General features: G+C 47.1%; 13 non-coding genes across 13 annotated transcripts; all 13 read left to right on the forward strand.

The window, feature by feature from the left end:
- The first annotated feature begins 775 nt into the window (after positions 1-775).
- Trnak-cuu (transfer RNA lysine (anticodon CUU)) lies at positions 776-845 on the forward strand. The gene has a single exon. It is a non-coding gene; the product is annotated as a tRNA-Lys (tRNA).
- Positions 846-21,348: 20,503 nt separating this feature from the next.
- On the forward strand, positions 21,349-21,423 carry Trnak-cuu (transfer RNA lysine (anticodon CUU)). The gene has a single exon. It is a non-coding gene; the product is annotated as a tRNA-Lys (tRNA).
- Positions 21,424-22,843: 1,420 nt separating this feature from the next.
- Positions 22,844-22,915, forward strand: Trnak-cuu (transfer RNA lysine (anticodon CUU)). The gene has a single exon. It is a non-coding gene; the product is annotated as a tRNA-Lys (tRNA).
- Positions 22,916-44,735: 21,820 nt separating this feature from the next.
- Positions 44,736-44,808, forward strand: Trnak-cuu (transfer RNA lysine (anticodon CUU)). The gene has a single exon. It is a non-coding gene; the product is annotated as a tRNA-Lys (tRNA).
- Positions 44,809-47,786: 2,978 nt separating this feature from the next.
- On the forward strand, positions 47,787-47,859 carry Trnak-cuu (transfer RNA lysine (anticodon CUU)). The gene has a single exon. It is a non-coding gene; the product is annotated as a tRNA-Lys (tRNA).
- Positions 47,860-50,843: 2,984 nt separating this feature from the next.
- Trnak-cuu (transfer RNA lysine (anticodon CUU)) lies at positions 50,844-50,916 on the forward strand. The gene has a single exon. It is a non-coding gene; the product is annotated as a tRNA-Lys (tRNA).
- An 11,647-nt stretch (positions 50,917-62,563) lies between these two features.
- Positions 62,564-62,636, forward strand: Trnak-cuu (transfer RNA lysine (anticodon CUU)). Its single transcript has one exon. It is a non-coding gene; the product is annotated as a tRNA-Lys (tRNA).
- A 4,506-nt stretch (positions 62,637-67,142) lies between these two features.
- Trnak-cuu (transfer RNA lysine (anticodon CUU)) lies at positions 67,143-67,215 on the forward strand. Its single transcript has one exon. It is a non-coding gene; the product is annotated as a tRNA-Lys (tRNA).
- A 6,772-nt stretch (positions 67,216-73,987) lies between these two features.
- On the forward strand, positions 73,988-74,060 carry Trnak-cuu (transfer RNA lysine (anticodon CUU)). The gene has a single exon. It is a non-coding gene; the product is annotated as a tRNA-Lys (tRNA).
- A 6,379-nt stretch (positions 74,061-80,439) lies between these two features.
- On the forward strand, positions 80,440-80,512 carry Trnar-ucg (transfer RNA arginine (anticodon UCG)). The gene has a single exon. It is a non-coding gene; the product is annotated as a tRNA-Arg (tRNA).
- A 6,178-nt stretch (positions 80,513-86,690) lies between these two features.
- Trnak-cuu (transfer RNA lysine (anticodon CUU)) lies at positions 86,691-86,763 on the forward strand. The gene has a single exon. It is a non-coding gene; the product is annotated as a tRNA-Lys (tRNA).
- Positions 86,764-105,468: 18,705 nt separating this feature from the next.
- On the forward strand, positions 105,469-105,541 carry Trnak-cuu (transfer RNA lysine (anticodon CUU)). Its single transcript has one exon. It is a non-coding gene; the product is annotated as a tRNA-Lys (tRNA).
- Positions 105,542-105,878: 337 nt separating this feature from the next.
- Trnai-aau (transfer RNA isoleucine (anticodon AAU)) lies at positions 105,879-105,950 on the forward strand. The gene has a single exon. It is a non-coding gene; the product is annotated as a tRNA-Ile (tRNA).
- The last annotated feature ends 38,229 nt before the right edge of the window (positions 105,951-144,179 follow it).

A 144,179-nucleotide genomic window follows, 5' to 3' on the forward strand; every position in this document is an offset into this window, starting at 1 on the left:
CCGCTTCTGCAGAAGTAGCAAATGGCCATCGTAGCAAATGCGGCGAGGGACGCCCTGCCTTCGATTCCGAATGCACAAAGTGTGTGGTCTTGTTTCCCAGTCTATATTTGGTCGGTCTCGTAAGAGGTTGAATGTAACGAATGGGTGGGAAAGAGCAAGGGGCAGCGGCTGTGCAGAACGAAAACACAATTCCTCAGTGAGTGAGCGTTTCGAGATGAGTAGTATAGATGTTATAGTTCGTCTTATTGACCGTGTGGCCTAATGCATCAGGTGTCGGACTTCGGATCTGAAGATTACAGGTTCGAATCCTGTCACGCTCGTGTTTTTCCAATTCTGAAAAAGAAACATACCGTTTTGATGTAGCAATTGAGCAGTACAAAACCGTCTGAATGTTGCTGTAGACAATTTTTTGCTCGGAGTTGCTCTTGAGCTTGAAACACACACAACAAGACCGGTGTTAACTAGCGAAATGGTCGGCAGGGTGCCGTCACCGCGAGTTTTGACTGGCACTTGCACATCTAAAACGACGTCGGAAAGTAACTCGTTCGGCTTTTGAGTCACAACAAGTATGTGTGTTAATTTTGACGATACTAGCTCTGCATGTTTTCATGCAATTCCTTTACCTCTCAGAAATGATTATGAAATAAAAGTGAAGTACGTGACGAGTGTGACGTGAGGAAAGCATTAGGCAGCATGGAGAGTTTCTGTATGGGACCACCCAACCCAAACGAGTACTGTGTGACGTGCTACCTGGCAGGTATTAACCGAGGCAGCCGGCTAGCTCAGTCGGTAGAGCGTGAGACTCTTAATCCCAGGGTCGTGGGTTCGAGCCCCACATTAAGACATACGGAATTTTGGTCCTCTGCAGATGTAAATTACCGTTATTCTGTTTAACGTGATGTAATGTAAGTAGCAACTTTAAACTTTGCCTACGTCTCTGTCAGTCGCAAGGAAACTGTATTTGAAGGTGAAGGTGATTTTGTAGACATGTGTGAAAGACATGTTCTGAAATGCAAGTGTTGTTGTTTGGAGAGCACATCGGTTACGTGTCAGATGTTTAGCCAAGCAGTAATGGGTCGCCATAGCTGCAAATATTAGAAGCTAATATGAAGTGTTGTCAGCTGAAGTCTGATGATGCAGGCGACCGTAAGGCCGAAGTACGCAAGAGTACCGCTAGGCCGCGCCTCTTTAGCTCAGTGGTAGAGCACTGGTATCCTAAACCAGGGGTGGTAAGTTCCATCCTCAGAGGAGGTAGACGAATTTTGGAAATCAGTTTCGCGTCGTGGCCGTATAGCAAACAGTATCCGTGATGACGAAAAATTAGCGACAGGCGTTTTATTAGGAATTACTCTCAGATGTGATCAAGGCGAATGGCGCAGATAAAGCATTTGCCAAAGCGGTACAGCATAAGGTGGGACGAAGCAGTCTGAATTACATTTTATAGATGTATTTCTCACATATCTCAGAGTCTCTCGCGGTCGTCGTCGTCGTCGTCGTCGTCGTCGTCGTCGTCGCCGCCGCCGCTTCTACAGAAGTAGCAAATGGCCATCGTAGGAAATGCGGCGTGGGACGCCCTGCCTTCGATTCCGAATGCACAAAGTGTGTGGTCTTGTTTCCCAGTCTATATTTGGTCGGTCTCGTAAGAAGTTGAATGTAACGAATAGGTGGGAAAGAGCAAGGGGCAGCGGCTGTGCAGAACGAAAACACAATTCCTCAGAGTGTGAGCGTTTCCAGACGAGTCGTATACAAGTTATAGTTGGTCGTCAGTGACCGTGTGGCCTAATGGATCAGACGTCGGACTTCGGATCTGAAGATTACAGGCTCGAATCCTGTCACGCTCGTGTTTTTCCAATTCTGAAAAAGAAACACACCGTTTTGATGTAGCAATTGAGCAGTACGAAACCGTCTGAATGTTGCTGTTGACAATTTTTTGCTTGGAGTTGCTCTTGAGCTTGAAACACACACAACAAGACCGGTGTTAACTAGCGAAATGGTCGGCAGGGTGCCGTCACCGCGAGTTTTGACTGACACTTGCACATCTAAAACAACGTCGGAAAGTAACTCGTTCGGCTTTTGAGTCACATCAAGTATGTGTGTTAATTTTGACGCCACTAGCTCTGCATGTTTTCATGCAATTCCTTTACCTCTCAGAAATGATTATGAAATAAAAGTGAAGTACGTGACGAGTGTGACGTTAGGAAAGCATTAGGCAGCATGGAGAGATTCTGTATGGGACCACCCAACCCAAACGAGTACTGTGTGACGTGCTACCTGGCAGGTATTAACCGAGGCAGCCGGCTAGCTTAGTCGGTAGAGCGTGAGACTCTCAATCCCCTGGGTCGTGGGTTCGAGCCCCACACAGAGACAAACGGAATTTTGGTCCGCTGCAGATGTAAATTACCGTTATTCTGATTAACGTGATGTAATGTAAGTAGCAACTTTAAACTTTGCCTAAGTCTCTGTCAGTCGCAAGGAAACTGTATTTGAAGGTGAAGGTGATTTTGTAGACATGTGTGAAAGACATGTTCTGAAATGCAAGTGTTGTTGTTTGGAGAGCACATCGGTTACGTGTCAGATGATTAGCCAAGCAGTAATGGGTCGCCATAGCTGCAAATATTAGAAGCTAATATGAAGTTTTGTCAGCTGAAGTCTGATGATGCAGGCGACCGTAAGGCCGAAGTACGCAAGAGTACCGCTAGCCCGCGCCTAATTAGCTCAGTGGTAGAGCACTGGTGTAATAAACCAGGGGTGGTAAGTTCCATCCTCAGAGGAGGTAGACGAATTTTGGAAATCAGTTTCGCGTCGTGGCCGTATAGCAAACAGTACCTGTGATGACGAACAATTAGCGACAGGCGTTTTATTAAGAATTACTCTCAGATGTGATAAAGGCGAATGGCGCAGATAAAGCATTTGCCAAAGCGGTACAGCATAAGGTGGGCGAAGCAGACTGAATTACATTTTATAGATGTATTTCTCACATATCTCAGAGTCTCTCGCGGTCGTCGTCGTCGTCGTCGTCGTCGTCGTCGTCGTCGTCGTCGTCGTCGTCGTCGCCGCCGCCGCTTCTGCAGAAGTAGCAATAGGCCATCGTAGCAAATGCGGCGAGGGACGCCCTGCCTTCGATTCCGAATGCACAAAGTGTGTGGTCTTGTTTCCCAGTCTATATTTGGTCGGTCTCGTAAGAAGTTGAATGTAACGAATGGGTGGGAAAGAGCAAGGGGCAGCGGCTGTGCAGAACGAAAACACAATTCCTCAGAGTGTGAGCGTTTCGAGATGAGTCGTATACAAGTTATAGTTGGTCGTCAGTGACCGTGTTGCCTAATGGATCAGGCGTCGGACTTCGGATCTGAAGATTACAGGCTCGAATCCTGTCACGCTCGTGTTTTTCCAATTCTGAAAAAGAAACATACCGTTTTGATGTAGCAATTGAGCAGTACGAAACTGTCTGATAGTTGCTCTTGACAATTTTTTGCTTGGAGTTGCTCTTGAGCTTGAAACACACACAACAAGACCGGTGTTAACTAGCGAAATGGTCGGCAGGGTGCCGTCACCGCGAGTTTTGACTGGCACTTGCACATCTAAAACAACGTCGGAAAGTAACTCGTTCGGCTTTTGAGTCACATCAAGTATGTGTGTTAATTTTGACGCCACTAGCTCTGCATGTTTTCATGCAATTCCTTTACCTCTCAGAAATGATTATGAAATAAAAGTGAAGTACGTGACGAGTGTGACGTTAGGAAAGCATTAGGCAGCATGGAGAGATTCTGTATGGGACCACCCAACCCAAACGAGTACTGTGTGACGTGCTACCTGGCAGGTATTAACCGAGGCAGCCGGCTGGCTCAGTCGGTAGAGCGTGAGACTCTTAATCCAAGGGTCGTGGGATCGAGCCCCACAGTAAGACATACGGAATTTTGGTCCTCTGCAGATGTAAATTACCGTTATTCTGTTCAACGTGATGTAATGTAAGTAGCAACTTTAAACTTTGCCTACGTCTCTGTCAGTCGCAAGGAAACTGTATTTGAGGGTGAAGGTGATTTTGTAGTCATGTGTGAAAGACATGTTCTGAAATGCAAGTTTTGTTGTTTGGAGAGCACATCGGTTACGTGTCAGATGTTTAGCCAAGCAGTAATGGGTCGCCATAGCTGCAAATATTAGAAGCTAATATGAAGTGTTGTCAGCTGAAGTCTGATGATGCAGGCGACCGTAAGGCCGAAGTACGCAAGAGTACCGCTAGGCCGCGCCTCTTTAGCTCAGTGGTAGAGCACTGGTATCCTAAACCAGGGGTGGTAAGTTCCATCCTCAGAGGAGGTAGACGAATTTTGGAAATCAGTTTCGCGTCGTGGCCGTATAGCAAACACTATCCGTGATGACGAACAATTAGCGACAGGCGTTTTATTAAGAATTACTCTCAGATGTGATAAAGGCGAATGGCGCAGATAAAGCATTTGCCAAAGCGGTACAGCAAAAGGTGGGACGAAGCAGTCTGAATTACATTTTATAGATGTATTTCTCACATATCTCAGAGTCTCTCGCGGTCGTCGTCGTCGTCGTCGTCGTCGTCGTCGTCGTCGCCGCCGCCGCTTCTACAGAAGTAGTAAATGGCCATCGTAGGAAATGCGGCGTGGGACGCCCTGCCTTCGATTCCGAATGCACAAAGTGTGTGGTCTTGTTTCCCAGTCTATATTTGGTCGGTCTCGTAAGAAGTTGAATGTAACGAATAGGTGGGAAAGAGCAAGGGGCAGCGGCTGTGCAGAACGAAAACACAATTCCTCAGAGTGTGAGCGTTTCCAGATGAGTCGTATACAAGTTATAGTTGGTCGTCAGTGACCGTGTGGCCTAATGGATCAGACGTCGGACTTCGGATCTGAAGATTACAGGCTCGAATCCTGTCACGCTCGTGTTTTTCCAATTCTGAAAAAGAAACATACCATTTTGATGTAGCAATTGAGCAGTACGAAACCATCTGAATGTTGCTGTTGACAATTTTTTGCTTGGAGTTGCTCTTGAGCTTGAAACACACACAACAAGACCGGTGTTAACTAGCGAAATGGTCGGCAGGGTGCCGTCACCGCGAGTTTTGACTGGCACTTGCACATCTAAAACATTGTCGGAAAGTAACTCGTTCGGCTTTTGAGTCACATCAAGTATGTGCGTTAATTTTGACGCCACTAGCTCTGCATGTTTTCATGCAATTCCTTTACCTCTCAGAAATGATTATGAAATAAAAGTGAAGTACGTGCCGAGTGTGACGTTAGGAAAGCATTAGGCAGCATGGAGAGATTCTGTATGGGACCACCCAACCCAAACGAGTACTGTGTGACGTGCTACCTGGCAGGTACAAACCGAGGCAGCCGGCTAGCTTAGTCTGTAGAGCGTGAGACTCTTAATCCCAGGGTCGTGGGTTCGAGCCCCACACAGAGACAAATGGAATTTTGGTCCGCTGCAGATGTAAATTACCGTTTTTCTGATTAACGTGATGTAATGTAAGTAGCAACTTTAAACTTTGCCTACGTCTCTGTCAGTCGCAAGGAAACTGTATTTGAAGGTGAAGGTGATTTTGTAGACATGTGTGAAAGACATGTTCTGAAATGCAAGTGTTGTTGTTTGGAGAGCACATCGGTTACGTGTCAGATGATTAGCCAAGCAGTAATGGGTCGCCATAGCTGCAAATATTAGAAGCTAATATGAAGTTTTGTCAGCTGAAGTCTGATGATGCAGGCGACCGTAAGGCCGAAGTACGCAAGAGTACCGCTAGCCCGCGCCTAATTAGCTCAGTGGTAGAGCACTGGTGTAATAAACCAGGGGTGGTAAGTTCCATCCTCAGAGGAGGTAGACGAATTTTGGAAATCAGTTTCGCGTCGTGGCCGTATAGCAAACAGTACCTGTGATGACGAACAATTAGCGACAGGCGTTTTATTAAGAATTACTCTCAGATGTGATAAAGGCGAATGGCGCAGATAAAGCATTTGCCAAAGCGGTACAGCATAAGGTGGGCGAAGCAGACTGAATTACATTTTATAGATGTATTTCTCACATATCTCAGAGTCTCTCGCGGTCGTCGTCGTCGTCGTCGTCGTCGTCGTCGTCGTCGTCGTCGTCGTCGCCGCCGCCGCTTCTGCAGAAGTAGCAATAGGCCATCGTAGCAAATGCGGCGAGGGACGCCCTGCCTTCGATTCCGAATGCACAAAGTGTGTGGTCTTGTTTCCCAGTCTATATTTGGTCGGTCTCGTAAGAGGTTGAATGTAACGAATGGGTGGGAAAGAGCAAGGGCAGCGGCTGTGCAGAACGAAAACACAATTCCTCAGAGTGTGAGCGTTTCGAGATGAGTCGTATACAAGTTATAGTTGGTCGTCAGTGACCGTGTTGCCTAATGGATCAGGCGTCGGACTTCGGATCTGAAGATTACAGGCTCGAATCCTGTCACGCTCGTGTTTTTCCAATTCTGAAAAAGAAACATACCGTTTTGATGTAGCAATTGAGCAGTACGAAACTGTCTGATAGTTGCTCTTGACAATTTTTTGCTTGGAGTTGCTCTTGAGCTTGAAACACACACAACAAGACCGGTGTTAACTAGCGAAATGGTCGGCAGGGTGCCGTCACCGCGAGTTTTGACTGGCACTTGCACATCTAAAACAACGTCGGAAAGTAACTCGTTCGGCTTTTGAGTCACATCAAGTATGTGTGTTAATTTTGACGCCACTAGCTCTGCATGTTTTCATGCAATTCCTTTACCTCTCAGAAATGATTATGAAATAAAAGTGAAGTACGTGACGAGTGTGACGTTAGGAAAGCATTAGGCAGCATGGAGAGATTCTGTATGGGACCACCCAACCCAAACGAGTACTGTGTGACGTGCTACCTGGCAGGTATTAACCGAGGCAGCCGGCTGGCTCAGTCGGTAGAGCGTGAGACTCTTAATCCAAGGGTCGTGGGATCGAGCCCCACACTAAGACATACGGAATTTTGGTCCTCTGCAGATGTAAATTACCGTTATTCTGTTCAACGTGATGTAATGTAAGTAGCAACTTTAAACTTTGCCTACGTCTCTGTCAGTCGCAAGGAAACTGTATTTGAGGGTGAAGGTGATTTTGTAGTCATGTGTGAAAGACATGTTCTGAAATGCAAGTTTTGTTGTTTGGAGAGCACATCGGTTACGTGTCAGATGTTTAGCCAAGCAGTAATGGGTCGCCATAGCTGCAAATATTAGAAGCTAATATGAAGTGTTGTCAGCTGAAGTCTGATGATGCAGGCGACCGTAAGGCCGAAGTACGCAAGAGTACCGCTAGGCCGCGCCTCTTTAGCTCAGTGGTAGAGCACTGGTATCCTAAACCAGGGGTGTTAAGTTCCATCCTCAGAGGAGGTAGACGAATTTTGGAAATCAGTTTCGCGTCGTGGCCGTATAGCAAACAGTATCCGTGATGACGAACAATTAGCGACAGGCGTTTTATTAAGAATTACTCTCAGATGTGATAAAGGCGAATGGCGCAGATAAAGCATTTGCCAAAGCGGTACAGCAAAAGGTGGGACGAAGCAGTCTGAATTACATTTTATAGATGTATTTCTCACATATCTCAGAGTCTCTCGCGGTCGTCGTCGTCGTCGTCGTCGTCGTCGTCGTCGTCGTCGTCGTCGTCGCCGCCGCCGCTTCTACAGAAGTAGTAAATGGCCATCGTAGGAAATGCGGCGTGGGACGCCCTGCCTTCGATTCCGAATGCACAAAGTGTGTGGTCTTGTTTCCCAGTCTATATTTGGTCGGTCTCGTAAGAAGTTGAATGTAACGAATAGGTGGGAAAGAGCAAGGGGCAGCGGCTGTGCAGAACGAAAACACAATTCCTCAGAGTGTGAGCGTTTCCAGATGAGTCGTATACAAGTTATAGTTGGTCGTCAGTGACCGTGTGGCCTAATGGATCAGACGTCGGACTTCGGATCTGAAGATTACAGGCTCGAATCCTGTCACGCTCGTGTTTTTCCAATTCTGAAAAAGAAACATACCATTTTGATGTAGCAATTGAGCAGTACGAAACCATCTGAATGTTGCTGTTGACAATTTTTTGCTTGGAGTTGCTCTTGAGCTTGAAACACACACAACAAGACCGGTGTTAACTAGCGAAATGGTCGGCAGGGTGCCGTCACCGCGAGTTTTGACTGGCACTTGCACATCTGAAACATTGTCGGAAAGTAACTCGTTCGGCTTTTGAGTCACATCAAGTATGTGCGTTAATTTTGACGCCACTAGCTCTGCATGTTTTCATGCAATTCCTTTACCTCTCAGAAATGATTATGAAATAAAAGTGAAGTACGTGCCGAGTGTGACGTTAGGAAAGCATTAGGCAGCATGGAGAGATTCTGTATGGGACCACCCAACCCAAACGAGTACTGTGTGACGTGCTACCTGGCAGGTACAAACCGAGGCAGCCGGCTAGCTTAGTCTGTAGAGCGTGAGACTCTTAATCCCAGGGTCGTGGGTTCGAGCCCCACACAGAGACAAATGGAATTTTGGTCCGCTGCAGATGTAAATTACCGTTTTTCTGATTAACGTGATGTAATGTAAGTAGCAACTTTAAACTTTGCCTACGTCTCTGTCAGTCGCAAGGAAACTGTATTTGAAGGTGAAGGTGATTTTGTAGACATGTGTGAAAGACATGTTCTGAAATGCAAGTGTTGTTGTTTGGAGAGCACATCGGTTACGTGTCAGATGATTAGCCAAGCAGTAATGGGTCGCCATAGCTGCAAATATTAGAAGCTAATATGAAGTTTTGTCAGCTGAAGTCTGATGATGCAGGCGACCGTAAGGCCGAAGTACGCAAGAGTACCGCTAGCCCGCGCCTAATTAGCTCAGTGGTAGAGCACTGGTGTAATAAACCAGGGGTGGTAAGTTCCATCCTCAGAGGAGGTAGACGAATTTTGGAAATCAGTTTCGCGTCGTGGCCGTATAGCAAACAGTACCTGTGATGACGAACAATTAGCGACAGGCGTTTTATTAAGAATTACTCTCAGATGTGATAAAGGCGAATGGCGCAGATAAAGCATTTGCCAAAGCGGTACAGCATAAGGTGGGCGAAGCAGACTGAATTACATTTTATAGATGTATTTCTCACATATCTCAGAGTCTCTCGCGGTCGTCGTCGTCGTCGTCGTCGTCGTCGTCGCCGCCGCCGCTTCTGCAGAAGTAGCAATAGGCCATCGTAGCAAATGCGGCGAGGGACGCCCTGCCTTCGATTCCGAATGCACAAAGTGTGTGGTCTTGTTTCCCAGTCTATATTTGGTCGGTCTCGTAAGAGGTTGAATGTAACGAATGGGTGGGAAAGAGCAAGGGCAGCGGCTGTGCAGAACGAAAACACAATTCCTCAGAGTGTGAGCGTTTCGAGATGAGTCGTATACAAGTTATAGTTGGTCGTCAGTGACCGTGTTGCCTAATGGATCAGGCGTCGGACTTCGGATCTGAAGATTACAGGCTCGAATCCTGTCACGCTCGTGTTTTTCCAATTCTGAAAAAGAAACATACCGTTTTGATGTAGCAATTGAGCAGTACGAAACTGTCTGATAGTTGCTCTTGACAATTTTTTGCTTGGAGTTGCTCTTGAGCTTGAAACACACACAACAAGACCGGTGTTAACTAGCGAAATGGTCGGCAGGGTGCCGTCACCGCGAGTTTTGACTGGCACTTGCACATCTAAAACAACGTCGGAAAGTAACTCGTTCGGCTTTTGAGTCACATCAAGTATGTGTGTTAATTTTGACGCCACTAGCTCTGCATGTTTTCATGCAATTCCTTTACCTCTCAGAAATGATTATGAAATAAAAGTGAAGTACGTGACGAGTGTGACGTTAGGAAAGCATTAGGCAGCATGGAGAGATTCTGTATGGGACCACCCAACCCAAACGAGTACTGTGTGACGTGCTACCTGGCAGGTATTAACCGAGGCAGCCGGCTGGCTCAGTCGGTAGAGCGTGAGACTCTTAATCCAAGGGTCGTGGGATCGAGCCCCACACTAAGACATACGGAATTTTGGTCCTCTGCAGATGTAAATTACCGTTATTCTGTTCAACGTGATGTAATGTAAGTAGCAACTTTAAACTTTGCCTACGTCTCTGTCAGTCGCAAGGAAACTGGATTTGAGGGTGAAGGTGATTTTGTAGTCATGTGTGAAAGACATGTTCTGAAATGCAAGTTTTGTTGTTTGGAGAGCACATCGGTTACGTGTCAGATGTTTAGCCAAGCAGTAATGGGTCGCCATAGCTGCAAATATTAGAAGCTAATATGAAGTGTTGTCAGCTGAAGTCTGATGATGCAGGCGACCGTAAGGCCGAAGTACGCAAGAGTACCGCTAGGCCGCGCCTCTTTAGCTCAGTGGTAGAGCACTGGTATCCTAAACCAGGGGTGGTAAGTTCCATCCTCAGAGGAGGTAGACGAATTTTGGAAATCAGTTTCGCGTCGTGGCCGTATAGCAAACAGTATCCGTGATGACGAACAATTAGCGACAGGCGTTTTATTAAGAATTACTCTCAGATGTGATAAAGGCGAATGGCGCAGATAAAGCATTTGCCAAAGCGGTACAGCAAAAGGTGGGACGAAGCAGTCTGAATTACATTTTATAGATGTATTTCTCACATATCTCAGAGTCTCTCGCGATCGTCGTCGTCGTCGTCGTCGTCGTCGTCGTCGTCGTCGTCGTCGACGTCGTCGACGTCGTCGTCGTCGTCGTCGCCGCCGCCGCCGCTTCTACAGAAGTAGTAAATGGCCATCGTAGGAAATGCGGCGTGGGACGCCCTGCCTTCGATTCCGAATGCACAAAGTGTGTGGTCTTGTTTCCCAGTCTATATTTGGTCGGTCTCGTAAGAAGTTGAATGTAACGAATAGGTGGGAAAGAGCAAGGGGCAGCGGCTGTGCAGAACGAAAACACAATTCCTCAGAGTGTGAGCGTTTCCAGATGAGTCGTATACAAGTTATAGTTGGTCGTCAGTGACCGTGTGGCCTAATGGATCAGACGTCGGACTTCGGATCTGAAGATTACAGGCTCGAATCCTGTCACGCTCGTGTTTTTCCAATTCTGAAAAAGAAACATACCATTTTGATGTAGCAATTGAGCAGTACGAAACCATCTGAATGTTGCTGTTGACAATTTTTTGCTTGGAGTTGCTCTTGAGCTTGAAACACACACAACAAGACCGGTGTTAACTAGCGAAATGGTCGGCAGGGTGCCGTCACCGCGAGTTTTGACTGGCACTTGCACATCTAAAACATTGTCGGAAAGTAACTCGTTCGGCTTTTGAGTCACATCAAGTATGTGCGTTAGTTTAGACGCCACTAGCTCTGCATGTTTTCATGCAATTCCTTTACCTCTCAGAAATGATTATGAAATAAAAGTGAAGTACGTGCCGAGTGTGACGTTAGGAAAGCATTAGGCAGCATGGAGAGATTCTGTATGGGACCACCCAACCCAAACGAGTACTGTGTGACGTGCTACCTGGCAGGTACAAACCGAGGCAGCCGGCTAGCTTAGTCTGTAGAGCGTGAGACTCTTAATCCCAGGGTCGTGGGTTCGAGCCCCACACAGAGACAAATGGAATTTTGGTCCGCTGCAGATGTAAATTACCGTTTTTCTGATTAACGTGATGTAATGTAAGTAGCAACTTTAAACTTTGCCTACGTCTCTGTCAGTCGCAAGGAAACTGTATTTGAAGGTGAAGGTGATTTTGTAGACATGTGTGAAAGACATGTTCTGAAATGCAAGTGTTGTTGTTTGGAGAGCACATCGGTTACGTGTCAGATGATTAGCCAAGCAGTAATGGGTCGCCATAGCTGCTAATATTAGAAGCTAATATGAAGTTTTGTCACCTGAAGTCTGATGATGCAGGCGACCGTAAGGCCGAAGTACGCAAGAGTACCGCTAGCCCGCGCCTATTTAGCTCAGTGGTAGAGCACTGGGGTAATAAACCAGGGGTGGTAATTTCCATCCTCAGAGGAGGTAGACGAATTTTGAAAATCAGTTTCGCGTCGTGGCCGTATAGCAAGCAGTACCTGTGATGACGAACAATTAGCGACAGGCGTTTTATTAAGAATTACTCTCAGATGTGATAAAGGCGAATGGCGCAGATAAAGCATTTGCCAAAGCGGTACAGCTTAAGGTGGGCGAAGCAGTCTGAATTACATTTTATAGATGTATTTCTCACATATCTCAGAGTCTCTCGCGGTCGTCGTCGTCGTCGTCGTCGTCGTCGTCGTCGTCGTCGTCGTCGCCGCCGCCGCCGCTTCTGCAGAAGTAGCAATAGGCCATCGTAGCAAATGCGGCGAGGGACGCCCTGCCTTCGATTCCGAATGCACAAAGTGTGTGGTCTTGTTTCCCAGTCTATATTTGGTCGGTCTCGTAAGAGGTTGAATGTAACGAATGGGTGGGAAAGAGCAAGGGGCAGCGGCTGTGCAGAACGAAAACACAATTCCTCAGTGTGTGAGCGTTTCGAGATGAGTCGTATACAGGTTATAGTTCGTCGTCAGTGACCGTGTGGCCTAATGGATCAGGCGTCGGACTTCGGATCTGAAGATTACAGACTCGAATCCTGTCACGCTCGTGTTTTTCCAATTCTGAAAAAGAAACATACCGTTTTGATGTAGCAATTGAGCAGTACGAAACCGTCTGAATGTTGCTGTTGTCAATTTTTTGCTTGGAGTTGCTCTTGAGCTTGAAACACACACAACAAGACCGGTGTTAACTAGCGAAATGGTCGGCAGGGTGCCGTCACCGCGAGTTTTGAATGGCACTTGCACATCTAAAACAACGTCGGAGAGTAACTCGTTCGGCTTTTGAGTCACATCAAGTATGTGTGTTAATTTTGACGCCACTAGCTCTGCATGTTTTCATGCAATTCCTTTACCTCTCAGAAATGATTATGAAATAAAAGTGAAGTACGTGCCGAGTGTGACGTTAGGAAATCATTAGGCAGCATGGAGAGATTCTGTATGGGACCACCCAACCCAAACGAGTATTGTGTGACGTGCTACCTGGCAGGTACAAACCGAGGCAGCCGGCTAGCTTAGTCTGTAGAGCGTGAGACTCTTAATCCCAGGGTCGTGGGTTCGAGCCCCACACAGAGACAAATGGAATTTTGGTCCGCTGCAGATGTAAATTACCGTTATTCTGATTAACGTGATGTAATGTAAGTAGCAACTTTAAACTTTGCCTACGTCTCTGTCAGTCGCAAGGAAACTGTATTTGAAGGTGAAGGTGATTTTGTAGACATGTGTGAAAGACATGTTCTGAAATGCAAGTGTTGTTGTTTGGAGAGCACATCGGTTACGTGTCAGATGTTTAGCCAATCAGTAATGGGTCGCCATAGCTGCAAATAATAGAAGCAAATATGAAGTGTTGTCAGTTGAAGTCTGATGATGCAGCCGACCGTAAGGCCGAAGTACGCAAGAGTACCGCTAGTCCACGCCACTTTAGCCCAGTGGTAGAGCACTGGTGTAGAAAACCAGGGGTGGTAAGTTCCATCCTCAGAGGAGGAAGACGAATTTTGGAAATCAGTTTCGCGTCGTGGCCGTATAGCAAACAGTATCTGTGATGACGAACAATTAGCGACAGGCGTTTTATTAAGAATTACTCTCAGATGTGATTAAGGCGAATGGCGCAGATAAAGCATTTGCCAAAGCGGTACAGCATAAGGTGGGACGAAGCAGTCTGAATTACATTTTATAGATGTATTTCTCACATATCTCAGAGCCTCTCGCGGTCGTCGTCGTCGTAGTCGTCGTCGTCCTCGTCGTCGTCGCCGCTTCTGCAGAAGTAGCAAATGGCCATCGTAGGAAATGCGGCGAGGGACGCCCTGCCTTCGATTGCGAATGCACAAAGTGTGTGGTCTTGTTTCCCAGTCTATATTTGGTCGGTCTCGTAAGAGGTTGAATGTAACGAATGGGTGGGAAAGAGCAAGGGGCAGCGGCTGTGCAGAACGAAAACACAATTCCTCAGTGTGTGAGCGTTTCGAGATGAGTCGTATAGAAGTTATAGTTCGTCGTCAGTGACCGTGTGGCCTAATGGATCAGGCGTCGGACTTCGGATCTGAAGATTACAGACTCGAATCCTGTCACGCTCGTGTTTTTCCAATTCTGAAAAAGAAACATACCGTTTTGATGTAGCAATTGAGCAGTACGAAACCGTCTGAATGTTGCTGTTGTCAATTTTTTGCTTGGAGTTGCTCTTGAGCTTGAAACACACACAACAAGACCGGTGTTAACTAGCGTAATGATCGGCAGAGTGCCGTCGCCGCGAGTTTTGACTGGCACTTGCACATCTAAGACAACGTCGGAAAGTAACTCGTTCGGCTTATGAGTCACATCCAGTATGTGTGTTAATTTTGACGCCACTAGCTCTGCAGGTTTTCATGCAATTCCTTTACCTCTCAGAAATGATTATGAAATAAAAGTGAAGTACGTGACGAGTGTGACGTTAGGAAAGCATTAGGCAGCATGGAGAGATTCTGTATGGGACCACCCAACCCAAACGAGTACTATGTGACGTGCTACCTGGCAGGTATTAACCGAGGCAGCCGGCTAGCTCAGTCGGTAGAGCGTGAGACTCCTACAGTCGTGTTCCGGCACTCGGCCAGTGCACATCGCGCGTTGACGGGCGGTAGCGCGGGCCAGTGTTTACGTCGCGAACAGTGCTGAGGTGGAGAGCTGAGCAGCGTGTGCGAGCGCTGTTAACGTTTGTTTCTGTATAACTGTTGTAAGTAAGATGTCGACAATTAACAGAGCGAACAGCGTTCAGTGTGTTTTCGATCGCGCTGCCCTGCTACCGACGGCGTTTGAAATTCATGAGTGGATCTTTGAGGATTTGAAATTGCGTGAAGATATAGTCGACACATTCCAGTTGGACTTTGTGCAGTACTCGTTATTTATCAAATTTATTTCGAGTGACACTTACGAGAAATTCGCTGAGGAGCATGTTGGTGTGAGACCATTCCGTCATAATGATGGCAGTATTAGTAATGTCCAAATCGTGCCTTCGGGATACGGAGTAAGGACCGTCAGGGTATTTAATGTGCCACCTGAGTGCCCTAATGATCTGATTGCACGTTCTCTGTCACTGTACGGCGCTGTTTTGTCAGTTACAAATGAAAAATGGTCGAGTGCCTATCGCTACCAAGTTAACAGCGGGGTGCGCAGTGTACGTGTAGATTTGAAAAAGCATATACCTTCGTATGTTGCCATTGGCGGCTGTCGTGCACAGGTAACTTACATTGGTCAACCCCCTACCTGTTCGATCTGCCATTCAACTGAACATCTGCGGATGAACTGTACACGTAGACGTCCATTTCAACTTCCACGGGAACGTCCTGCAGACGGTAGTGAAAAGCTAGTACCACTACTGAGTGAGGTGGTCGCGGGGACCGTACCACCACCCCGGCAGCCGGAACATGTCAGGGAGGCGGAGGTGCCAGTTCAGGTGGAATGCAGTGCCAAAGACATTCGCGATAGGACGGACGTCGATTCGGCACCGTCATCTTCACCGGGGCAGTTACCGCTGGATACCAACGATGCGCCAGCCACCTCTGAAACTAAGCCGTGTGAGATACAGGAGCGGGTGCAGATCAGTCTGCCTGAACCACCCCTATCGGTAGAGACTGTAGCAGACACGAAGAAAGGCCGCCGAAGGAGAAGCAAAGGGAATAGTAGCAAAGAGGAAAAGTCGAATGATTTAGGACCCGTGCACATGTCAGAAAGTGGCAGCGAGACTGAACCTCAATCTTCTTGCCACGTGCGCTGCGAGGACACCGCGAGGCAAGAACGCATTCGTGAACAAACCAAACACCTGAAGGCACTACTGAGCGCTGAAAGGGATCAGAGCACCGTAACGGCCAAGAGGAAGAGCGAGCAGAGCAGCGAGCAGCTGCAGCAGCGATCTCGCAGGAACTCGCTGACGTCAGTCGCAGCCCCACGTGGTGGCCAGGCGGATGCGACCACGTTGACAGACTCAGCCGGCGGTGGCGGGCAGGGCGGCGCGCGCACCGCGCAGCACCCCGACAGCAATGAGCCGTGGTGGCAGCAGAACGAGGAGATGCAGCAGTAGCTGCTCTCGCGCATGACCATCGCGCTGCGACCTTCCCCTCCCTGGTCCGTTATTGGTTTTGACATTTCGTTTCGTACTCCAAACGTTACCAACGAGTTTGGTTCAAAGCCGGAGAGAAGGACGATGCGAAACTCGCAGCTCATTGTCCTCTGAACCATCATGGGTGACAGCCAAACCTACAACATTACCACACTTAACGTCAATAGAATTCAAAGTGCGGTGAAACTCCGTTCGCTCAATGATTTCTTGTATGGTACCAGCGTTGACATTGCCCTCCTACAGGAGGTAATCACAGCCTTAGAAGTGCCCGGTTACGTTCTTATTGATAACATCAATCTTCAGGATGCAGTAGGCACTGCCATCCTTTTGCGAGACGGTATACCCTTTACGGATGTGCAGCGGCTGCTCAGTGGTCGTGGCATTTCTCTTAGAGTGAATGGTGTGCAGATTGTTAACGTGTACGCCCCCTCAGGTAGCACTCATAAGAGAGATCGTGCAAAATTTTATAAAACCGAGGTTCCCATTCTTCTTAGCGGTTATCGTGAACATCTCATCCTTGGTGGTGACTTCAATTGTGTGCTCAATGACAGAGACCAAACTCCTAACACGAACAGATGTATCGAACTTGAACACTTAATTCATGGCATGCGTCTTCACGATACATGGGAACAACTGCACGGTGAACGGGTAGCGTACACCTTCGTAACCAGTCATTCTGCCAGTCGGCTGGATAGGATCTATGTGTCCGATGCCCTTCAGCGACACACTGTGAACTGTGACATAGCTCCTGTCAATATCTCCTACCATTGTGCATATCAGTGTTACCTCAACCTACACCGCCAGCCAACTTACCGCGGGAAGGGCTACTGGAAATTGAATGTCAGCCTTCTGCAGGATGCCCAACTTGAAGAGGAGGTGAACTTAACGTGGCAACAGCTCCAGCGGCACCGACGTCGTTACGCTACCGTTCTACAGTGGTGGATTCAGTGTGCTAAGCCTAAATTACGCCTGACCGTCATGAGCTACGCCCGACAAAAAAGCTTTTGGCAGAAACAGACTATTGAATTTTATTATCGCTGTTTGAGAGAACTGTACAGCCGCACTAACAATCCTTCTGGAGACATCGACGTCAAGATCAAACGATATAAAGCGAAAATCACTTCGGTACAACGCCAACGCATGCATGGCATCATCGTGCGAGCCCACCCTAAGGACGTTGCCGCCGAAGAACGGGCCTCTCTGTATCACATCCTGAGAACGACGAAACGGTGTAAAGCCATGTTGATTGAAGCCGTCGTTGATGACGCTGAGAATGCCATCACGAAGCAACGTGACATCATCTCGCATGTCTACGACTATTATAGTCAACTTTACAAGAAGCAACTCGTTGATGAACGCTCGTGCGAGGATTTTCTTAGGACCTTGAGCTGTCGCTTGTCACAACAGGATAATGCAAAGTTGGAATCTGTTTTCACACAGGACGAAATCCGACTGGCGGTTCACAGTGCAAAGAAAGGGAAATCACCAGGACCTGATGGTCTCAGCGCTGAGTTTTACCAGCGATACTGGAACGTCCTCGGTCCGACACTCCTCGAGATAGCGAATGAACTCTGGCACCTGGAAGTCATACCCAAGGCATTTACGGAAGGTATCATCCTGCCCTTACCGAAAAAAGGGAACAGCAGGAAGGTTGAAAACATGCGACCCATCACACTCCTGAATGCCAACTTCAAAATCATCACCAGATCGATTAAGCTAAGGATGCAAACAGTTATGTACAAGGTTTTAGGCAGTTACCAGTACAGTGCAGTGCAAGGTCGAAGTGCAATTTCAGCTGCCTGCGATTTGAGGGACATCATCTGTTCATATGCTGAAACTAAAGGACAGGGCGCTCTGATCTTTCTAGATTTTGAGAAGGCTTATGACCGTGTACGTCATGATTTCCTCTTTCAAAGCATGAAGAAACTAGGATTTGGACCTCATCTCATAGAATTAATTCGCAAACTTACTACAAACGCCTCTTCACGGATTCTCATTAATGGCCATTTTACAAAAGAAGTTTCCATCGAGCAGTCCATCCGCCAAGGATGTCCTCTCTCAATGATTTTGTACGCCATTGCAGTAGAGCCGCTCCTGAACAACTTAGTGCATAGCGGGATCGGGCTTAGCGTCGAGTCTGTCACTATCCCATGCATTGCGTATGCTGACGATATATGCGTAACTGTGTCATCATCGCAACAACTTCTGTCAGCAGCAACTATACTACAAACATTCACGTTTCTTTCAGGAGCAATACTCAATAGAATTAAAACCACAGTTTTGCAAATCGGTGGCGGTATCGGAGACATATCCCATGTTACCTGGTGCAAGGTAAAGGGTTCTCACACAACCCTCGGTGTTACTTTTGAAGCCAAACCAGACAAATTCCTGACGAAGAACTGGTCACACATGCTTCATAAATTACGTGCTGCTTTGATGCTTCACTCCGACCGTGACTTGAACATACTACAGAAAGTTAAGACCATCGAGATGGCCATTACGAGCAAGATGAATTATTTGGCGCAGATTCTTCCAATCTCCGACCACCTAGCCAAGAGTATACAACAAGCGTTATGTTGGTTTATTTTTAGGGGGCATATTTTCAAAGTTCAGTTCGATACCTTAACCTTACCTTCGTCCAAAGGTGGCCTTAACCTCATTAAAGTACACAAAAAATGTGTCACCCTGCTCCTAAATCGCATCAGGAAGGAGTTTCGTACCCGGCGGACCAGTCTCATCAGAAACCTCATTCTGCGGTGGAAACCTCATAGCTTGGACCCACCCGTTAATATCGCCGGCATTCCACTTTCTTACCGACATGTGCGACTATACTACATGGAAATGAGCTACATTCGACACAACATCGTCGATACCGGAAGCCTGACGAACAGGAAGCTTTATGACCTTCTCATGACAACAAACCACAGGAATCGTCTCGAAGAAAAATATCCACATATACATTGGAGTATAATATGGCGGAATGTGCACAACGACATGTTACCATCGCGCGTCATAGCAGACTGGTATCTCACAGTCAACGATAAAGTAGCAACGAATGAAAAGCTACATAAAATAGGCCTTCAACCAACGCCCAACTGTGACGCATGCGGAAGAGTCGATACGCTCCTTCATAGGTTCACTTGCGGACATGCAGAAGAAATTACAACCTTTCTTCGTCAACGATTGTCAGTGATAGACCGTACGACGCCCAGTGGTGTAGAACTTTTAGAGATCACTCAGCCACAAAAACTGAGGTATCCACGAGCAAAAAACAACGCTACAACGTGGATCATGGGCCACACAGCATCGTTTATTATGCAGAATAGGCATGCTACTTTTCTAGACTATTATTCTTACATAGAAATTGAACACTTTAAAATAAGCCAACATTGTGACTACAGGAGGATATTTGGAAATATGCTGAAAATCATAATTAACGGTTAAATGATTCAAATACAATATTTGGATAGTAGAGGTTGCCAGTTGCCTGTATGTCTGAATCCTATTTGCTTCCTGGGACTTTATTTCTTGCCGGAATGCAGAAGGCATTTTTTTTCCTTCCCATTTTTCTCTCAACATTTTCCTTCTGTCGCAGAGCAGCGGAACAAATTTCCTATCGACAATGATGTGATAGTCTTTTGTGCACCTCAAGAAGACATTTCCTTTCTTTTCTTATATTGCGCAACGGCAGCCTAGAACTCATAAATACTATGTTCGTTCTATTTTCATTACAAATCGGAGCACATGTTTATTTTTCCCTTCCTAAAAAAAAAAAAAAAAATCCCAGGGTCGTGGGTTCGAGCCCCACACTGAGACAAACGGAATTTTGTTCCGCTGCAGATGTAAATTACCGTTTTTCTGATTAACGTGATGTAATGTAAATAGCAACTTTAAACTTTGCCTACGTCTCTGTCAGTCGCAAGGAAACTGTATTTGAAGGTGAAGGTGATTTTGTAGACATGTGTGTAAGACATGTTCTGAAATGCAAGTGTTGTTGTTTGGAGAGCACATCGGTTACGTGTCAGATGTGTAGCCAAGCAGTAATTTGTCGCCATAGCTGCAAATATTAGAAGCAAATATGAAGTGTTGTCAGCTGAAGTCTGATGATGCAGGCGACCGTAATGCCGAAGTACGTAAGATTACCGCTAGGCCGGTCCTTCTTTAGCTCAGTGGTAGTGCACTGGTGTAGTAAACCAGGGGTCGTAAGTTCCATCCTCAGAGGAGGAAGACGAATTTTGGAAATCAGTTTCGCGTCGTGGCCGTATAGCAAACAGTACCTGTGATGACGAACAAATAGCAACAGGCGTTTTATTAAGAATTACTCTCAGATGTGATTAAGGCGAATGGCGCAGATAAAGCATTTGCCAAAGCGGTACAGTATAAGGTGGGCCGAAGCAGTCTGAATTACATTTTATACATGTATTTCTCACATATCTCAGAGCCTCTCGCGTTCGTCGTCGTCGTCGCCGCCGCCGCTTCTGCAGAAGTAGCAAATGGCCATCGTAGGAAATGCGGCGAGGGTCGCCCTGCCTTAGATTACGAATGCCCAAAGTGTGTGGTCTTGTTTCCCAGTCTATATTTGGTCGGTCTCGTAAGAGGTTGAATGTAACGAATGGGTGGGAAAGAGCAAGGAGCAGCGGCTGTGGAGAACGAAAACAAATTCCTCAGAGTGTGAGCGTATCGAGATGAGTCGTATACAAGTTATAGTTGGTCGTCAGTGACCGTGTGGCCTAATGGATCAGGCGCCGGACTTCGGATCTGAAGATTACAGGCTCGAATCCTGTCACGCTCGTGTTTATCCAATTCTGAAAAAGAAACATACCGTTATGATGTAGCAATTGAGCAGTACGAAACCGTCTGAATGTTGCTGTTGACAATTTTTTGCTTGGAGTTTCTCTTGAGCTTGAAACACACACAACAAGACCGGTGTTAACTAGCGAAATGGTCGGCAGGGTGCCGTCACCGCGAGTTTTGACTGGCAATTGCACATCTAAAACAACGTCGGAAAGTAACTCGTTCGGCTTTTGAGTCACATCAAGTATGTGTGTTAATTTTGACGCCACCAGCTCTGCATGTTATCATGCAATTCCTTTACCTCTCAGAAATGATTATGAAGTAAAAGTGAAGTACGTGACGAGTGTGACGTTAGGAAAAACATTAGGCAGCATGGAGAGATTCTGTATGGGACCACCCAACCCAAACGAGTACTGTGTGGCGTTCTACCTGGCAGGTATTAACCGCGGCTGCCGGCTAGCTCAGTAGGTAGAGCGTGAGACTCTTAATCCCATGGTCGTGGGTTCGAGCCCCACGCTGAGCGAAACGGAATTTTGTTCCGCTGCAGATGTAAATTACCGTTTTTCTGATTAACGTGATGTAATGTAAATAGCAACTTTAAACTTTGCCTACGTCTCTGTCAGTAGCAAGGAAACTGTAATTGAAGGTGAAGGTGATTTTGTAGACATGTGTGAAAGACATGTTCAGAAATGCAAGTGTTGTTGTTTGGAGAGCACATCGGTTACGTGTCAGATGTGTAGCCAAGCAGTAATGGGTCGCCATAGCTGCAAATATTAGAAGGAAAAATGAAGTGTTGTCAGCTGAAGTCTGATGATGCAGACGACCGTAAGGCCGAAGTACACAAGAGTACCGCTAGGCCGCGCCTCTTTAGCTCAGTGGTAGAGCACTGGTGTAGTAAACCAGGGGTCGTAAGTTCCATCCTCAGAGGAGGAAGACGAATTCTGGAAATCAGTTTCGCGTCGTGGCCGTATAGCAAACAGTATCTGTGATGACGAACAATTAGCGACAGGCGTTTTATTAAGAACTACTCTCAGATGTGATTAAGGCGAATGGCGCAGATAAAGCATTTGCCAAAGCGGTACAGCATAAGATGGGACAAGGCAGTCTGAATTACATTTTATACATGTATTTCTCACATATCTCAGAGCCTCTCGCGGTCGTCGTCGTCGCCGCCGCTTCTGCAAAAGTAGCAAATGGCATCGTAGGAAATGCGGCGAGGGTCGCCCTGCCTTCGATTCCGAATGCCCAAAGTGTGTGGTCTTGTTTCCCAGTCTATATTTGGTCGGTCTCGTAAGAGGTTGAATGTAACGAATGGGTGGGAAAGAGCAAGGGGCAGCGGCTGTGCAGAACGAAAACACAATTCCTCAGAGTGTGAGCGTTTCGAGATGAGTCGTATACAAGTTATAGTTGGTCGTCAGTGACCGTGTGGCCTAATGGATCAGGCGCCGGCTTCGGATCTGAAAATTACACTCTCGAAACCTGTCACGCTCATGTTTTTCCAAATCTGAAAAAGAAACATACCGTTTTGATGTAGCAATTGAGCAGTACGAAACCGTCTGAATGTTGCTGTTGACTATTTTTTGCTTGGAGATGCCCTTGAGCTTGAAACACACACAACAAGGCTTGTGTTAAATAGCGAAATGATCGGCAGGGTGCCGTCACCGCGAGTTTTGACTGGCACTTGCACGTCTAAATCAACGTCGGAAAGTAACTCGTTCGGCTTTTCAGTCACATTAAGTAGGTGTGTTAATTTCGATGCCACTAGCTCTGCATGTAGTCATGCAATTCCTTTACCTCTCAGAAATGATTATGAAATAAAAGTGAAGTACGTGACGAGTGTGACGTTAGGAAAACATTAGGCAGCATGGAGAGATTCTGTATGGGACCACCCAACCCAAACGAGTACTGTGTGGCGTTCTACCTGGCAGGTATTAACCGCGGCAGCCGGCTAGCTCAGTCGGTAGAGCGTGAGACTCTTAATGCCATGGTCGTGGGTTCGAGCCCCACACTGAGCCAAATGGGATTTTGTTCCGCTGTAGATGTAAGTTACCGTTTTTCTGATTAACGTGATGTAATGTAAATAGCAACTTTAAACTTTGCCTACGTCTCTGTCAGTAGCAAGGAAACTGTATTTGAAGGTGAAGGTGATTTTGTAGACATGTGTGAAAGACATGTTCTGAAATGCAAGTGTTGTTGTTTGGAGAGCACATCGGTTACGTGTCAGATGTTTAGCCAAGCAGTAATGGGTCGCCATAGCTGCAAATATTAGAAGCAAATATGAAGTGTTGTCAGCTGAAGTCTGATGATGCAGGCGACCGTAAGGCCGAAGTACGCAACAGTACCGGTAGGCCGCGCCTCTTTAGCCCAGTGGTAGAGCACTGGTGTAGTAAACGAGGGGTCGTAAGTTCCATCCCCAGAGGAGGAAGACAAATTTTGGAAATCAGTTTCGCGTTGTGGCCGTGTAGCAAACAGTATCTGTGATGACGAACAATTAGCGACAGGCGTTTTATTAAGAATTACTCTCTGATGTGATTAAGGCGAATGGCGCAGATAAAGCATTTGCCAAAGCGGTACAGCATAAGGTGGGACGAGGCAGTCTGAATTACATTTTATACATGTATTTCTCACATATCTCAGAGCCTCTCGCGGTCGTCGTCGTCGTCGTCGCCACCGCTTCTGCAAAAGTAGCAAATGGCCATCGTAGGAAATGCGGCGAGGGACGCCCTGCCTTCGATTCCGAATGCACAAAGTGTGTGGTCTTGTTTCCCAGTCTTAATTTGGTCGGTCTCGTAAGAGGTTGAATGTAACGAATGGGTGGGAAAGAGCAAGGGGCAGCGGCTGTGCAGAACGAAAACACAATTCCTCAGAGTGTGAGCGTTTCGAGATGAGTCGTATACAAGTTATAGTTGGTCGTCAGTGACCGTGTGGCCTAATGGATCAGGTGTCGGACTTCGGATCTGAAGATTACTGGCTCGAATCCTGTCACGCTTGTGTTTTTCCAATTCTGAAAAAGAAACATACCGTTTTGGTGTAGCCATTGGGCAGTACGAAAGCGTCTGAATGTTGCTGTTGACAATTTTTTGCTTGGAGTTGCTCTTGAGCTTGAAACACACACAACAAGACCGGTGTTAGCTATCGAAATGGTCGGCAGGGTGCCGTCACCGCGAGTTTTGACTGGCACTTGCACATCTAAAATAACGTCGGAAAGCAACTCTTTCGGCTTTTGAGTCACATCAAGTATGTGTGTTAATTTTGACGCCACTAGCTCTGCATGTTGTCATGCAATTCCTTTACCTCTCAGAAACGATGATGAAATAAAAGTGAAGTACGTGACGAGTGTGACGTTACGAAAACAGTAGGCAGCATGGAGAGATTCTGTATGGGACCACCCAACCCAAACGAGTACTGTGTGGCGTTTTTCCATGGCAGTTGTTAACCGAGGCAGCCGGCTAGCTCAGTAGGTAGAGCGCGAGACTCTTAATCCCAGGCTCGTGGTTTCTAGCCCCACACTGAGCCAAACGGAATTTTGTTCCGCTGCAGATGAAAATACCGTTTTTCTGATTAACGTGATGTAATGTAAATAGCAACATTAAACTTTGCCTACGTCTCTGTCAGTAGCAAGGAAACTGTATTTGAAGGTGAAGGTGATTTTGTAGACATGTGTGAAAGACATGTTCTGAAATGCAAGTGTTGTTGTTTGGAGAGCACATCGGTTACGTGTCAGATGTGTAGCCAAGCAGTAATGGGTCGCCATAGCTGCAAATATTAGAAGGAAAAATGATGTGTTGTCAGCTGAAGTCTGATGATGCAGACGACCGTAAAGCCGAAGTACGCAAGAGTACCACTAGGCCGCGCCTCTTTAGCCCAGTGGTAGAGCACTGGTGTAGTAAACCAGGGGTCGTAAGTTCCATCCCCAGAGGAGGAAGACGAATTTTGGAAATCAGTTTCGCGTCGTGGCCGTATAGCAAACAGTATCTGTGATGACGAACAATTAGCGACAGGCGTTTTATTAAGAACTACTCTCAGATGTGATTAAGGCGAATGGCGCAGATAAAGCATTTGCCAAAGCGGTACAGCATAAGGTGGGACAAGGCAGTCTGAATTACATTTTATACATGTATTTCTCACATATCTCAGAGCCTCTCGCGGTCGTCGTCGTCGTCGTCGTCGTCGTCGTCGTCGTCGTCGTCGTCGTCGCCGCCGCTTCTGCAGAAGTAGCAAATGGCCATCGTAGGAAATGCGGCGAGGGTCGCCCTGCCTTCGATTCCGAATGCACAAAGTGTGTGGTCTTGTTTCCCAGTCTATATTTGGTCGGTCTCGTAAGAGGTTGAATGTAACGAATGGGTGGGAAAGAGCAAGGGGCAGCGGCTGTGCAGAACGAAAACACAATTCCTCAGAGTGTGAGCGTTTCGAGATGAGTCGTATACAAGTTATACTTGGTCGTCAGTGACCGTGTGGCCTAATGGATCAGGCGCCGGACTTCGGATCTGAAGATTACACTCTCGAATCTTGTCACGCTCGTGTTTTTCCAAATCTGAAAAAGAAACATACCGTTTTGATGTAGCAATTGAGCAGTACGAAACCGTCTGAATGTTGCTGTTCACTATTTTTTGCTTGGAGATGCTCTTTAGCTTGAAACACTCACAACAAGGCTTGTGTTAAATAGCGAAATGGTCGGCAGGGTGCCGTCACCGCGAGTTTTGACTGGCACTTGCACGTCTAAATCAACGTCGGAAAGTAACTCGTTCGGCTTTTGAGTCACATTAAGTAGGTGTGTTAATTTTGACGCCACTAGCTCTGCATGTAGTCATGCAATTTCTTTACCTCTCAGAAATGATTATGAAATAAAAGTGAAGTACGTGACGAGTGTGACGTTAGGAAAACATTAGGCAGCATGGAGAGATTCTGTATGGGACCACCCAACCCAAACGAGTACTGTGTGGCGTTCTACCTGGCAGGTATTAACCGCGGCAGCCGGCTAGCTCAGTAGGTAGAGCGCGAGACTCTTAATCCCAGGGTCGTGGTTTCTAGCCCCACACTGAGCCAAACGGAATTTTGTTCCGCTGCAGATGAAAATACCGTTTTTCTGATTAACGTGATGTAATGTAAATAGCAACATTAAACTTTGCCTACGTCTCTGTCAGTAGCAAGGAAACTGTATTTGAAGGTGAAGGTGATTTTGTAGACATGTGTGAAAGACATGTTCTGAAATGCAAGTGTTGTTGTTTGGAGAGCACATCGGTTACGTGTCAGATGTGTAGCCAAGCAGTAATGGGTCGCCATAGCTGCAAATATTAGAAGGAAAAATGATGTGTTGTCAGCTGAAGTCTGATGATGCAGACGACCGTAAAGCCGAAGTACGCAAGAGTACCGCTAGGCCGCGCCTCTGTAGCTCAGTGGTAGAGCACTGGTGTAGTAAACCAGGTGGTCGTAAGTTCCTTCCTCAGAGGAGAAAGACGAATTTTGGAAATCACTTTCGCGTCGTGGCCGTATAGCAAACAGTATCTGTGATGACGAACAATTAGCGACAGGCGTTTTATTAAGAACTACTTTCAGATGTGATTAAGGCGAATGGCGCAGATAAAGCAATTGCCAAAGCGGTACAGCATAAGGTGGGACGAGGCAGTCTGAATTACATTTTATACATGTATTTCTCACATATCTCAGAGCCTCTCGCGGTCGTCGTCGTCGTCGTCGTCGTCGTCGTCGTCGCCGCCGCCGCCGCCGCCGCTTTTGCAGAAGTAGCAAATGGCCATCGTAGGAAATGCGGCGAGGGTCGCGCTGCCTTAGATTACGAATGCACAAAGTGTGTGGTCTTGTTTCCCAGTCTATATTTGGTCGGTCTCGTAAGAGGTTGAATGTAACGAATGGGTGGGAAAGAGCAAGGTTCAGCGGCTGTGGAGAACGAAAACCAATTCCTCAGAGTGTGAGCGTATCGAGATGAGTCGTATACAAGTTATAGTTGGTCGTCAATGACCGTGTGGCCTAATGGATCAGGCGCCGGACTTCGGATCTGAAGAATACAGGCTCGAATCCTGTCACGCTCGTGTTTTTCCAATTCTGAAAAAGAAACATACCGTTTTGATGTAGCAATTGAGCAGTACGAAACCGTCTGAATGTTGCTGTTGACAATTTTTTGCTTGGAGTTTCTCTTGAGGTTGAAACACACACAACAAGACCGGTGTTAACTAGCGAAATGGTCGGCAGGGTGCCGTCACCGCGAGTTTTGAATGGCACTTGCACATCTAAAACAACGTCGGAAAGTAACTCGTTCGGCTTTTGAGTCACATCAAGTATGTGTGTTAATTTTGACGCCACTAGCTCTGCATGTTATCATGCAATTCCTTTACCTCTCAGAAATGATTATGAAATAAAAGTGAAGTACGTGACGAGTGTGACGTTAGGAAAACATTAGGCAGCATGGAGAGATTCTGTATGGGACCACCCAACCCAAACGATTACTGTGTGGCGTTCTACCTGGCAGGTATTAACCGCGGCAGCCGGCTAGCTCAGTAGGTAGAGCGCGAGACTCCTAATCCCAGGGTCGTGGGTTCGAGCCCCACACTGAGCCAAACGGAATTTTGTTCCGCTGCAGATGTAAATTACCGTTTTTCTGATTAACGTGATGTAATGTAAATAGCAACTTTAAACTTTGCCTACGTCTCTGTCAGTAGCAAGGAAACTGTAATTGAAGGTGAAGGTGATTTTGTAGACATGTGTGAAAGACATGTTCTGAAATGCAAGTGTTGTTGTTTGGAGAGCACATCGGTTACGTGTCAGATGTGTAGCCAAGCAGTAATGGGTCGCCATAGCTGCAAATATTAGAAGCAAATATGAGGTGTTGTCAGCTGAAGTCTGATGATGCAGACGTCCGTAATGCCGAAGTACGCAAAAGTACCACTAGGCCGCGCCTCTTAAGCTCAGTGGTAGAGCACTGTTGTAGTAAACCTGGGGTCGTAAGTTCCATCCTCAGAGGAGGAAGACGAATTTTGGAAATCAGTTTCGCGTCGTGGCCGTATAGCAAACAGTATCTGTGATGACGAACAATTAGCGACAGGCGTTTTATTAAGAACTACTCTCAGATGTGATTAAGGCGAATGGCGCAGATAAAGCATTTGCCAAAGCGGTACAGCATAAGGTGGGACAAGGCAGTCTGAATTACATTTTATACATGTATTTCTCACATATCTCAGAGCCTCTCGCGGTCGTCGTCGTCGTCGTCGTCGTCGTCGTCGTCGTCGTCGTCGTCGTCGTCGTCGTCGTCGTCGTCGTCGCCGCCGCCGCTTCTGCAGAAGTAGCAAATGGCCATCGTAGGAAATGCGGCGAGGGTCGCCCTGCCTTCGATTCCGAATGCACAAAGTGTGTGGTCTTGTTTCCCAGTCTATATTTGGTCGGTCTCGTAAGAGGTTGAATGTAACGAGTGGGTGGGAAAGAGCAAGGTTCAGCGGCTGTGGAGAACGAAAACCAATTCCTCAGAGTGTGAGCGTATCGAGATGAGTCGTATACAAGTTATAGTTGGTCGTCAGTGACCGTGTGGCCTAATGGATCAGGCGCCGGACCTCGGATCTGAAGATTACAGGCTCGAATCCTGTCACGCTCGTGTTTTTCCAATTCTGAAAAAGAAACGTACCGTTTTGATGTAGCAATTGAGCAGTACGAAACCGTCTGAATGTTGCTGTTGACAATTTTTTGCTTGGAGTTTCTCTTGAGGTTGAAACACACACAACAAGACCGGTGTTAACTAGCGAAATGGTCGGCAGGGTGCCGTCACCGCGAGTTTTGACTGGCACTTGCACATCTAAAACAACGTCTGAAAGTAACTCGTTCGGCTTTTGAGTCACATCAAGTATGTGTGTTAATTTTGACGCCACTAGCTCTGCATGTTATCATGCAATTCCTTTACCTCTCAGAAATGATTATGAAATAAAAGTGAAGTACGTGACGAGTGTGACGTTAGGAAAACATTAGGCAGCATGGAGAGATTCTGTATGGGACCACCCAACCCAAACGAGTACTGTGTGGCGTTCTACCTGGCAGGTGTTAACCGCGGCAGCCGGCTAGCTCAGTAGGTAGAGCGCGAGACTCTTAATCCCAGGGTCGTGGTTTCTAGCCCCACACTGAGCCAAACGGAATTTTGTTCCGCTGCAGATGAAAATACCGTTTTTCTGATTAACGTGATGTAATGTAAATAGCAACATTAAACTTTGCCTACGTCTCTGTCAGTAGCAAGGAAACTGTATTTGAAGGTGAAGGTGATTTTGTAGACATGTGTGAAAGACATGTTCTGAAATGCAAGTGTTGTTGTTTGGAGAGCACATCGGTTACGTGTCAGATGTGTAGCCAAGCAGTAATGGGTCGCCATAGCTGCAAATATTAGAAGGAAAAATGATGTGTTGTCAGCTGAAGTCTGATGATGCAGACGACCGTAAAGCCGAAGTACGCAAGAGTACCGCTAGGCCGCGCCTCTTTAGCTCAGTGGTAGAGCACTGGTGTAGTAAACCAGGTGGTCGTAAGTTCCATCCTCAGAGGAGGATGACGAATTTTGGAAATCAGTTTCGCGTCGTGGCCGTATAGCAAACAGTATCTGTGATGACGAACAATTAGCGACAGGCGTTTTATTAAGAACTACTCTCAGATGTGATTAAGGCGAATGGCGCTGATAAAGCAATTGCCAAAGCGGTACAGCATAAGGTGGGACAAGGCAGTCTGAATTACATTTTATACATGTATTTCTCACATATCTCAGAGCCTCTCGCGGTCGTCGTCGTCGTCGTCGTCGTCGTCGTCGTCGTCGTCGTCGTCGTCGTCGTCGTCGTCGTCGCCGCCGCCGCCGCAATTGCAGAAGTAGCAAATGGCCATCGTAGGAAATGCGGCGAGGGTCGCCCTGCCTTAGATTACGAATGCACAAAGTGTGTGGTCTTGTTTCCCAGTCTATATTTGGTCGGTCTCGTAAGAGGTTGAATGTAACGAATGGGTGGGAAAGAGCAAGGTTCAGCGGCTGTAGAGAACGAAAACCAATTCCTCAGAGTGTGAGCGTATCGAGATGAGTCGTATACAAGTTATAGTTGGTCGTCAGTGACCGTGTGGCCTAATGGATCAGTCGCCAGACCTCGGATCTGAAGATTACAGGCTCGAATCCTGTCACGCTCGTGTTTTTCCAATTCTGAAAAAGAAACATACCGTTTTGATGTAGCAATTGAGCAGTACGAAACCGTCTGAATGTTGCTGTTGACAATTTTTTGCTTGGAGTTTCTCTTGAGGTTGAAACACACACAACAAGACCGGTGTTAACTAGCGAAATGGTCGGCAGGGTGCCGTCAACGCGAGTTTTGGCTGGCACTTGCACATCTAAAACAACGTCGGAAAGTAACTCGTTCGGCTTTTGAGTCACATCAAGTATGTGTGTTAATTTTGACGCCACTAGCTCTGCATGTTATCATGCAATTCCTTTACCTCTCAGAAATGATTATGAAATAAAAGTGAAGTACGTGACGAGTGTGACGTTAGGAAAACATTAGGCAGCATGGACAGATTCTGTATGGGTCCACCCAATCCAAACGATTACTGTGTGGCGTTCTACCTGGCAGGTATTAACCGCGGCAGCCGGCTAGCTCAGTAGGTAGAGCGCGAGACTCCTAATCCCAGGGTTGTGGGTTCGAGCCCCACACTGAGACAAACGGAATTTTGTTCCGCTGCAGATGTAAATTACCGTTTTTCTGATTAACGTGATGTAATGTAAATAGCAACTTTTAACTTTGCCTACGTCTCTGTCAGTAGCAAGGAAACTGTAATTGAAGGTGAAGGTGATTTTGTAGACATGTGTGAAAGACATGTTCTGAAATGCAAGTGTTGTTGTTTGGAGAGCACATCGGTTACGTGTCAGATGTGTAGCCAAGCAGTAATGGGTCGCCATAGCTGCAAATATTAGAAGGAAAAATGAAGTGTTGTCAGCTGAAGTCTGATGATGCAGACCACCGTAAGGCCGAAGTACGCAAGAGTACCCCTAGGCTGCGCCTCTTTAGCTCAGTGGTAGAGCACTGGTGTAGTAAACCAGCGGTCGTAAGTTCCATCCTCAGAGGAGGAAGACGAATTTTGGAAATCAGTTTCGCGTCGTGGCCGTATAGCAAACAGTATCTGTGATGACGAACAATTAGCGACAGGCGTTTTATTAAGAACTACTCTCAGATGTGATTAAGGCGAATGGCGCAGATAAAGCATTTGCCAAAGCGGTACAGCATAAGGTGGGACAAGGCAGTGTGAATTACATTTTATACATGTATTTCTCACATATCTCAGAGCTTCTCGCGGTCGTCGTCGTCGTCGTCGTCGTCGTCGTCGTCGCCGCCGCTTCTGCAGAAGTAGCAAATGGCCATCGTAGGAAATGCGGCGAGGGTCGCCCTGCCTTCGATTCCGAATGCACAAAGTGTGTGGTCTTGTTTCCCAGTCTATATTTGGTCGGTCTCGTAAGAGGTTGAATGTAACGAATGGGTGGGAAAGAGCAAGGGGCAGCGGCTGTGCAGAACGAAAACACAATTCCTCAGAGTGTGAGCGTTTCGAGATGAGTCGTATACAAGTTATAGTTGGTCGTCAGTGACCGTGTGGCCTAATGGATCAGGCGCCGGACTTCGGATCTGAAGATTACACTCTCGAATCTTGTCACGCTCGTGTTTTTCCAAATCTGAAAAAGAAACATACCGTTTTGATGTAGCAATTGAGCAGTACGAAACCGTCTGAATGTTGCTGTTGACAATTTTTTGCTTGGAGTTGCTCTTGAGCTTGAAACACACACAACAAGACCGGTGTTAACTAGCGAAATGGTCGGCAGGGTGCCGTCACCGCGAGTTTTGACTGGCACTTGCACATCTAAAACAACGTCGGAAAGTAACTCGTTCGGCTTTTGAGTCACATCAAGTATGTGTGTTAATTTTGACGCCACTAGCTCTGCATGTTATCATGCAATTCCTTTACCTCTCAGAAATGATTATGAAATAAAAGTGAAGTACGTGAGGAGTGTGACGTTAGGAAAACATTAGGCAGCATGGACAGATTCTGTATGGGACCACCCAACCCAAACGAGTACTGTGTGGCGTTCTACCTGGCAGGTATTAACCACGGCAGCCGGCTAGCTCAGTGGGTACAGCGCGAGACTCTTAATCCCAGGGTCGTGGGTTCGAGCCCCACACTGTGCCAAACGGAATTTTGTCCCGCTGCAGATGTAAATTACCGTTTTTCTGATTAACGTGATGTAATGTAAATAGCAACTTTAAACTTTGCCTACGTCTCTGTCAGTAGCAAGGAAACTGTAATTGAAGGTGAAGGTGATTTTGTAGACATGTGTGAAAGACATGTTCTGAAATGCAAGTGTTGTTGTTTGGAGAGCACATCGGTTACGTGTCAGATGTGTAGCCAAGCAGTAATGGGTCGCCATAGCTGCAAATATTAGAAGGAAAAATGAAGTGTTGTCAGCTGAAGTTTGATAATGCAGACGACCGTAAGGCCGAAGTACGCAACAGTACCGCTAGGCCGCGCCTCTTTAGCTCAGTGGTGGAGCACTGGTGTAGTAAACCAGGGGTCGTAAGTTCCATCCTCAGAGGAGGAAGACGAATTTTACAAATCAGTTTCGCGTCGTGGCCGTATTGCAAACAGTATCTGTGATGACGAACAATTAGCGACAGGCGTTTTATTAAGAACTACTCTCAGATGTGATTAAGGCGAATGGCGCAGATAAAGCATTTGCCAAAGCGGTACAGCATAACGTGGGACAAGGCAGTCTGAATTACATTTTATACATGTATTTCTCACATATCTCAGAGCCTCTCGCGGTCGTCGTCGTCGTCGTCGTCGTCGTCGTCGTCGCCGCCGCCGCCGCCGCCGCCGCCGCCGCCGCCGCTTCTACAGAAGTAGCAAATGGCCATCGTAGGAAATGCGGCGAGGGTCGCCCTGCCTTAGATTACGAATGCACAAAGTGTGTGGTCTTGTTTCCCAGTCTATATTTGGTCGGTCTCGTAAGAGGTTAAATGTAACGAATGGGTGGGAAAGAGCAAGGGGCAGCGGCTGTGCAGAACGAAAACCAATTCCTCAGAGTGTGAGCGTTTCGAGATGAGTCGTATACAAGTTGTAGTTGGTCGTCCGTGACCATGTGGCCTAATGGATCAGGCGCCGGACTTCGGATCTGAAGATTACAGGCTCGAATCCTGTCGCGCTCGTGTTTTTCCAATTCTGAAAAAGAGACATACCGTTTTGATGTAGCAATTGAGCAGTACGAAACCGTCTGAATGTTGCTGTTGACAATTTTTTGCTTGGAGTTGCTCTTGAGCTTGAAACAAACACAACAAGACCGATGTTAACTATCGAAATGGTCGGCAGGGTGCCGTCACCGCGAGTTTTGACTGGCACTTGCACATGTAAAACAACGTCGGAAAGTAACTCATTCGGCTTTTGAGTCACATCAAGTATGTGTGTTAATTTTGACGCCACTAGCTCTGCATGTTATCATGCAATTCCTTTACCTCTCAGAAATGATTATGAAATAAAAGTGAAGTACGTGACGAGTGTGACGTTAGGAAAACATTAGGCAGCATGGACAGATTCTGTATGGGACCACCCAACCCAAACGAGTACTTTGTGGCGTTCTACTTGGCAGGTATTAACCGCGGCAGCCGGCTAGCTCAGTAGGTAGAGCGCGAGACTCTTAATCCCAGGGTCGTGGGTTCGAGCCCCACACTGAGCCAAACGGAATTTTGTTCCGCTGCAGATGTAAATTACCGTTTTTCTGATTAACGTGATGTAATGTAAATAGCAACTTTAAACTTTGCCTACGCCTCTATTAGTCGCAAGGAAACTGTATTTGAAGGTGAAGGTGATTTTGTAGACATGTGTGAAAGACATGTTCTGAAATGCAAGTGTTGTTGTTTGGAGAGCACATCGGTTACGTGTCAGATGTGTAGCCAAGCAGTAATGGGTCGCCATAGCTGCAAATATTAGAAGCTAATATGAAGTGTTGTCAGCTGAAGTCTGATGAAGCAGGCGATCGTAAGGCCGAAGTACGCAAGAGTACCATTAGGCCGCGCCTCGTTAGCTCAGTGGTAGAGCACTGGTGTAGTAAACCAGGGGTCGTCAGTTCCATCCTCAGAGGAGGAAAACGAATTTTGGAAATCAGTTTCGCGTCGTGGCCGTATAGCAAACAGTATCTGTGATGACGAACAATTAGCGACAGGCGTTTTATTAAGAATTACTCTCAGATGTGATTAAGGCGAATGGCGCAGATAAAGCATTTGCCAAAGCGGTACAGCATAAGGTGGGACGAGGCAGTCTGAATTACATTTTATACATGTATTTCTCACATATCTCAGAGCCTCTCGCGGTCGTCGTCGTCGTCGTCGTCGTCGCCGCCGCCGCCGCTTCTGCAGAAGTAGCAAATGGCCATCGTAGGAAATGCGGCGAGGGTCGCCCTGCCTTCGATTCCGAATGCACAAAGTGTGTGGTCTTGTTTCCCAGTCTATATTTGGTCGGTCTCGTAAGAGGTTGAATGTAACGAATGGGTGGGAAAGAGCAAGGGGCAGCGGCTGTGCAGAACGAAAACCAGTTCCTCAGAGTGTGAGCGTTTCGAGATGAGTCGTATACAAGTTATAGTTGGTCGTCAGTGACCGTGTGGCCTAATCGATCAGGCGCCGGACTTCGGATCTGAAGATTACAGGCTCGAATCCTGTCATGCTCGTGTTTTTCCAATTCTGAAAATGAAACATACCGTTTTGATGTAGCTATTGAGCAGTACGAAACCGTCTGAATGTTGCTGTTGACAATTTTTTGCTTGGAGTTGCTCTTGAGCTTGAAACACACACAAGACCGGTGTTAACTAGCGAAATGGGCGGCAGGGTGCGGTCACCGCGAGTTTTGACTGGCACTTGCACATCTAAAACAACGTCGGAAAGTAACTCGTTCGGCTTTTGAGTCACATCAAGTATGTGTGTTAATTTTGACGCCACTAGCTCTGCATGTTATCATGCAATTCCTTTACCTCTCAGAAATGATTATGAAATAAAAGTGAAGTACGTGACGAGTGTGACGTTAGGAAAACATTAGGCAGCATGGACAGATTCTGTATGGGACCACCCAACCCAAACGAGTACTGTGTGGCGTTCTACCTGGCAGGTATTAACCGCGGCAGCCGGCTGGCTGAGTAGGTAGAGCGCGAGACTCTTAATCCCAGGGTCGTGGGTTCGAGCCCCACACTGAGCCAAACGGAATTTTGTTCCGCTGCAGATGTAAATTACCGTTTTTCTGATTAACGTGATGTAATGTAAATAGAACTCTTTAAACTTTGCCTACGTCTCTGTCAGTAGCAAGGAAACTGTAATTGAAGGTGAAGGTGATTTTGTAGACATGTGTGAAAGACATGTTCTGAAATGCAAGTGTTGTTGTTTGGAGAGCACATCGGTTACGTGTCAGATGTGTAGCCAAGCAGTAATGGGTCGCCATAGCTGCAAATATTAGAAGCAAATATGAAGTGTTGTCAGCTGAAGTCTGATGATGCAGACGACCGTAAGGCCGAAGTATGCAACAGTACCGCTAGGCTGCGCCTCTTAAGCTCAGTGGTAGAGCACTGGTGTAGTAAACCTGGGGTCGTAAGTTCCATCCTCAGAGGAGGAAGACGAATTTTGGAAATCAGTTTCGCGTCGTGGCCGTATAGCAAACAGTATCTGTGATGACGAACAATTAGCGACAGGCGTTTTATTAAGAACTACTCTCAGATGTGATTAAGGCGAATGGCGCAGATAAAGCATTTGCCAAAGCGGTACAGCATAAGGTGGGACAAGGCAGTCTGAATTACATTTTATACATGTATTTCTCACATATCTCAGAGCCTCTCGCGGTCGTCGTCGTCGTCGTCGTCGTCGCCTCCGCCGCCGCCGCTTCTGCAGAAGTAGCAAATGGCCATCGTAGGAAATGCGGCGAGGGTCGCCCTGCCTTCGATTGCGAATGCACAAAGTGTGTGGTCTTGTTTCCCAGTCTATATTTGGTCGGTCTCGTAAGAGGTTGAATGTAACGAATGGGTGGGAAAGAGCAAGGGGCAGCGGCTGTGCAGAATGAAAACACAATTCCTCAGAGTGTGAGCGTTTCGAGATGAGTCGTATACAAGTTATAGTTGGTCGTCAGTGACCGTGTGGCCTAATGGATCAGGCGCCGGACTTCGGATCTGAAGATTACAGGCTCGAATCCTGTCACGCTCGTGTTTTTCCAATTCTGAAAAAGAGACATACCGTTTTGATGTAGCAATTGAGCAGTACGAAACCGTCTGAATGTTGCTGTTGACAATTTTTTGCTTGGAGTTGCTCTTGAGCTTGAAACACACACAACAAGACCGGTGTTAACTAGCGAAATGGTCGTCAGGGTGCCGTCACCGCGAGTTTTGACTGGCACTTGCACATCTAAAACAACGTCGGAAAGTAACTCGTTCGGCTTTTGAGTCACATCAAGTATGTGTGTTAATTTTGACGCCACTAGCTCTGCATGTTATCATGCAATTCCTTTACCTCTCAGAAATGATTATGAAATAAAAGTGAAGTACGTGAGGAGTGTGACGTTAGGAAAACATTAGGCAGCATGGACAGATTCTGTATGGGACCACCCAACCCAAACGAGTACTGTGTGGCGTTCTACCTGGCAGGTATTAACAGCGGCAGCCGGCTAGCTCAGTAGGTAGAGCGCGAGACTCTTAATCCCAGGGTCGTGGGTTCGAGCCCCACACTGAGCCAAACGGAATTTTGTTCCGCTGCAGATGTAAATTACCGTTTTTCTGATTAACGTGATGTAATGTAAATAGCACCTTTAAACTTTGCCTACGTCTCTGTCAGTAGCAAGGAAACTGTAATTGAAGGTGAAGGTGATTTTGTAGACATGTGTGAAAGACATGTTCTGAAATGCAAGTGTTGTTGTTTGGAGAGCACATCGGTTACGTGTCAGATGTGTAGCCAAGCAGTAATGGGTCGCCATAGCTGCAAATATTAGAAGCAAATATGAAGTGTTGTCAGCTGAAGTCTGATGATGCAGACGTCCGTAAGGCCGAAGTACGCAAAAGTACCACTAGGCCGCGCCTCTTAAGCTCAGTGGTAGAGCACTGGTGTAGTAAACCTGGGGTCGTAAGTTCCATCCTCAGAGGAGGAAGACGAATTTTGGAAATCACTTTCGCGTCGTGGCCGTATAGCAAACAGTATCTGTGATGACGAACAATTAGCGACAGGCGTTTTATTAAGAACTACTCTCAGATGTGATTAAGGCGAATGGCGCAGATAAAGCATTTGCCAAAGCGGTACAGCATAAGGTGGGACAAGGCAGTCTGAATTACATTTTATACATGTATTTCTCACATATCTCAGAGCCTCTCGCGGTCGTCGTCGTCGTCGTCGTCGTCGTCGTCGTCGTCGTCGTCGTCGTCGCCGCCGCTTCTGCAGAAGTAGCAAATGGCCATCGTAGGAAATGCGGCGAGGGTCGCCCTGCCTTCGATTCCGAATGCACAAAGTGTGTGGTCTTGTTTCCCAGTCTATATTTGGTCGGTCTCGTAAGAGGTTGAATGTAACGAATGGGTGGGAAAGAGCAAGGGGCAGCGGCTGTGCAGAACGAAAACACAATACCTCAGAGTGTGAGCGTTTCGAGATGAGTCGTATACAAGTTATAGTTGGTCGTCAGTGACCGTGTGGCCTAATGGATCAGGCGCCGGACTTCGGATCTGAAGATTACATGCTCGAATCCTGTCATGCTCGTGTTTTTCCAATTCCGAAAAAGAGACATACCGTTTTGATGTAGCAATTGAGCAGTACGAAACCGTCTGAATGTTGCTGTTGACAATTTTTTGCTTGGAGTTGCTCTTGAGCTTGAAACACACACAACAAGACCGATGTTAACTATCGAAATGGTCGGCAGGGTGCCGTCACCGCGAGTTTTGACTGGCACTTGTACATCTAAAACAACGTCGGAAAGTAACTCGTTCGGCTTTTGAGTCACATCAAGTATGTGTGTTAATTTTGACGCCACTAGCTCTGCATGTTATCATGCAATTCCTTTACCTCTCAGAAATGATTATGAAATAAAAGTGAAGTACGTGACGAGTGTGACGTTAGGAAAACATTAGGCAGCATGGACAGATTCTGTATGGGACCACCCAACCGAAACGAAAACTGTGTGACGTGCTACCTTGCAGATATAAACCGAGGCAGCGGGATAGCTGAGTCATTACCGCTTGCGACGCGGCAGCGTGCGGACGTTCGGTGCGCTCAGTGTCACTTGCTTGTTTCTGTTGTATTTGAGCTTTCTGTTTCACGTGATTGTGCGTGGTTGTGTGTTCGTGTCGTTGTTTGAAGTATTTGCTGTATGCAGTTAGCCCATTTGGGTTAATTTGCAAAATGGTTCTCACGATTCCAAGGAAAAATACCCTGCAGTTCGAGTTTGACAAGGCTACACGATCAGTTCAGCCAAGTTCACTGGAAGTTCATGAATGGATCGTCGATACAATAGGCATAACCACTGATCAAGTTCACACTGCCTACGACGACCTGGATTTATACTGCTTCTTCGTGAAGCTTCTGAATCCCCTCTTACTGGAACGTCTTTTGCAGAAACATTGCGGCGGCGTCGATTTCCGGCATCGCGACGGCACAGTGATTACTGTCAAAATTACTAACGCTGATGTCGAGATCTCCTACGTTCGTATTTACAACCTGCCCCCTGAAGTAGACAACTGTTTCTTAAAAGATGTGCTCACTAAATATGGCGAAGTGCGTAACATTCGACTTGAAAAGTGGTCCGGGCAACATAAGTTGCAATGTTTTTCTGGTATCAGATCGGTTGAGATGCAAGTCAAAGTCAACATCCCATCGCATGTATTTGTTTGTGGTTATAAGGTGCAGGTTACCTATTCCGGACAAGCTTCTACGTGTTTTATCTGCAATGAAAGTGGTCATTTACGGCAAAATTGCCCTAAAAGGGTGTCCGTCTTAAAGCCTACATTCCAGCAACGTAAGAGACTCACTTTAGCTGATTTAGTGACAGGTACCCAATTAACAAGTACTGGGCCGCCCCCGTCCAGTGATGCTGTGACTGTACATGAGAAACCTTTTGAAGAAGAGTTCCCTGCTATTCCTCTTGCCACGGGCGGGGATCAGAACCCTCTCACCCGTCCCGTCACTGCGGTAGCGTCCAAGAGACGTCGAACGTGCGACAGTAGTAGTTCCGATGAAGGCGTCTCCGTACGGGTCACACCTGCCACACTTGATATCAAACAACCGGCAGGGGACACTGAGCTTTCGCATGACGCTCTACCAGAATCAAGCGTTGAAGTTGATACTTCTTCGCCCGCTGACGGTAGTGCTACGCCCCAGGTTGGTTGTTGCTTACCGTCCGCGTCTATCGCGTCGGCTCTCCAACCGACCGATATTGAACCTCAGCACGTTGCCCACAGTTACGTCGGCGGGGTGTGCCCAAGTTCACAACTCGTATCACAGCAATGCGACACTGACAACAAACACGCTGACGAGTGTGTCAACACAGAGCGAGATCTCAGCCTTGCTTGTCAACAACCTGACCGAGAGAGTGTTTCCACACAATCCCAACGTGTGGCCAAACAAGAACTTAGCGTGTCTCTGGAAGGGTTATCCGGCGAGACGCAACTGCACGTTGCTGTCGCAGGGCAACCTGCACAGGAGACCTGTGTAGATTCTCCGATGCCGCTTTCTGCGGAAAAAGTCGCCAGTGGCGGGAGGAACAAAAAGAAATTCCAACCGAACTTGAATGTACCACGCAGCAAACACAAACTGCAAGCCCTCTCGGATGCAAACGATGGTGATGGCCACTCTCCACCAGCTGTTTCACGAATGGACTGGTTTGCCGGAGACGATGATCACGTTAATTTAAAGTAGCTCCGTAAACTACATGGCACAAGCGTACAAGTTCCTGAGTGTTAATGTAAACAGGATCACGTCTGATTTGAAACTTGCAGTCTTTAGGCAGTTCGTATATGAGTCTGCCGCTGATGTACTTCTATTGCAGGAATTCCTTCTTTCAGATCTGGTCATTCCCGGTTTCCACTGTATTACCAATGTTGCTTTCGAGCTTAGCACTGGTACAGCCATTCTCGTGCGTGAGGGCATCCCCGTCTCGGACGTTGAAACACTGGAGTCAGGGCGTGGCATATGCTGCAAAATATTCGGCGTCACGCTCGTGAACCTATACGCGCCCTCCGGGAGTGACCACAGGTTCGCAAGGACCGAGTTCTTTAGAGACGAACTAATTTACTTGCTTCGTAAAAATCCGACTGCCCTTGTATTAGGCGGAGATTTTAACTGTGTTGTGCATCAAAAAGATCAGAGGCCTAATTTTAACTATTGTAAGGAGCTTCATGATCTGGTTTTACGAATGAATCTCCAGGATACGTGGGAAGTCCTTCACCCTACCCTTGTGAAATTTACATACTTCACTTCCACCTCGAGTAGCCGCCTCGACAGAATATATGTGTCTTCTCAGCTCGGAGAACGTGTTGTTGATTCAGAGGTCATTCCCGTCCCATGTAGCAATCACTGCGCCTACGCAACCGTCATACAACTGGACAGACAACCCACCAAACGATTCAGAGGTCACTGGATGTTGAACTTTTCCCACCTTCAGGACGCCGATCTCGAGGAACTTGTCACACGAACTTGGACTTTTTGTCTTCGCTCTGTCGATAGGTACCGTACGAAAGTAGAGTGGTGGACGTCCTTTGCTAAACCAAAGTTGCGACGGTATTTAATTTCGTACTGTAATACGCAATCAAGGGATGCAAAGAAGACCACGGAATTTTATTATTCAATTTTAAGGGAGCTCTACGACAAATCTGGCGTCAATAATATTTACACTGCTCAAATAAAGCAAATCAAGGCTAAGATGCTCAGTATCAAACGTAAACAACTGGAAGGGTTAAAAATCAAGTCCAAAGTTAACTCTTTGGTTCAATCTGAGACAACTTCCATGTACCATCTTATTAAGCATCAGACCAACCGTAGACGCTTATTTATAGACGAACTGGCAACTGATAACGGGGAAATTCTCACTCGGCAACCTGACATAGTCACGGCAATTCAAAGATATTATCACGGCCTGTATTCGGACTACCCAACCAATGATGACTTGACTGCTACTGTACTCCAATTCATGGACACGTCCGTTACTGCGGATGATAATCGTGACTTACTGGCTCCGTTTAGTGTCGAGGAGACTTTAGAACTTATTGTTAAGTCGCCCGCTAACAAAGCCCCAGGACTGGACGGCCTACCCAAGGAGTTTCACCTTCGGTATTGGGATGTAATTGGTGTTACATTTACAGAAATTTTAAATGAAATCATTGCCGGGGCGCCTGTTCCTAATGCGATGAAGGAGGGTAAAATTGTCCTTGTTCCCAAACGCAAAGGGTGTAAGCGATTTGACAATCTGCGCCCGCTCACCCTGCTTAATTTTGACTACAAAACTATAGCCAGAGCTGTTAACGCCCGAATGTCGCCGCTCCTTCACAAAGTTGTCTGGCGGCACCAGGCCTGCGTGCCAGGACGGAGTGCCATGTCTGCGATGTCTGAAATTAGGGACCTAATCTCCATTGCCTCAGTCACCAACCTGAATTGTGCCCTGCTATTTCTAGACTTTCATAAAGCCTTTGATCATGTGAACCACCGCTATCTTTTTCACATACTGGACAAAATAGGACTCGAGGAAGGGGCATTAAAAGTCCTTCGCAATTTGACATCTGGCATATCGGCGAGGATACAAGTCAATGGACAGCTGACGCAACCAATATCCATTCAGCGGTGTGTCCCCCAGGGCAGTCCACTCTCTATGTCACTTTTTGTGCTGTCACTGGAACCCTTCCTTCGGTCTCTTTATCACCATTTGTCAGGTGTCTCAATGTCAGGTCACACATTCATCGTCCGTGCATACGCTGACGATGTTGCCGTTCTGTTACGCAGTGACGACGAGGTGGTCCGTATTAAACGGGCGATCGACCAGTATAGTGCAGTGTCTGGAGCACAACTAAGTGACCAGAAATGTAAAGTGCTCGATCTCAAGGGTTTTGAGAGCTTAACTATACCGTGGGCGCATCTTGTGGAATCTCACAAACTACTAGGAATCACCTTGAATAGGTGCCCTCTGAAAATGGCGGCCTCCAATTGGAAGTCAGTGACGCATCTGATACAGGGTACCATTATCGAATGTCGCTGGCGTGCTGTGAACATTATAGAAAAAATTAGGATTCTCAATACCTACGTCTTCTCCAAGGCGTATTATGTTGCACAGTTTTTTCCCATTCCCAAGCTTCAGGCCAGAAAGATCATGCAGGTTGCCAATCAATACATCTGGAAGGGAAACATATTTAAATTGTCCTCCGATACACTAGCCAAGTCGAGAACTACTGGTGGGCTTGAGTTGGTTAACATCGCCGGGAAGGCAATGGCCTTGTACGTCAAGCGGACCACGACTTTACTGCATGACAGCCACTGCACTGTTACTCAAAAGTTGTACCTCACAGTGCGTCCAGCGAGTGTGCGACCTCCTATTGACGTTGGAAGAATCCATTACAAATTGAAACACATCAGGGAATTTTTCCTTCATGTTAGTTATACAGATGTTGGTGTTCTACGGCGCCGACCACTGTCAACTCGCGACTTGCAACGTGAGTGGGAAAAGTCGGCGACCCCAAATACAATAGAACGGAAGTATCCGACTACTGACTGGAAAACGGTGTGGGCCAACATCAGCTTGAAAGTACACTCTTCGGATGTTGCTTCAACTTGGTACAGGGTGGTAAATAACACAATTGCCACTAATGAAAAACTACATGCAATTGGGTTAAGTGACACAAATCTCTGCCTCTGTTGTGGACTCGTCGATTCTCTGATCCATCGGTTTACCTGCGGGGGCCATGCACTGAATTGGCGATGGGTCAAGAAAAGGATTGCGGTACTGTCAAGGAGCGCGGAAGACAATCTGCAACTGGATATCCTACTGCGTCCCGACAGAAAAGTTTTATCCAGCCACGAAAAACAATACAGTAATGTGGATCCTAGGGCACTACGTCAACTACATCGTTAATGTTCGTGGAAAAGACGATTATATTAGTTTTCTGACCTACATGGAGCTGGCATACTGGAAGATTCAATGTGTCACTAACAGTAAAAAATTATTCGGAAACATGATGGACATCACCTTTGAAAAACATGGCATAGGATGACCACATTGGATGATCGAAGCCAATCAAGAGGAAATCTATTCAGTTTTATTCTATTTTTCTTAAGTTACACTTTCTGTTATACCTGGTCAGTTTACTTCTTTTCATTAGTCTCCTTATACTTGTTTGCTTATTCGTGTCAATTTCACACCTCTAACGGAAGAGCAAAGTATTTCGATATGGATCAAAACACACAACTGACACAAGACAAAGAAGAAATGTTCCTTTCCAAATGTGTCAGCACTATATACCTCGGAGCAGAGGAGAAACAACTATAAAAATATTAATACTATAACAAAAAAAAAATATATGTATAAAAACTGTCTGCTTGGAGAAGTGACTCAGGGATGGGCAGGGGGAGCCATCGTGGACAGGCCTCGGGATTCGACCCCTGCCCGCTTTGCCTCCACCTGCACGGAACTGACCACTCACCAATTCTTTTACACAAGAGTCAGGAAAAAAAGGAAAAAAAAGCTTAAAAAAAGAAAAAATAGTGGTAGAGCACTGATCAAAAAAAAAAAAAAAAAGGGGGTCGTACGTTCCATCCTCAGAGGAGGAAGACGAATTTTGGAAATCAGTTTCGCGTCGTGGCCGTATAGCAAACAGTATCTGTGATGACGAACAATTAGCGACAGGCGTTTTATTAAGAATTACTCTCAGATGTGATTAAGGCGAATGGCGCAGATAAAGCATTTGCCAAAGCGGTACAGCATAAGGTGGGACGAGGCAGTCTGAATTACATTTTATACATGTATTTCTCACATATCTCAGAGCCTCTCGTGGTCGTCGTCGTCGTCGTCGTCGCCGTCGCCGCCGCCGCTTCTGCAGAAGTAGCAAATGGCCATCGTAGCAAATGCGGCGAGGGACGCCCTGCCTTCGATTCCGAATGCACAAAGTGTGTGGTCTTGTTTCCCAGTCTATATTTGGTCGGTCTCGTAAGAGGTTGAATGTAACGAATGGGTGGGAAAGAGCAAGGGGCAGCGGCTGTGCAGAACGAAAACACAATTCCTCAGAGTGTGAGCGTTTCGAGATGAGTCGTATACAAGTTATAGTTGGTCGTCAGTGACCGTGTGGCCTAATGGATCAGTCGCCGGACTTCGGATCAGAAGATTACAGGCTCGAATCCTGTCACGCTCGTGTTTTTCCAATTCTGAAAAAGAAAGATACCGTTTTGATGTAGCAATTGAGCAGTACAAAACCGTCTGAATGTTGCTGTTGACAATTTTTGGCTTGGAGTTGCTCTTGAGCTTGAAACACACACAACAAGACCGGTGTTAACTAGCGAAATGGTCGGCAGGGTGCCATCACTGCGAGTTTTGACTGGCACTTGCACATCTAAAACAACGTCGGAAAGTAACTCTTTCGGCTTTTGAGTCACATCAAGTATGTGTGTTAATTTTGACGCCACTAGCTCTGCATGTTGTCATGCAATTCCTTTACCTCTCAGAAATGATTATGAAATAAAAGTGAAGTACGTGACGAGTGTGACGTTAGGAAAACATTAGGCAGCATGGAGAGATTCTGTATGGGACCACCCAACCCAATCGAGTACTGTGTGACGTGCTACCTGGCAGGTATTATCCGAGGCAGCCGGCTAGCTCAGTCGGTAGAGCGTGAGACTCTTAATCCCAGGGCTGTGGGTTCGAGCCCCACACTGAGACAAACGGAATTTTGTTCCGCTGCAGATGTAAATTACCGTTTTTCTGATTAACGTGATGTAATGTAAATAGCAACTTTAAACTTTGCCTACGTCTCTGTCAGTCGCAAGGAAACTGTATTTGAAGGTGAAGGTGATTTTGTAGACATGTGTGAAAGACATGTTCTGAAATGCAAGTGTTGTTGTTTGGAGAGCACATCGGTTACGTGTCAGATGTGTAGCCAAGCAGTAATGGGTCGCCATTGCTGCAAATATTAGAAGCTAATATGAAGTGTTGTCAGCTGAAGTCTGATGAAGCAGGCGACCGTAAGGCCGAAGTACGCAAGAGTACCGCTAGGCCGCGCCTCCTTAGCTCAGTGTTAGAGCACTGGTGTAGTAAACCAGGGGTCGTCAGTTCTATCCTCAGAGGAGGAAGACGAATTTTTGAAATCAGTTTCGCGTCGGGGCCGTATAGCAAACAGTATCTGTGATGACGAACAATTAGCGACAGTCGTTTTATTTAGAATTACTCTCAGGTGTGATTAAGGCGAATGGCGCAGATAAAGCATTTGCCAAAGCGGTACAGCATAAGGTGGGACGAGGCAGTCTGAATTACATTTTATACATGTATTTCTCACATATCTCAGAGCCTCTCGCGGTCGTCGTCGTCGTCGTCGTCGTCGTCGTCGTCGTCGTTGTCGTCGTCGTCGTCGTCGTCGTCGTCGCCGCCGCCGCTTCTGCAGAAGTAGCAAATGGCCATCGTAGGAAATGCGGCGAGGGACGCCCTGCCTTCGATTGCGAATGCACAAAGTGTGTGATCTTGTTTCCCAGTCTATATTTGGTCGGTCTCATAAGAGGTTGAATGTAACGAATGGGTGGGAAAGAGCAAGGGGCAGCGGCTGTGCAGAACGAAAACACAATTCCTCAGAGTGTGAGCGTTTCGCGATGAGTCGTATACAAGTTATAGTTGGTCGTCAGTGACCGTGTGGCCTAATGGATCAGTCGCCGGACTTCGGATCTGAAGATTACAGGCTCGAATCCTGTCACGCTCGTGTTTTTCCAATTCTGAAAAAGAAACATACCGTTTTGATGCAGCAATTGAGCAGTACAAAACCGTCTGAATGTTGCTGTTGACAATTTTTTGCTTGGAGTTGCTCTTGAGCTTGAAACACACACAACAAGACCGGTGTTAACTAGCGAAATGGTCGGCAGGGTGGCGTCACCGCGAGTTTTGACTGGCACTTGCACATCTAAAACAACGTCGGAAAGTAACTCTTTCGGCTTTTGAGTCACATCAAGTATGTGTGTTAATTTTGACGCCACTAGCTCTGCATGTTGTCATGCAATTCCTTTACCTCTCAGAAATGATTATGAAATAAAAGTGAAGTACGTGACGAGTGTGACGTTAGGAAAACATTAGGCAGCATGGAGAGATTCTGTATCGGACCACCCAACCGAATCGAGTACTGTGTGACGTGCTACCTGGCAGGTATTATCCGAGGCAGCCGGCTAGCTCAGTCGGTAGAGCGTGAGACTCTTAATCCCAGGGTCGTGGGTTCGAGCCCCACACTGAGAGAAACGGAATTTTGTTCCGCTGCAGATGTAAATTACCGTTTTTCTGTTTAACGTGATGTAATGTAAATAGCAACTTTAAACTTTGCCTACGTCTCTGTCAGTCGCAATGAAACTGTATTTGAAGGTGAAGGTGATTTTGTAGACATGTGTGAAAGACATGTTCTGAAATGCAAGTGTTGTTGTTTGGAGAGAACATCGGTTACGTGTCAGATGTGTAGCCAAGCAGTAATGGGTCGCAATAGCTGCCAATATTAGAAGCTAATATGAAGTGTTGTCAGCTGAAGTCTAATGAGGCAGGCGACCGTAAGGCCGAAGTTGGCAAGAGTACCGCTAGGCCGCGCCTCTTTAGTACAGTGGTAGAGCACTGGTGTAGTAAACCAGGCTTCGTGAGTTCCATCCTCAGATGAGGAAGACGAATTTTGGAAATCAGTTTCGCGTCGTGGCCGTATAGCAAATAGTATCTGTGATGACGAACAATTAGCGACAGGCGTTTTATTAAGAATTACTCTCAGATGTGATTAAGGCGAATGGCGCAGATAAAGCATTTGCCAAAGCGGTACAGCATAAGGTGGGACGAGGCAGTCTGAATTACATTTTATACATGTATTTCTCACATATCGCAGAACCTCTCGCGGTCGTCGTCGTCGTCGTCGTCGCCGCTTCTGCAGAAGTAGCAAATGGCCATCGTAGCAAATGCGGCGAGGGACGCCCTGCCTTCGATTGCGAATGCACAAAGTGTGTGGTCTTGTTTCCCAGTCTATATTTGGTCGGTCTCGTAAGAGGTTGAATGTAACGAATGGGTGGGAAAGAGCAAGGGGCAACGGATGTGCAGAACGAAAACACAATTCCTCAGAGTGTGAGCGTTTCGAGATGAATCGTATACAAGTTATAGTTGGTCGTCAGTGACCGTGTGGCCTAATGGATCAGTCGCCGGACTTCGGATCTGAAGTTTACAGGCTCGAATCCTGTCACGCTCGTGTTTTTCCAATTCTGAAAAGGAAGCATACCGTTTTGATGTAGCAATTGAGCAGTACAAAACCATCTGAATGTTGCTGTTGACAATTTTTTGCTTGGAGTTGCTCTTGAACTTGAAACACACACAACAAGACCGGTGTTAACTAGCGAAATGGTCGGCAGGGTGGCGTCACCGCGAGTTTTGACTGGCACTTGCACATCTAAAACAAAGTCGGAAATTAACTCGTTCGGCTTTTGAGTCACATCAAGTATGTGTGTTAATTTTGACGCCACTAGCTCTGCATGTTGTCATGCAATTCCTTTACCTCTCAGAAATGATTATGAAATAAAAGTGAAGTATGTGACGAGTGTGACGTTAGGAAAACATTAGGCAGCATGGAGAGATTCTCTATGGGACCACCCAACCCAATCGAGTACTGTGTGACGTGCTACCTGGCAGGTCTTATCCGAGGCAGCCGGCTAGCTCAGTCGGTAGAGCGTGTGACTCTTAATCCCACGGTCGTGGGTTCGAGCCCCACACTGAGACAAACGGAATTTTGTTCCGCTGCAGATGTAAATTACCGTTTTTCTGATTAACGTGATGTAATGTAAATAGCAACTTTAAACTTTGCCTACGTCTCTGTCAGTCGCAAGGAAACTGTATTTGAGGGTGAAGGTGATTTTGTAGACATGTGTGAAAGACATGTTCTGAAATGCAAGTGTTGTTGTTTGGAGAGCACATCGGTTACGTGTCAGATGTGTAGCCAAGCAGTAATGGGTCGCCATAGCTGCAAATATTAGAAGCTAATATGAAGTGTTGTCAGCTGAAGTCTGATGAAGCAGGCGATCGTAAGGCCGAAGTACGCAAGAGTACCATTAGGCCGCGCCTCGTTAGCTCAGTGGTAGAGCACTGGTGTAGTAAACCAGGGGTCGTCAGTTCCATCCTCAGAGGAGGAAAACGAATTTTGGAAATCAGTTTCGCGTCGTGGCCGTATAGCAAACAGTATCTGTGATGACGAACAATTAGCGACAGGCGTTTTATTAAGAATTACTCTCAGATGTGGTTAAGGCGAATGGCGCAGATAAAGCATTTGCCAAAGCGGTACAGCATAAGGTGGGACGAGGCAGTCTGAATTACATTTTATACATGTATTTCTCACATATCTCAGAGCCTCTCGCGGTCGTCGTCGTCGTCGTCGTCGTCGTCGCCGCCGCCGCCGCCGCCGCCGCCGCTTCTGCAGAAGTAGCAAATGGCCATCGTAGCAAATGCGGCGAGGGACGCCCTGCCTTCGATTCCGAATGCACAAAGTGTGTGGTCTTGTTTCCCAGTCTATATTTGGTCGGTCTCGTAAGAGGTTGAATGTAACGAATGGGTGGGAAAGAGAAAGGGGCAGCGGCTGTGCAGAACGAAAACACAATTCCTCAGAGTGTGAGCGTTTCGGGATGAGTCGTATACAAGTTATAGTTGGTCGTCAGTGACCGTGTGGCCTAATGGATCAGGCGTCGGACTTCGGATCTGAAGATTACAGACTCGAATTCTGTCACGCTCGTGTTTTTCCAATTCTGAAAAAGAAACATACCGTTTTGATGTAGCAATTGAGCAGTACGAAACCGTCTGAATGTTGCTGTTGACAATTTTTTGCTTGGAGTTGCTCTTGAGCTTGAAACACACACAACAAGACCGGTGTTAACTAGCGAAATGGTCGGCAGGGTGGCGTCACCGCGAGTTTTGACTGGCACTTGCACATCTAAAACAACGTCGGAAAGTAACTCGTTCGGCTTTTGAGTCACATCAAGTATGTGTGATAATTTTGACGCCACTAGCTCTGCATGTTGTCATGCAATTCCTTTACATCTCAGAAATGATTATGAAATAAAAGTGAAGTACGTGACGAGTGTGACGTTAGGAAAGCATTAGGCAGCATGGAGAGATTCTGTATCGGACCACCCATCCCATACGAGTACTGTGTGACGTGCTACCTGGCAGGTATTAACAGAGGCAGCCGGCTAGATCAGTCGGTAGAGTGTGAGACTCTTAATCGCAGGGTCGTGTGTTCGAGCCCCACACTGAGACAAACGGAATTTTGTTCCGCTGCAGATGTAAATTACCGTTTTTCTGATTAACGTGATGTAATGTAAATAGCAACTTTAAACTTTGCCTACGTCTCTGTCAGTCGCAAGGAAACTGTATTTGAAGGTGAAGGTGATTTTGTAGACATGTGTGAAAGACATGTTCTGAAATGCAAGTGTTGTTGTTTGGAGAGCACATCGGTTACGTGTCAGATGTGTAGCCAAGCAGTAATGGGTCGCCATAGCTGCCAATATTAGAAGATAATATGAAGTGTTGTCAGCTTAAGTCTGATGATGCAGGCGACCGTAAGGCCGAAGTAATCAAGAGTGCCGCTAGGCCGCCCCTCTTTAGCTCAGTGGTAGAGCACTGGTGTAGTAAACCAGGGGTCGTAACTTCCATCCTCAGAGGAGGAAGTCGAATTTTGGAAATCAGTTGCGCGTCGTGGCCGTATAGCAAACAGTATCTGTGATGACGAACAATTAGCGACAGGCGTTTTATTAAGAATTACTCTCAGATGTGATTAAGGCGAATGGCGCAGATAAAGCATTTGCCAAAGCGGTACAGCATAAGGTGGGACGAGGCAGTCTGAATTACATTTTATACATGTATTTCTCACATATCTCAGAGCCTCTCGCGGTCGTCGTCGTCGTCGTCGTCGTCGTCGTCGTCGTCGTCGTCGTCGCCGCCGCCGCTTCTGCAGAAGTAGCAAATGGCCATCGTAGCAAGTGCGGCGAGGGACGCCCTGCCTTCGATTCCGAATGCACAAAGTGTGTGGTCTTGTTTCCCAGTCTATATTTGGTCGGTCTCGTAAGAGGTTGAATGTAATGAATGGGTGGGAAAGAGCAAGGGGCAGCGGCTGTGCAGAACGTAAACACAATTCCTCAGAGTGTGAGCGTTTCGAGATGAGTCGTATACAAGTTATAGTTGGTCGTCAGTGACCATGTGGCCTAATGGATCAGCCGTCGGACTTCGGATCTGAAGATTACAGACTCGAATTCTGTCACGCTCGTGTTATTCCAATTCTGAAAAAGAAACATACCGTTTTGATGTAGCAATTGAGCAGTACGAAACCGTCTGAATGTTGCTGTTGACAATTTTTTGCTTGGAGTTGCTCTTGAGCTTGAAACACACACAACAAGACCGGTGTTAACTAGCGAAATGGTCGGCAGGGTGGCGTCACCGCGAGTCTTGACTGGCACTTGCACATCTAAAACAACGTCGGAGAGTAACTCGTTCGGCTTTTGAGTCACATCAAGTATGTGTGTTAATTTTGACGCCACTAGCTCTGCATGTTGTCATGCAATTCCTTTACCTCTCAGAAATGATTATGAAATAAAACTGAAGTACGTGACGAGTGTGACGTTAGGAAAGCATTAGGCAGCATGGAGAGATTCTGTATGGGACCACCCAACCCAAACGAGTACTGTGTGACGTGTTACCTGGCAAGTATTAACAGAGGCAGCCGGCTAGCTCAGTCGGTAGAGTGTGAGACTCTTAATCGCAGGGTCGTGGGTTCGAGCCCCACACTGAGACAAATGGAATTTTGTTCCGCTGCAGATGTAAATTACCGTTTTTCTGATTAACGTGATGTAATGTAAATAGCAACTTTAAACTTTGCCTACGTCTCTGTCAGTCGCAAGGAAACTGTATTTGAAGGTGAAGGTGATTTTGTAGACATGTGTGAAAGACATGTTCTGAAATGCAAGTGTTGTTGTTTGGAGAGCACATCGGTTACGTGTCAGATGTGTAGCCAAGCAGTAATGGGTCGCCATAGCTGCAAATATTAGCCGGTAATATGAAGTGTTGTCAGCTGAAGTCTGATGATGCAGCCGACCGTAAGGCCGAAGTAAGCAAAAGTACTGCTAGGCCGCGCCTCTTTAGCTCAGTGGTAGAGCTCTGGTGTAGTAAACCAGGGGTGGTAAGTTCCATCCTCAGAGTAGGTAGAGGAATTTTGGAAATCAGTTGCGCGTCGTGGCCGTATAGCAAACATTGCTTTGATGACGAACAATTAGCGACAGGCGTTTTATTAAGAATTACTCTCAGATGTGATTAAGGCGAATGGCGCAGATAAAGCATTTGCCAAAGCGGTACAGCATAAGGTGGGACGAGGCAGTCTGAATTACATTTTATACATGTATTTCGCACATATCTCAGAGCCCCTCGCGGTCGTCGTCGTCGTCGTCGTCGTCGTCGTCGTCGTCGCCGCTTCTGCAGAAGTAGCAAATGGCCATCGTAGCAAATGCGGCGAGGGACGCCCTGCCTTCGATTCCGAATGCACAAAGTGTGTGGTCTTGTTTCCCAGTCTATATTTGGTCGGTCTCGTAAGAGGTTGAATGTAACGAATGGGTGGGAAAGAGCAAGGGGCAGCGGCTGTGCAGAACGAAAACACAATTCCTCAGAGTGTGAGCGTTTCGATATGAGTCGTATACAAGTTATAGTTGGTCGTCAGTGACCTTGTGGCCTAATGGATCAGGCGTCGGACTTCGGATCTGAAGATTACAGACTCGAATTCTGTCACGCTCGTGTTTTTCCAATTCTGAAAAAAAAACATACCGTTTTGATGTAGCAATTGAGCAGTACGAAACCGTCTGAATGTTGCTGTTGACAATTTTTTGCTTGGAGTTGCTCTTGAGCTTGAAACACACACAACAAGACCGGTGTTAACTAGCGAAATTGTCGGCAGGGTGGCATGACCGCGAGTTTTGACTGGCACTTGCACATCTAAAACAACGTCGGAAAGTAACTCGTTCGGCTTTTGAGTCACATCAAGTATGTGTGTTAATTTTGACGCCACTAGCTCTGCATGTTGTCATGCAATTCCTTTACCTCTCAGAAATGATTATGAAATAAAAATGAAGTACGTGACGAGTGTGACGTTTAGGAAAGCATTAGGCAGCATGGAGAGATTCTGTATGGGACCACCCAACCCAAACGAGTACTGTGTGACGTGCTACCTGGCAGGTATTAACAGAGGCAGCCGGCTAGCTCAGTCGGTATTCCGCCGCCAGCGGCCGTGCTGTGCGGACGTGCGGTGCGGCTGTTGCGGTGTTTACATCGTCGCTGCGAGCGGCCGGCGCTTTGTGGTGAGTGCGCGCCTTCTGCGTTAGTCATAGTTCACGATAACATTTTTAGATTGACATAATGGATCAGACAACGCGACGCGATACTTTGAAGTTGATTTTCGATCCGAACTACACCCGACCGAAATCTTACGAAGTTGAGGCATTTATCGAAGAAACTTTTCAGATCAAAGTGGATGAATTGATTGGAATACACCTGTCGATTGTCAGTCCGACTGTGTTCCTTAAGTTATCCAGTTCTGACAAGTGCGACCAAACTGTAGAAGCATGTGGTGGGGTGGCAAAATTCAAACATTCAGACGGACACATAGGGCAGGTCACGGTTTCGCGTGCCGGAATGGGAATACGAACGGTTCGAATCTTTGAGCTCCCCTTTGAAATAACGCCCGAGGAGATTAACAACAAACTGAGAGACTATGGCACCATTATCAGCAATGTCGCCGAAAAATGGTCTAGCTTGCACAAGTATCCAGTATTAAATGGAGTCAGGCAAGTTAAGATTGACATGCTGAAACATATCCCGTCGTATCTCTGGATTGGTGGATATAGAGCGATCATCATTTACGATGGCCAGCCGAGAACCTGCTCGGGCTGTGGTTCTACGCAACACGTCCGCGCGCAGTGTGTTCAACGGCGTGTGACGCAACTGCCGACTGGGGAGCGAGCCCCGCCTAGTCAAATGGCCACGCTACCTGTGACGTACGCCGCCGCACTACGCAGTGAGGTCGCCCCAGACATGTGTATCGACACGGCGGTAGTTGCTTATGCCGACGTTCCCGATGGTAGCGTAGCCATGGATACTAGCAGCACAGAAGCTACAGGTCCAGCACACTCACAATACGAGGAAACTGACAGGCGTGGAGAACAAGACCAGGCTAAGACGGCAGAAGAAGGCATGTGCAAATCACTCGAAGAAGTCGGGCAACACAAAGAAGATACGGTTGCCACGTCGGAGGATAATGACCAGCAGCCTATAACTGTTTCACCAAAGAAACGGAAGAAACGTCGAATAGCCCGTCAGGGAGCAGCAGAAGCCGCGCCAATTCTGCGCGAAAAGGCGAAACAAATAGGCCAAGAACTGGCGGAGACGACACAGGCAACTCCTCTGGAAGATCGAACAATAAAAAAGAAGACTCGAAATGAGGACACTGACCCCGACCGTGGAATCCACATTCAAGACGGTACAGCCAGTCTGAAGGACCTTCCACTTGTACCCAACACGTACACGCGGGAAGTTACGTGCACGCGAGACTGGGCGGATGACATGGAGGAGCAAAGCCATGATGCAGAGATGGCTGACATAGCACAACGTTCAGGACGGACGGCACCCGACCGTCGACAGGATGTGTCCACCCGGCAACAAACCACCATCAAAGATACTCGTGCGGCAGATGATGATGCCGACTTCTTCTAAGTGGAGCAAGCATCCACTTCCCTTGGCAAACAGTACCCCACCTGACACGGTATAGTCGACATGACGGCTTTACAGGCGTACAGAATTGCAACCTTGAATATAAATAAAATTAGCAGCACCCTCAATCTGAGAAATCTCCAAGATTTTCTGTACGCCGCTGACATTGACGTCTTAATGCTGCAAGAAGTAACGGCTATCCGTTTGGACGACATCACTGGCTACAACGCCGTCATCAATCCTGGCAATGACAATAGCCTCGGCACAGCGATTATGACTAAAGAGGGGATCCTACTTACAGACGTGGCGCAACTGCCTAACAGTAGAGGTCTCGCTGTCACGATAAACAACACCAGGTTTATCAACATATATGCCCCGTCAGGAACCGGAAACAAGCGCCGCAGGGCCGAATTTTTCAAAGAGGACATCGCCCCCCTTTTCGCGGTGCAATTTGATCAAATAATTTTTGCGGGTGACTTTAATTGCGTGCTGAGTCCCAAGGATCAGACGCCAAATTTTAACAAATCTCTGGAGCTGGAGGACATCGTCAGAGACTTCCAACTGTTTGATACTTGGGAACTAAAACACGGTGATAGGCTAGGTTTCACCTATATCACCAGCCATTCTGCCAGTCGTATCGACAGAATTTACGCAACATCCAATTTAAGGAGACACGTTTTACAGTCTGAGCTATGGCCCACGATTTTCTCTGATCATATCGCGTACATATGTACGATAAATTTAGAGAAACAAGGCACTTACAGGGCGAGAGGTCAGTGGAAGCTAAACGTTACTCATCTTTCGGATCCTGGATGTCACGCCGCCTTCCACACCACTTGGGCAGAATGTGAAAGGAAGTTCCACTTGTACGGCACGGCGCTGAATTGGTGGCTAAACTGCGCGAAGCCCGCAATAATAAAGACAATGAAAACTTACTCCCGTGAAAAAGTCGCCTGGCGGAAGCGGACAGTAGAGTTTTACTTCAGCTGTCTGAGAGACTTGTGCGTTCGTGATGCTACAGTCATAACAAATTATGGGCAAATCAACAGAATAAAAGCAAAATTGCTCAACCTGCAGAGACACCATCTCGAAGGCTGTAAAATACGAACGCGTTTGCAGAACGGTACACGAGAAGAAACAACATCGATGTACCACATTCTCCAAGAGAACAAAAGACAAAAACTTAAAATTCTGACGGAACTCAAAACTTCAGACGGGAGACTCTTGACAGATCAAGCTGCAATACGAGACGAGATCCATCGACACTTTAGTGAATTGCTGGCCAATACACAGACAGATGAAACGGCGCAGCAAGCTCTCACTGCTAGGACGACAGAGCGACTCACTCCAGAAGAAGCTGATGTGCTCGCAGCGAGAATAACGGACGAAGACGTAGAAGATGCCATCTCGAAGAGCCCAAAGAACAAATCACCTGGACCAGATGGGCTACCCGCTGAATTTTATCAAACTTTTCGCGAACAAGTAATTGCTAAATTGACACTCGTGTGCAATGAAATACTAAATGCGGACACTGACCTTCCGAAGGAATTCTGTGAAGGTACAGTGGTCTTAGTCCCCAAAACACCAGGAGGCAAAACCGTGGAGAATCTTCGACCCATAACACTTCTCAATAGTGATTATAAAATCTTCGCCCGTATCATGATGCAAAGGTTCAATTCTGTTATTCGTACAGTGACAGGAACCTACCAGACAAGTGTGGGAAAGGACAGAACGATATTTCAGACCTTATGCGACTACAGAGACATTATAGCGATATCGGAAGCCTGCAACATTCGCTGTGCTCTGATGTCGCTTGACTTTGAAAAAGCTTTTGATAAAGTTAATCATTCGTACCTGCTCCGGTGTATGACATCCATGCACTTCCCCCAGAAAATTATAGCCTCCGTGAAAAACATACTGACGAATAGCACGTCAAGAATCAGTGTTAACGGACAACTCAGTCACCCGATCAATATTCAGAGTTCGGTAAGACAAGGTTGCCCAATGTCCATGACGCTTTTCGCGATTGCGCTTGAACCTCTCTTAGTATCTCTGACTCGGCAACTCCGTGGATTACATATACACGGACAGAAGATCATATGTCAAGCCTACGCGGACGATGTAGGGGTACTTGTGACTGACGAAAGAGAGGTGGAAACAGTACTTGAAGTTGTGGCGACCTACGAAATGGCGTCAGGAGCTAAACTCAACCGCAATAAATCTGGTATTATGAATCTTGGTCGGGGTATAGAGATCAGAGCCGCTGGAAGTATCAACACTGTGGAAAAAATCAAATGCCTTGGAATAGAATATACGAGTAATATCCGCCGCACGGCCGCTCTCAATTATCGAAAATTACTCGCCACCTTACGGGCAAGCATAAAACAACACAGCTTGCGTAATTTAAACGTAATACAAAAAGTGCAACTGGCCAATACATACATCACTTCCAAAGTCAACTATGTTGCTCAAGTGCTGCCTCTGCCACGAACCATTGCACACCAAATGCAAGCAGCGCTTGGTTATTTTGTCAGCAGAGGTCAGATATTTAAGGTTTCATATGATACCTTGACGCTACCGACACGCAATGGAGGGCTACAACTGACGGACATCTACCTTAAAGCGCAAGCGCTATACGTTAGCAAAACTTATAAACAGTGGCAACGATCACCGCGGACCTTAGTGGCTCATCTCTTACGTGAAATCACCCCAGTCAGCAGAGATCCACCAATCGATGTGCATCACATCTCCCACGAGCTGTACCACTATAAACACTTTCTGGTGGAATACAGCTATGTACGCCATAGAATACCGGAGAAGGACATATATCGGGTTAAGGAGGTTTACAACACCTTGCTGGAAGGAAAATTGCGCAATCGAATAGAAAACAAGTTTCGACATTATAATTGGAAAAACATATGGGACAACATATCTGACCCCCATCTACCATCCAATGTGCGATCGACGTGGTACCTCGCAGTCAATAGAAAAATCCCAACCAACTCCAAACTGCACGCGATACGTCTGGCACACACACCAAACTGTTCCAGCTGCAATGTCGTCGACACTGCAGAACATCGCTTCGTCTGTGAAGATGTGAAAGACGTGTGGAATCTCTTCAGGCAAAAACTAGCACATGTGCTACGTACGTCACCTAACACAATTTCACCGACACACGTCCTTCTGCCTGATGACGCGCCATATCCTAACACTAAAAGAAGGTCAGCCAACTGGCTCAAAGGACTGACAGTCCATTACATCTCAACGGCTATGACGAAAAGTGAAGCAGATTATTGGATGTACCTGATGACAGAACATCAAAAGCTCGAACGACAAATGAAATACAAAGACAACTACGCAAATTTCTTGAACCGAACATTGTCTCACCGACAGAGCTGAAGAACGATCAAACGACATGTTGTTCAACCTCAGAATTCCTTTTTTTTTCCTTTATGAAATTATCTATTAAGTTTCTCATTCATTTTACGCCAACAAGGTGGCTATTTCGTTTACCCTTCGCCCTCGTGTCGCAGCACTAATAGGTTGCTGACACACCCATGAGAAGCCATCAGGCTGAAGTAAGCCTGGCTCTAATATAAAAATCGCTCCAACTCAATGATGGAAGAATGTTGCGGAACTATTTCCTTTCCATAACCCCAAAAGAAGGGATTTTATTTACTTGTATACATTAACTTCGTCACTCACCTATCTCATATGAAAAAAAAAAAAAAAAAAAAAAAAAAGTCGGTAGAGTGTGAGACTCTTAATCGCAGGGTCGTGGGTTCGAGCCCCACACTGAGACAACCGTTTTTCTGATTAACGTGATGTAATGTATATAGCAACTTTAAACTTTGCCTACGTCTCTGTCAGTCGCAAGGAAACTGTTTTGAAGGTGAAGGTGATTTTGTAGACATGTGTGAAAGACATGTTCTGAAATGCAAGTGTTGTTGTTTGGAGATCACATCGGTTACGTGTCAGATTTGTAGCCAAGCAGAAATGGGTCGCCATAGCTGCAAATATTAGCCGGTAATATGAAGTGTTGTCAGCTGAAGTCTGATGATGCAGGCGACAGTAAGGCCGAAGTAAGCAAGAGTACCGCTAGGCCGCGCCTCTTTAGCTCAGTGGTAAAGCTCTGGTGTAGTAAACCAGGGGTGTTAAGTTCCATCCTCAGAGGAGGAAGACGAATTTTGGAAATCAGTTGCGCGTCGTGGCCGTATAGCAAACATTGCTTTGATGACGAACAATTAGCGACAGGCGTTTTATTACGAATTACTCTCAGATGTGATTAAGGCGAATGGCGCAGATAAAGCATTTGCCAAAGCGGTACAGCATAAGGTGGGACGAGGCAGTCTGAATTACATTTTATACATGTATTTCTCACATATCTCAGAACCTCTCGCGGTCGTCGGCGTCGTCGTCGTCGTCGTCGTCGCCACCGCTTCTGCAAAAGTAGCAAATGGCCATCGTAGGAAATGCGGCGAGGGACGCCCTGCCTTCGATTCCGAATGCACAAAGTGTGTGGTCTTGTTTCCCAGTCTATATTTGGTCGGTCTTGTAAGAGGTTGAATGTAACGAATGGGTGGGAAAGAGCAAGGGGAAACGGCTGTGCAGAACGAAAACACAATTCCTCAGAGTGTGAGCGTTTCGAGATGAGTCGTATACAAGTTATAGTTGGTCGTCAGTGACCGTGTGGCCTAATGGATCAGGCGTCGGACTTCGGATCTGAAGATTACAGACTCGAATCCTGTCACGCTCGTGTTTTTCCAATTCTGAAAAAGAAACATGCTTGGAGTTGCTCTTGAGCTTGAAACACACACAACAAGACCGGTGTTAACTAGCGAAATGGTCGGCAGGGTGGCGTCACCGCGAGTTTTGACTGGCACTTGCACATCTAAAACAACGTCGGAGAGTAACTCGTTCGGCTTTTGAGTCACATCAAGTATGTGTGTTAATTTTGACGCCACTAGCTCTGCATGTTGTCATGCAATTCCTTTACCTCTCAGAAATGATTATGAAATAAAAGTGAAGTACGTGACGAGTGTGACGTTAGGAAAGCATTAGGCAGCATGGAGAGATTCCGTATGGGACCACCCAACCCAAACGAGTACTGTGTGACGTGGTACCTGGCAGCTATTAACGGAGGCAGCCGGGTAGCTCAGTCGGTAGAGTGTGAGACTCTTAATCGCAGGGTCGTGGGTTCGTGCCCCACACTGCGACAAACGGAATTTTGTTCCGCTGCAGATGTAAATTACGGTTTTTCTGATTAACGTGATGTAATGTAAATAGCAACTTTTAACTTTGCCTACGTCTCTGTCAGTCGCAAGGAAACTGTATTTGAAGGTGAAGGTGATTTTGTAGACATGTGTGAAAGACATGTTTTGAAATGCAAGTGTTGTTGTTTGGAGAGCACATCGGTTACGTGTCAGAAGTGTAGCCAAGCAGTAATGGGTCGCCATAGCTGCAAATATTAGCCGGTAATATGAAGTGTTGTCAGCTGAAGTCTGATGATGCAGGCGACCGTAAGGCCGAAATATGCAAGAGTACCGCTAAGCCGCGCCTCTCTAGCTCAGTAGTAGAGCTCTGGTGTAGTAAACCAGGGGTGGTAAGTTCCATCCTCAGAGTAGGTAGAGGAATTTCGGAAATCAGTTGCGCGTCGTGGCCATATAGCAAACATTGCCCCAACAGTGCCCCACACTGAGACAAACGGAATTTTGTTCCGCTGCAGATGTAAATTACCGTTTTTCTGATTAACGTGATGTAATGTAAATAGCAACTTTAAACTTTGCCTATGTCTCTGTCAGTCGCAAGGAAACTGTATTTGAAGGTGAAGGTGATTTTGTAGACATGTGTGAAAGACATGTTCTGAAATGCAAGTGTTGTTGTTTGGAGAGCACATCGGTTACGTGTCAGATGTGTAGCCAAGAAGTAATGGGTCGCCATAGCTGCAAATATTAGCCGGTAACATGAAGTTTTGTCAGCTGAAGTCTGATGATGCTGGCGACCGTATGGCCGAAGTAAGCAAGAGTACCACTAGGCCGCGCCTCTTTAGCTCAGTGGTAGAGGTCTGGTCTAGTAAACCAGGGGTGGTAAGTTCGATCCTCAGAGTAGGTAGAGGAATTTTGGAAATCAGTTGCGCGTCGTGGCCGTATAGCAAACATTGCTTTGACGACGAACAATTAGCGACAGGCGTTTTATTAAGAATTACTCTCAGATGTGATTAAGGCGAATGGCGCAGATAAAGCATTTGCCAAAGCGGTACAGCATAAGGTGGGACGAGGCAGTCTGAATTACATTTTATACATGTATTTCGCACATATCTCAGAGCCTCTCGCGGTCGTTGTCGTCGTCGTCGTCGTCGTCGTCGTCGTCGTCGTCGTCGTCGTCGTCGCCGCCGCCGCCGCCCCTTCTGCAGAAGTAGCAAATGGCCGTCGTAGCAAATGCGGCGAGGGACGCCCGGCCTTCGATTCCGAATGCACAATGTGTGTGGTCTTGTTTCCCAGTCTATATTTGGACGGTCTCGTAAGAGGTTGAATGTAACGAATGGGTGGGAAAGAGCAAGGGGCAGTGGCTGTGCAGAACGAAAACACAATTCCTCAGAGTGTGAGCGTTTCGAGATGAGTCGTATACAAGTTATAGTTGGTCGTCAGTGACCGTGTCGCCTAATGGATCAGGCGTCGGACTTCGGATCTGAAGATTACAGACTCGAATCCTGTCACGCTCGTGTTTTTCCAATTCTGAAAAAGAAACATACCGTTTTGATGTAGCAATTGAGCAGTACGAAACCGTCTGAATGTTGCTGTTGACAATTTTTTGCTTGGAGTTGCTCTTGAGCTTGAAACACACACAACAAGACCGGTGTTAACTAGCGAAATGGTCGGCAGGGTGGCGTCAGCGCGAGTTTTGACTGGCACTTGCACATCTAAAACAACGTCGGAAAGTAACTCGTTCGGCTTTTGAGTCACATCAAGTATGTGTGTTACTTTTGACGCCACTAGCTCTGCATGTTGTCATGCAATTCCTTTACCTCTCAGAAATGATTATGAAATAAAAGTGAAGTACGTGACGAGTGTGACGTTAGGAAAGCATTAGGCAGCATGGAGAGATTCTGTATGGGACCACCCAACCCAAACGAGTACTGTGTGACGCGCTACCAGGCAGCTATTAACCGAGGCAGCTGGGTAGCTCAGTCGGTAGAGTGTGAGACTCTTAATCGCAGGTTCGTGGGTTCGAGCCCCACACTGGGACAAACGGAATTTTGTTCCGCTGCAGATGTAAATTACCGTTTTTCTGATTAACGTGATGTAATGTAAATAGCAACTTTAAACTTTGCCTACGTCTCTGTCAGTCGCAAGGAAACTGTATTTGAAGGTGAAGGTGATTTTGTAGACATGTGTGAAAGACATGTTCTGAAATGCAAGTGTTGTTGTTTGGAGAGCACATCGGTTACGTGTCAGATGTGTAGCCAAGCAGTAATGGGTCGCCATAGCTGCAAATATTAGCCGGTAATATGAAGTGTTGTCAGCTGAAGTCTGATGATGCAGGCGACCGTAAGGCCGAAGTAAGCAAGAGTACCACTAGGCCGCTCCTCTTTAGCTCAGTGGTAGAGCTCTGGTGTAGTAAACCAGGGGTGGTAAGTTCCATCCTCAGAGTAGGTAGAGGAATTTTGGAAATCAGTTTCGCGTCGTGGCCGTATAGCAAGCATTGCTTTGATGACGAACAATTAGCGACAGGCGTTTTATTAAGAATTACTCTCAGATGTGATTAAGGCGAATGGCGCAGATAAAGCATTTGCCAAAGCGGTACAGCATAAGGTGGGACGAGGAATTCTGAATTAGATTTTATACATGTATTTCTCACATATCTCAGAGCCTCTCGCGGTCGTCGTCGTCGTCGTCGTCGTCGTCGTCGTCGCCGCCGCCCCTTCTGCAGAAGTTGCAAATGGCCATCGTAGCAAATGCGGCGAGGGACGCCCAGCCTTCGATTCCGAATGCACAAACTGTGTGGTCTTGTTTCCCAGTCTATATTTGGTCGGTCTCGTAAGAGGTTGAATGTAACGAATGGCTGGGAGAGAGCAAGGGGCAACGGCTGTGCAGAACGAAAACACAATTCCTCAGAGTGTGAGCGTTTCGAGATGAGTCGTATACAAGTTATAGTTGGTCGTCAGTGACTGTGTGGCCTAATGGATCAGGCGTCGGACTTCGGATCTGAAGATTACAGACTCGAATCCTGTCACGCTCGTGTTTGTCCAATTCTGAAAAAGAAACATACCGTTTTGATGTAGCAATTGAGCAGTACGAAACCGTCTGAATGTTGCTGTTGACAATTTTTTGCTTGGAGTTGCTCTTGAGCTTGAAACACACACAACAAGACCGGTGTTAACTAGCGAAATGGTCGGCAGGGTGGCGTCACCGCGAGTTTTGACTGGCACTTGCACATCTAAAACAACGTCGGAAAGTAACTCGTTCGGCTTTTGAGTCACATCAAGTATGTGTGTTAATTTTGACGCCACTAGCTCTGCATGTTGTCATGCAATTCCTTTACCTCTCAGAAATGATTATGAAATAAAAGTGAAGTACGTGACGAGTGTGACGTTAGGAAAGCATTAGGCAGCATGGAGAGATTCTGTATGGGACCACCCAACCCAAACGAGTACTGTGTGACGTGCTACCTGGCAGCCATTAACCGATGCAGCTGGTTAGCTCAGTCGGTAGAGTGTGAGACTCTTAATCGCAGGGTCGTGGGTTCGAGCCCCACACTGAGACAAACGGAATTTTGTTCCGCTGCAGATGTAAATTACCGTTTTTCTGATTAACGTGATGTAATGTAAATAGCAACTTTAAACTTTGCCTACGTCTCTGTCAGTCGCAAGGAAACTGTATTTGAAGGTGAAGGTGATTTTGTAGACATGTGTGAAAGACATGTTCTGAAATGCAAGTGTTGTTGTTTGGAGAGCACATCGGTTACGTGTCAGATGTGTAGCCAAGCAGTAATGGGTCGCCATAGCTGCAAATATTAGCCGGTAATATGAAGTGTTGTCAGCTGAAGTCTGATGATGCAGGCGACCGTAAGGCCGAAGTAAGCAAGAGTACCGCTAGGCCGCGCCTCTCTAGCTCAGTGGTAGAGCTCTGGTGTAGTAAACCAGGGGTGGTAAGTTCCATCCTCAGAGTAGGTAGAGGAATTTTGGGAATCAGTTGCGCGTCCTGGCCGTATAGCAAACATTGCTTTGATGACGAACAATTAGCTACAGGCGTTTTATTAAGAATTACTCTCAGATGTGATTAAGGCGAATGGCGCAGATAAAGCATTTGCCAAAGCGGTACAGCATAAGGTGGGACGAGGCAGTCTGAATTACATTTTATACATGTATTTCTCACATATCTCAGAGCCTCTCGCGGTCGTCGTCGTCGTCGTCGTCGTCGTCGTCGTCGTCGTCGTCGTCGTCGTCGTCGTCGCCGCCGCCGCCCCTTCTGCAGAAGTAGCAAATGGCCATCGTAGCAAATGCGGCGAGGGACGCCCAGCCTTCGATTCCGAATGCACAAAGTGTGTGGTCTTGTTTCCCAGTCTATATTTGGTCGGACTCGTAAGAGGTTGAATGTAACGGATGGGTGGGAAAGAGCAAGGGGCTGCGGCTGTGCAGAACGAAAACACAATTCCTCAGAGTGTGAGCGTTTCGAGATGAGTCGTATACAAGTTATAGTTGGTCGTCAGTGACCGTGTGGCCTAATGGATCAGGCGTCGGACTTCGGATCTGAAGATTACAGACTCGAATCCTGTCACGCTCGTGTTTTTCCAATTCTGAAAAAGAAACATACCGTTTTGATGTAGCAATTGAGCAGTACAAAACCGTCTGAATGTTGCTGTTGACAATTTTTTGCTTGGAGTTGCTCTTGAGCTTGAAACACACACAACAAGACCGGTGTTAACTAGCGAAATGGTCGGCAGGGTGGCGTCACCGCGAGTTTTGACTGGCACTTGCACCTCTAAAACAACGTCGGAAAGTAACTCGTTCGGCTTTTGAGTCACATCAAGTATGTGTGTTAATTTTGACGCCACTAGCTCTGCATGTTGTCATGCAATTCCTTTACCTCTCAGAAATGATTATGAAATAAAAGTGAAGTACGTGACGAGTGTGACGTTAGGAAAGCATTAGGCAGCATGGAGAGATTCTGTATGGGACCACCCAACCCAAACGAGTACTGTGTGACGTGCTACCTGGGAGCTATTAACCGAGGCAGCCGGGTAGCTCAGTCGGTAGAGAGTGAGACTCTTAATCGCAGTGTCGTGGGTTCGAGCCCCACACTGAGACAAACGGAATTTTGTTCCGCTGCAGATGTAAATTACCGTTTTTCTGATTAACGTGATGTAATGTAAATAGCAACTTTAAACTTTGCCTACGTCTCTGTCAGTCGCAAGGAAACTGTATTTGAAGGTGAAGGTGATTTTGTAGACATGTGTGAAAGACATGTTCTGAAATGCAAGTGTTGTTGTTTGGAGAGCACATCGGTTACGTGTCAGATGTGTAGCCAAGCAGTAATGGGTCGCCATAGCTGCAAATATTAGCCGGTAATATGAAGTGTTGTCAGCTGAAGTCTGATGATGCAGGCGACCGTAAGGCCGAAGTAATCAAACGTACCGCTAGGCCGCGCATCTTTAGCTCAGTGGTAGAGCTCTGGTGTAGTAAACCAGGGGTGGTAAGTTCCATCCTCAGAGTAGGTAGAAGAATTTTGGAAATCAGTTGCGCGTCGTGGCCGTATAGCAAACATTGCTTTGATGACGAACAATTAGCGACAGGCGTTTTATTAAGAATTACTCTCAGATGTGATTAAGGCGAATGGCGCAGATAAAGCATTTGCCAAAGCGGTACAGCATAAGGTGGGACGAGGCAGTCTGAATTACATTTTATACATGTATTTCTCACATATCTCAGAGGCTCTCGCGGTTTTCGTCGTCGTCGTCGTCGTCGTCGTCGTCGTCGTCGCCGCCGCCGCCCCTTCTGCTGAAGTAGCAAATGGCCAACGTAGCAAATGCGGCGAGGGACGCCCTGCCTTCGATTCCGAATGCACATAGTGTGTGGTCTTGTTTCCCAGTCTATATTTGGCCGGTCTCGTAAGAGGTTGAATGTAACGAATGGGTGGGAAAGAGCAAGGGGCAACGGCTGTGCAGAACGAAAACACAATTCCTCAGAGTGTGAGCGTTTCGAGATGAGTCGTATACAAGTTATAGTTGGTCGTCAGTGACCGTGTGCCCCACTGGATCAGGCGTCGGACTTCGGATCTGAAGATTACAGGTTTGCATGCTGTCACGATCGTGTTTTTCCAATTCTGAAGAAGAAACGTACCGTTTTGATGTATCAATTGAGCAGTACGAAACCGTCTGAATGTTGCTGTTGACAATTTTTTGCTTGGAGTTGCTCTTGAGCTTGAAACACACACAATAAGACCGGTGTTAACTAGCGAAACGGTCGGCAGGGTGGCGTCACCGCGAGTTTTGACTGGCACTTCCACATCTAAAACAACTTCGGAAAGTAACTCCTTCGGCTTTTGAGTCACATCAAGTATGTGTGTTAATTTTGACGCCACTAGCTCTGCATGTTGTCATGCAATTCCTTTACCTCTCAGAAATGATTATGAAATAAAAGTGAAGTACGTGACGTGTGTGACGTTAGGAAAGCATTAGGCAGCATGGAGAGATTCTGTATGGGACCACCCAACCCAAACGAGTACTGTGTGACGTGCTACATGGCAGCTATTAACCGAGGCAGCCGGGTAGCTCAGTCGGTAGAGCAAGAGACTCTTAATCTCAGGGTCATGGGTTCGTGCCCCACGCTGGGCGGAACGGATTTTTGTTCCGCTGCAGATGTAAATTACCGTTTTTCTGATTAACGTGATGCAATGGAAATAGCAACTTTAAACTTTGCCTACGTCTCTGTCAGTCGCAAGGAAACTGTATTTGAAGGTGTAGGTGATTTTGTAGACATGTGTGAAAGACATGTTCTGAAATGCAAGTGTTGTTGTTTGGAGAGCACATCGGTTACGTGTCAGATGTGTAGCCAAGCAGTAATGGGTCGCCATAGCTGCAAATATTAGTCGGTAATATGAAGTGTTGTCAGCTGAAGTCTGATGATCCAGACGACCGTAAGGACGAAATACGCAAAAGTACCGCTAGGCCGCGCCTCTTTAGCTCAGTGGCAAAGCACTGATCTAGTAAACCAAGGGTCGTGAGTTCCATCCTCAAACGAGGAAGTCGAATTTTGGAAATCAGTTGCGCGTCGTGGCCGTGTAGCAAACAGTATCTGTGATGACGAACAATTAGCGACAGGCGTTTTATTAAGAATTACTCTCAGATGTGATTATGGCGAATGGCGCAGATAAAGCCTTTGCCAAAGCGGTACAGCATAAGGTGGGACGAGGCAGTCTGAATTACATTTCATAGATGTATTTCTCACATATGTCAGAGCCTCTCGCGGTTCTCGTCGTCGTCGTCGTCGTCGTCGTCGTCGTCGTCGTCGTCGCTAATGCAGAAGTAGCAAATGGCCAACGTAGCAAATGCGGCGAGGGACGCCCTGCCTTGGGATTCCGAATGCACAAAGTGTGTGGTCTTGCTTCCCAGTCTATATTTGGTCGGTCTCGTATGAGGTTGAATGTAACGATTGGGTGGGAAAGAGCAAGGGGCAGCGCCTGTGTAGAACGAAAACACAAATCATCAGGGGTGTGAGCGTTTCGAGATGAGTCGTATACAAGTTATATTTCTGTGTCAGTGACCGTGTGGCCTAATGGATAAGGCGTCGGACGTCGGATCTGAAGATTGCAGCTTTGAATGTTGTCACGCTCGTGTTTTTCCAGCTCTGAAAAAGAAACATACCGTTTTAATGTAGCAATTGAGCAGTACGAAACCGTCTGAATGTTGCTGTTGACCATTTTCTGCTTGGAGATCCTCTTGAGCTTGAAACACACACAACAAGGCCGGTGTTATGTAGCGAAATGTTCGGCAGAGTGCCGTCACCGCGAGTTTTCACTGGCACTTGCACATCTAAAACAACGTCGGAGAGTAACTCGTTCGGCTTTTGAGTCATATCAATTATGAGTGTTAATTTTGACGCCACTAGCTCTGCATGTTGTCGTGCAATTCCTTTACCTCTCAGAAATGATTATGAAATAAAAGTGAAGTACGTGACGAGTGTGACGTTAGGAAAACATTATGCAGCATGGAGAGATTCTGTATGGGACCACCCAACCCAAACGAGTACTGTGTGACGTGCTACCTGAGGCAGCCCGGCTGGCGCAGTCGGTACAGCATGAAACTCTTAATCTCAAGGTCGTGGGTTCGAACCCAACGCTGGGCGGTACGGAATTTTGTTCCGCTGCAGATGTAAATTACCGTTTTTCTTATTAACGTGATGTAATGGAAATAGCAACTTTAAACTTTACCTACGTCTCTGTCAGTTGCAAGGAAACTGTATTTGAAGGTGAAGGTGATTTTGTAGACATGTGTGAAAGGCATGTTCTGAAATGCAAGTGTTGTTTGTTTGGAGAGCACATCGGTTACGTGTCAGATGTGTAGCCAAGCAGTAATGGGTAGCCATAGCTGCAAATATTAGTCGGTAATATGAAGTGTTGTCAGCTGAAGTCTGATGATCCAGACGACCGTAAGGGCGAAGTACGCTAAAGTACCGCTATGCCGCGCCTCTTTATCTCAGTGGTAGAGCACTGGTCTAGTATACCAAGGTCTTGAGTTCCATCCTCAAAGGAGGAAGTCGAATTTTGGTAATCAGTTGCGCGTCGTGGCCGTGTAGCAAACAGTATCTGTGATGACGAACAATTAGCGACAGGCCTTTTATTAAGAATTACTCTCAGATGTGATTAAGGCGAATGGCGCAGTTAAAGCCTTTGCCAAAGCGGTACAGCATATTTCTTCGGCGGAACTCGAGAGAGTTGCGCACTTCGAGGATTGATTTCCGCAATCGTCGAAGCGATAGGTTTAGCAGCAGCAGCAGCAGCAGCAGCAGCAGTTCCAGCAGTTTCAGCAGCGCAGGCACCAGTGTCAGCAGCAGCCGCCGCCCCCGCAGCGCGACTCCTGTCGCCGGTGCAGCCCTTCCTGCTCGCCGTTCTCGTCGCCGGCTGACGCAGTCTGCCCCGTTCGTCGTCATCGCCGCCGCCTCCGCCAGCCCGCCGCCGAGCCCGTCCTCCTCCGCCGCCGCAGCAGCAGGGCGGGGCCCCGGACCCCGCTCCCCGCCGTCGCAGCAGCAGCCGCCGCCGCCGTCTTTGCCTTCCTGGACTTGTGCAGTGTAGTATAGTGTTCGTCTTCATCTTCGTCTTCGTTGTCTGTCATCGTTAGTGTTTCATTTTCCCTCATCCCGTTCAGTTGTTTCATTTCACCATGACCACCCCTACCACCACCGCCTCCATCACAGCCATAACTTACACCTCCCCCTCAGCAGCTACCACCACCATTACTTGGTGTGCTCAAACACCCCCCGCCCCCTACATCCCACCCCTCCTCACCCTTCCCTCCTCAGCTCCCTTTGTCACTCCTTCTCCCCCAACCACCTCACTTGACCCCTTCCCTCCACTCCCCCACGCCACTTCATCCGCTCATGCAGCCCCCGCCAGGGTTGTGGCTCGGAGAGCCACCACCCATACCGCAACTTCAGCAGCACCAGCACCAGCACCAGCACCTGCACCCGCACCTGCATCATCTGCAGCACCGGCCCCAGCACCACTGCCGGTACCTGCCTCCCCCCACCATCTCCTGGTTGCTCCTGTACCCCGCCCCTCTTCCCATCCTGTAAAACGTCCAAGTGGCACCCCTGCCCACTCCACTCCCAAGAAATCGCAGCCCCTTCTTCCTCCTCCCCCCAAAGATGCCATGGAAGTCTCCCCGCCCGCCCCTTCTACCGCTTCCTCTACCACCCCCTCCTACAGATACCTCCTTTCCCAATGCGGATCCCTCTCTCCTGGAGGCCCGCAACCTCACCTTGCTCCTCTGCCAACACTTTCCTGGCGCCCCTATCTCCCTTCTCACCCCCGTAGGGACTCCGTCCTTATCACCTCCTATAGCCCCACCCTCCACACCGACATCCTATCCCGCATCACCATTACCTGCTTCGGCCCCAATGCCTCTCTCGCTTCTGCTCCTTCCCCTTCCTCCTCCCGTCAACCCCAACCCCCGCGTCGCCCGCCAACCCCCACCGCCGTGATCACTCGGCTTAGTCCGACGATCGCGGAGGAGGAGGTGTTGGCAGAGCTTAAGGCGCATCCCTACCTCGATGTTCGTGCTGTTCGCCGGATCCACAACCCTGCTGGCCCCACCCACCTTATGCGGGTTTTTTCTGAGCACGCTCCTTCAATCGACCTTCTCCTTAAGGAGGGTGCCCTCCTCTTCAACCGCCGCTACAAGGTCGACCCTTCCCGCTCCCCTCCCCAGTCCATCCGATGCCAGAGGTGCCTGCACTATAATGCACACCTAACATCTGAGTGCCGCGAGGCCCCTGTCTGCCCGCACTGCAAGCAAGCGCACTTCCTCCAGCAGTGCCCCAAACTTCAGTCCCCTCCATCCTGCAACACGTGTAACCTCCCTCACGCCACATACTCCCAGAAATGCAAGGCTCGACCAGCCCCTTCCACTCCTGAACTCACCGTCCCTGTCTGCCCTCTGGATGACCCTACCCCCCCTGGTAACTCCCTTCGTCCCCCCCCCCACTGCTGAGGACATCATCCACTTTGTCACCATTGTCCTCCAAAACGTCCATCCTTTTCAGCGCCCCCACACCCTCCAGCAGATATCCCTCGCCGCACGCTCCGTGTTCCATCTCAATACCTATGCCACCTACTCCCATAACCAGGCCCACTTCACCTTCTCCCGTCTTGACACCCTCGTCTAAATTCCCATCATAGCGCGACAGCACCGTATCTTGTTCAATAACATCCGCTCCCTTCCTGTCAACAAGAACCTCCTTCTGCATACCCTCACGACCCACTGCGTGCATGCCTTCCTTCTGAACGAAACCTTTCTCCAGCCCCACATCACCGTCCACACCTCCCCCTACCTCCTTCATCACTCCGACAATCCCCTCCCGATAGCGCGTGGTGGAGTCACCATTGGCCACCACCGCCAGATCCCTGTTCGGCTCCAACCCCTCCTTCCTGACCCCACAGAACATCTGATCCTCAGCCTCTACTTCCCCGGCCTCACCATTACCTGTGCCACCATTTATGTCCGCTCCACTGCCCCTATTCCTTTCGACTTCCTTTCCCACATCGACCGTACCTTCTCCTCCTACGTGATTGCCGCCGACCTTAACATCCATAGTCGCTCCGCTGCCCAGCTACGGCGGTGGCATCGGTTCCTCGCCACCCTCCAAGGAGATGTCCTTCCTCTTCCCCAACACACCCGCCCTGAATCCAATACCACTCCCGATGTTGTCCTGGCCTCCCCCAACCTCCTTGGCCGCATAGTGGTGGACGTCCTTGATCCTATTGGCAGTGACCATCTCCCTGTCCTCCTTACCATATCTGACGGTCGTCGCCCCCGTCCCGACCCTCGCCTTGACCCACGCCCCAAGTATGTCCATGATAACTCCCGTGATGACTGGAATTCCTACCGGGATACCCTTATTGCCCGAGTCGATAGCCACCCCCTCACCTACCACCAACCTGATGACATCACCCATTCCGCGTCCTTTCACCAGCAGACCTTTTCTGAGGCCGTGGAGGCCCACATCCCTACCGTCGCTATCCACCCGCACCGTCCCACTTTACCCCCACAGGCCCTTCTCCTCCTTCGAGAATCCCGTCGTCTTTACGTGCCCTCCTTCACACGCGTGACCGGGACACACTACGACGCCACCGGCAACTCGAGAGACACATCCGGAACTTGCTCGCGGCTAAGAAACGCCGGGACTGGCGACAGACATGCACCCGTCTTAATGCTACCGTACCTCTTAACTCGTCCAAGTACTGGTCTGCCTTCCGCCGCCTTACCGGATCTAAACCCCCCCCCCCTTACTATCCTCCATAATGACCGTCCCTTTCCTGACAACCTTAGTAAGGCCAACCATTTTGCCTCCTACCTCACGGATATCTTTACCGTCCCTGACGATCCCCAGTTCGATTATTCCCTCTTCCCCGATGTCCGCAATCGAACTGACACCTCTGTCCCTCCACATGCTCCTGGCTTCCAATACTTGGACAACATTACACACACCGAACTCAATACCCCTATCACAACTCAAGACATCCTAGCTATACTCCGCACCAAACGCAACACCGCTCCTGGTCACGACCGTGTTACTTACCGTCACCTCCGTGAAGCTCCCGCCTCCTTCCTCTCCACCCTGGCCAGACTGTACACTGTGGTCTTGTCCACCGGCTTCTACCCCGACCTGTGGAAAACCTCCCGGATCCTAATGTTCCTCAAAACTGATAAACCACCTTCCGCTGTCTCCTCCTACCGTCCTATAAGCCTTACCTCGGTCTTCAGCAAGGTCCTGGAATCCATTCTTACCTGCCGCATCCACCAGCACCTCCACCAGCACCGCTTCCTTCCCTCCACCCAATGTGGCTTTCGGCCATCCTTCTCTGCCGATGACCTTCTCCTTCACCTCACTCACCTCCTCTCAGAACAACTCAACTCCCGTCACTCTGCCATCTTCCTCTCCCTCGACCTTGAACACGCATATGACCGTGTATGGCATTCTGGTCTCCTCTTCAAGCTCCAAACTTTTGCCCTTCCCATAAACTACGTCCGTCTGGTCGCCTCCTTCATTTCCCACCGTCCTTCCTATGTCACCATCCACAACACGGTTTCCTTCACCTTCTACCCCTCTGCCGGTGTGCCCCAAGGCCCCGTCCTTTCCCCTCTTCTTTACCTTCTTTATACAGCGGACATGCCTCCGCCTGCACCCCCCCCCCCTACACCTTCTCCAGTACGCCGATGACACCGCCTTCCTAGCCCTCGCCCCCACCCTGCAACGCTCCCAGCACCAATCCCATCTTGACCGGTTCACCTCTTGGTGTAACCAGTGGTTGCTCAAGGTCAATCCTTCCAAGACCCAGGCAATCATCGTAGGCAAAACCACCCCTTCCTTCCATCTCCTTGATTTCTGTCTTACCATTTATGGCCTTCCTATTAACCTCACCCCCACCCTCAAGTACCTTGGCGTCACCCTATATCGTCGCCTCTCCTGGACCCCTCATCTCCGGACAATCCAAGCCAAGGCACGTTCCCGACTCCGCCTCCTCAAGCTCCTCTCTGGCCGCACATGGGGTCTTGACCCGTCCACCGTACTCCACACCTATAAATCCCTCATCCGTCCTATCCTTTGTTATGCCCATCCCGCCTGGATCTCCGCCCCTCCTACCTTTTACCAATCCCTTCAAATCCTTGAACGCCATGCACTCTGCCTCGCTAACGCATCCGCCTCCCTTCCCCCACGCGGATCCTCTATGACCTCATCCCCTTCCCACACCTCCTCCTTTTCCTTGAACGGATACGGATCCTCTACAACTCCCGCAAGCTTGATCCTCCCCACCCGCTTGTCTCTCCCATCCTCTCCGACCCCAACCTGCTGCCGCGCCTGTACTCCTGTATCCCACCTGCTCTCCATCTTCACACTCTCCACACCCTCTCCCAAGGTGGCTTCCGCCAACTCCCCCTCCCGGATGATGCACTCCTCCCCTCCATCTACCCCTCCTACCAACTTTGAGCCTTGCCTTCCCTCTCCTCTCCTTATCCTGTGGGCACCCTCTCACCCATCTCTCCCTCCCTCCTTCCCTCCCCTCCCCCTCTCCCAGGGCTTCCGCACACCACCCTCCCTCTCCCATCCTCTCCCCATTGGCATCAACCCCTCCCCCATTCCCTCCTACCCTCGCGCCTTCCCTCTGGCAGGTCCCCGGCCTTACTCGTGTGACAAGTACATCACCGACTGCCAGAGATTGTCACCGCAGTGCTTATGTGTCTTGTCGTCCCGCTAGTGCATCGGTGTCTCTTGTTCCGTGCTCCATCGTTCACGTGTGCTACTTTGTATCTCTCCGTTATGTGCATTGTGAATCACTTTTAACTTGACTGCTCCACAGTGAATGGCTTCTGTTATTTTACTCTGTTTTGTCTACTGTTTTTTAACCTCCATGTCTCTGTGTGTATATTACTGCTTGTACTATGTTCATGTCTGTGGACGAAGAGCGGCTTAGTTACGCTGCTGCTGGCCTACCTATGTATAGGTTTAAAATAACAATAAAGAAAAAAAAAAGGTACAGCATAAGGTGGGACGAGGCAGTCTGAATTACATATAATATATGTATTTCTCACATACGTCAGAGCCTCTCGCGGTCGTCGTCGTCGTCGCCGCTTCTGCAGAAGTAGCAAATGGCCATCGTAGCACATGCGGCGAGGGACGCCCTGCCTTCGATTCCGAATGCACAAAGTGTGTGGTCTTGTTTCCCAGTCTATATTTGGTCGGTCTCGTAAGAGGTTGAATGTAACGAATGGGTGGGAAAGAGCAAGGGGCAGCGGCTGTGTAGAACGAAAACACAAATCATGAGGGGTGTAAGCGTTTGGAGATGAGTCGTATACAAGTTATACTTCTGCGTCAGTGACCATGTGGCCTCAAGGATAAGGCGTCGGACTTCGGATCTGAAGATTACAGGTTCGAATGCAGTCACGCTCGTGTTTTTCCAGTTCTGAAAAAGAAACATACCGTTTTAATGTAGCAATTGAGCAGTACGAAACCGTCTGAATGTTGCTGTTGACCATTTTCTGCTTGGAGATGCTCTTGAGCTTTAAACACACACAACAAGACCGGTGTTAACTAGCGAAATGGTTAGCAGAGTGCCGTCACCGCGAGTTTTCACTGGCACTTGCACATCTAATACAACGTCGGAAAGTAACTCGCTCGCCTTTTGAGTCACATCAAGTATGTGTGTTAATTTTGACGCCACTAGCTCTGCAGGTTGTCATGCAATTCTTTTACCTCTCAGAAATGATTATGAAATAAAATTGAAGTACGTGACGTGTGTGACGTTAGGAAAACATTAGGCAGCATGGAGAGATTCTGTATGGGACCACCCAACCCAAACGAGCACTATGTGACGTGCTACCCGCCAGGAATTCACTGAGGGAACCGGCTAGCTCAGTCGGTACAGCATGAGATTCTTAATCTCAGGGTCGTAGGTTCGAGCCCCACGCTGGGCGGAGACGAATTTTGTTCCGTTGCAGATGTAAATTGCCGTTTTTCTGATTAACGTGATGTAATGGAAATAGCAACTTTCAACTTTGCCTACGTCTCTGTCAGGCGCAAGGAAACTGTATTTGAAGGTGAAGGTGATTTTGTAGACATGTGTGAAAGACATGTTCTGAAATGCAAGTGTTGTTGTTTGGAGAGCACATCGGTTACGTGTCAGATGTGTAGCCAAGCAGTAATGGGTCGCCATAGCTACAAATATTAGTCGGTAATATGAAGTGTTGTCAGCTGAAGTCTGATGATCCAGACGACCGTAAGGACGAAGTACGCAAGAGTACCGCTAGGCCGCTCCTCTTTAGCTCAGTGACAGTTCCGCTTCAGACGCCGTGCAGTGTGGACGTGCCTAGTCTTCCGCTCCGCCGTAGCGTTACGTATAGTATGGATATCGTTTGGTTATGTGTAGTGTTGTAGCTTTTGTGAGTTTTTCTCTGTCGTTGTTTCGTTCCTTGTGTTACTTTCTGTGTGTATTTCAGTGTTTTTTTTTGTGTAGCGGTTTATACCGCGTAGTTTTTGAAAATGTCGTCTCAGGTTATTCCTCGTCAGGCTACAGTTAGTTTTGCTTTTGACAAGGCCACCCGCCATGTGGAACCTAGTTCCCTCGAGATTCATGATTGGTTAGTAGATACCTTTTTCATTCATTCCGATCAGGTGCAAACTGCTTATTTTGATACAGAACTCTATGTTTTCTTTGTTAAATTTATGGACCCCCTTCAGGTTGCTAAAATTATTTCCAAATTTGGTCATCAGGTTCTCTTTCGGCATCGGGATGGTTCTGTCAGTACCGTACTGCTTTCAAATGCTTCCATTACGTACACCAGTGTTCGTGTTTACAACCTTCCGCCGGAGGTTGATAATGTGTATCTTAGGGAGGGTTTACTCAAGTATGGTGATGTTAAGAGTATTCGCCTTGAACGCTGATCAAGCCAACATCGCCTGCAGTGTTACAGTGGCATTCGTTCCGTCGAAATGCACGTGAAGCAGAATATTCCCTCGCACCTGCAGATCGGTGGATATCGTGTCCATGTAACATATAGTGGTCAGGTTGGCACCTGTTTTTTGTGTAATGAGAGTGGCCACATGCGTACCAACTGTCCGCAGAGGTTTTTAGTGTTAAAAAATTCTCTCGAACAGCGTCGCAAGTTAACGGTCGCTGACCTCGTTGCAGGTGGTTCTGCTCTTGGTGTCGAACAGTCCAGTGGTAGTAGCACCCAGCCGCAGGTTTTGCACGCCCCTGACACAGAATTTCCTCCTTTGCGTGCCAAATCTGATGTTGTTCCGTCTGTTCCTCAGGTGGGTGTGCCTCTTTTGAATAATAAACGGCGTCGCGCACAAGATGGAAATAGTACGGATGAGGATCTCCCCGAGATGCCCCACTCCGAGAGACCGACATCCTCCGAGCCACAGAGTAGTGTAGATGATCCCTGTTCCCCTGAAGTAGCTGTTCCAGTAGCGGCTGCTGACGCCCCTCCGGCTTCCGACGCGGCTTCTCTCGAGTCGGCTCGTCGGTCGGGCCTGTTGGCGCCGCCTTCCGAACCGACTTCGTTGTCACAACAAGTTGAGTCGCAACAACTTCCTGCTTCGCTGCCCCACACCTCTGCCCGCGGAGCTGCTCCGCTTCCTTCCAACTTAGCAGCTTCGGAGCTTCCTGCTCACGTTTCGCCTCCGTGTAGTCCATGTTTGCCGGAAGCTAGTATTGGTGTAGACCAGTCCGTTTCTACGGATGTTTCCCCCGCGACGCCGGACCCTGACTGTGGACCGGCGCGGGTGGTGTCGGATACAGAACTTGACCCTCCTACGTCACCGGCGGCTGCCGCTTAACTTGCCCGTCAGCCGACGCAAGTTGCGCGTTCAGCCGAACGTCAATGCTGTTCGTAAAAAACCGAAACGTAAGGGATCCGCGGAAGGGGGTAGCAGTCCCCCTCCCTCGGATGCCTCCGTCTCCCCTGATATGGACTGTGATGTTGATGCGTTGGTGTAGATGGTTTCTTCTCTCGCTTTTCTCTCCATGGTTCAAGCATACACCTTTATTACCTTAAATGTTAACCGTATTGAGTCCGACCTTCGCATTGCCTCTTTGCGGCAGTTTCTCTACGACTCCTGTGCGGACGTAGTATTTTTGCAGGAAGTATTGTTTTCTAATCTCTCTCTACCTGGATTTTAAACTGTTTTTAATGTCGCACCGGAAAATTCAACAGGAACTGCTCTTTTCTTTCGAGAAGTTATTCCTGTTACTTACATTGAATTCCTTGACTCTGGACGTGGGATTGGTTGTCGTCTTTTTGATATCTGCCTAGTTGTTTTGTATGCCCCCTCTGGTTCGGGTCGCACTGTGGCTCGATCGCGCTTTTATAAGGAAGATCTTATTTATCTTTTGCGCAAGAGTCCTCGGAGTCTTCTGCTCGGAGGCGATTTTAGTTGTGTTTTACGCCCTGAAGACCAGTCCCCCAATTTTAATTATTGCCGAGATTTACATGACTTGGTTCGTACGATGCACCTGCGTGATGTTTGGGAACACAAATATCCAACCCTGGTGAAATTTACGTATTTTACCGCGTCCTCATGCAGTAGACTCGACACATTCTACTTCTCTGATTTTTTATGTGATAACATTCTTTCTGTCGATGTTATTCCTACTAGTTTTTCTGACCATTGTGCTTTTACTGCAACTGTAAATCTTAGTCACCAACCTGCAAAACTTTATCGTTCCCAGTGGATGTTAAATGTTTCCCACCTTGCCGACAGTGCCATTGATGAAGTTGTAAGTGCCGTGTGGGAGCGATGTCTTCGCTCTGTCCCGCGTTACCCCTCCTTGCTCGTTTGGTGGACTGCGTTTGCCAAGCCCAAGATTCGTCAGTCTTTGATTTTTTACTGTGCCGCAAGGGCGCGTGATTTTAAGAACACGTATGAATTTTACTACTCTGTCCTGCGTGAACTGTATGACGCGGCGGGTCCTTCTCCTCTGCGGATCCATGATGTTCGTCGTATTAAAGCCAAGCTCTTGACCCTCAAACGACGACAGTTGGATGGTCTGCGAGTAAAGTCGAAAACTCACTCTCTTGTTGAAGGTGAACTGACTTCTTTGTACCACCTACTGCGGCATCAGACTCGATGTCGTCGCTCCTTCATCTCTTCTCTTATGGTGGATGATGGACAACAGCTTATTGCACAGGAGGAAATGACGCGTGCTCTTCATCAGTATTACGCAAGTCACTATTTTGCCGATGATTCTGGTGCGTCACTTTCTGATGATGTCCTTGAGGATCTTCCTGCGACGATCTCGCCTGACGCGAACGGCGACTTTCTCCGGGAGTTCCAGGTAGATGATGTTTTTGATTTTATTGCTTGCTCTCCGTCCGGTAAATCGCCGGGTCCAGACGGCCTGCCTAAAGAATTTTATCTCCGTTTTTGGCCTCTTTTGGGTGGCACTTTCACTCAGATTTTAAATTACGTTGTCAGGGGGATGGATGTGCCAAACGATTTTAAAGTAGGGAAAATTGTTTTAATTCCGAAGTCCACTGGTCGTTTATCCGCTGCCAATCTTCGTCCGCTCACATTGCTGAACTTTGATTACAAGACAGCTGCTAGAGCGTTCAATAGTCGATTGTCTTCTCTGCTTCGGGGTGTGATTGATGCACATCAATGTTGTTTTCCTGGTAGATCTATTCTGACCCCAGTAGCCGAATATCGGGATGTTGTTTCGGTTGTGGCGGTTACAAATGTTCATTGTGCCTTTGCTTTCCTCGATTTTTATAAGGCTTTTGATCACGTCAGTCATGTGTTTTTAGATCGTGTTTTAGATACAATAGGTTTTAACGCTTCATCACGTGGTGTTCTTGGCAATTTGTATACGGGAATAACTGCTCGGGTGTCAGTCGATGGGCAGCTGACGCCGCCCATTGCTATCCGCCGAGGGATACCTCAGGGTAGTCCGCTCTCTATGTCTCTATTCATATTATCCCTGGAACCGCTGCTTCGGGCTCTTGCTTTCAAGTTTCAGGGTATGACCCTCTCTGGTGGGAAGCTCACTGTTAAGGCGTACGCGGACGATGTCGTTGTTCTCCTCCGTCAACGTGATGATATCACATTGTTGAAAGGGGCGGTTGATGCATACTGTTGTGTCTCTGGAGCGCGTCTCAATCAGGGTAAATGTATGTTCCTTGATGTTCGAGGGTTTCGCGATGCTGGTGTCCCTTGGGCCACTTTTGTCGATCGCCATACGTCATTGGGGGTTACCATTGATCGGTGTCCTATAAAAATGGCGGCTCTTAATTGGAAATCTGTCACCGAGAAGATACAGGGGGCTCTGATGGTCCATGAGCAGCGCTCTGCTACCATTTTGCAAAAAGTCAGAATTTTAGACACATACGTGTTATGTAAAGCCTATTATGTTTCTCAGCTGTTCCCACTTCCCATTATGGTGGCGAAAAGGTTGCGCCAATTATCTAGCAGGTTTATATGGAAGGGTCATCTATTCAAGTTGCGTTACGAGGTTATGACGAAACCGCGTATCTCCGGAGGCTTGGGCCTCACTGACATTACTCACAAGGCATCTGCCTTGTACGTCCACCGTACGACTCTAATTGTTACCCAAGAAGTGACTTCAATTACATCCAGACTTTTTACTGTTCTGCGTCCGAAGAGCCTTGCTCCACCTGTCGACGTCGGTCGCCTCAATTTTAAGTTGAAACACGTCCGGGAATTTTAAGTTGCGGTTAGTTACCTCGGTGACGTCTTCTTGCGACGACCGGTGCCAACGACCAAGAGCTTGATTGCCCGTTGTGAGGGGCTGGCTGGTCCCAATCCAATCGAACTGGCGTCTCCATCAGTGTCCTGGAGGAACGTCTGGAAGAATGTTAGTCTGCCGATCCACTCTATGGCTGTGGCGTCCACGTGGTATAGGGTAGTTAATGGTTTGGTCCCCACCAACGTACGACTGCACCGTATTGGTCTTTCCGACACGGACAACTGCACTCGGTGTGGTCTCCTGGACACACTTGAGCATCGATTCACCTGCAGTGGGCACCTTGCTAATTGGCTTTGGCTCAGGAAACAACTGGCTTTTGTCACTAGAACTGCTGAAACCGCTTATACCATTGACATCATCGTACGGCCCGAATCTTCCTTTTATCCGCGAACGAAGCTCAATACCGTTATGTGGTTGCTTGGACACTTCGTACATTTTGTCAATAGTTGTCATGAAGAGGATGAACACCTAACGTTTCGGCAGTACATCGTTACTGCTTACTGGAACCGATTGCGCTTGCCAGGACTCCGTAAAGATTTTGCAAATATGATTAGCCTGACATTTGAAAGGGAGGGTGTTGGCTAAGGTCGCCTGTGTGAGCCGATTTCTTTTATAACGTAGCTGGTGTTGCCGCCTTTATGTAAAATTCTTCTCTACACCTGGACTGAAGTTTACGTGGACCTTTAGGGCGAACAAGAGAAACAAACGTAAGACCAAGAACCGAGAGAGTAGGGGAAAGTACGACGCCGTTGTACAGGTGCCATTCGGAAACAGGACGGTGGAATCATCGTGGCCAGGCCTCGGGTTTCGACCCCTGCCCGCTTTGTTTCCGTAGGCCTGAATCTGATTGTCACCCCTAACTTTTAAACAATGGCAGACGAAAACGACACAAAATAATGGAAAAAAAAGAAAAAACGGGGCAGAGCACTGGTCTTGTAAACCAGGGGTCAATAAAAAAAAAAGTGGCTAGGATACCTGGCTCTCACCCAGTATTAAAAAAAAAAAAAAGTGGTAGAGCACTGGTCTAGTAAACCAGGGGTCGTGGGTTCCATCCTCACAGGAGGAAGACGAATTTTGGAAATCAGTTGCGCACCGTGGCCGTATAGCAAACAGTATCTGTGATGAATAACAGTTAGCGACAGGCGTTTTATTAAGAATTACTCTCAGATGTGATTAAGGCGAATGGCGCAGATAAAGCATTTGCCAAAGCGGTGCATCATAAGGTGGGACGAGGCAGTCTGAATTACATTTTATAGATATATTTCTCACATATCTCAGAGCCTCTCGCGGTCGTCGTCGTCGTCGTCGTCGTCGTCGGTCGTCGGTCGTCGCCGCCGCCGCTTCTGCAGAAGTAGCAAATGGCCATCGTAGCAAATGCGGCGAGGGACGCCCTGCCTTCGATTCCGAATGCACAAAGTTTGTGGTCTTGTTTCCCAGTCTATATTTGGTCGGTCTCGTAAGAGGTTTAATGTAACGAATGGGTGGGAAAGAGAAAGGGGTAGCAGCTGTGTAGAACGAAAACACAAATCATCAGGGGTGTGAGCGTTTCGAGATGAGTCGTATACAAGTTATACTTGGTCGTCAGTGACCGTGTGGCCTAATGGATAGGGCGTCGGACTTCGGATCTGAAGATTACAGGTTCGAATCCTGTCACGGTCGTGTTTTTCCAGTTCTGAAAAAGAAACATACCGTTTTAATGTAGCAATTGAGCAGTACGAAACCGTCTGGATAGGGCGTCGGACTTCGGATCTGAAGATTACAGGTTCGAATGCTGTCACGGTCGTGTTTTTCCAGTTCTGAAAAAGAAAAATACCGTTTTAATGTAGCAATTTGGGCAGTACGAAACCGTCTGAATGTTGCTGTTGACCATTTTCTGCTTGGAGATGCTCTTGAGCTTGAAACACACACAACAAGCCCGGTGTTAACTATCGAAATGGTCGGCAGAGTGCCGTCACCTCGAGTTTTGACTGGCACTTGCACATCTAAAACAACGTCGGAAAGTAACTCGTTCGGCTTTTGAGTCACATCAAGTATGAGTGTTAATTTTGACGCCACTAGCTCTGCAGGTTGTCATGCAATTCCTTTACCTCTCAGAAATGATTATGAAATAAAAGTGAAGTACGTGGCGAGTGTGACGTTAGGAAAACATTAGGCAGCATGGAGAGATTCTGTATGGGACCACCCAACCCAAACGAGTACTGTGTGACGTGCTACCCGCTAGGTATTCACCGAGGCAGCGCCGCTAGCTCAGTCGGTAGAGCATGAGACTCTTAATTTCAGGGTCGTGTGTTCGAGCCCCACCCTGGGCGAAACGGAATTTTGTCCGCTGCAGATGTAAATTACCGTTTTTCTGATTAACGTGATGTAATGGAAATAGCAACTTTAAAGTTTGCCTACGTCTCTGTCAGTCGCCAGGACATCTTTCGATTGTCAGTAGCACCGTTTTCGTTAAATTAGCGAGATCCGACATGTGCGAGAAAATTGTTGCATCTTGTGGTGGTATCCTAACGTTTAAACATAGCGATGGAAATGTGGGAGAAGTTGTTGTTTCGCATGCCGGCCTAGGAATACGGACTGTTCGAATTTTTGAACTTCCATTTGAAATAACCAGTGAACAGATAAACGCAGTGCTTTGTCCTTACGGTAAAATCATAAGCAATATTGCAGAACGCTGGTCTAGTGCACATAAATTCCCAGTTCTTAACGGGGTGCGGCAATTAAGAATCGAGCTGCAGAAGCACATCCCGTCTTATGTTCACGTTTGCGGGTATCGTGCGATAGTAATGTACGATGACCAGCCTCGAACATGTGCAGCATGCAACTCGACAGGTCACGTGCAAGCCGAATGCATGCAGAGGCGAGTGGCGCAGCAGCCTATCGGCGGGGCTGCCACGCCCCCCTCAAAGACAACACTATCTGTAACGTATGTGGCCGTGGCGCGTGGGCTTTCGGCTACACCCACGGTCCCAGAAGTTAGTGAAACCACTGAACTGCCTGCGACTGTGAGACGAATAGAGACTGCTGAAACGCCTGATCAGAGTCAACCTAAACCAGTAGAAATATCGACGTCTATCGTAGTCACCGAAGAACGGGCATCTGCGTTGCAAACGGCTGCGTCTCCACCGGCCGATGCTACTCCTCGGGGGGAATCTCAAGCAGGTGATGATAAAAGCCCACAAAAGTGTGCATCTCCCAGAAAAACTAAAAAACGGAGAGTTGCCCGCCAGGGTGCCGAACTGACTGCACCGGTGCTGCGCGAAAAGGCTAAACAGATCGGTGAACAAATCAGTGCAAAAGCATCTGATAGCACAAACCATGATCATCCCTCAGCTAGTTTACCATCAGTCCTTGACAATGTCTCAGATGCTCTACCTCTGAACCCCGAACAGTCAGCTACACTTCGAGCCGACCGTGATAACCACATGATCGACCTCTATCCTGTTGAAGCGTCAATAACCACCTCGACAGGCCCACAGCCAACTAGTTGGGCAGACGATACAGAATCCAATGTCGAAGTAGACAGTATGGATACTTCAGAAACGGTGACAGCCATAACTTCGGTCCCCAAGGACGACGATGTTAATGAGAAAGGTAACGCCTCGACAGAAACTACTGTGCAAAAAGAACTCGCGACTGATCCATTTTCAAACGGAGAATATTTTTAACTCTGCCTTTACAGTGACTGTCCATAGATGTTTTTAAATTGCTTGCACAGTGCATTTTCGACGTGGTTTGCTTTTCCAGCGCTATTTATGATTGATATTGGACGGATTTTAGGCATTGCTTCTGTTTAGTCACCCACAATTCAGCCACAGGCCTATCGACTTGCTACTCTAAATATTAATAAGATACGTAGCGCTTGTAAATTACAACATTTAAAGGACTTTTTATATGCAGCTGATGTAGACATTTTATTTGTCCAAGAAGTAACAGAGGTCGGACTTGATTGCATACCAGGTTATAATGTGATTACTAATCCTGGAGCCGGTTGTGAACTAGGTACAGCTTTTATTGCCAAGGAAGGTATTATCACTGACGTCACAGAATTGCCGAACAGTAGGGGCATTGCGGGCACTTTTTATAACCACAGACTAATTAATGTATATGCCCCATCCGGTTCCAGTAATAGACGTCAAAGAGCAGATTTTTTTAAAGGAGAAATAGTTCCAATATTTGGCGTCCGCCACGACAATGTTATCTTCGGAGGTGACTTTAACTGTGTCATCAGTGCAAAGGACCAGACTCCCAATCTTAACAGATCACTTGAACTGGAACGAATTGTACGAGACTTACGCTTAATTGACTCTTGGGAGCTCAAGCATGGGGCTGCACCTGGGTTTACCCATATTACGACCCATTCGGCAAGCCGTCTCGATCGAATTTATGTCACACCTAATTTGAGGAATAACATTCTGCAGTCAGAAGTATGGCCAGTGGCGTTCTCAGATCATGCTGCATACATCTGTACTATCACTCTAGACCGACAACGAACGTATCGATACAGGGGCCTGTGGAAATTAAATATTTCATATCTTCAAGACTCGGCGTGTCAAGAAGCCTTCCTCCAAACCTGGCGAGAATGTGAACAAAGATTTGCCTCTTACAATACAGCCATTGATTGGTGGCTCAGGTGCACCAAACCTAAAATTAGGTGGTGTTTCATGAACTACGTACGGGAAAAGAGCTTTTGGCTTCACAGGACGATCCATTTCTATTTTCATTGTCTGCGGGAACTGTATGCGCTCGGCACTTCGGCCGTCGAGCAATGTAAACGAATTAAGAAAATCCAGGCCAAAATCCTAACCCTAAGGAGGACGCAGCTAGAAGGCTACAAAGTCAGGTCGCGGGTCCAGACTACTGCACACCAAGAACTCACCTCAATCTACCATATGATCCAAGAAAGTAGGAAAGGATCCCGTAAAATTCTGACGGAGTTAACTGCTGAGGATGGCGCAACGCTGACTACGCACAATGAGATTAAGGCGGCGGTGCTAAACTACTTCACCACCTTGATGTCAAAAATAGAAATTAACGTGCAAGTGCGGGACGATCTTTTGAATCATATGCACAACAGAGTCAGTCTCGCGAACGCGGAACGGCTATTAGCCGTGGCAACCGAAGACGACGTGGAATATGTCATCTGGGAAAGTGCTAAGAATAAATCCCCCGGACCTGACGGAATTCCCGCCGAATTCTATCAAAAATTCTGGAACACCATAAAGGCGAAGATCACTTGCATGTGTAACGAACTTCTAGACCACAACAACGTGATCCCCACCAGCTTCTGTGAAGGCGCAATCGTTCTAATTAAAAAAAAACTCAGGCGGTGCCAACGTAAAAAATCTAAGACCGATAACGCTGCTCAACAGCGACTATAAAATCTTTGCGAGACTATTGGCCCAAAGGCTTAAATCCACGATGACCAGCATCATTGGACCTTACCAGACCAGCGTGGGCAAGGATCGGAAAATTCAACAGACTTTATGCGACTACCGTGATTTAATCTCCATTGCGGAAGTCTGTAAACTGAAATGTGCCATCATGTCCTTAGATTTCGACAAAGCCTTTGACAGGGTAAACCACCAGTATCTCTTTCGTACCATGTCTGCGATGGGTTTTCCACCTGGGTTCGTTGCCATTATACAACAGATGGTAGCGACTAATTCATCCAGAATCATCATCAATGGCCAGCCTACCCGAGCAATAGAGATAGTCAGTTCCGTCAGGCAGGGCTGCCCAATGTCCATGGCGCTTTTTGCGATTGCCATTGAGCCTTTGTTAGCTACCCTGACGAAAAGTTTCCAGGGCATCGTCATACATGGATCCCGAGTTGTGGGCAAGGCGTATGCAGATGATGTCGGTTTCCTTATCATAAATAGAACTGAAGTGGAAACCGCACTACAGACAGTCAGGCAATATGAGCAAGCGTCCGCTGCACAACTAAACTGGACAAGTCTGGAATATTCAATATTGGCCGCGGCCTAGGATCGCGCCTTCACAGGCAACTACGTCAGCTGAAGATCTTCAAGTGTCTCGGAATTGATTTTCAGCGTAATATCCGGCACACAATTGCAACCAACTATAGAAAGCTTCTACAGACTATTCGTGCCGGCATACGGGAACACAGTGTACTAAAACTAAATGAAATTCAGAAAGTCACGGTCGCAAATGTATATCTCACCTCAAAACTCAATTATATCGCTCAAATTTTACCAATGTCTGCACTCACTGCAAAACGAATTATGTCAGCATTAGGACAGTTTGTCAGCCATCGTCACATTTTTAAAGTTCAGTTTGACACCTTAACGCTGGCCACAAAAAATGGTGGCTTAAAGCTTGTCGATGTTGGAAAGAAGGCGCAAGCTTTATACATATCAAAAACTTTCCACCAATGGAAACACTCAGCTGATAGTCTCGCTGCTCACCTGCTTACTGAGATAGCTCCGGCCGACCTCAGTCCACCCATCACGGTGCAACATATTCCAAACGGACTTTATCATTGAAAACGGTTTTTATTGGAGTACAGTTATGCACAGACAAGGATCCCCGTACAAGCAATGACGGCAGTGAAACGCGTGTACCAGGAACTCATGAAAGATAAGAAGCCAAATAACGTCGAAGACAAATAAAATTTTTACGACTGGAAGGTAATCTGGGTGAACATCCATTGTCCACACTAGCCGTCAGCAATGCAAGCCACTTGGTATTTCGCAGTTAACAGAAAATTGGCCACTAACTCCAAACTACATAACATACACCTCGCAGAATCACCTTTATGCATCACGTGTAATTTAATAGATACTGATGAACACAGATTTGTGTGCGACAAAGTAAAAGATACAAGGGCATATATCACGAACAAGTTGGCGCTCATCAGCAGAACATCTCCCAGATATATAACGCCTGCTGCCTTTCTAACGCCGGATGATACTCCGTACCCACGGACGAGAAGGAACGCACTAAACTGGTTAAAATCCGCTACAGTACACTACTTATTTACAAAAGAAGAAAAGAGTAAAGAAGACTTCTGGGTCTATTTACAACTCAGCACCATCTGCTAATGAAAACGCAAAACTACAAGGATCACTTCGCCAACTACCTGCTCAAAACTGTGACGTAAAATAAAGAAACTAACAGGTCAAGTGATTGAATTTCATGTTACAGAACGTTCAGCAGATATTCACTGCAAAAAGGCGGACCATCTATAAGGCGAATAATATATCACGTTGACCAACTCCCAAGTTACAACCATATTGAAGGATTCGATTGGCAAGATTTTCAAGCTTCATCTCGTAAGCAGAAGAAAAATAATAATAATAAAAAAAATGGATAAGGCGGCGGTCTTCGGATCCAAAGATTGCAGGTTCAAATCCTGTCACGGTCGTTTTTTTCCAGTTCTGAAAAAGAAACATACCGTTTTAGTGTAGCAATTGTGCTGTACAAAAACCGTCTGAATGTTTCTGTTGACCATTTCCTGCTTGGAGATGCTCTTGAGCTTGAAACACACACAACAAGACCGGTGTTAACTAACGAAATGGTCGGCAGAGTTCCGTCGCCGCGAGTTTTGACTGGCACTTGCACATCTAAGACAACGTCGGAATGTAACTCGTTCGGCTTATGAGCCACATCAAGTATGTGTTTTAATTTTGACGCCACTAGCTCTGCAGGTTTCAATTCAATTCCTTTACCTCTCACAAATGATTATGAAATAAAAGTGAAGTACGTGACGAGTGTGACGTTAGGAAAACATTAGGCAACATGGAGAGATTCTGTATGGGACCACCCAACCCAAACGAGTACTGTGTGACGTGCTGCCCGACACATATTTACCGAGGCAGCCCGGCTAGCTCAGTCGCTAGAGCATGAGACTCTTAATTTCAGGGTCGTGGGTTCGAGCCGCACACTGGGCGAAACGGAATTTTGTTCCGCTGCAGATGTAAATAACCGTTTTTCTGATGAACGTGATGTAATGGAAATAGCAACTTTAAACTTTGCCTAGGTCTCCGTCAGTCGCAAGGAAACTGTATTTGAAGGGGAAGGTGATTTTGTAGACATGTGAGAAAGACATTTTCTGAAATGCAAGTGGTGTTGGTTAGAGAGTACATCGGTTACGTGTCAGATGTGTAGCCAAGCAGTAATGGTTCGCCAAAGCTGCAAATATAAGTCGGTGATATGAAGTGTTGTCAGCTGAAGACTGATGATCGAGACGACCGTAAGGACGAAGTACACAAAAGAACCGCTAGGCCGCGCCTCTTTAGCTCAGTGGAAGTCGCGCCTGTGACACCGTGCTGATCGGACGTGTAAAGTGCTCCACTCCGCCACGTGTTTACAAGTCGTGATAACAACTTAAGTTTTCTCTTTATCGTGAAGTGTTTTTATTTAGTGTATATTGTTCTTGAGTCTGATTTTCATTCTTGTGTTCTTCTAGCGGTTCCTTTGCTAGTAATCGTTTTGCAATGTCCCGGTTATTTCCGAGAAAGTGTACACTCTGATTTGAATTTGACAAGTCTACCCGTTCTGTGCAGCCTAGTTCCTTCGAAATACCAGATTGGGTTGTGGATGTCATTGGAATTACCTCTGATCAAGTGCACACGGCGTATTATGATACCGAGCAATATTGCTTCTTTGTAAAATTGCTGAATCCTGTATTACTGGAAAAGATTCTGACGAAACACGGAGGGGGAGCTGTTTTTCGACACCGGGACGAGTCTGTAAGTACTGTGCTCATTTCCAATGCCGATGTGGAGTATACCAATGTGCGTATCTTTAACCTACCCCTTGAAGTAGAAAATTGTTATCTGAAGTAAGTTCTGTCCAAATTCGGGGATATCAAGCAGATTCGTAACGAACGGTGGTCAAACCAGCACAGGTTACAATGTTACAGTGGCGTCCGATCAGTAGAAATACATATAAAGCAGAATATACCCTCGCATGTTACCGTTTGTGACTATAGGGCTCATGTTACTTACAGTGGCCAAACTCCCACATGCCATATATGTAATGAGAGTGGTCACCTGCGTCATGACTGTCCCAGGCGAATGTTTGTGCTAAAAAATTCGCTACAGAAGCGTAAAAGTCTTACGTTGGCTGATGTAGTTTCGGATAACCCTATCGTAGAGGGTGAGGTCCCTAGTTCTGCCGTACCTTCGGAAGAGCTAAAAGAATTTCGCCCTGAAGAGTTTCCAGCTCTGGTTAGGAGAGACAATGGTGCTAAGCCACCCGCGAAGGTCGATGCCACTACTAATAAGAGGCGTTGAACTTGTGACAGCCGTGACTCTGATGATAAAACCTTCAGTGCGCACGAGACCGCGGAATCGGTCGTACGGGGGATCGCTTCGGATACTAAAGTTATAACTGGTGCAGCGATTGTGGACGATTCTTCTACCGCAATTTCAAGCGTCGATACTTCCGTCGACGCCGTTCAGTTACCACAGGCTCATGTCTCAGAACTTCCGCAACAGCACACTCAGGAAAGTCAACAAGTAGATGTGGCTCACGTATCTACTGGAAGTACTCACATCGCGGCTCGCCGTGATGGTATACAAACAATGTCTCCGGGAGCGGACGGTACACAACACGTGGCAACTGCTCCGACCCTAGCCTCAGAACAACATGAATGTCAGCAACTCCGCGACGGTACACAAACACAGCAGCCTGGGACTGTCAGTGACAACAAACAACTTCGGGCAGCGAGTGTTGCCAAACAAGCTGATAGGGAAAGTGGTGGCTCAGCTGATCGCTCGCCAGCGGTTTCGGCGCATGCGCTCCCGGCGCAAGATGTGTCGGGAGAGATGATTGACATCACCCAAGACCCTCCCACACCTCCGACTGCAGCGGTGCTGCAGAGTGTCCGTCACAGGATCCGAGTACCACCCAATGTTAATGCTGTCCGGAAAAAGAGTAAAAACAAAGATGCAAGAGATCAACTCAGTGACGTTCCAGACAGGAATTCCGCGGCCGCTACTAACATGGAATGGCATGGAGATGTGGGCAATTAACGGCAGTTGATCCCTCCTTCTCTCAGACGTCCTGTTATTATGTCACAGGCCTATACGATCACGACCCTCAATATTAATAAAATCAGATCAGAAGTGAAACTGCATGCATTAAAACAATATCTATATGAGCCCGGTACTGATATACCACTTTTGCAGGAGGTGTCGATGCCACAATTTACTCTTCCTGGGTTTGTCGGCATTGCAAATTTTTGCCTGGAAACGACCGTGGGCACCGCAGTCTTATTTAGAGAAGGGATTCCAGTTACTCAGATCGACAAATTGGAATCGGGTAGAAGGATCGGGATCACCGTTTTCGGCGTCACCATCATCAACTTGTACGCACCTTCTGGTAATACCTATAGAGCGGAACGAGCTACTTTTTTTCTTTCGGAAAAATCCCCGACACATTATCATTGGTGGTGATTTTAATTGTGTCTTATCCAGGAAAGATCAGTCCCCAACTTTTAATTATTCGTCTGAATTAAAGCGCCTCGTGACCGACCTCAAACTTAAAGATGCGTGGGAAATTAGGTACCCGACATTGGTACGCTTCACTCACATCGTCGCAAATTCCTGTAGCAGAATCGACCGGATTTATGTTTCCGATGTTATCGAGAATGATTTATTAAAAGTAGAGACGATCCCCTCCAGTTTCTCCTATCACAGTGGTGTCATCGCGTGCTTGAAATTACTTCCCCAACCCACGCGATGGTATAAAGATCAATGGAACCTGAATGTGTCTTTGTTATCGGATGTTGAGCTGGAGGAGGGGGTGCGCACTACTCACAAGTTTCGCAGCACTATAGAGTGGTGGACTCTGCAGGCAAAGCCGAAACTGCGAAAAGTTATCATGTCATTCGGAATTGAAAGGGCGGCGGAAATCAAAAAGACGATGGAATTTTATTACACAATCTTACGGGACCTGTACGATCGTGCAGACGCGACGGCCACCAGAATTGACGACATTCGGAAAATAAAGGCAAAATTAATCAGTCTGGAGAGGATGCAACTGGACGGCCTTAAGATAAAATCTAAAGTGACGTCGGTCAGAGATGGTGAAGCAGCGGCTCTGTACCACCTCGTCAAACATACAAGGAACAGGAGGCGGACTTTTATTGACGCCCTGAAACTCGAGGATGGAACAACGGTTGACACACAACGAGAGATTGTCACAGCACTGCACAACTATTTTGTCAACACCTACGCATCAGTAACTCTACACGATGACTGCTATGATGGACTGTTTAGTGCCATTTCATCTACCGTAACTAGGGAAGACAATGACTCTATCTCGTTGGCCTTCAGTAATAAAGATGTTTTGGGGGTTGTCTGCAGTTCGCCGATTGGGAAATCGCCGGACCCTGATGGCTTACCAATTGAATTTTACAAGCAATATTGGCACATTATCGGGGACAAAATCACTCACGTCGTGAACGAAGTCTTGCAAGGAACGTCTGTCCCACCCTTCTTTAAGGAATGTAAAATTGTGCTTCTCCCTAAAAACAGAGGTACTAAAACTATCACCAATTTCCGGACAATATCGTAGTTAAACTCGTATTATAAGATCGTGGCTCGCGCAATTAACATGAGACTCACGCCACTCACTGCTAAAATCATTGGCCAACAGCAGACATGCGCCTACAGGAGAACAATTCTGCAAACGGCTGCTTTTTACCGCGACGTCATTGCGTTAACGAACGCTAGTAACATGAAATGTGGGCTGATCTTTCTTGATTTTTTTAAAGCTTTTGATCTCGTAAATCATGCTTACCTTCTCGAGACTATGCAAAGATTGGGCTACTCTCGGAATACGATTGACATGATTAAAAACGCGGCCATGGGAATCACTGTAAAACTTTCTGTCAACTCACACCTGACGCGACCAATACCAATCAACCGAGGGGTTCCACAAGGGATCCCTCTGTCTATGTTGCTTTTTGTACTTTTCCTTGAACCTCTGTTACAACAGTTGCAGACGAAACTCACTGGGATTACAATTTCTGGGGTAAAAAGTGTAATCGTAGCTTATGCCGACGATGTGGGTGTGGTGATTCGCGATGTCGATGATGTCACCGTATTAGAGGCTGAACTTCGGAAATACTGTCTTGTGTCAGGGGCGCAGTTAAATGAACACAAAAGCAAATTTCTGAACCTCTGTGGCCTCCAGCATTTGCGTGTTGATTATGCTAAACAAGTCAGAGAACACAAGGCTCTGGGGATCATGTTGACGGCGTCCTCTCTACAGATGATAGCGGCTAACTGGCGAGATGTAGCACGTAAAATAAATGGAGCCCTAATTGATAATTACCATCTTAGCCTCAACCAATTTGATCGCATTCAACTTATCAATGCCTGTATCTTATCAAAAGCCTACTACATGGCGCAGCTTCTGCCGCTCCCTGCTGTCATTGCTAGAAATATTATGTCGACGATAACAAATTTTATTTAGCGCGTGGAAATTTTTCGTGTATCTGCCAAAACTACTACACTCCACCCCCTGAACGGAGGGATGGGCTTAGTCGACATCAAGAAAAAGGCAGCGGCTCTCTATGTCACAAGGACGGTCTCTATCCTTACCAACTGCCCTTCGGGCATTACGGCGCAGTTATTCTATGCTGTCAGGCCGCAACGTCTTGACCCCCCGCTGAACATTCAGACCATCAGTTACAAGCTCAAATACATCCGCGACTATTTCCTTGCATGCAGCTACATCAGTCAAGAGCTTAAATTCTCGACATTTAGCAGCTACAGCAATATTGGCATACTGGCGACAACATGAAGGACCAAATCCAATTGTTACGAAGTGCAGTGGCATCAACTGAGATATAGTGTGGCGTAATGTCAGTTCCAGGATCCTTACTTCAGCCGCTCGAACTGCATGGTACAAAGCAATCAATGAAGTGATTAGTACAAGTGAGAGGCTACATAAAATCGGACTCAGTGATACAACTCTGTGCCATAGCCGTCAACTGGTGGATACCGTTATGCACCGTTATACCTGCGGAGAACGTGCACGAAATTGGGGTTGGCTGAGAAAAAAACTAGCCATTATTACGAGGACCACAACCACCAACATACCTTCAACTATGTTGTCTCGACCCGACGTGCGATTTTATCAGCCGTCGAAAAGTAATGTATTTATGTGGTTGCTGGGCACCTATTCCAGCTATGTTTTTAATAAACTTGGTGGTGACGATCATTTAGAATTCAAGCTGTTTATGGACATCGAATTCGCAAAAACCTGCGGATATCCTAATCATGGCAACATTTTCGGCAATATGCTTAAATTAACATTTAATAGAATGGGTATAGGGTGAGACATGTGAGTGTAAGTGGGTGGGCCCGGGCCGCAGGACACCAGTGGTGCCGCGAAGAGGCCCCACTGCTTCTGTCACGCGTCCTGGTTCCCACACCCGCCACTCGCAGACTCCAGTACGCCGGAAAATGAGGACAATTCTTGTGTTAGCAACGGAGCTATTTCTTTTCTATACTTCTCCAGAAGCAATCAGAGACAAGCAAAGAAGAGTGTTTTAGTTGTTGATAAAAAAAAAGCTCAGTTGGGAGAGCGTTAGACTGAAGATCTAAAGGTCCCTAGTTCGAACCCGGGTATCGGCATGCGATCTTTTTGAAGCTGACGCCTATGGAATTGCTCTGCCTTTGTGACAATGCAATTACCGCTGAGGATGTGAATTACTCCGCCCTGTAGCTGTTCTGATTGTCTAGTGCTTACAACAAGAAGGACATAGTACACACAGCCCGCAAAAAAATAAAAATACAAAAAAATAAAAGTGGCGGAGCGCTGGTCTAGTAAACCAGGGGTCGTGAGTTCGATCCTCACAGGAGGCAGACGAAATTTGGAAATCAGTTGTGCGTCGTGGCCGTATAGCAAACAGTATCTGGGATGACGAACAATTAGCGACAGGCGTTTTATTAAAAATTACTCTCAGATGTGATTAAGGTGAATGGCGCAGATAAAGCATTTGACAAAGCGGTACAGCATAATGTGGGACGAGGCAGTCTGAATTACATTTTATAGATGTATTTCTCACATATCTCAGAGCTTCTCGCGGTCGTCGGCGGCGTCGGCGGCGGCGCCGCCGCTTCTACTGAAGTATCAAATGGCCATTGTAGCAAATGCGGCGAGGGACGCCCCGCCTTCGATTCCGAATGCACAAAATGTGTGGTCTTGTTTCCCAGTCTATATTTGGTCAGTCTCGTAAGAGGTTGAATGTAACGAATGGGTGGGAAACAACAAGGGGCAGCGGCTGTGTAGAACGAAAACACAATTCCTCAGGGGTGTGAGCGTTTCGAGATGAGACGTATATAAGTTATACTTGGTCGTCAGTGACCGTGTGGCCTAATGGATAAGGCGTCGGACTTCGGATCCGAAGATTGGAGGTTCGAATGCTGTCACGGTCGTTTTTTCCAGTTCTGAAAAAGAAATATACTGTTTTAGTGTAGCAATTGAGCAGTACGAAACCGTCTGAATGTTGCTGTTGACCATTTCCTGCTTGGATATGTTCTTCAGCTTGAAACACACACAACAAGACCGGTGTTAACTAACGAAATGGTCGGCAGAGTGCCGTCGCCGCGAGTTTTGACTGGCACTTGCACATCTAAGACAACGTCGGAAAGTAACTCGTTCGGCTTATGAGTCACATCAAGTATGTGTGTTAATTTTGACGCCACCAGCTCTGCAGGTTTTCATGCTATTCGTTTACCTCTCAGAAATAATTATGAAATAAAAGTGAAGTACGTGACGAATGTGACGTTAGGAAAACATTAGGCAGCATGGAGAGATTCTGTATGGGACCACCCAACCCCCCCCTGTGGGTTCGGGGGTAAGAATAGGCCCACGGTATTCCTGCCTGTCGTAAGAGGCGACTAAAAGGAGTCTCAAACGTTTCGGCCTTATGTGATGGTCCCCTACCGGGTTTGACCTCCATCTTCTAAATTCTTCCGAAGAGCGAGCTGATTGGGGAAGGGCGCCTTACAAGGTGCAATGTGTCCATCGCTCATTACCATCTCTAGCTTGGTTGGTCGTCGTCGCATAGCTGTCCCGCCCACTCACCATCTCTAGGGCGTGGCTTTGTTCTTGGGTGCGGTTTTTTGCAGTCTGCTCTGCTGTGTCGTTTTATGCGCCAATGACGATCATGGACTACATTTCACCTGAAATCCAGCACGGTAGCCAGTCCGTTGTGGTGGGGCCGCCATGTACCCTGTCGGTTGTAGCCCCCTGACAACACAGGGATCGCTCTACTGATGCCTGCGCCGTTAACTCCCCGCGTATGCCAAGGAGTAGATGCCTGTCTCCTTGGGGCATCGGGACTCCCGGCAATGGCCATCCCGCCAGGTGGTCGTTGCTGAGGCTGGGTGGCGCCCGTGGGGAGGGCACTTGGTCGGAGTAGGTGGCATCAGGGCGGATGACCCGCGATGAAGCGTGGTACATCATCTCTTGCTGGCGGCCAGCCGCCAGCAGTCTCTAAGCGTTCTCGGCCTCAATATAACGCTCAGGCATATGATCCACAATCGTTCCCCTCCCTGGCCACACCATGGGAGGAACGAAAGGCTACGGTTGGCAGCGAACCTTATTCACCTCGCTATTTAGTCTGTACACGAGTCGATGGGGAATCGTTTATGGCGACCAAGCCTCAGTTTTTTGTCGAGCACTTGGAGGACAAGTTTGGGGAGGTGGAGGGCTTGTCCAAAATGCGCTCTGGGGCAGTATTGATCAAAACGGCATCCTCTGCACAGTCACGGCGGTTACTCGCTTGTGACAAGTTGGGGGATGTTTCCGTCACGATCACACCCCATAAGAGTCTCAACATGGTCCAGGGCATTATATTCCATAGGGACCTACTCTTGCAGTCGGACGACGAGCTACGCGCCAATTTAGAACGGCGGGGTGTTCACTTCGTCCGGCGCGTCCATCGGGGTCCGAGGGATAATCAGGTAGCCACCGGTGCCTTCATCTTGGCCTTCGAGGGTGACGTCCTACCCGAAAAGGTCAAGGTGATGGTCTACCGATGTGATGTGAAGCCCTATATCCCTCCCCCGATGAGGTGTTTCAAATGCTGGAAGTTCGGCCACATGTCATCTCGGTGTACTTCCAGCATGACATGCAGAGATTGTGGACGCCCTTCACATCCTGATACTGCATGTGCGCCGCCTCCCATCTGTGTGAACTGCGGCGAACACCATTCCCCATGCTCGCCAGACTGCAAGGTTCTACTGAAAGAACGAAGGATCATGGAATATAAGACCCTGGACCGCATGACCTATACTGAGGCTAAGCGGAAATACGAGAGGCTACATCCTGTGGCTCTGACCAGCTCCTATGCCACCGCTGCCAAAACAGTAGTTTTGTCATCTGCTGCACCGATTCCACTGAACACTCTGAGCCGGAATACTACACCTGCCCCCTTGATGGTGGGGGGCACTTCCCCATCTGTTGCTCCTGCACCACCTACCTCAGGAGCAACGACCCCCCAACCATCGGGGACACAAGTCCCCAACTCTAAGCCGGAGAAGCGTCCGACTTCTTCGGCGACTCTCTCTCGCAAGGGATCCCTCGGGTCCCTCCCTTCCCAGGTTTCCACCTCTGGGAAGGGTGACGTCAGCCAATGGCTGAAAAGCAGGCCAGCGGCTGGTCGCAGGGCTTCCCGCTCCTCCTCCGTCCCGGAGACTGACTCGGTGGAGCCCTCCCAGCCAGTAAAGCCCAAGGAGCAGAGAGAGAAGACGAAGAAGAAGAAGGCCTCTAAGGCCAAGGAACGCGTGGTGGCATCCGCCCCACCGCTCCATACAGGCTCTGCGTCTGAGGATGAGGTGGAGATCATGGCGTCCGCTGAGGACCTGGATCTCGCCATACCCTCAGACGCCAAGGACGCCGATTGTACTGGTCCTCGATCGGTGACAGCAGGTGACCCAGTGACGTGATCTGCCTCCTCGGTCCCTTCACGCCTATTTCGCCCATGGACAATGTGATTCTCCAGTGGAACTGCAGCGGTTTTTTCCACCACCTTGCTGAGCTCCGCCAACTCGTCAGCAGTCACCCTTTCTTCTGCATTGCCCTCCAGGAAACGTGGTTTCCGGCAATGCGGACCCCTGCCCTACGAGGGTATCGGGGTTATTATAAGAACCGGGCAGCTTATGAGAGGGTGTCTGGTGGAGTCTGCGTCTACGTCCTTAACTCTATCTACAGCGAGTGTGTGCCTCTTCATACACCCTTAGAGGCTGTCGCTGTAAGGATGTGGACGCCTCAGCCTATTACTGTCTGCAGTTTGTACCTTCTGCCGGATGGTGATGTCTCTCGTCATGTGTTGGCTGCATTGATAGGACAACTGCCGCCTCCCTTTGTGTTGCTGGGTGACTTTAACGCCCATAACCCCTTGTGGGGTAGCGCCGCGATTACTGGCTGGGGCAGAGATGTCGAGACTCTTCTGTCACAGCTTGACCTCTGCCTTTTAAACACGGGAGAGGCGACCCACATTAGTGCGGTCCATGGCTCGTTTTCGGCCATTGACCTTTCTATTTGCAGTCCCGGACTTTCACCATCCATCCACTGGAGGGTCCATGACGACTTATGTGGTAGTGACCATTTCCCCATCTTTCTGTCACTACCACAGCGTCACTCTTCTGAACGCCCCTCCAGATGGGCTCTGAATAAGGCTGATTGGGACTTATGTACATCTGTCGCAGTGATCGCACCTCCTTCCACTGATCCGATTGATGCAGTGGTTCAGTCGGTCACCACCAGCATCGTTTCTGCGGCGGCATCTGCGATTCCCTGTCCATCCGGGGCACCTCGGCGGAGGACTGTGCCGTGGTGGTCGCCCGAGATCGCAGAGGCGATTCGAGATCGCCGGCGGGCTCTTCAGCGCCATAAGCGGCACCCGTCGTTGGAGACCCTCATTGCTTTTAAACAGTTCCGCGCCCGAGCCCGACGCCTTATTCGCCAACGGAAGCAGGAGTGCTGGGAACGTTATGTTTCCACCATTGGCGTCCGTACCTCTGCATCGCAGGTTTGGGCCAAGATTCGGCGACTCCAAGGCTATCGGCCACCTGTCTCTGTCCCTGGGCTTTCGCTGAATGGAGCAGTGTGCACCGACTCCGACACGATTGCGGACCGGTTGGCAGAGCATTTTGCTCAGTGTTCCGCGTCAATGAACGACCCGTTGGCCTTCCGCTCCCGGAAAGAGCGGTTGGAAAGTCGGAGGCTTTCCTTTCACACGCGCCGCGCGGAGTCGTACAATGCTCCTTTCAGCGAATGGGAATTCCAGAGCGCACTTTCTGCTTGCCCTGATACGGCTCCTGGACCAGACCGCATTCACAGCCAGATGCTGAAACACCTCTCAGTGCCTTGCCAGCGACGCCTCCTAGATCTTTTCAATCGCGTCTGGGTCGAGGGTGTTTTCCCGTCTCAATGGCGGGAAAGCATAGTCCTCCCCGTATTGAAACCTGGCAAGAACCCGCTGGAGGTGGACAGCTATCGCCCCATAAGCCTCACCAACGTTCCTTGCAAGTTGCTGGAACGTATGGAAAGCCGGAGGTTGAGTTGGCTCCTCGAGTCTCGGGGCCTTCTGGCTCCGTCTCAGGGTGGGTTCCGTAAAGGCCGCTCTGCCGTCGATAATCTGGTCTCCCTGGAGTCTGCCATCCGTACAGCCTTTGCGCGCCGCCAACATCTGGTTGCCGTCTTCTTCGACATGCGGAAGGCATACGATACGACTTGGCGCCATCACATCCTGGCCACACTTCATGGGTGGGGCCTTAGGGGCCCGCTCCCGATTTTTATTCAGAATTTTCTTTCGTATCGTTCCTTCCGCGTGCAAGTAGCTGCGTCGCATAGTTCCTCCCGGGTCCAGGAGAACGGGGTCCCACAGGGGTCTGTCCTCAGTGTGTCCCTGTTTTTAATTGCCATCAATGGGCTTGTTGAGGCGGTAGGGTCGTCCGTCGCGGCTTCTTTATATGCGGACGACTTCTGCCTATATTACAGCTCCAGTGGCATCGCCGCTGCTGAACGGCAGCTGCAAGGTGCCATCCGCAAGGCGCAGTCATGGGCTGTAGCGCACGGCTTCCAGTTTTCGGCCGCGAAGACCTGCGTTATGCATTTCTGCCGGCGTCGCACGGTTCACCCTGAGCCGCGCCTTTACCTTGACGGTGAACCTCTTGCTGTGGTCGCGACGCATCGGTTCTTGGGACTGGTGTTCGATACCCGGTTGACTTGGCTGCCCCATATTAGGCAGCTGAAGCAAACATGCTGGCGGCACTTAAACGCTCTCCGTTGCTTAAGCCACACCAGGTGGGGTGCCGACCGGTCCACCCTCCTCCACCTATATCAAGCGCTGATCCAGTCCCGCCTTGATTATGGGTGTGTGGCGTACGGTTCTGCCTCGCCTTCGGCGTTGCGATTGCTGGATCCCATACACCACTGCGGGATCCGCCTCGCCACGGGAGCGTTCCGGACAAGCCCCGTCGACAGCATACTTTTAGAGGCTGGTGTCCCTCCATTGCGGTTCCGGCGTGACCGCCTTCTGGCCGCCTATGCCGCGCACGTTTATAGCATGCCAGGGCATCCAAACTACCGTCTCCTGTTCCCGCGCTCGATCGTCCATGTTCCAGACAGGCGGCCCCGGTCAGGGTGTCCCATTGCAGTTCGCCTCCGGGACCTTCTCCGTGGCCTTGACTTTTTTCCTCTGCCGCCTGTTTTCCGGGCCAATCTCCGTCTGCCCCCGTGGAGTGTGCCCCGACCGTGCCTTCGGCTCGACTTGGCACAGGGTCCGAAGGTCTCAGTGCCTCCGGCGGCCCTCCGCCGCCGCTTTCTTTCCATCCTGGCCGAGTTTCCGAACGCGGCGGTGGCCTACACCGACGGTTCGGTAGTCTCTGGTCACACTGGTTACGCTCTCACTCTACGGGATTATTGTGAGCAACGGTCATTGGCAGCTGGCTCCAGTGTATACACTGCCGAGTTGGTTGCCATCTATCGTGCCCTAGAGTTTCTCCGCTCCCGCTCAGGTGAGTCCTTTGTCATCTGTAGTGACTCCCTGAGCGGTTTACGAGCTCTTGACCAGTGTTTCCCTCGTTCCCGTCTGGTGATGGCCATCCAGGTCCCTCCATACTCTCGTCCGTTGCGGCCGCTCTGTCACCTTTGTTTGGTCCCCGGGTCACGTCGGCATCCCGGGTAACGAGCGGGTTGACGAACTGGCGAAACAGGCGGTCAGTTCCCCGGCCATGGAGATCGGTCTTTTAGAGAGTGACGTCCGATCCGTATTGCGGCAGAAGGTCCTTGCTGCTTGGCGTGATGAGTGGCGCACCCTGCCCTCTCCCAACAAACTTCGGGCAGTCAAGGAGACAACCAGTGTGTGGCGCTCCTCCATGCGGGGGTCTCGCAAGGACGCTGTCGTCCTCTGCCAGCTCCGCATAGGACATACCCGGCTCACGCACGCGTATCTCTTGTGCCGTGACGACCCGCCTCTCTGTGGCTGCGGATTGGCCCTGACCGTGGTACACGTCTTACTCGACTGCCCACTTTTAACTGCCCTCAGGCAGACGTTCGCGCTGCCTGATACACTCCCTGCTCTTTTAACCGATGACTCTACTATGGCTGACTTAGTTCTCCGTTTTATTCGAGCAGGGGGTTTTTATCATTCAATATGAGAGTCCCCTTTTATTTTTTTTTTTAGTGTCGACTGTGGCTTTTGGCCTGGGGTTTTAGTTTGTGGTGTTTTAATGTGTCCCTTGGTTATTGGCCTTTCCAGTTTTATTTTCATGGTCGGCCAATGACCGTCGCACTCTGTGTGTCTTTTAATCTCTTTTCTCTGGTCTTCGTCTATGTCTTTCTTGTACTGTGTCGTCCCTTGTCGTCTCCGTTATGTGTTTATTGCTTGTTGGACTTTTCTTCGTGTATTATTATGGTCGTGGAACAAGGGACCGATGACCTAAGTAGTCTGGTCCCTTTAACCCCCACAAACCAACCAACCAACCAACCACCCAACCCAAACGAGCACTGTGTGACGTGCTACCCGGCACATATTCACCTAGGCAAATAGTTCCGCCGCGGCCGCGGCCGTGAGCAGACGTGCGGTAGTGGTCGCTTCGCCTGAGCTTGGCGTCCCCCGCAGCTGTTGGTACTGTAAGTAGTACTTCAAGAAAGTGATGGAAGATGAGTTGAGACGGTACACGCTACGATTTGGATTTCCGTATGGATATGCTTGACCTCAGATTCACGAACTCGTTGACTGGTTTTACGATCGTTTAGGACTGCGAGATGAAGAAGTTCTTGGCTTTTCATATGATTTTCTTGCGAACGCTGTGTATGTAAAATTTGTTAGTAACGATCCTTGCGTTCGTATTATGACCCTCACGGAGGGCACAGCGTATTTTGTGAATTCTAAAGGCGAAATATGCAAAGTGTCTGTTAGTCATGCTGGCCTAGGGCTACGAACCGTCCAGATATTTAATCTGCCTTTCGAAGTTAGCTTCGATAGAATTCCGCAAGCTTTGTGTCGCTACAGTAATGTCCTGCAAATCCATGCCGAGCAGTGGAGGGGTTACAGACATTTCAATGTAGATAATGGCTTTAGGAATGCGAAAATTGATTTGACGAAGCACCTCCCGTCCAACGTTTTGGTGCAGGGTTTTCGAGCGGTGGTGATGTACGAAGGACAACCGAGAACTTGCGTAATTTGTGGTTCTACCGACCATTTAAAATCTGCTTGTCCCCGTGTCCGGGCGGGTCGACGAAGAATGCAACATCGTCTTACGCCTCTCGATGGGCAAGATGACAATCGGTTGTCTTACGCCCAGACTCTGATGGAGTCGCCTGTGACACACCCGACGCTCCACCAACCGGCTGCGGTGACCCCAGACGCCGGCGCAGTTATTGTCAACAACTCTGCGACAACCCCCCAATGTCCCGTTCGTAGTGATGTCACCGATGCCGACAGCCACGCTGCACACCTGCAGGTTTCCACGACTGTCGGCCGTCGTGCCGACCATGCAGGACCGACTCCCGTCATTACTCCAACCATGTTCGCTGAGCTGAAACAGTTGTCGGATGGTGGCGACAGGTCGCGCGTTTCTTGCACCCCTGACATTGCGCCCCCCACACCCCTCCCTCCCGGCAGTGACCAATCTGAGGAAGGCTCTACGCACAGCCTCTTGACGGATACCAAAACCGTTTCTGACGCCTGACCGTTTCTGACGCCTCCCCAAAGAACGGGGAAATCTAAGCGGGCGGCACGGAAGCAGAGTGAGGAGGAGATACGCACTCTGGAAAAGAAACTGCAGCGCACCATAAAGCAGATCCGAAAAGACGGCAGTGACCGCGGCAGCACAGATGGAATGGGTTCCGTCGCCCGCCACGTGGGGGAGGCCGATATGGACATGCATGTCGACCGTCCGAGACCTGAGCTGATGGATACTGGCCATCAGCATACGCCATCCGAAAAGTCTTGGGCCGACGACAGTGAATAAAGCGGACCCTTCCTATCCCCACCATGCAAGATTACACACTTGCCACAGTTAATTTAAATCGGATCGCATCCGATGTCAAACTTAAATGTTTGACCGACTCTCTACATGCAGCAGATATCGATATAGTTTTCTTCCAAGAAGTTGTGTCACCCAAGGTTAGAGAAATACCTGGGTATGATGCCATATTAAATCTAGGCACTGAGACGGGAACTGCGATTTTATTCAAAGCTGGCATCGCTTACCAACCTACAGCGATCTTAGAAACGGGACGCGGCATTGCCGCCCAATTACAGGATTTGCTTCTCCTGAACGTGTACGCCCCGACAGGGTCCGCTGGCAGACGGGACAGAAGTGATTTTTTTAGGGCTGAAGTTGTGCCATTATTGACAAACGTTCGTCTGAAGATCATCCTGGGTGGGGATTTTAACTGCGTTTGGCGCAAAGCAGATCAACGTCCGAATTTTAATTTTTGTCCCGAGCTACTAATGTTAACAGATGGACTGCATTTAAAAGATAGTTGGTGTCACCTTCGACCATACACGATGGGATATACCTATGTGAGCGCTGCTTCTTCCAGCCGTCTGGATAGGTTTTATGTTTCTCAAGATCTTTTAAATACCATTCGTGATTGTGAACTATGGCCGCTCAGTTTTAGTGACCACTCCGCATACCACATAACGTTAAGGCATTTGCGACAGAAGACATTTTTGGGACGCGGCACGTGGCAGCTGAATGTCTTTCTGCTAGAAGAAGCGGACTTAAGGCGTTGCCTCGTTGCCACGTGGCAGCAGTGCCTCCAGAGGCAAGCTCGGTATAGGGAGCGCATTCTTTGGTGGACGGATTTTGTTAAGCCGCGGATTCAGAAATGTCTTTGCCAGGACCAGGGCTTATTGGAGGAAACAGTCTCTAGAATTTTATTTCCTCGGTTTACGCCAGCTGTACAGCGATCCCTCCGCATGGTCCGACAACCTGATCCGCATCAAGCGTATCAAAGCAAAACTTACAGCTTTAGTTCGTGAAGCACTTGTTGGTAATCGGGTACGATCGCGCTCTTCTGATGACGTTTCCCACGAGTCCACATCGTTATTCCATATCATACGGGAAAAGAAACGTGGTAAACAAAAACTTATTGCTCATCTTACGGATGCTGGGGGGCATCTGTACAATGAGCAGGGTGCTATCAAGGCGTATGTCTTCAATTATTTTCGAGAACATTATTCCGAGTCAGATACCGATCTATCGGCGGGGGATGATTTTTAACCGACATCGCCTCCACAGTGGATCAGGATGATAACGCTGATCTCTTGGCCAATGTCACCAACTCTGAAGTTAAGTCCATTATTGCGTGCGCTGCCAAGAACAAATCTGCTGGCTTAGACGGCTTACCGGTCGAATTTTATTCACGGTATTGGGATGTGATCGGCGACGAATTGACCCGAATGAACAATGAATTGCTCTCGCATGCTGCCTTCCCCCCGCAGTTCACGCAAGGAATGGTTGTCCTGGTTCCTAAAACATCAAATCCGACTATGTTAAATGATTTTCGGCCCATTACGTTGTTTAACTCTGATTTCAAGATCTTGACTGCCAAGAAGCACTTTAAGCCTGTTGCTTATAATCCTAAAGTACTTGGCCCTTATCAGACGAGTGCAGTCAGTGGTCGATCTATGTTAAATGCCCTGTGTGAATATCGTGACCTGGCTTATTTAACTTGGATTACCAACACTGATTTGGCGTTACTGTTTCTCGACTTCGATAAGGCGTTTGACAGAATTAATCACGGATTTTTATTGCGCACAATGAGTAAAATGTGATTCAGTCAGCGTTTTCGACAGCTTATTAAGAAATGTATCTGCGGAACGTCTTCACGCGTGAAGGTTAACGGCCAGTTAACCGCCCCTGTGCCTATACGACAAGCAGTACGACAAGAGTGCCCCCTTTCCCTGACTTTATTCTCGATTGCTATAGAGCCACTTCTTAAAAAGTTTTACATTACTTTACATGGGTTGCAAACGTTAAACAACAAAACGGTCTGCCACGCCTATGCCGCCGATATCAGTGTGATTATTACTACCACCGAAGAGCTGGGGTCAGTTCGTCGGATTGTCCATCAGTACTCTGTCGCTTGTGGCGCCAGACTTAATGAGCGAAAGTCCAAAATCATGCCGTTGGGTCGTAATCCAAACTCCATCGATATTTCTTGGTTGGAGAAGACCGAACATCTGTGGCATTTAGGCCTGGTTATATCACCACATCCCCAGGCAATGCTCAACGCGAATTGGGAACGCAAGCTTACCATCTTACGTGCGGTGATCAAAGAACATAACATGCGGTCTTTAGACCGGATGCAGAGTGCACAGTTTATTAATAGTTACGTTTTCAGTAAGCTCTATCATACTGCCGCTGTTTTAGCAATCCCAACAGCCATTGCGAAAAAATTTTTAGCACTTGCTTGAGGGAACATCTTTAAAGTTTCCTTTAAAGCTACCTCGTTACTTCGTTCCCGAGGTGGCTTAGGCGTCAAAGACGTTGAATCCCAATGTGTGTCTACTTTTTTAACTCGTACTTCCCGCATACTACACAGTAACCAAAATAGCCTTACGGAACAGCTTTTCAAGACCTTACGTCCAAAGGAGTTGTCTGCGCCAACGTATGTGGGACACATTCATCCTGAGCTCAGCTATGTCTGGCGATGTTATGTGGAGCTCAGCTATGTTCAGGATAACCCGCATCCGTTCCACACGGCGGAGATCTATCGTGCTCTTACTAAACGGCAGCTGAATAACCCAATTGAGAAGAAACATTTAGGCATGAACTATAGAAATATATGGAAGAACATTAGTTATCCGTTCCTTCGTTCCAGAGTTCGATCTGTTTGGTATGACGCTGTCAGTAAGGTGATTCCCACTGGAGAGAAATTGCACAAAATCAAGCTGCGGCCCACCCCGTTTTGTGCCAAGTGTAACCTAGTGGAAACCCTGCCGCATCTCTTCCACTGCAGGGATCAAACACAGATATGGCAGTGGACACGAAAGAAACTCGCTGTCATTAATAGGACGTCGGATACTTCCATTCAACTTCAAAACGCGCTCCGACCGGACTGGCAGCTTTATCCTCAATCTAAGAATAATAGTTATGTCTGGCTCATGGGCCAGTCCGTCTATTACATGCTCGTCCATACAACGGCAACGCTACCCGATTATCAGATGTACCTCATCGAAGAGTACTATGCGATTAGGAAATTGCGACAGTATGAAGACCAGTTCCAATATTTTCTCACTATTGCTTTAAGTGATGCAAGAATTTAAGTTTCTAAATCCATTGGGCGGAGTTTTTCTTTTTTTTCACTACTTTGTTATTATTGTTATTGTTTCCATGGATTGGTCTGCTCCGCACCGTCAGATGTGGGTGATTTGCATCATGGATCAATAGACGGTACAGAGTACATCGTGCACTCGGCCTCGAACATTTAATTGTATTTTGGTGTTCCTTTTCGTTTTGCAATGAAAGCACTTTTGGTTCCGCAGTGCGACACCCCTTTCATTTTGCATTATCTTTCATCAAAGCTGCACAAAGATTTAGTAAGAACCAGAAGTTTTCTGCAGCTTCTATTATTCCTATCAAGAGGACTTATAATACGGGAAATGGTTGTTTGGCATGTCCCTGCTCTATGGTTCCCCCACGTTACCAGCGCGCATCTTCAAACGCATAGCATGCTCAAGGTTTTGAGAAGCAGGAATCCACAATCAACCATCTGGCAACAGAATTCACCATACTAATAAACGACATGGAAACTGGGAAAATTATTTGTACGCGAAGACCAACTTAGAGTATCTGCTGTGCTGGATTTCATAGTGTGCTGCGTAATCCTAAGACCAGACATGGATTTATTTTAACATTCTGTTTATATGTATAAAAACACTGGCGCACATGATGCCACTTTAAAAATTAATACAAAAATGAATAATACACAAATAGCCATAACATAAAATCACAAAACCATGCGAATGAGTGCGGGGTATGGCGGTGACATCGTGGCCAGGCCTCAGGATGCGACGCCTGCCCGCCTTGCCGCCGACTGCCTAGCGCTGAGATGCATAAAAAAAAAAAAACAATAAAAAAATTAAAAAAATTTTTTAAAAGGCAGCCCGGCTAGCTCAGTCGCTTGAGCATGATACTCTTAATCTCAAGGTCGTGGGTTCGAGCCCCACGCTGGGCGGAAAGAATTTTGTTCCGCTGCGGATGTAAATCACCGTTTTTCTGATTAACGTGATGTAATGGAAATAGCAACTTTAAACTTTGCCTAGGTCTCCGTCAGTCGCAAGGAAACTGTATTTGAAGGTGAAGGTGATTTTGTAGACATGTGTGAAAGACATGTTCTGAAATGCAAGTGTTGTTGTTTGGAGAGCACATCGGTTACGTGTCACATGTGTAGCCAAGCAGTAATGGGTCGCCAAAGCTGCAAATATTAGTCGGTGATATGAAGTGTTGTCAGCTGAAGACTGATGATCCAGACGACCGTAAGAACGAAGTACGCAAAAGAACAGCTAGGTCGCGCCTCTTTAGCTCAGTGGCAGAGTACTGGTCTAATAAACCAGGGGTCGTGAGTTCGATCCTCACAGGAGGCCGACGAATTTTCGAAATCAGTTGCGCGTCGTGACCGTATAGCAAACAGTATCTGTGATGACGAACAATTAGCGACAGGCGTTTTATTAAGAATTACTTTCAGATGTGATTAAGGCGAATAGCGCAGATAAAGCATTTGCCAAAGCGGTACAGCATAAGGTGGGACGAGGCAGTCTGAATTATATCTTATAGATGTATTTTTCACATATCTCAGAGCCTCAAGCGGCCGTCGTCGCCGCCGCTTCTGCAGAAGTAGCAAATAGCCATCGTAGCAAATGCGGCGAGAGACGCCCCGCCTTCGATTCCGAATGCACAAAGAGTGTGGTCTTGTTTCCCAGTCTATATTTGGGCGTTCTCGTAAGAGGTTGAATGTAACGAATGGGTGGGAAAGAGCAAGGGGCAGCGGCTGTGTAGAACGAAAACACAATTCCTCAGGGGTGTGAGCGTTTCGAGATGAGTCGTATATAAGTTATACTAAGTCGTCAGTGACCGTGTGGCCTAATGGATAAGGCGTCGGACTTCGATTCCGAAAATTGCACTTTCGAATCCTGTTACGGTTGTGTTTTTCAGTTCTGAAAAAGAAACATACCGTTTTAGTGTAGCAATTGTGCTGTACAAAAACCGTCTGAATGTTGCTGTTGACCATTTCCTGCTTGGAGATGCTCTTGAGCTTGAAACACACACAACAAGACCGATGTTAACTAGCGAAATGGTCTTGCCAGCATGGTAGCTCAGCGTGTTCGGTCAGTGTTAGCTGCCCTCTGTAATAAAAAAACAACTGAGTTAAGGGAAAATCGACGAACTGAAACGGACGTCTTACGACGTCCGCCACTAGCAGATGAAACGAACAATATGAGATTTTTGCCGGCACGTTAGCTCAGAGTGTTCGGTCAGAGGGTTACGTACCCTCTTTCATAAAAAAAAAAAAAAAAAAAAAAAAAAAAAAAAAAAAAAAAAAAACTGAATTGATCGATCATCAATGAAGTTCATCGGATGTCTTACAACGTCCGCCCCGAGCAGATACAACAAAGAAAAGCGCACAAAATGAGATTTTTTTTTAAAAAAAAGGATAAGGCGTCGGACTTCGGATCCGAAGACTGCAGGTTTGAATTCTGTCACGGTCTTGTTTTTTTCCAGTTCTGAAAAAGAAACATACCGTTTTAGAGTAGCAATTGAGCAGTACGTCTGAATGTTGCTGTTGACCATTTCCTGCTTGCAGATGTTCTTCAGCTTGAAACACACACAACAAGACCGGTGTTAACTAGCGTAATGATCGGCAGAGTGCCGTCGCCGCGAGTTTTGACTGGCACTTGCACATCTAAGACAACGTCGGAAAGTAACTCGTTCGGCTTATGAGTCACATCCAGTATGTGTGTTAATTTTGACGCCACTAGCTCTGCAGGTTTTCATGCAATTCCTTTACCTCTCAGAAATGATTATGGAATAAAAGTGAAGTACGTGACGAGTGTGACGTTAGGAACACATTAGGCAGCATGGAGAGATTCTGTTTGGGACCACCCAACCCAAACGAGTACTGTGTGACGTGGTACCCGGCATATATTCACAGAGGCAGCCCGGCTAGCTCAGTCGCTAGAGCATGAGACCTTAATCTCAGGGTCGTGGGTTCGAGCCCCACGCTGTGCGGAACGGAATTTTGTTCCGCTGCAGATGTAAATTACCGTTTTTCTTATGAACGTGATTTAATGGAAATAGCAACTTTAAACTTTGCCTAGGTCTCCGTCAGTCGCAAGGAAACTGTATTTGAAGGTGAAGGTGATTTTGTAGACATGTTTGAAAGACATGTTCTGAAATGCAAGTGGTGTTGGTTGGAGATCACAGCGGTTACGTGTCAGATGTGTAGCCAAGGAGTAATGGGTAGCCATAGCTGCAAATATTAGTCTGTAATATGAAGTGTTGTCAGGTGAAGACTGATTATCCAGACGACCGTAAGGACGAAGTACGCAAAAGTACCGCTAGGCCGCGCATCTTTAGCTCAGTGGATTGATTTTCCCTTTTCCTTTCACTTCTTTGTCGTTTTTCTGTTACCACAAGGCAATGGAGCCGCGATAATTTTCAGTTATAATCTCCTTCATATAGATGATTGTATATTAAAAAAAAGTGGCAGAGCACTGGTGTGGTAAACCAGGGGTCGTGAGTTCAATCCTCAGAGGAGGGGAAAAAAAAGGTAAAAAGAAAAAAAAGTGGCTAGGATACCTGGCTCCCACCCAGGAGGCCCGGGTTCGATTCCCGGTACCGGAAATGCGCGTTAAAGAAAATGGATAAGGCATCGGTCTCCTAAACTGGGGATTGTGGGTTCGAGTCCCACCAGAGGTACACGTTTTACTCACTAGGGCAAAATCACTCTCACCACATCAAAAAAAAAAAAAAAAAAAAAGAAGTTGCAGAGCACTGGTCTAGTAAACCAGGGGTCATGAGTTCGATTCTCACAGGAGGCAGACGAATTTTGGAAATCAGTTGCGCGTCGTGGCCGTATAGCAAACAGTAATTGGGATGACGAACAATCAGCGACAGGCGTTTTATTAAGAATTACTCTCAGATGTGATTAAGGCGAATGGCGCAGATAAAGCATTTGTCAAAGCGGTACAGCATAATGTGGGACGAGGCAGTAGATGCATTTTTCATATATCTCAGAGTCTCTCTCGGTCGTCGTCGTCGCCGCCGCTTCTGCAGAAGTAGCAAATGGCCATCGTAGCAAATGCGGCGAGAGACGCCCTGTCTTCGATTGCGAATGCACAAAGTGTGTGGTTTTGTTTCCCAGTCTATATTTGGTCGGTCTCGTAAGAGGTTGAATGTGACGAAAGGGTGGGAAACAGCAAGGGGCAGCGTCTGTGTAGAACGAAAACACAATTCCTCTGGGGTGTGAGCGTTTCGAGATGAGTCGTATATAAGTTATACTTGGTCGTCAGTGACCGTGTGGCCTAATGGTCAGTCTGCTTTCCGCAGCGCTGCGGCGAGGACGTCTTGTTTACGTCCCGTCCGCGTGGTCGCGAGTGCTCGTACTTGTTTACTACTGCGTTGTCACTACCGACGCACCATGGCACATTCATACAGACAAACCACCATCAAGATCAGTTTTCAACCCGATCATGCACGACCGCGAGCTTTTGAAGTGGAACGTTTCTTACGTGACGACGTTAAAATTGATCCGCGAGACATAATTGGTATCCATCTCTCTATCACGAGCAGTGTTGTCTACGTCAAGCTAGTAAATGACGAGGTGTGCAACAGAATCGTGAGCGCACATGCGAACGGTGTTAAATTCAAACATTCTGATGGCCATATTGGGGCGGTCTCTATCGATCACGCGGGGCTTGGCCTACGTACGATACGCGTCTTCGAACTCCCTTTTGAAGTACCACCGGACGTAGTCGGCGCGGCTTTCCAGCCCTACGGCGGAGTGATCAGCCATATGGCAGAAAAATGGACCACCTTTACAACGTACCCCGTTAAGAACGGGGTACGACAGATTAAAATTGAATTGACCAAACATGTACCGTCCTATCTTGTCATCGGCGGATGTAGGGCGATCATTATGTATGACGGTCAGCCACGCACTTGCTCTGGTTGTGGCCAAGTAGGGCACGTCCGTTCGGATTGTCCCCGACGACGGCTTACTCAAATCCCGACAGGTGAATCTATGATTCCTTCTACGGTGACGACCCTTCCTCTCAATTACGCCGAAGTTACACGGGCAGCAACCTTTACCGATACTGACTACATTAGTCCGATAGCCGCCCCCGACGGCGAGAACATAATGGCTTCTACAGTACAGGATCCGGTCTCTACAACGGCACCCCCACCTGAAGATAATCGCCGACCGACCTTGCAAGAAGGCGTGGATGCCAGGATGGACATTGACCCACGGGTTGTGCCGACAGCGGCTTTTCTTCCAGACACCGGAGCAGCTGAAGAAATCCACCCACATTCAGATACTGAAGCACACGACCGTAAACAGCGTTCCACGCGAAAACACAAGAGACGGCGGCGTGCTCCATCGGACGAGTGTTTGCAGCGATCGTCTGACATGGACAGTGGAAATTCCGACGACGGTACCGGCGGTACAGAGGCCGCTGTAACTTCAAACTCAACTGATCGCCGTGGTGACGGCTTCAGCCCCTCCGACCCCACAGAACAGCAGGATAACAAGCAGGCAGCCGCTGCCGATTCCCAGCCAGAAGAGCCGATGGAGTCAGCGCCGAGTGCCGCAGCAGCCACTAACAGCCACCAACAGCCGATGGTATTTCATGGCGACTGGGCAGACGACTGTGAGGCACACTCCTTGCCCATCGTGTCGGACGACACGGGGGGAAATTTATCCCACCAGTGCTGACCCTTTCCCGCCATCAGTTAGAGTGACGAGACAGCCTTACAGGGGTACTGATGGCCAACACGGATGCTGTGGATAGACCTCAAACTTATCGCATTGCAACTATACACATCAACACTATACGGACGCGCGCTAAGTTATCCTTGCTTCAGGATATGTTGAACTCTGCTTCCATCGACATAGCCCTCCTCCAGGAAGTGTACGTCAACGACTTCCCAGGCATGTACGGTTACGATGCTTGCGTCTCTCCAGCTTCCCCAACATGCATCGGTGTCGCTGTACTTCTTCGGGAAGGGATAGTGGCGGACGATATGTTGTTTCTGCCTGGGGCAAGAGGAATGGCACTCACAGTACTGGGTGTCCGCCTTATCAATATCTACGCACCTTCCGGGACGGACAAACGTCGCGAACGTTCACGATTCTTTGCGGAAGACATCGCCCCGCTCTTCCAAGGCCCCCACGACCGTCTGTTGTTTGGAGGTGACTACAATTGCGTACTGGCACCCAGAGACCAACTACCACGTCATAATCCGTGCCCGGAACTCGAGACGCTAATTCGAGACCTGCAGATGGTGGACACTTGGGAACATCTTCACGGCCACCGACCGGGATTCACGCACTTCACGAGTCACTCTTCCAGTCGTATCGACAGGATTTATGTCTTACGCTCTCTCGCCGCTGGAACACAGGATGCGGAACTGTGGCCTGCAGCATTCTCGGACCACTCAGCTTACATTTGTGCCGTCACCCTGCGGCGGCAACAAATGTGGAGAAGCGGCAGCCCGTGGAAATTAAAAGTCGCTCACCTGTCGTACCCGGATTGCCGCCAAGCCGTTGAGGATACGTGGCATTCGTGTGAAAATCGCCTCCGTGCGTATCCCACAACGATCCGCTGGTGGTTGGACTGCGCCAAACCGTCACTGAGGCGAACGTTGATAACCTACGGTCGCGGCCATGCTACTTGGCGAAGACATACACTCGACTTTTACTTCCGGGTCTTGCGCACCTGCGATTCTATGGCGCCGTCTCCGGAACGACAAACGGCGGTCCACCGTGCCAAGGCTCAGATCCTCGCTCATATGCGACGCCACCTAGAGGGGGTAGTCATCCGCTCGAGGACGCAGGATCGGATACCTAGCGAACGCCCATCAATGTTCCACGTCCTTCGTGAACGTAAACGACGCCAACGAGCGCTGATACGCTTCATCGATACGGAGGACGGTCATCGCCTCACCACGCAACAAGACATAAACACAGCGTTCTACAATCATTATGCCCAGCTCTATTCCGCTCAGACCCGTGATCCGACAGCACTGGAGGACGTCTCTCAGGCGATTTACGGCACCGTCACCCCGGTAATAAAAGCGGCCTTGATGGAAGAAATTACAGAAGAAGAAGTGATCAACGCCATTAGAAAAGGAGCTGTCAACATGTCTCCTGGTCCTGATGGCCTCCCCTTGGAATTTTACCGGACTTTTCAATATTTATTAGCCTCCCGATGGACGGACATCTGTCGCGAACTACTATCCCCGTACGTGCCGCTCCCTGCGGCCCTTGTGGAAGGGATGATTATTCCTATTCACAAACCGTCTGGTGGCTGACGACTGCAGGACTACCTCCCGTTGACGCTATTGAACTGCGACTTTAAGATCTTTTCTCGACTGTTGGCGGCGCGGATACGCCAGACCCTACGCAATGTTATCTCACCCGATCAGACATAATTGGGAGGCGACAATAATATTCAAACGGCACTCAGCGAATATCGTGACTTGATCTCACTGGCGAGGGCATGTCGTCTGAAGGGTGCACTGGCGGCCATCGATTTTAGTCAAGCTTTCGACCGAGTGGACCACAACTATTTGGAAGCGGTCCTGCAACATATGCGGTACCCACAGCCATTCGTCACTGTCGTCATGCGACTATTCCGTGGCGCGACGTCCAAGGTGATCGTCAACGGCCGACCTTCGCAGCCCCTCACAATTTCTCGATCGATACGCCAAGGCTGCCCTCTGTCCACTTTACTTTACGCTGTGGCCATGGAACCTCTCCTCTGCGGCCTGCGCCAACGACTAACGGGTATGACGTTACGAGGCAACACTTTCCGATGTAAAGCGTACACTGACGACCTGCTGATTGTCATCCGCAATGGTGACGACACCACTAGCGCACTAACTTGGATAGCGAAATATGGCATGGCCACTGGTAGTCGTATCAACGTCGCAAAATCTGTGGCGATGAACATCGGGGTCGGATTGTCTGAGAACAGTGTCACCCCCTTACAGCTCAGTGATAGTTTGAAATGTCTCGGCATTGATTTTACAGACGATACACGACGGACTGCTGCTCACAACTTTCGACGGCTTTTACGAAATGTTCGGACTGGAATTGCCAACAACCGCCTACGAGCCCTGGATATCGTCCAACGGTCTCAGTATGTCAATACACATTTAGCGTCACACATTCCGCACTACGCCCAGATATTACCTATACCGGTGATGTTAGCTCGCCGTATACTTGCGGCTTTTGGGTCCTTCGAGAGTTCTAGAATGCTTTTCAAGATCAAATGTGAGACTCTCACCCTTCCCCCGGATCGGGGAGGGCTTGGCCTTTATCACGTTTATGACAGAGTGGTTGCCCTATTTGTGAGCACATTAGTCAAACTATGGCACCGCCGTCCGGACAGTCTGACCAGTTTGTCAATAGAAGAACTAGCACCGCCCTCCCTGTTGCCGCCTGTGCCGATACACCACGTCCCCTCTTCGCTCTTCTACATCGGTATCTTTTACCTCGAACTCAGTTACGTTCGACTTGCCTTACCAGCGACTCAACTGGCGTCGGCAAAGACGGTTTGTAGGGTCCTGCAACGTGGACGACCCGACAACGTAGTGGAGAGGAAGCACCCGAACGTCAACTGGAGGGTAGTGTGGAGGACAATTCACCACGTAACACTAGACACTGACGTCACGGCGATGTGGTATATCACTGTCAACGGTAAGCAGGTGACCAGATCAAGGCTACATGCGATCCACATGGTAGACTCACCCACGTGCACGAGCTGTGGCGTTCAAGACAACGATGAACACCGTCTTAGCTGTGGCGAGTCTACAGCAGTGTGGCACTTAGTGAGGCAAATGTCAGCATACTTCCTTCCGGTAACGCCAAATCATATCGCCCCTAAGACTACCTTATACCCGGATGAAACGTATTACCCACGGAATAAAACTAATGCAATGACGTGGCTTCGTGGACATGCAGTGCATTATTTGTTTCAAGACGGCACTAAGGACACTTTAGACTTTTGGAACTATTTGCGGGAACGACATTGCAAGATCCTCCGTACCCAAAGTAGCGACAATATTTTTCCAATTTTTTGTGGAGTGCGTTCCACGACCCTCCACGTAGCTGGAACGTCACGGGTAAGAGAAGCTAAAATTACAATACGATAATAGAACACTACACGGTACAACGTGGGATCTACTTTCATCATTACGAGAAGTCATACCTGGATGATACAGCAGATGGAGAGTTTCGTTGTGAACTCTCACACTCTGTAGCTGTATTTGTCCCGTTTCCTCTTTTTGTCCCCGGTGCGAAAAGGTCTTCGCAGTTTTAGTTATCCCATCCGGTGCAAGATGTATCACTGGTTAATGGTGGTATGGATTCCACCCTTCAGTTTTGTTTCATGGTTTCCTTAGCCCCGCACTTTGCTCTCTTTATTTATACCTTTTTCTACAACTATTAGCATGGTTTTAGTTACGTGCGTCCCCAATTCGACGCAAGGAGTGCACTTACTAGTTTTCTGTTCCTAACTGTTAAAAAAAATTAAAAATAAATAAATGAATAAATAAAAAAAATCACAATAATACACCAACTGTATCCTTTGTACCACATCACATCCCCAGGATGGGAGGGGGCAGACATCGGGGACAGGCCTTGGGTCGCGACCCCTGCCCACCTTGCCTCCGCCAGCCCCCTCCCTGCTCCATCAAAAAAAAAAAATAAATAAATAAATAAATAAATAAATAAATATAAATAAAAATAAATAAAAAAATTAGGTGGATAAGGCGTCGGACTTGAAGGTTCGAAACCTGTCACGGTCGTGTTTTTCCAGTTCTGAAAAAGAAACATACCGTTTTAGTGTAGCAATTGAGCAGTACGAAAGCGTCTGAATGTTGCTGTTGACCATTTCCTGCTTGGAGATGCTCTTGAGCTCGAAACACACACAACAAGACCGGTGTTAACTGGCGAAATGGTCGGCAGAGTGCCGTCACCGCGTGTTTTGACTGGCACTTGCACATCTAAGACAACGTCGGGGAATAACTCGTTCAGCTTATGAGTCACATCAAGTATATGTGTTAAATTTGACGCCACTAGCTCTGCAGGTTTTCATGCAATTCCTTTACCTCACAGAAATGATTATGAAATAAAAGTGAAGTACGTGACTAGTGTGACGTTAGGAAAACATTAGACAGCATGGAGAGATTCTGTATGGAACCACCCAATGCAAACGAGTACTGTGTGACGTGCTACCCGGCACGTATTCACCGAGGCAGAGAAAAGGTGGGTTTGGTGATATATTCATATACATACGGCCTGGGAAATCAATAAGGAAAATTCAATGTTCCTTTACAATCAATGTGAGTGGTGACGAGTATGAGGGCGGCACTGGAACCAGGTCTAGCACTATCTGCCCCTTAACTCCGTGCCACCATCTGCCTGGCCCGCACGAAACATGTACAAAGATAATGTTGGTTTGGTGATATGTTCATGTACATATGGTCTGGGAAATCAATAAGGAAAATTAAATGTTCCTTTACAATCAATGTGAGTGGTTACCGGTATGAGGGCAGCTCTGGAACCAGGCCTAGAACTATCTGCCTCTGAAATACTTGCCGCCATCTACCTGGGCCACTCGATATATGTAAAAATAGAATGTTGGTTTGGTTATATGTTCATATACATATGGTTTGGGAAATCAATGTAATAACTTCAGTGTTCCTTTACAATCAGTGGGAGTGGTGTTGGGTATTAGGGAGGCACTCAGACCAGGCCTAGAACTATCTACCCCTGAACTCCTTGCCGCCATCTGCCTGGACTGCTCGATAAATGTAAAAAGAGAATTTGGTTTGCTAACATGTTCATATACATATGGTGTGGGAAATTAGTAAAGAAAATTCAATGTTCCTTTACAATCAATTTGAGTGAAGACATATGCGAGGGAGGCACTCGGACCAGGCCTAGCACGATCTGCCCCTTAACTCCGTGCCGCCATCTGCCTGACCTGCTCGATATATGTATAAAGAGAATGTTGGTTTAGTGATATGTTCATATACATATGGTCTGGAAAACAATAAAGGAAATTCATTGTTCCTTTACAATCAATGTGAGTGGTGAAGCGTGTGAGGGCAGCACTTGACCAGGCCTAGAACTATCTGCCCCTGAAATCCTTGCCGCCATCTGCATGGCCTGCTCGATATATGTATAAGGAAAATCTTGGTTTGGTGATTTGTTCATATACTTATGGTCAGGGAAATCAATAAAGAAAATTCAATGTTCCTTTACAATCAATGTGAGTGGTGACAGGTATGAGGGCAGCACTGGAACCAGGCCTAGAACTATCTACCCCTGAAATCCTTGCCGCCATCTGCCTGGCCCACTCGATATATGTAAAACGAGAATGTTTTTTGGTGATATGTTCATATACATATGGTCTGGGAAATCAAGAATGAAAATTCAATGTTCCTTTACAATCAATGTGAGTGGTGACGTGTATGAGGGCAACATTGGAAATAGGCGTAGCAATATCTGCCCCTTAACTCCGTGCCGCCATCTGCCTGTTCCGCTCAATATATGTATAAAGAGAATGTTGAGTTGGTGATATGTTCATATACATATGTTCTGGGAAATCAATAAAGAAAATTCAATGTTCCTTTACAATCAATGTGAGTGGTGACAGGTATGAGGGCAGCACTGGAACCAGGCCTAGAACTATCTACCCCTGAACTCCTTGCCGCCATCTGCCTGGCACGCTCGATATATGTATATAGATAATGTTGGTTTGGTGATATGTTCCTATACATATGGTCTAGGAAATCAAAAAAAGAAAGTTCAATGTCCCTTTACAATCAATGTGAGTGGTGACCGGTATGAGGGCAGCTCTGGAACCATGTCTAGAACTATCTGCCTCTGAAATACTTGCCGCCATCTGCATGGGCTGCTCGATATATGTAAAAAGAGAATGTTGGTTTGGTTATATGTTCATATACATATGGTTTGGAAAATCAATAAAGAAAATTCAATGTTCCACTACAATCAATGTGAGTGGTGACGGGTATGTGGGCGGAGATGGAACCAGGCCTAGCACTATCTGCCCTTAACTCGGTGCCGCCATCTGCTTGGCCCACTCGATATATGTATAAATAAATTGTTGGTTTGGTCATATGATCATATATATATGGCCTTGGTAATCAATATAAAAAAAATTCAATGTTCCTTTACAATCAATGGTAGTGGTGTTGGGTATTAGGGAGGCATTCAGGGCAGGCCTAGAATTATCTGCTCCTGAACTCCTTCCTGCCATCTGCCTAAACTGCTCGATACATGTAAAAAGAGAATTAGGGTTTGCTGACATGTTATTATACATATGGTGTGGGAAATTAATATAGAAAATTTAATGCTCCTTTACAATCAATTTGAGTGAAGACATATACGAGGGCGGCACTCGGACCAGGCCTAGAACTATCTGCACCTGAACTCCTCTCCGCCATCTGCCTGGCCTGCTCGATATATGTATAAAGAGAATGTTGGTTTAGTGATATGTTCATATACATATGGTCTGGGAAACAATAAAGTAACTTCATTGTTCCTTTACAATCAATGTGAGTGGAGAAGCGTGTGAGGGCAGCACATGACCAGGTTTAGAACTATTGGCCCCTGAAATCCTTGCCGCCATCTGCATGGCCCGCTCGATATACGTATAAGGAAAATATTGGTTTAGTGATATGTTCATATACCAATGGTCAGGGAAATCAATAAAGAAAATTCAATGTTCCTTTACAATCAATGTGAGTGGTGACAGGTTTGAGGGCAACACTCGGACCAAGCCTAAAACTATCCCCCCCTGAACCCCTTGCAGCCATCTGCCTGGCCCGATCGATATACATAAAAAGAGAATGTTGGTTTGGTGATATGTTCATATACATATGGTATGGGAAATCAATAAAGAAAATTCAATGTCCCTTTACAATGAATGTGAGTGGTGGCAGTTATGAGGGCAGCACTGGAACCAGGCCTAGAACTATCTACCCCTGTACTCCTTGCAGCCATCTGCCTAGTCCGCTCAAAACATGTATAAAGAAAATGTTGGTTTGGTGATATGTTCATATACATATGGTTTGGGAAATCAATAAAGAAAATTCAGTGTTCTTTCACAATCAATGAGAGTCGTGACTGTAATGTTGGCGACACTTGGACCAGACCCAGAACAATCTGCCCCTGAACTCCTTGCCGCCATCTGCCTGGCCCGTTCGCTATATGTATAAAGAAAATTTTGGTTTTATTGATATGTTCATATACATAAGGTCTGGGAATCAATAAAGAAAATTCAATGTTCCTTCACAAACAATGAGAGTCGTGACGGTAATGAGTGCGACACTCGGACCAGACCCAGAACTATCTGCCCTGAACTCCTTGCCGCTATGTGCCTGGCCCGTTCGATATATGTATAACGAAAATTTTTGTTTGGTGATATGTTCATATACATATGGTCTTGGAAATCAATAAAGAATATACAATGTTCCGTTACAATCAATGTGAGTGGAGACGGGTGTGAGGGCGACACTCGGACCAAGCCTAAAACTATCCCCCCCTGAACCCCTTGCAGCCATCTGCCTGGCCCGATCGATATATGTAAATAGAGAGTGTAGGTATGGTGATATATTCATATACATATGGCCTGCAAAATCTATAAAAATATTCAGTGTTCATTTATAGTCAATGTGAGTAGTGACGGGTATGAGGACGGCACTTGGAACAGGCCTAGCACTATCTGCCCTGAACTCCTTGCCGTCATCTTTCTGGTTAGCTTGTTATATGTATAAAGAAAATGTTGGTTTGGTGATATGTTCATATACATATGGTCTGGGAAATCAGTAAAAATTTCAATGTTTCTTTACAATGGGTATGGGGGCTGCACTCGGACCAGGCCTGGAATTATCTGCCCCTGAACTACTTGCCGCCATCTGCCTGGCCTGTTCGATATATGTTTAATGAAAATGTTGGTTTCGTCATGTGGTCATATACATATGGTGTGGGAAATCAATAAAGAAAATTGACTGTTCCTTTACAATCAATGTGAGAGGTTACGGTAATGAGGGCGACACTCGGACCAGGCCCAGAACTATCTGCACCTGAACTCCTATCCACCATATACCTGGCCCGCTCCATATATGTAAAAAGAGAAAGTTGGTTTGGTGATACAATCATATATATATGATCTGGGAAATCAAAAAAAAAAAAAAAAAATTCGATGATCCTTTACAATCAATGCAAGTGGTTACAGGTATGAGGGCGGCACTCGGGTCAGGCCTGGAACTATCTCCCAACCAACTCTTTGCCGCCTACTGCCCGCACACTTGATATATGTATAAAACAAATTATGGTTTGGTGATATGTTCATATACATATGGTCTGGGCAATCAATAAAGATAATTCAATGTTCCTTTACAATCAATGTGAGTGGTGACGTGTATGAGGGCGCATCTCGGACCAGGACTAGCAATATCTGCCCCTAAACTCCTTGCTGCCATCTGCATGCCCCACTCAATATATGTAAAAAGACAATGTTGGTTTGGTGATATGTTAATATACTTATGGCCTGGGAAATCAATAAGGAAATTCAATGTTCCTTTACAATCAGTGTGAGTGGTGATGGTAATGAGGGCAACAAACACTCGGTCCAGGCCCAGAACTATCTGCCCCTGAACTCATTGGCGCCATCTGACTTGCCCGCTCGATATATGTATAAAGAGAATGTTGGCTTGGTGATATGTTCGTATACATATGATCTGAGAAATCAATAAAAAAAATCAATTTTCCTTTACAATCATTGTGTGTGGTGACAGGTATGAGGGCAGCAATGGGACCTGGCCTAGCATTATCTGCCCCTGAACTCGTTGGCGCCATCTGCCTGGCCTGATCAATATATGTATAAAGAGAATGTTGTTTTGGTGATATGTTCATATACATATGGTCTGGGAAATCATTAAAGAAATTCAATGTTCCTTTACAATCATTGTGTGTGGTGACAGGTATGAGGGCAGCACTGGGACTAGGCCCAGAACTATTTTTCCCTGATCTCTTTGCACCATATCTCCTGGCGTACTTGATATATGTATAAAGAGAATGTTCGTTTGGTGATATGTTTATATACATATGTTCTCGGAAATCAATAAAGAAAATTCAATGTCGCTTTACAATCAATGTGGCTGGCGACGGTAATGAGGGCGACACTCGGACCAGGCACAGAACTACATGCCCCTGAACTCCTTGCCACCATCTGCCTCGCCCGCTCTATATTCATAAAAAGAAAATTCAATGTGCCTTTAAAATTAATGTGAGTGGTGAAGGTAATAAGGGTGGTACTCCGAACAGTCCCAGATCTATCTGTCCCCGAACTCCTTGCCGCCATCGGCACGGACTCTTCGATATATGTATAAGGAGAATGTTGGTTTGGTGATGAGTTGATATACATAAGGTCTGGGAAATCATTAAAAAAATTCAATGTTCCTTTACAATCAACATGAGTGGTGACAGGTATGTGGCCAGCGTTTTGCCTAGGCCCAGAACTATCTGCCCCTGAACTCCTTGCCGCCATCTGCTTGGCCCGCTTGGTATATGTATAAAGTGAATGTTGGTTTGGTGATATGTTCATATACATATGGTCTGGGAAATCAATAAAGAAAATTCACTGTTCCTTTGCAATCAATGAGAGTGGTGATGAGTATTACGGTGGCGCTATGACCAGGCCTAGCACTATCTGCCCCTGAACTCCTTGCCGACATCTACCTGGCTGCTCGATATATGTATAAAGAGAATGTTGATTTTGTGATATGTTCATATACATATGGTCTGGGAAATCAATAATGAAAAATCATTGTTCATTTACAATCAATGTGAGTAGTGACGGGTACGAGGCCTCTATTGGGACTAGGCCCAGAACTATCTGCCGCTCATCTCCTTGCCCCCTTCTGACTGGCCGGGCTCAATATATGTATAAAGAGAATGTTAGTTTGGTGATACGTTCATATACATATGATCTGGGAAATCAATAAAGAAAATTCAGTGTTCCTTTGAAATCAATGTGTGTGGTGACAGTAATGAGGGCGACACTCGAACCATTCCTAGAACTATCTGACCCGGAACTCCTTGCGACATCTCCTGGCCCTCTCGAAATATGTATAAAGAAAATGTTGGTTTGGTGATGTATTGATATACATAAGGTCTGGAAAATCATTTAAAAAAATTCAATGTTCGTTTACAATCGATATGAGTTGTGACAGGTATGAGGCCAGCACTGGAACTTGGCCCTGAACTATCTGCCCCTTAACTCCTTACTGCCATCTGCTTGGCCCGCTCGATATATGTATAAAGTGAATGTTGGTTTGGTGATATGTTCATATACATATGGACTGCGAAATCAATAAAGAAAATTCAATGTTCCTTTACAATCATTGTGAGTGGTGACGGTAATGAGGGCGACACTCAGAATAGACCCAAAACTACCTGCCCCTGAACTCCTTGCCGCCATCTGCCTGGTCCTCTCGATATATGTAAAAGAATATGTTGGTTCGGTGATATGTTCATATACATATGGTCTGGGAAATCAATAAAGAAAATTCAATGTTCCTCTACAATCAATGTGAGAGCGGTCGGGTATGATGGCGGCACTGGGGCCAGGCCTACCACCTGAACACCTTGCCGCAATCTCCCTTGCCTGCTTGATATATGTATAAAGAAAGTGTTGGTTTGGTGATGTGTTCATATTCATATAATCTGGGAAATCATTAAAAAAATTCAATTTATCTTTACAGTCAATGTGAGTGATGTAGGTAATGAGGGTTACACTTGGACCAGGCCTAGCACTATTCGACCCTGAACTCCTTGCAGCCATCTGCGAGGCCTGCTGGATCTATGTATAATGAGAAGGTTGGTTTGGTGATATGTTCATATACATATGGTCTGGGAAATCAATAAAGAAAGTCCAATTTTCCTTTACAATCAATGTGAGTGGTGACGGTAATGATGTCGACACTCGGACCAGGACCAGAACTATCTGCTCCTGAACTCCTTGCCGCAATCTGCCTTGCCTGCTCGATTTATGTATAACGAGAAAGTTAGTTTGGGGATATGTTCATATACATATGGTCTGGGAAACCATTAAAAAAAATTCAATGATCCTTTACAATCAATGTGAGTGGTGACAGTAATGAAGGCGACACTCGGACCAGACCCAGAATTACCTGCCTCTGAACTACTTGCCGCCATCTGCCTGGCCCTCGTGATATATGTATAAAGAAAACGTTGGTTTGGTGATATGTTCATATTCATATGATCTGGGAAATCATTAAAAAAAATTCAATGTTTCTGTACAATCAATGTGAGTGATGTAGGTAATGAGGGTTACACTTGGACCAGTCCTATTACTATTCGCCCCTGAACTCCTTGCCGCCATCTGCGAGGCCTGCTGGATCTATGTATAATGAGAAGGTTGGTTTGGTGATATGTTCATATACATATGGTCTGGGAAATCAATAAAGAAAATTCCATGTTCCTTCACAATCAATGTGAGTGGTGACGGTAATGAGGCTGACACTCGGACAAGGCCTAACACAATTTGCCCCTGAACTCCTTGCCGCCATCTGCCCGGCCCACTCCATATATGTATAAAGAAAATGTTGGTTTGGTGATATGTTCATATACATGTGGTCTGGAAATCAATAAAAAAAACTCAATGTTCCTTTTACAATCATTGTGAGTGGTGACGGGTATGAGGGTGGCACTGGGACTAGGCCTAGAACTATCTGAGCCTGAACTCCTTGCCGCCATCTGCCTGGACAGCTCGATATATGTATAAAACGAATGTTGGTTTTCTGATACGTTCATACACATATGGTTTGGGAAATCAATAAAGAAAATTCAATGTTCCTCTACAATCAATGTAAGTGGTGACGGTAATGAGGGTGACACTCGGACCAGCCCCAGAACTACCTGAACCTGAACTCCTTGCCACAATCTGCCTGGCCTGCTCGATATATGTATAAAGGAAATGTTGTTTTGGTGATTAGTTCATGTACATATGGTCTGCGAAGTCAATAAAGAAAATTCAATTTTCCTTTACAATCAATGTAAGTGGTGATGATAATGAGGGCGACACTCTTACCAGATCAAGAACTATCTTCCCGTGAACGACTTGCCGCCATCTGCCTGGCCTACTCGATATATGTATAAAGAGACATTTGGTTAAGTGATATGATCATATACATATGGTCTGGGAAATTATTTAAAGAAATTCAATGTTCATTTACAATCAATTTGAGTGGTGACGGGTATGACGGCGGCACTGGGACCAGGCCTAGCACTATCTGCCATTGAACTCCTTGCCACCATATGCGTGGCCTGCTCCATATATGTATAAAGAAAATGTTGGTTTGGTGATATGTTCATATACATATGTCTGGGAAAGCAATAAAGAAAATTCGATGCTCCTTTAAATCAATGTGAGTGGTGAGGGTAATGAGGGCGAAACTCGGACCAGGCTTAGCACTATCTGTCAATGTGAGAGGAGACGGTAATGAGGGCAAAACTCGGACCATGCCCAGAACTATATGCCCCTGATCTCTTGCCGCCATCTGACTCGCCCGCTCGATATATGTATAAAGAGAATGTTGGTATGGTGATATGTTCATATACAGGTGGTGTGGGAAATCAATAAAGAAAATTCAATGTTCCTTTACAATCTATTTGAGTGGTGATGGAAATGAGGGCGACACTCGGACCAGACGCAGAACAACCTCCTTCTGAACTCCTTGCCGCCATCTGCCTAGCCCTCTTAATATATGTATAAAGAAAATGTTGGTTTGGTGATATGTTCATATACATATGGTCTGGGAAATCATTAAAAAAAATTCAGTGTTTCTTTACAATCAATGTGAGCGATGACGGTAATGAGGGTTACACTTGGACCAGGCCTAGAACAATTTGCCCCTGAAATCCTTGCCGCAATCTTCCAGGCCCATTCGATCTATGTATAATGAGAATGTTGGTTTGGTGATATGTTCATATACATATGGTCTGGAAAATCAATAAAGAAAATTCAATGTTCCTTTACAATCAATGTGAGTGGTGACGGTAATGAGGCTGACACTTGGACCATGTGTAGCACTGTTTGCCCCTGAACTCCTTGTCGCCATCTGCCTGGCCCGCTCGATCTATGTATAAAGAGAATGTTGGTTTGATTTTATGTTCATATACATGTGGTCTGGGAAATCAATAATGAAAATTCAATGTTCTTTTACAATCAATTTGTGTGCTGATGGGAATGACGGCACAGGGACCAACCCTAGCACTTTCTGCCCCTGATCTCCTTGCCGCCATCTGACTGGCCCGCTCGATATATGTAAATAGAGAATGTTGTTTTGCTGATATATTCATATACATATAGCCAGGAAAATCAATAGAACAAAATCAATGTTCCTTTAGAAGCAATGTGGGTAGTGACGGGTATGGCGGAGGATCTGGGACCAGATCTAGCACCATCTGCCCCTGAACTCCTAGCCGCCATCTGCCTGGCCCACTCGATATATGTATAAAGAAAATGTTGGTTTGGTGATATGTTCATATACATATAGTCTGGGAAATCAATAAAGAAAATTCAATGTTCCTTTACAATCAATGTGAGTGCTGACGGTTATGATGGCAGCACTGGTACCAGGCCTAGCACTATCTGCACCTGAACTCCTTGCCGCCATCTGCCTGGCCCGCTCGATATATATATAAAGATAATGTTGGTTTTGAGATATGTTCATATACATGTGGTCTGGGAAATCCATAATGAAAATTAAACGTTCCTTTACAATCAATGTGAGTGGTGACGGGTATGAGAGCGGCACTGGGACTTGGCCCAGAACTATTTCCCCCTGAACTCCTTGAGGACATCTGCCTAGCCCGCTCGATATATGGATAAAGAAAATGTTGGTTTGGTGATATGTTCATGTACATATGGTCCTGAAAAATCGATAAAGAAAATACAATGTTCCTTTACAATCAATGTGAGTGCTGATGGGTATGATGACAGAACTGGGACCAGGATTAACACTATCTGCTCCTGAACTCCTTGCCGCCATCTGCCAGGCCCGCTCGATATATGTATACAGAGAATGTTGGTTTGGTGATATGGTCATATACATATAATCTGCGAAATCAATAAACAAAATTCGATGTTCAGTTACCAACAATGTGAGTGGTGACGGGCATGAGGGCGACACTGGCACTTGGCCCATAATTTTCAGCCAGTGAACTCCTTGCTGCCATCTGCCTGGCCCGCTCGATATATGTATAAAGAAAATGTTGGTTTGGTGATATGTTCATATACATCTGGTCTGGGAAATCAATAAAGAAATGTCATGTTCCTTTACAATCAATGTCAGTGCTGACGGGAATGACGGCGGCACTGGGACAAGGCCTAGCACTATCTGCCCCGGAACTCCTTGCCGCCTTCTGCGTGGCCCGCACGATATATGTAAAAATGAAATGTCGGTTTGGTGATATGTTCATATACGTATGGTCTGGGAAATGTATAAAGAAAATACTGTATTCCTTTTACAATTAATATGAGTGGTGAGGGGTATGAGGGCGGCACTGGGACTTGGCCCATAACAATCTACCCCTGAACTCCTTGCCGCCATCTGCCTGTAACACTCGATATATGTATAAATAAAATGTTGGTTAGGTGATATGTTCATGTACATATGGTCTCGGAAATCAATAAACAAAATTCCATGTTCGTTTACCATCAATGTGAGTGGTGACGGTTATGAGGGCGGCACTGCTAATTCGCCCAGAATTTTCAGCCCCTGAACTCCTTGCCACTATCTGCCTGGCCCGCTCGATAAATGTACAAAGAGTATGTTGGTTTGGTGATATGTTCATATAGATATGGTATGTAAAATCAACAGAGAAAATTCAATGTTCCTTTACAACCAATGTGAGTGATGACGGTAATTAGGGCGACACTCAACCAGAACCAGAACTATCTACCCCTGAACTCTTTGCCGCCATCTGCCTGGAACGCTCGATATATGTATAAAGAGAATGTTGGTTTGGTGATATGTTCATATACATATGGTCTGTAAAATCAATAAAGAAAATTCAATGTTTCTTTACAATCAATACGAGTGCTGACGGTTATGGCGGCAGCACTGGGACCAGGCTTAGCACATTCTGCCCATGATCTCCTTGCCGCCATCCGTCTGTCACTCTCTATATATTAATAAACATAATGTTGGTTTTGTGATATGTTCATATACATGTGGTCTAGGAAATCAATAAAGAAAATTCAATATTCCTTTACAATCAATGTGAGTGGTGACGGGTATGAGAGCGGCACAGGAAATTGGCCCAGAACTATCTGCTCCTGAACTCCTTGCGTCCATCTGCCTGGCCCGCTCGATATATGTATAAAGAGAATGTTGGTTTGGTGATATGTTCATATACATATGGTCTGCGAAATCAATAAACAAAATTCGATATTTATTTACCAACAATGTGAGTGGTGACGGTAATGAGGGAGACACTCGGACAAGGCACAGAACTATCTGCCCCTGAACTCCTTGCTGCAATCTGCCTGGCCCGCTTGATATATGTTTAAAGAGAATCTTATTTTTGTGATATGTTGATATACATATGGTCTGGGAAATCATTAAAAAAAACTCAATGATCCTTTACAATCATTGTGAGTGGTGACGGGCATGAGGGCGGCATTGGCACTTGGCCCGTAATTTTCAGCCCCTGAACTCCTTGCCGCCATCTGCCTGGCCCGCTCTATATATGTATAAAGATAATGTTGGTTTGGTGATATGTTCATATTCATATGGTCTGGGAAATCAATAAAGAAAATCAGTGTTCTTTAACAATCAATGTTTAAGGTGATGGTAATAAGGGCGACACTCGGATCAGGCCTAGCACTACCTGCCCCTAAACTCCTTGCCGCCATTTGCATGGCCCACTCAATATATGTATAAAGAAAATGTTGTTTTGGTGATGTGTTCATAAACACATGGTCAGGAAAAATAGTAAAGAAAACTCAATGGTCCTTTACAATAAATGTGAGTGGTGACTATAATGAGGTTGACCCCCCAGGGGCTGAGCATTCACTTGCTGAGTACGTTCTTGGCGACCCCGGGGTCCTGAGCTGGGGACTGGTCTGCGCCGCCAGTGTCCTGTCACCGTAACCCCCGGACATGCTTCAGCGACCACCGTACGGTGCGGCGGTGAAATGTTGTGTGCTGCGGGGAATGGTAATCTTGGCTTGACCGCCTGGATTGCGAGGAAGGCCAACCTCCATAAAAACCCCTCAATCTTTCGGTGTGCTCCGCGCCTAGAAGATGCATGGCTGTTGGGGTGGAACAGTCGCAAGCGGGCAACCTCTGGGGCACCTGCCGCACCCCAGTTGTATAAGGCTTACTCAGGCACGCGGGGCTCTGTCTGAGCGGACTTTTAGTTCCCTAGCTGCTCGTGGGACCGCAATGGACCCTTCGACCTCTACATTTCCCCCTACCAGTGGCTTGGGTGGGCCGCTGGTAAGGAAAACACACCCAATCGAAAAAGCGGCTACGCGCTGCGAGTCCTCCAGCGCCTGGTGTTGCTAGAGATTTAACAGAATGTAGTAACGGAGCACATGCTGATAATCAGAATGTGTTTTTGATTATTAAAAGGAAGGAGGGTAGCTTTGAGAGGGTTTCTCCCTTTTACATCCACAAGGGTCTTGAGGGAATTGCAGGAAAACTGAAATCTGTAAAGCGACTGCGCAATGGGACTCTGTTAGTTGAAACTTCTAGTTCCCGTCAAGTCGCTGCCCTTCGGAAAGCAAATTGTCTAGGAGAGTACGCTGTCGAGACCGAGCTCCACTCCACTTTGAACTATAGTAAGGGTGTTGTGACGTGTAGGGACTTGGTGGATATCCCCATAGACGTGTTAAAATCTGAGTGGGCTGACGAAGGAATTGTTGACGTGCAGCAAAATATGAAACGAGTCAATGGGGACCTCGTCAAATATGACTCGTTTATTCTCACATTCAGTTGCCCGAGACTCCCGGAGCATGTTAAAGCGGGGTTCTTACGTTTGCCCGTATGGCCATATTTCCCCAACCCAATGCGCTGTTTTAAGTGTCAGCGCTTTGGGCATACTACGTTGGGGTGCAATGGGATAGCCACGTGTGGTAAATGTGGTCAGCCTGCCCATGACAGAGCCGATTGTTCATCGCCTGTGAAGTGCGTGAATTGCTCTGGGAGTCACCCTGTCTGGAGCCGGATCTGCCCCATCTATCTCGAAGAGCGGAAGGTACAGGAGATTAAAACATCTAAGCGCATCCCCTATGGTGAGGCCAAGAAGATCTTTAAGGCCATGCAACCTCCTGTGTTTTCCACATCTTTCGCTTCCGCTCTCAAAAAACCGGTACAACTGGCCACTGTTGCTACACAAACGGAGGTTGCTAGTGTTAGCACTAAGACCTGCGCTTGCCAGTGCACTTGTGCTGCTGCGGTTGTTTTGCAATCTGTCGACCGGGGGCGATCTTCTCGCCCCAGGAATAAATCTCCGGCCAGTACGGTCTCTCCTCCAAAGCACAGAGGCAGGGTGAATGTTCAGCCACCCTGATCACTGGCTCCCATATTACAGTGGAACCTGAATGGTTTCAGGACGCATGTGGCCGAATTACAACTCCTTATACGAGAGTGCCCCTTGTGCTTATGTATCCAAGAGACACATTTTCGGGCCACTGATTCTCGTTCTTTACGCGGCTATACCGCATATCGAAAAGATGATCTGACGGGGCAAAGGGCAAAGGGTGGTGTTGCGGTTTTCGTCCGTGACATGCACCCCTCATCTGAGCTCCCTCTCGTCAACGACGTGCAAGCAGTTGCAGTTGACATTCTTGTGGGTCGGAAGCTCACAGTCTGTTCTGTTTATTTACCACCTCCGAATGCGATAGACTCTGAGGCTCTCACGGACCTTATTAGCCAACTCCCTCGCCCATTTCTTCTTCTGGGGGACTTCAACGCTCATAATGTCTTATGGGGCTCTCCGACTACTTGCCCCAGGGGTCGCATTCTGGAAAGCGTCATGATGTCTGAAGAACTGTGCCTCCTCAACTCTGGTGCTCCTACTCATTTCTGTACTGCTTCCGGATCGTCATCGGCTATTGACCTTTCCTTTTGCTCTCCAGCACTCGCGGATTCTGCTCTGTGGGAGGCTGCAGCTGACCTCCATTCTAGTGACCACTTCCCCCTCTGGATTCGCCTCCTGGATGAGGCTGTTGCATTACCAGTGCCGCCCCGGTGGCACCTTTGCAGAGCTGACTGGACACTTTTCAGCCAACTGGCTGTTTTGGAACACCGTGCCGGCGTCCACGAATGGGTAGACCATGTGGCAGCCGTGATCTCTCATGCTGCTGAATTGTCAATCCCACGGTCATCCGGTCATCCCAAGAGGCGTCCTGTCCCTTGGTGGACCACTGAGTGCCACTCAACCATCCGCGCCCGCCGTGCAGCACTGCGCCGCTTCAAGTGCCGTCCCTCAGCTGACAATCTTGCAGCCTTTCGGGTGGCAAGGGCCAGAGCGCGGCGAGTGATTAAAGAGAGCAAACGACGGTCATGGCAATCGTTCTTGAATTCCATCTCTCGCTCCACTAGTTCTACGAAAGTATGGGAAGCCATCAGGAGGATTTCCGGGAAACTCAGCCAGCTACCTGTCACGGCATTGCTGCATCAGGGATGTCTCCTCACGGCGCCGAGAGACATTGCCCAGACACTGGCCATGCATTTTGCGGAATCTACCGCCACTATTAACTGTGATCCAGATTTCTGCCGCTACCGCACTGCCGTCGAAAGGGGTAACTTGGACTTCCGGTCTCTAAATTCTGAAACCTATAACTGCCCCTTCACGATGTGGGAACTGGATTCTGCGCTGTCTGTGGCTCATGATACTGCGCCTGGTCATGATCAAATCCTGTACAGCATGCTGCGGCACCTGTTGCTGCCATCCAAGGAAATTCTCCTGAACTGTTTCAATATGATATGGTTATCTGGCACGTACCCTGACTCGTGGAGGGAGGCAATTTTGATTCCCCTCCTCAAACCAGGGAAGGACCGAACGCATCCCAGTAGTTATCGGAGTATTGCCTTGACGAGCTGTGTTGGGAAGACGTTGGAACGCATGGTCAACCGCCGCCTGGTTTGGCTGCTCGAGACCAGGCAGCTCCTTAGCCCCTCTCAGAGTGGCTTTTGGAGATGTCGTTCCACTACAGACAACTTGACCCTGCTTGAGGCCGCCATCCAGCAGGCCTTTCTACGTAACCAGCATTGTCTAGGGGTCTTCTTTGACATTAATAAGGCGTATGACACTACTTGGCGCCGCCTTATCCTCAATCAACTCCATGAGTGGGGCTTTCGTGGCCGTCTCCCCATCTTCATTCGGTCCTTTCTTTCTCACCGCCTCTTTCGGTATCGGGTTGGTAATGTGCTATCGGATTTGTACGTGCAGGAGAATGGTGTTCCTCAGGGCAGCGTTTTAAGTGTCACCCTCTTTGCCGTTGTTATTAACAGTATCACGTCCACTATCCGGAGTCCTGCCCAATGCTCCTTGTTTGTGGACGATTTTGCTGTTTTCTGTTCTTCCTCCAGTCTTGTCAGTGCTAGTCGGCAGTTACAGCTTACGATAAAGCGCTTGGAGGCATGGACTGCAAAGACGGGTTTTACCTTTTCTGCAGACAAATCTGTGTGTGTTCATTTTAATCGTTCTCGGCGTCTTTTTACCTCCCCTGAATTGCGTCTGGGGGACCCAGCGGATACGGTCGTCCAGAACATCCATGATGCCCTACTCCACCTGCAATGGCAGGGGAAGGAGGTTTCCTTCTTCTGGGTGCCGGGGCACGTGGGTATTAGGGGAAACGAACTGGCGGATGTGGCTGCCAAAGATGCATGTTCCCTCCCTCACGTTGTTGAATTTGCCGTCCCCCTCAATGCTGTAACCTCCCTTTTGCGTTTTCGTGTTATGCATCAATGGGAAGAGGAGTGGTTGGCAGTTTCTGACAATAAGCTGCGTCTGATAAAGGCCACTACGCGACCATGGCGTACGTCCTACCAGTCATACAGGCGGGATGAGGTTCTCCTCACTCGCCTCCGCATTGGACACAGTCCCTTCACGCATGGTTTTTTACTCCGGCGGGAGGACCCCCCAATCTGCAGTGCTTGTGGCGTCCAGATTACTGTCCGCCACATTTTACTTGACTGTCTTTTACTCTCTGACCAGAGGGCGGTGGTTTCCTTGCCACCGGATTTGCCCTCTATTTTGCAAGACGACGCAGCGACTGTGGTTAAGGTCTTACGGTTTTGTGTCCTGTCCAATCTGTTGCCTCGGATTTTAGGGAGAAGGTTTTAATGTGCTGCTGGGTGACTGGCTCACCCAGGTTTTAGGTGAGAGGTCCGCCAGTCACGATTACCTCCTTGTTTCCCTTCGGTATCTGTTCTCTTTTCCTTGTGTTTCCTTTCCTTTTTTAGTGTGTTTCTTCTCCTCTTGTTTTGCCTCTGTATGTGCGCATTTGGAACTGCGTCAGGCCTGTGTCTTTTAGCCGTTCTCCTTGTTCGGCGTCCGTCTTCGTCCCTTCACTGCCTGTGTTCCTGTTTCTATGCGTTTGGGCGCTGATGACCACGCTGTTTAGCGCCCGTAAACCTCAAACACACACACTATAATGAGGTTGACATTCGTACCAGGCCCAGATATATCTGCCCCTGAACTCCTTGCCGCCATCTAAATGCCGCTCGATATATGTATAAAGAGAATGTTGGTTTCGTGATATGTTCATATACATATGGACTGGGAAATCAATAAAGGGAATTCAATGTTCCTTTACAATCAACGTGAGTGCTGACGCTTATGACAACGGAACTGGGTCCAGGCCTAGCACTATCTGCCCCTGAGCTCCTTGAAGCCATCTGCCTGGCCACTCGATATACACTCCTGGAAATTGAAATAAGAACACCGTGAATTCATTGTCCGAGGAAGGGGAAACTTTATTGACACATTCCTGGGGTCAGATACATCACATGATCACACTGACAGAACCACAGGCACATAGACACAGGCCACAGAGCATGAACAATGTCGGCACTAGTACAGTGTATATCCACCTTTCTCAGCGATGCAGGCTGCTATTCTCCCATGGAGACGATCGTAGAGATGCTGGATGTAGTCCTTCGTGCTGGACGTGCAGACCGCGTGAGACGACGCTTCATCCAGTCCCAAACATGCTCAATGGGGGACAGATCCGGATATCTTGCTGTCCAGGGTAGTTGACTTACACCTTCTAGAACACGTTGGGTGGCACGGGATACATGCGGATGTGCATTGTCCTGTTGGAACAGCAAGTTCCCTTGCCGGTCTAGGAATGGTCGAACGATGGGTTCGATGACGGTTTGGATGTACCGTGCACTATTCAGTGTCCTCTCGACGATCACCAGAGGTGTACGGCCAGTGTAGGAGATCGCTCCCCACACCATGATGCCGGGTGTTAGCCGTGTGTGCCTCGGTCGTATTCATTCCTGATTGTGGCGCTCACCTGCAAAGCGCCAAACACGCATACCACCATCATTGGCACCAAGGCAGAAGAACTCTCATCGCTGAAGACGACACATCTCCATTCGTCCCTCCATTCACGCCTGTCGCGACACCACTGGAGGCGGGCTGCACGATGTTGGGGCGTGAGCGGAAGACGGCCTAATGGTGTGCGGGACCGTAGCCCAGCTTCATGGAGACGGTTGTGAATGGTCCTCTTTGATACCCCAGGAGCAACAGTGTCATTAATTTGCTGGAAAGTGGCGGTGCGGTCGCCTACGGCTCTGCGTAGGATCCTACGGTCTTGGCGTGCATCCGTGCGTCGCTGTGGTGTGGTCCCAGGTCGACGGGCACGTGCACCTTCCGCCGACCACTGGCGACAACATCGATGTACTGTGGAGACCTCACGCCCCACGTGTTGAGCAATTCAGCGGTACGTCCACCCGGCCTCCCGCATGCCCACTATATGCCCTCGCTCAAAATCCGTCAACTGCACATACGGTTCACGTCCATGCTGTCGCGGCATGCTACCAGTGTTAAAGACTGCGATGGAGCACCGTATGCCACGGCAAACTGGCTGACACTGATGGCGGTGGTGCACAAATGCTGCGCAGCTAGCGCCATTCGACGGCCAACACCGTGGTTCCTGGTGTGTCCGCTGTGCCGTGCGTGTGATCATTACTTGTACAGCCCTCTCGCAGTGTCCGGAGCAAGTATGGTCGGTCTGACACACCGGTGTCAATGTGTTCTTTTTTCCATTTCCAGGAGTGTATGTATAAAGACAATGTTGGTTTGGTGATGTGTTCATATACACATGGTCTGGGAAATCAATAAAGATAATTCAATGTTAATTTGCAATCAATGTGAGTGGTGACGGGTATGACGACGGCACTAGCACCAGGCTTAGCACTATCTGCCCATGACTCCCTGCCACCATCTGCCATGGCCCGCTTGATATATGTATATGGAAAATGTTGGTTTGGTGATATTTTCATATACATATGGTCTGGGAAATCAATAAAGAAAATTATATATTCATTTACTATCAATGTGAGTGGTGACGGTAATGAGGGCAACACTCGGCCAGAGCCTAGCACTGTCTGCCTCTAAACTCCTTGCCGCCATCTGCCTGGTCCGCTCGATATATGTATAAAGAAAATGTTGGTTTGGTGACATGTTCATATACATATGGTATGGGAAATCTATAAAGAAAATTCAATGTTCCTTTACAATCAATGTGAATGCTGACGGGTATGACGGCGGCACTGGAAACGTTCATATACATATGGTCTGGGAAATCAAAAAACGAAATTCAATATTCCTTGACAATCAATGTGAGTGGTGAAATGAGGGCGACACTTGGACCAGGCCAAGCACTATCTGCCCCTTAACACCTTGTTGCCATCTGCCTGGCCGCTCGATATATGTATAAAGTAAATGTTGGTTTGGGGACATGTTCATATACATATGGTCTGGGAAATCAATAAAGAAAATTCAACTATTCTTTATATCAATGTGAGTGCTGACGGGTATAATGGCGGCACTGGGCCTAGGCCTAGCACTATCTGCCACTGAACTCCTTTCCGCCAACTGCCTGGCCCGCTCGATATATGTATAAAGAAAATGTAGGGTTGGTGATATGTTGATATACATATTGTCTGCGAAATCAATAAAGAAAATTCAATGTTCCTTTACAATCAATTTGAGTGCTGACAGCTATGACGGCGGCACTGATACCAGGCCCAGCACTATCTGCCCCTGAATTCCTTGCCGCCTTCCTCCTGGCCCGCTCGATATATGTATTAAGAAAATGTTGGTATGATGATATGTTCCTATATATATATGGTCTGGAAAATCAATAAAACAATTCAATGTCCTTTTACAAACAATGTGAGTTGTGACGGGTATGACGACGGCACTAGGACCAGGCCTAGCACTATCTGCACCTGAACTCCTTGCCGCCATCTGCCTGGCCCGCTCGATATATGTAAATAGAAAATGTTGGTTTGGTGATGTGTGCATATACATAAGGTCTGGGAAATCAATAAGCAAAATTAAATATACCTTTACAATCTATGTGAGTGGTGAAGGTAATGAATGCGACACTCGGACACAGCCTAGCACTATCTGCCCCTGAACTCATTGCCGCCATTGCCTGGGGAATCAATAAAACAATTCAATGTCCTTTTACAAACAATGTGAGTTGTGACAGGTATGACGACGGCACTAGGACCAGGCCTAGCACTATCTGCACCTGAACTCCTTGCCGCCATCTGCCTGGCCCACTCGATATATGTATAAAGAAAATGTTGGTTTGCTGATATGTTCATATACATATGGTCCGGGAAATCAGTAAAGAAAATTCAATTTTCCTTTACAATCAATATGAGTGGTGACGGTAATGAGGGCGACACTCGTGTCAGACCTAGCACTACCTGCCGCTGATCTCCTTGCCACCATCTGCCTGGCCCGCTCGATATATGTATAAAGAAAATGTTGCTTTGCTGATATATATATATATATATATATATATATATATATATATATATATATATATATATATATATATATATATATATATATATATATATATATATGGTTTGGGAAATCAATAAAGAAAATTCAAATTTCCTTTACAATCAATGTGAGTGCTGATGGGTATGACGGCGGCACTGCGGCCAGGCCTAGCACAATCTGCACCTGAATTCCTCGCCGGCAATTGCCTGGCTCTCTCGATATATGTATAAAGAATATGTTGATTTCGTGATATGTTCATATACATATGGTCTGGGAAATCAAAAAAGAAAATTCAATATTCCTTTACAATCAATGTGAGTGGTGACAGAAATGAGGGCGACACTCGGACCAGGCCAATCACTATCTGCCCTGAACTCCTTGCCGCCATATGCCTGGCCCGCTCGATATATATGTTTACAGAAAATGTTGGTTTGGTGATATGTTCATATACAAATGGTCTAGGAAATCAATAAAGAAAATTCAATTTTCTTTTACAATCAATGTGAGTGGTGACGGGTATGATGACGTCACTAGGACCAGGCTTAACACTATCTGCCCATGAATTCCTTGCCGCCATCTACGTGGCCCGCTCGATATATGTATATATAAAATGTTGGTTTGGTGATATGTTTATATACATAGGGTCTGGGAAATCAATAAAGAAAATTGAATATTCCTTTAGAATCAATGTGAGTGGTGACGGTAATGAGGGCGACACTCTCACACGGACTAGCACTATCTGCCCCTGAACTACTTGCCGCTCTCTGCGTGGCCCGCTCTATATACGTATATAAAAAATGTTCGTTTGGTGATATGTTCATATAAATATGGTCTAGGAAGTCAATAAACAAATTTAATTATTCCTTTACAATCAATGTGAGTGGTGACGGTAATGAGGGCGACAGTCGGACACGGCCTAGCACAATTAGCCCCTGAATTGCTTGCCGCCATCTGCCTGGCCCGATTGATATATGTATAAAGGAAATGTTGGTTTGGTGATATGTTCCTCTTTACATGATCTGGGAAGTCAATAAAGGAAATTCAATTTTCTTTTACAATCAATGTGAGTGGTGACGTGTATGACGACTTCACTAGGACCAGGCTTAACACTATCTGCCCATGAATTCCTTGCCGCCATCTGCCTGGCCTGCATGATATATGTAAATAGAAAATGTTGGTTTGGTGATATGTTTATATACATAGGGTCTGGGAAATCAATAAAGAAAATTAAATATACCTTTACAATCAATATGAGTGGTGACGGTAATGAGGGCGATAGTCGGACACGGCCTAGCACAATTTGCCCCTGAATTGCTTGCCGCCATCTGCCTGGCCCGATCGATATATGAATAAAGAAAATGTTGGTTTGGTGATATGTTCATATACATATAGTCTGGGAAATCAATAAAGGAAACTCAATGTTCCTTTACAATCAATGTGATTGATGACGGTAATGAGGGCGACACTCAGACCCGAACTAGCACTATCTGCAACTGAACTCCTTGCCGCCATCTGCTTGGACCACTGGATATATGTATAAACAAAATTGTTTTTTGTTGATATTTTCATATACATATGGTCTGTTAAAACAATAAAGAAAATTCAATGATCCTTTACAATCAATGTGAGTGCTGACGCGTATGAAAGCGGCACAGGGAACAGGCCTAGCACTATCTGCCCCTTGAATCCTTGCCGCATTCTTCCTGGCCCGCTCAAAATATGTATAAAGAAAATGTTGGATTGGTGATATGCTCATATACATATGGTCTGGGAAATCAATAAGGAAAATTCAATATTCCTTTAAATAAATGTGGGTGGTGACGGTAGTTAGGGAGACACTCGTACCTGGCCTAGCTCAGTCTGCCGCTGAACACCTTGCCGCCATCTGCCAGGTCCGCTTGATAAATGTATAAAAAAAAATGTTGGTTTGATATTATGTTCATATACATATTGTCCTTGAAATCAATAAAGAAAACTTGCTGTTCTTTTACAATCAATGTGAGTTGTGACGGTAATGAGGGCGACACTCGGACCATGCCCGGAACTATCTGCCCCTGAACTCCTTGCCACAATCTGCCTGGCCCGCTCGATATATGTAAAAAGAAAATGTTTGTTTGGTGATATATTCATATACATATCGTCTGGGAAATCAATAAAGATAATTCAATGTTCCTTTAAAATTAATATCAGTCGTGATGGTAATTAGGGCAACACTCGTACTAGGCCCAGATCTACCTGCCCCTGAATTCCGAGACCATCTGCCTGCCTGCTCGATATATGTATAAAGAGAATGTTGGTTTGGTGATATGTTCATACACATATGGTCTAGGAAATCAATAAAGAAAATTCAATATTCCTTTACAATCAATGTGATTGGTAATGGTAATGAGGGAGACACTCGGACAAGACCTAGCACTATCTGCCCCTGAACTCCTTGCCGTCATGTGCCTGGCAACCTCGATATATTTATAAAGAGGATGTTGGTTTGGTGATATCTTCATATACATATATTCTGGGATATCCATAAAGAAATTTCAATATTCCTTTACACTCAATGTTAGTGGTGACGGTAAAGAGGGCGACACTCAAACCAGGCCTAGCACTATCTGCACCTGAACTCTTTGCAACCATCTGACTGGCCCGCTCGATATATGTATAAAGGAAATGTTGGTTTGGTGATTTGGTCTGGGAAATCAATGAAGGAAATTCAAAGTTCTTTACAATCAATGTTAGTGGTGACGGTAATGAGGGCAACACTTGGACCAGGCCTAGCACTATCTGCCCCTGAACTCCTAGCAGAAATCTGCCTGGAGCGCTCGATATATGTATAAAGAAAATGTTGTTTTGGTTATATGATCATATACAGATTGTTTGGGAAATCAATAAAGAAAATTCAATATTCCTTTACAATTAATGTGAGTGGTGACGGTAATGAGGGCGACACTAAGACCAGAACTAGCACTATCTGCCACTGAACTCCTTGCCACCGTCTGCCTGGCCCGCTCGATATTTGTATAAAGGGAATGTTGGTTTGGTTATATGTTCATATACATATAGTCTTGGAATTAAGTAAAGAAAATTCATGTGTGCGGGAATCGGTATAAATACCTCGACTGCACCTGAGCTCTTCAGTACTTGTGTATTCAACTGATTATGGCCAGACGTCTCTGGGCTGAAGTAGCGTGGCAGAATGTCAGCGGTATCCCGCTGCATACCAGGAAATTATTAGAAGAATATGAGTGCTGACGGGTATGACGGCGGCACTGGGACCAGGCCTAGCACTATCTGCCCCTGAACTCCTTGCCGCAATCTGTGTGGCCTGCTCGATATATGTATAAAGAAAATGTTGGTTTGGTGATATGTTCACATACATATGGTCTGGGAAATCAATAAAGAAAATTCAATTTTGCTTTACAATCAATGTGAGTGCTGACGGTAATGAGGGCGACACTCAGAACAGGCCTAGCACTATCGCCCCGGAAGTCCTTGCCGCAATCTGCCAGGGACACTCGATATATGTATAAAGAAAATTTTGGTTTGGTGATATGTTCATATACATATGGTATGGGAAATCAATATAGAAATTCAATGCTCCTTTACAATCAATGTGAGTTGTGAAGTTAATGAGGGCGACACTCAGAGCAGGACAAGAACTATGTGCCCCTGAACCCCTTACCGTCATCTGCCTGGCACCCTATATATATTTATATCAAGAGAATGTTGGTTTGGTTATATGTTCATATACATATGGTCTGGGAAAACATCAAAGAAAATTCAGTGTTCCTTTACAATCAATATGAGTGGTGACGGTAATGTGGGAGACACTCAGACCAGGCCCAGAAGTACCTGCTCCTGAACTCCTTGCCGCAATCTGCCTGGCCAGCTTGATATATGTATAAAGAAAATGTGGGTTTTGTGATTAGTTCATATATATATGGTCTGGGATATCAATTAAGATAATTCATTGTTCCTTTATAATCAATAAGAGTGGTGACGGGAATAAAGGGGACACTAAGACCAGGCCCAGAAGTATCTGCCCCTGAACTCCTTGCCGCCATCTGCCTGGCCGCTCGATATATGTATAAAGGAAATATTGGTTTGGTGATATGTTCATATACATATAGTCTGGGAAATCAGTAATGAAAATTCCATGTTCCTTTACACTCAATGTGAGTGGTGACGGTAATGAGGATGACACTCGGACCAGGCCTAGCACTATCTGCCCCTGAACTCCTTGCCGCAGTCTGCCTTGCCCCCCTTGAGATATGTATAAAGAAAATGTTGGTTTGTTGATATGTTCATATATTTATGGTCTGGGAAATCAATAAAGAATACTCAATATTCCTTTACAATCAATGTGTGTGGTGACGTTAATGAGGGCGACACTCTTTCCAGGCCTAGCACTATCTGCCCCTGCACTCCTTGCCGCAATCTGCCTGGCTGCTCGATATATGTATAGAGAAAATGTTGGTCTGGTGATATGTTCATATACATATGGTCTGGGAGATCAATAAAGAATATTCAATATTACTTCACAATCAATGTGAGTGGTGGCGGTAATGATGGCGACACCCGGACCAGGCCTAGCATTATCTGCCCCTGAACTCCATGCCCCAATCTGCCAGGCCCGCTCGATATATGTATAAAGAAAATGTTGGTTTGGTGATATGTTCATATACATATGGTCTGGGAAATCAATAAAGAAAATTCAATATTCCTTTACAATCAATATGAATGGTGACGTTAATCAGGGTGACACCTGGACGAGGCCTAACATTATCTGCCCCTGATCTCCTTGCTGCAATCTCCTGGCCCGCTCGATATATTTACAAAGAAAATGTTGGTTTGGTGATATGTTCATATACATATTGTCGTTGAAATCAATCAAGAAAATTCAATGTTCCTTTACAATCAATGTGAGTGGTGACGGTAATGAGGGCGACACTCATACCAGGCCTAGAACTATGTGCCCCTGCACTAATTGCCGCCATCTGCCTGGCCCGCTCGCTATATGTATAAAGACAATGTTGGTTTGGTGATATGTTCATATACATAAGGTCGGGGAAATCAATAAAGATAATTCAATATTTCTTCACAATCAATAACAGGGGGTGGTAACGGGTAGGAGGGCACCACTAGGACCAGGCCTACAAATATCTGCCCCTGAACTCCTTACTGCCATCTGCCTGGCCCGCTCGATATATGTATAAAGAGAATACTGGTTTGGTGATATGTTCATATGCATATGGTCTGGGAAATCAAAAAAGAAAATTCCATGTCCTTTTACAAACAGTGTGGGTGGTGACGGTAATGATGGTGGCACTTGGACCAGGCCCAGAAATATATATGCACTTGAACTCCTTGCCGCCATCTACTTTGCCCGCTCGATATATGTATAAAGAGTACACTGGTTTGGTGATATGTTCACATATATATGATCTATGAAATCAATAAAGAAATTTCAATGTTCCTTTACAATCAATGTGAGTGGTATGTGTATGAGGGCACCACTAGGACCAGGCCTAGAACTATCTGCCCCTGAACTCCTTACTGCCATCTGCCTAGCCCCCTTGATATATATTTAAAGAAAAATTTGGTTTGGTGATATGTTCATATACATATGGTCTGGGAAATCATTAGGCAAATTCAATGTTCCTTTACAATCAATGTCAGTGGTGACGGGTATGAGAGCGGTACTGTTACCAGGCCTAGAACTATATGCCCCTGAACTCCTTACAGCTATCTGCCTGGCCCGCACGATATATGTATGAAGAAAATGTTGGTTTGGTGATATGTTTATATAGATATGGACTATGAAATCAATAAAGAAAATTCAATGTTCCTTTACAATCAGTGTGAGTGGTGACAGGTATGAGGGCACCACTAGGACCAGGCCTGGAACTAAGTGCCACTGAACTCCTTACTGCCATCTGCCTGGCCCGCTCGATATATGTATAAAGAAAATGTTGGTTTGGTGATATGTTCATATACACAAAGTCTGGGAAATCAATAAAGAAAATTCAATGTTCCTTTAAAATCAATGTGAGTGGTGACATGTATGCGGGCTCCACTAGGACCAGGACTAGAACTATATGCCACTGAACTCCTTACAGCCATCTGCCTGGCCCGCACGATATATGTATGAAGAAAATGTGGGTTTGGTGATATGTTTATATAGATATGGACTGTGAAATCAATACAGAAAATTCAATGTTTCTTTAAAATCAATGTGAAGCACAGGGACCAGGCCTATAAATATCTGCCCCTGAACTCCTTGCTGCCATCTACCTTGCCCGCTCGATATATGTTTAAGGAGAATATTGGTTTGGTGATATGTTCATATACATGTGGTCAATGAAATCAAAAAAGAAATTTCAATGTTCCTTTACAATTAATGTGTGTGGTGACGGTATTGATGGAGGCACTCGGACAAGTCCCAGAACTATCTGCACCTGAACCCCTTGCCGAAATCTGTCTGGACCGCTCGATATATGTATAAAGAGATTGTAGGTTTGGTTTTTTTTAATGTTCATTTACACGGAATCTGGGAAACCAATAAAGAAAATTCAATGTTCCTTTAAAATCAATGTGAGTGGTGATGGTAATGATGGTGGCACTCGAACCAGGGCAAAACTAATGGAACCTGAAGTTCTTGCCGCCATATTCCTGGCCCGCTCGATATATGTATAAAGATACTATTGGTTTGGTGATATATAAATATACATATGGTCTATGTAATCAATATAGAAAATTCAATGGTCCTTTACTATCAATGTGAGAGGTGACGGGTATGATGGCGGCACTGATTCCAGACCTTGAACTATTTGCACCTGAATTCCTTAGTGCAATCTGCCTGGCCCTCTCAATAGATGTGTAAAGATAATACTTCTTTGGTGGTATGGTCTCATACATATATTCTGGGAAATTAATAAAAGGAAATACAATGTTTCTTTACAAATAATGTGCGTGGTGACGGTTATGAGGGCACCACTAGGTTCAGGCCTAGAAGTATCTGCCGGTGAACTCCTTACTGCTATATGCCAACCCCCCTCGATATATGTATAAAGAAAAAGTTTGTTTGGTGATATGTTCAGATACATTTGGTCTGGGAAATCAAAAAAGAAAATTCAATGTTCCTTTACAAGCAATGTGAGTGTTGACAGGTATGAGGGCGGCACTGGGACCAGGCCTAGAAATATCAGCCCCTGAACTCCCTACTGCAATCTGCCTGGTCTGCTCGATATATGTATAAGGAAAATGTTGGTTTGGTAATATGTTCATATACATATACTGTGGGAAATCAATAAAGAAAATTCAATGTTACTTTACAATCAATGTGAGTGGCGACAGGTGTGAGGGCGGCACTGGGACCAAGCCTAGAACTATCTGCCCCCAAACTCCTTACTGCCATCTGCCTGGATCGCTTGATATATATATAAAGAAAAAAGGAAATATTGGTTTGATGATATGTTCATAAACATATAGTCTGGGAAATCAATAAAGAAAATTCAATGTACCTTTACAATCAATGTGAGTGATGACGGGTATGAGGGCACCACTAGGACAAGGCCTAGAACTATCTGCCCCTGGACTCCGTTCTGCCATCTGCCTGGCCTGATCGATATATGTATAAAGAGAATATTGGTTTGGTGATATGTTCTTATACATATGGTCTATGAAATCAATAAAGAAAATTCAGTGTTCCTTTACAATCAATGTGAGTGGTGACGGGTATGAGGGCACCACTAGGACCAGGGATAGAATCATCTGCCCTAATCTCCTTACTGCTCTCTGACTGGCCTGCTCGTTATACGTATAAAGAAAACGTTGTTTTGGTGATATGTTCATATACATATAGTCTGTTAAATCAATAAAGATAATTCAATGTTCCTTTACAATCAATGTGAGTAGTGATGTGTATGTGGCTGGCACTGCAACCAGGCCTAGAACGATCTGTCTCTGAACTCCTTACTGCCATCTGCCTGGCCCACTCGATACAAGTATAAAGAAAATGTTGGATTGGTGATATGTTGATATACATATGGTATATGAAATCAATAAAGAAAATTCAATGTTCAATAACAATCAATGTGAGTGGTGACGGGTATGAGGGCATAACAAGGACCAGGCCTAGAACCATCTGCCCATGAACTCCTTACTGTCATCTGCATGGCCCGCTCGATACATGTATAAAGAAAATATTGGTTTGGTGATATGTTGATGTACATATGGTCTATGAAATCAACAAAGAAAATTCAATGTTCCTTTACAATCAATGTGAGTGGTGACGGGTATGAGGGCACCACTAGGACCAGGCCTAGTAACACCTGCTCATGAATAACTTACTGCCATCTGCTGGCCCTCTCGATATATGTATAAAGAAAATATTGATTTTGTGATATGTTCATATATATATGGTCTATGAAATCAATAAAGAAAATTCAATTTTCCTTTTCAATCAATGTGAGTGGTGACGGGTATGAGGGCACCACTCGGACCAGGGATAGAAACATCTGCCCCTGAACTCCTTACTGCCATCTGACTGCCCCGCTCGCTTTATGTATAAAGAAAATGTTGTTTTGGTGATATGTTCATATAAATATAGTCTGTTACATCAATAAAGATAATTCAATGTTCCTTTACAATCAATGTGAGTGGTGACCGGTATGAGGCTGGCACTGCAACCAGGCCTAGAACAATCTGCCGCAGACTCCTTACTGCCATCTGCCTGCCCCGCTCGATACATGTAAAAGAAAATGGTGGATTAATGATATGTTGATGTACATATGGTCTATGAAATCAATAAAAAAAATTCAATGTTCCTTCACAATCGATGTGAGTGGTGAGGGGTGTGGGGGCGGCATTGGGACCAGGCCTAGAGCTATCTGCCCCTGAACTCCTTACTGTCTTCTGCCTGGCCCGCATGATATATGTATAAGGAACATGTTGGTTTGGTGATATGTTCATATGCATATAGTCTGGGAAATCAATAAAGAAAATTCAATGTTCCTTTACAATCAATATGAGTGGTGACCCGTTTGAGGGCACCACTTGGACCAGGATTATAGCATTCTGCCCCGTAACTCCTACTGCAATCTGCCCTACCCGCTCGATATATGTATAAAGGAAATGTTGATTTTGTAATATGTTCATATATATATATGGTCTATGAAATCAATAAATAAAATTCAATGTTCCTTTACAATCAATGTGAGTGGTGACGGGTATGAGGGTGGCACTGGGACCAGGCCTAGAACTATCTGCCACTAAACTCCTTACTGCCATCTGCATAAACCGCATGATACATGTATAAAGAAAATGTTGGTTTGGTGATATGTTGATATACATATGGTCTATGAAATCAATAAAGAAAAATCAATGTTCCTTTACGATTAATGTGAGTGGTGACTGGTATGAGGGCACCACTAGGATCAGGCCTAGAACCATCTGCCCACGAATTCCTTACTGCCATCTGCCTCGC

Source organism: Schistocerca gregaria, chromosome 1 (genome assembly GCF_023897955.1).
Source record: "Schistocerca gregaria isolate iqSchGreg1 chromosome 1, iqSchGreg1.2, whole genome shotgun sequence".
Lineage (NCBI taxonomy): Eukaryota > Metazoa > Arthropoda > Insecta > Orthoptera > Acrididae > Schistocerca > Schistocerca gregaria.